The sequence below is a fragment of the Cryptomeria japonica genome, chromosome 1, assembly GCF_030272615.1.
Source record: "Cryptomeria japonica chromosome 1, Sugi_1.0, whole genome shotgun sequence".
Classification (NCBI taxonomy): domain Eukaryota; kingdom Viridiplantae; phylum Streptophyta; class Pinopsida; order Cupressales; family Cupressaceae; genus Cryptomeria; species Cryptomeria japonica.
Genome location: NC_081405.1, coordinates 25,444,864 through 25,589,042, shown reverse-complemented (window position 1 = coordinate 25,589,042; position 144,179 = coordinate 25,444,864). Strand labels below are relative to the sequence as shown.

General features: G+C 36.8%; 1 protein-coding gene across 3 annotated transcripts; it reads left to right on the top strand.

The window, feature by feature from the left end:
* Positions 1-55,839: 55,839 nt before the first annotated feature.
* LOC131038905 (kinesin-like protein KIN-12B) lies at positions 55,840-74,316 on the top strand. Of its 3 annotated transcripts, none has more exons than XM_057971477.2 (16): positions 55,840-56,385; positions 60,618-60,755; positions 61,260-61,343; positions 61,596-61,721; positions 61,814-61,873; positions 61,993-62,046; positions 62,217-62,309; positions 67,901-67,996; positions 68,675-68,820; positions 68,916-69,065; positions 69,192-69,321; positions 69,416-70,567; positions 70,728-70,826; positions 72,166-72,318; positions 72,403-73,227; positions 73,563-74,316. In XM_057971477.2, the coding sequence occupies exons 1-16, from the start codon at positions 56,020-56,022 to the stop codon at positions 73,905-73,907; spliced, it is 4,017 nt and encodes a 1,338-aa protein (XP_057827460.2). In that variant the 5' UTR covers positions 55,840-56,019; the 3' UTR covers positions 73,908-74,316. The 3 variants fall into 3 exon arrangements, with proteins under 3 accessions (XP_057827460.2, XP_057827459.2, XP_057827461.2); XM_057971476.2 differs by having other exon boundaries at positions 55,841-56,385; positions 69,416-70,576; XM_057971478.2 differs by lacking the exon at positions 55,840-56,385 and adding an exon at positions 56,918-57,108 and having other exon boundaries at positions 69,416-70,576.
* The last annotated feature ends 69,863 nt before the right edge of the window (positions 74,317-144,179 follow it).

Genomic DNA, 144,179 nt, shown 5'->3' with positions numbered 1-144,179 from the left:
TGCTCTAGAAAAGGACACTTGCAGAGAGATGGAAAACATTCCAATGGCATATCACCTTGGGGAATGTGTACACACCTACAGATGACCAAATGATGCGGGAGCAGCGATATGTATCTCAAAAACCCATATTGTCAATTTCATGAATTTGACTTGCTTGCAGGACATTACAGGGCCCACAGAAAATGCAGAAAGTGACTTATGCACCTGTGTGAGCACATCCTGCACTTGTGTAGGGTATCCTACACTTGTGTAGGGTACACAGGTGCAAGTTGATGCAACATAGGCGCAAGATACAACACACAGGCGCAGTTGTTCACTAGGAACTCAATTTTGGTCAAAAATAGCATGCGAATGATCTGAAAAGGGGGGATAAGGGTAGGATAGGTCAAAATAGATTAGAAACACCTTAATTTGGACATGAAACAAGGAAATGCAGCCCATAGGAGCAAACCCTAAAACTGACAAAATGTGCCCCAATTGTGATGCAGAGTCGACAGTATCCCCTGATTACGCAGGAGAACCGTCCTGACTGCTTCATGTTATGACACAGACTCGGGAGCACAGACAGAGACACACTAGCAAGACTTGGAATATACTACATCACATTCATGCCCAAGATTAGGGCAAACATAGGACTGCTTACCGCATTGGTAGAGCGATGGCATTCGGAGACTTCCTCATTCCATTTGGCGACTGGAGAGGTGACTGTGACACTAGAGGATGTATGGCGTATCCTCCGCATTCTGATTCATGGAGAGATGATAGAGTATGACCTACTGATGGGGAGAGATGCTTTGTGCAGATTATTTGAGTGCGATGCAAATGATTTGGATATCATAGAGAGGGAGATCAGCTGGGGGACCATGGCATCAGAGTATGATCGACGATATGTGGTGATAGTCATGGTTATAGCATGCCTACTAGCAGGAGATAGACGAGGACATGGATTCCCTATTGGATGGGGAAGAGTGCTAGAGCGGATGGTGACAGAGGGGATGGTGTATGCATGGGGACCATGTGTGCTTGCTATGCTATATTTTCAGCTGCATCAGATACCATATCCGGGACTGCAGACATTGAGTTGTGGAGTCACACTGTTACAAGTATGGGCATTTGAGAACATAGCCATATGCTGACCGATTTCAAAGAGACAGGTAGTACCACACCATCCATATGTGTACTGCTATGGGGGAGCACTGAGACAGGGTCCATTCGGATACATATTGTACTAGCGACATGAGCTAGACAGATTGAGAGAGTTCACATGGAGGCCATATCTTGATTGCCTTGGATGGTCAGATGATAGTGAGGAGCTACCGTATTGCAGACAGGAGAGATACCTGATTAGGTGACCAGTGAATCACCAGAGAGTGATTGAGATGTACTTGCCAGAGAGAGTCAAATGACAGTTTGGAGAGAGGCAGGATGTACTTAGAGGGACGACACACTTTGCCCGATCTCACAGAGAGATGAGTCGGTGGGGGAGGATGATTCAGCCACACATAGCATATGTCATCTTCACATAGCTACAATAGAGATAGTGGGATTGGAGATCAGATGTGGTGGATGTCAGGACGACAGAGGAGTATGAGCGATGGTTTGCACGACGACGGCCAGTGCCATTGATAGATCCTGATATTCCGGTACCTAGGAGACAGGAGGACTTCCCACTCGCTGGAGAGGAGGAGGGAGATGATGAGGATAGGGATGAGGAAGAGGATGGAGAGGATGAGGGCGGTGATCAGGATGAGGGGGATGATGAGGATGGAGATGATGAGGATGAAGATTATGAGCCAGATTCAGCTGATCAAGAGTCATTGCAGGATATACCCATAGAGCCGGAGACAGCTAGGATAGAGGAGATGGAGATATGCAAGGCTACCATAGCGAGTCAACATGATCACATTATGACATTAGAGAGACAGAATGCCATCTTGAGGATAGAGCATGATCAGTTCAGAGCAGAGATAGCCAAATTGACAGCGGCTCGAGATACAGCAATAGCGCAGGCATAGCGAGAAGAACAGAGAGTCACTGAGTATATTGGGTTGATTAGGGATGCCAGTGCATGTGAGATGGCACAAATGTTGGTAGAGACCAGAGAGGAGATACGCCATTGGAGGACACTATATGAGAGTGCAGTTCCACCAGAGTAGAGAGAATCATCATATCGCGCACGATCGAGGACAGAGAGCAGGCCACGTTCTCGGAGGTCAGTGAGCAGCATGGGGGTGAGTGGACCTATGAGACCACCACAGCCAGGACCTGGGATAGGAGGAACATCATCTTTGAGACATGGTAGGGATGAGGAGGACAGAGGGAGCACCCAGTGATAGAGGCACGTGCTCCTTAGGACAGAGACATATGTAGTTTGACATTATGTAGTCAGCCTACGGGCCATACTTAGGACAAACAGTCCAATTTTGTACTCCGATATTATTCTGATATATGATATGATATGCATTTATATGATGGGATGCAATGCGTTATGACGTATGTTTATTTTCCATGTATGGATGACTTATGCACCATGTATGAATGTATTTTTATGTGTTTTTGATGCATTTATAATATGAAATGGATAAAATGCTTGATATGATGCTTGATGTGATGTTTGATATAATGCAAATGTACTAATCAATGCATGCAGGATGCAGCATATGTGTTTGGGGAAATCGGAGCACTAGACCGAACTGACTATCCGAACTGACAGAAGAAATGTTAGTAAGAAGAAATGAGACAGAGGACGGTTAGAGATGAAGAAAAACTTGCTTTCAGTAATGCACTTTGTAGGTGAGAACCTTTATTTAATGTAGCAAAACAGACGCATAGCATCATGGCATTGAAGACCAGAGCTGAAATGCAACCCTTTTTGCAAAAGACAGACACATCGCACACAAGGGATGAGTGAAGCATCCTAGGGTGCATACATCAAGGGTCGAGGTATGTGTGGCGTTCACAAAGCGAACATACTTATCACAGACACCCAATGATATAGTTGCCTCAGTTTGTGACAAACATTCCATAAATAGCAATCACAACAAAAATAGAAAGGGACCATGAACCATCCCGATCACTCTAAATCACTTAGTGACATCATCGAGCAACATAGGAACATGATCGAAGATAAATCAATAAATGATAAGACTCACTAATTCCAACAAGTCAAACAAACATCTTGATCTTCATTGTCAAAAGTTGAAAGTGTTGATAGGACGATCATGTTGTCTGGTTTCAAGACATGCAGTACCCCGTCTAAGACAAGACGCAGTCTGGTTTCGAGCATACCACACCCTGTATAAGACTCATGATAATGGTGACAAGGACAAATGATTTTGAGGTTGATGTTCAATTGATATGACAATTGTGATTAGTTTGAATGTCTGGTTTGATTGAAAAAGTTCATCTGTTAATGTGTGATTTGCAATAAAGCGCAGTGTGTGATTGCATGTCATTGGATGTATACTCAGCGATCTGCCTTATGCACCAAGAGGATATTTATTGTCAAAGTGCAAAATGCCAAAGAAATTGCTTTTGGATTTTGATGTTTTGAAATTTTTTTGTTCATTTTTTTCAAGACTTTATTTGACTTTTTAGGGATTTATTTCAGGACATTTTTCAATTTTTTTAGGGATTTTTTCAGGACTTTATTTGATTTTTTTTTTAATTTTTTCAGGACATTATATGAATGTTTTTGGATTATTTCAGGAAATTTTTCAATTTTTATGATTTTGCCCCTAGTGTCTAGCAAGGCAAGGAATATGACAGGTGAATAAATAGGCTTTCTGAAATGATGGTGGATAGAGGGAAGACAAAGGCCTTTTATCATGGAGACAATACGGATGCAATTTTCAAGGGCTATTGCACGATGGGACAAGAGACTAGATATGACAATGTAAAGTAGGAACATGGCATGAGGGACATGTCAAGAGGTTTTTGAAACTACGTTTAAATTTTACGTCCTTATGTCAGATCAATATCAAGGAATGAAAAAGAGTGTATGGATAGTGATAAGATATGGATAGGATAAGCAAGACCAAGAATGGATAAGGGACATGGACTAAAGGTCGGGATTGGCTAAGGGATAGTGGCAGACAGTTGCAATAAGATAGGGAATATGGATGAAAGGTTGTAATAAGAAAATGGATAAATACCAAAAGCTATGATAGACTCAAAGCTACAAACAAGATGCATGATGCTCATGAAGATCCTCAGCCTTGTCAAGATCAAAGGTGGAAAGGGAAACTGGACATGAGGGACAATAGGATATGAAGGGTAATGACAGGGGTTCGATAGGATAATGGAACAATGAAGGACAAAAGGATATGATAGGATAAAACCTGTCCCCAAGTACGATATGCAAGAAGTTCATAGATTACGCATGATGCCTGTTTGCTAGGTTTTCATCACGGTACTTGCCCAAGGCTCCTATTTGCCAGGTTTTCACCAGTGGACGGATTATTTTTGCTTTACTTTTCTTTTCTTTTCCTTTTTTTTCACTTTATTTTTTTGACTTTTTCAATAGAAGATGGACACATGATAGGGGATGGAAGAAGGACTCAAGCGTCTTTTTGTTTGGATAGTAGCCTTGAAAAAAAAATGGACCATGACCTTTAAAGGTATGCTCAAAGACGTTGGTAGGATAAGGACATGGAAAATGAGATGAAACTAAGGCAAGGATTTATGCAAAGGATTGGACCAAAGGGATCGAAGGATGGAAAATATGAATTGGATAATTGATAGGGTATTGGAAGAATTGGGCTTCAATGGATGGAAATGTTGGCAAGATTGACATTGGCACACACCTTGAGGGGTGATGGACTGATGGAGGAAATATGTATCTCAGATTGTGAGATTTGGATGGAGGAATAGCTTGGGATTTTAGGACGTAAGGGCCCAAAATGGATGAAGAAGGTGATGGAGGAACAAATTTAAGAGGTTTGGATGGAGGAATAGCAACTTTGGATGCCAAGTTGGATGTTTCTTTAGGATTTTGTGCTTCAAGGAGCCGCTTAGGGATCCACATGGTTTTTTATTTTTCATGCTTTTGTGGTTCCTTGGAGTGCATTTCTTGCACAAGGGATTTAGGAACCCATATAGATTTTGACTTTTCTTTATTTTGCTCAGTGGGCCTTTGTGGTCTTTTGGATATTTCTTTTTCTTTATAGATCATATTGTTCTTTGTTTTGACATGTTGATTATATTGGACATGTTGATCCTTGAATACATGTGGATTTTTAGACTTATGACTTTTGTGCTTGGCATCCAAATTGCTTGGAGGGGGAAAGGAAAGCATGGATGAATATGAATGAAATGGGGTTCTTTTGGATGACTGGAAGGTTCTCAAAGATGTGTGCCTTTGCTAACCTTGCATAGAGGATGAAGGGATATAAGGATCTAAGATGGATGGAAGGTATGATGGGGAAGGTGTATGTTTTGATTTTGATGGAGGGATACCAACGTCTTGAGAGTGAGTTGTGTAGACATGACCCTTAACATTTTCTTTCATATGGAGGGGTTCTTTCTCATGAAGGTCTACTCCTTTGCCTTTATGAATATCTTGACTTGTAGGATACTCTTTTCTTTGGGAAGAAGATGCGAGTCTATTATGAGGTGGATATGATATGAGAGAAATAATGAGATCTTGAAGTGGATTGGATTGCACCAAAGTGGAAGAACCCATTATGCATGTTGAGGGTTCATGAACATCTTGCACTGACATGTTAGAATCATGAGGGGGATTAGGATCATGAGCGGGACTAGAATTTTGTAGTGGACATGGTTCAATGACAGGCTCTTCAAGAGATGGAATGGGAGAAATAATGGGACCATCAAAAGAAATGCGATCTTGGAGTGTATATGGAGCATTAAGACAAGGAGATGGAGGAACAAGTGGATCTTGTGGAGGATCTAAAGGAACAATTTGATCTTGACAAGGAGGAAGATCATTGGAATCCTCTTTAAAGGTGCTTTGCTCTTGACCTTTAATAGGATCATCGGAAAGGATGGAAGGGATATCTTGATCTTTCTTAGGAAGTGGAATGTCAATGGGATTTGAAAGGACATTGTGTTCTTGAAATGGAAGGGGGTCATTTGGGATTGGATGGACTGGGATATCTTGATCTTGCTCGAGGAATGGAGTGTCAATAGGACTTTGGATAAGATGGACAAGAATAGGGGAATCATCATGAGTGTCTTGGGAAATGAGATCCTGGTCAACAATTGGATGGGATGATAAGGTTTCAGGATCTTGATCTTGATCTTTTTTAAGACACATTTCTTCATGCTCCAAATTATCCTCTTGACATGAGGTTGGACTTTGGATATGCATGGAGGATTCTGACAAGGAATCAATATTTTGGCATGAAGGAAATGCACTTTGAACATTTGTGATGGATTCTGGCAAGGAATCAATGCTTGAACATGAGGAAGAGGGACTTCGAATGGGGTCCTCTAAAACAGGTAATGGCAATAAAGTGCTTTGTGGCATTGGGTCTTGTATTTTTGAAACATGACAAGGACGTGCATCATGAATTGGATCATCTTGGCAATCAATTATGGATAGCCCTTGGATAATTTCATCCTTGGATGTATTGTTTGATGATGACAATATGGAAGGTTCTTGGGAAACTTCTAAAGGTGTAGGGATAGATGCCATTGGAGAGTCAATTTGTTTGTGGGGGGATGAGGCATTGCTAGACATAATTGTATTATCTTGATCTTCCTCAAAGAACTCACTTGGTAGTTTCCTTAAGATCATTGCAATAAAGACACCTTTCTTTCAAGGTTTTGACATAGTTGTATCTAGAATTTGAACTTGTTTGGCAAGGATTTGGTTTGATTTCATGTTTTGATATTGGACTTGGTTCAATTGTTCTGACATGTTTGAAACTTGGGTTGGTGTGTGCTGCAACCTTTGTTTTTGAATGTTTGGTTGTGGTTGTTGACATTGATATTCCACCATTGGTTGAACCATTTGTGGACATTGTATAGTTGGTTGGACATATTGTTTAAATTGGACCATTGGTTGTATTGGTTGTATATGTTGAACAATTGGTTGAACCATTGGTTGTATTGGTTGAAAATCTAATTGATAGTAAACACCTTCTTGTTCTTGTTGTGGAGGCACATAATGTTGAAATTTATGTTGTCTCTTTTCTTGAAATTGTTTCATCATCTCTATTTGGGAGAGGAGAGCTGGTATGTCTAATCATTCAAGAAGAGATCTTACATCAATTGGCTCAATCTTTGGATTTCGACCTGGAAATTTTTGAAACATTTTGGACATTTGTGATCTATTCTTCTCAATGTTTTTCACTCTTTGTTCCAAAATCTCATTTTCTTGAGCTAGTTTCTCCTCTAGTTTTTGTATTTGGAGACTTGTTTCATCATAAAAAGTTTGATCAATGTTGCTTTGTTGTTGGGTTGGATAGAATTGTGATTGCCTTGGATTAAAATTTGATTGCATTGTCGGTTGATACGTCAAACTTTGTTGCATCGTTGGTGCTTGGAACCTTATTTCTGTAAGGAAGTAAAGTAGCGGAAACAACTTCCTACACTAACCTTGAGAGGAGGGTAATGCAAAACTTTTTCAGATTGTTACAACAGTTACAGAAAATAGAAATAGACATAATAGCATTCATACCACAACACAGTGATTTACGTGGGGAAAACCCTTTCGGGAGAAAAACCCCACCCTCCAAAAGCAGCTCAATATTTTATTCAGCAATCAAAAACAGATTACAAAATACTCGCAGAGCAAGCTCTTCGCAGGAGTATCACTAATCAGAGATTCAAAGCCAACTCAATAGCCATAGGACTCTTACACACAACCTCTATCTCACACACCTCATAAATAGGAGATACAATACAAGAAACCGTCAAATGGTATTACAAAACCATGGGCTAAAACCACCCAATAAGGTGTAGCCGACTTTATCTCCCTTCTATGACATGTTAAAGCACACATCAACACGTGTCGCTCCCTTTTACAGCTCATTTATGTATCCGATACAAATTATTTTTCCTATTTTAGGAGTACAAACTTCCGGAGGCCATAACTTGAGAACCGGGTGTCCGATTGACGAACCGTTTGAAGCGTCGGAAAGCTCGCGAAGTGCTCTATCACCTCGTAACAGGCTTTGCCGGTTACGGCAACTTTTCAGGGCGTTTCGGAGCCTCTAAAGTCCCCAAAATTAAGTTTAAACATTTTATTACACCCCTCCAAGACAAAAACATTAATATCTTCAAAACTAGCTATGACCTTGCGACGCAACTTTACCGGAATGCTTATCTAGCCAACCAGAAGCTTCAGGGAGATTTTCGCACCATTTCGTGCTCAAATGAAAACTTACTATAAATAGTAACCTCGCATAAATGCAAGGTTGAGACACCATTTTTCCGAACAAATCTCCCACTTGTCGAACACCTTGTATGAGCGGAAGGGAATGTCAACACAATGAATCAATTGCTAGGGGCCATAAGGCCCATAGACTCTGAACACCATCTGAACTTCTCTGTGCTCACAGCCTTAGTTAAAGCATCTGCAACATTCATCAAAGTGTCCACCTTAACCAGCTTCACCCTACCATCTTCAACCATATCTCTAACAAAATGATACTGAACATCAATATGTTTGGTCCGGGCATGAAATGTCGGGTTCTTAGCTAGGCTAATTGCACTCTGACTGTCACAGTAAACTGTCACTGTACCTTGTTTTATTCCAATATCCGAACACAGTCTCTTAAGCAAAATGGCCTCTTTACAAGCATGAGTAGCTGCCATATACTTCGCTTCAGTAGTGGATAAAGCAACCACAGCCTGTCGCTTACTCATCCAACTAATTGCACCACCAAACAAAGTAAACACATAAGCACTGGTGGATCTTCTGCTATCAATATCACCTGCCCAATCTGAATCTACATAACCATGGATATCAAGGGAAGTCATGTCTCCAACTGAATTACCATGATAACACAAAGAATACTCTGAAGTACCCTTCAAATATCTGAAGGCTCTTTTGACTGCATCCCAATGAACTCTACCAGGATTAGACATATATCTAGAAAGTACTCCCACTGCTTGGGCAATATCTGGTCTAGTACAGACCATAGCATACATCAAGCTTCCAACCGCACTCTGGTAAGGCACTCTGCTCATGTCTTCCATCTCCAATGGGGATGTAGGACAATCTGAAATAGATAGTTTCGTTCCAACTGTAAAAGGAACACTCAATGGTCTACAATTCTGCATGTTGAACCTCTGTAACACTGAATTCACATACTTACTCTGGCCTAGCCATAGCTTTCTATTTGCCCTATCTCTTCTAATTTCCATCCCAAGAATGTGCTTTGTTGCACCAAGATCTTTCATTTCAAATTTAGCAGCGAGCTGAGACTTCAGTTCTGAAATCATACCTTTCCCTTTACCAATGAATAACATATCATCAACATACAATGCAATGAATAAGAAATGATCACCATAAGAATTATAATAAACACAGTGATCTGATTTAGAATGTTCAAATCCCAAACTCAACACATATGTATCAAATTTCTGGTACCACATCCTAGGACATTGTTTGAGGCCATACAAAGATTTCTTCAATTTACAGACCAAATTACTTTTGCCTTTCACCACATAGTGCTCTGGCTGTGTCATATAAATATCTTCCTCCAAATCACCATGAAGGAAAGCAGTTTTCACATCCATTTGCTCAACCTCTAAATCATAAGCAGTAGCAATAGAAAGCAAAAATCTAATTGACGTCATTTTTGCAACAGGAGAAAATATCTCACCGTAATCAACACCCTCAACCTGAGAGTAGCCTTTTGCAACTAACCTTGCTTTATACTTTTCAATGCTTCCATCTGAACCAATCTTTTTCTTGAACACCCATTTACAACCAATAGGTTTTCGTCCTTCAGGCAATGGTACAAGATCCCATGTATCATTCTTTTTCAAAGCTGCCATTTCTTCTTCCATAGCAATCTTCCAGGATTCTGCATCATTCATACCTAATGCCTCTTCTACAGATTTCGGTTTATCCACACTAGTATTCAGAGCAAAAATACATCTCCAATCACCAGGTGAATACCTTTCAGGTGGTTGTCTATGTCTTGTAGACCTTCGAACAAGCTGAGTTGGAGGTTCTTCCTCCTCTTCTGAAGATTCAGAGCTAGACGAGCTCTCCTCAAATTCTTGCCTATCTAGGGGTCTTGATTCAACTCTTTTAGGTGTAGAAGGAAGTTGAATCACATCTTCTTTTTTAGTCTGTTCTGGCTACAATGTAACAGAAGGAGACTTAATTTCTCTAAAAATAACACTTCTACTGTGAATTACCTTTTGTGCAACAGGGTCCCAAAGCTTGTATCCTTTCACACCATAACTATACCCGATGAAGATACATTTCACAGCCTTGTTCTCCAACTTTGTTCGCTTCTCCTTTGGCACATGTGCATATGCCTCGCAACCAAAAACTCTAAGATGTCTCAATGAAGGCTTGTGACCTGACCATGCTTCCATAGGCGTTTTATCAACAAGAGCTGATGTAGGAGACCTGTTAATCAGGTAGCAAGCAGTGGTAACAGCTTCAGCCCAAAACTTTTGTTCAAGACCAGCACCACTCAACATACTCCTAGCCTTTTCCATCAGTGTCCTGTTCATTCTTTCTGCAACTCCATTCTGCTGTGGAGAATACGGAGTTGTCTTTTGCCTGTTAATTCCACAGTCTTTACAGAATCTATCAAAATCATTAGAGCAAAACTCACCACCATTATCAGTTCTCAAACATTTTATTTTCTTTCCAGTCTGCAACTCAACCATTGCTTTAAATTCTTTAAAATGACTAAAAACTTCAGATTTACTCTTTAGAAAATAAACCCATGTCCTTCTACTAAAATCATCAATAAATGAAACATAATATGTGGATTTTCCAATCGAAGAGACATCTACTGGACCAAACACATCAGAATGGATAAGGTCCAAAACACCACAAGTTTTATGAGAACTCGAGTAAAACTGAACGCGGTTTTGTTTTCCATAAATGCAATGCTCACAGAAATCAAAGTCAAGATTACAGTCATTCAAACCTTCAACAAGGTTTTTATTTTTCAAGGTCCTTAGACCCTTTTCTCCAATGTGGCCAAGTCTCTGGTGCCATAACATAGTCTTCTCTGCAGGTAACTTTGCTTCAGACGAAAGAGCACCCTTACGTACCCAAAAACCATTTCCATCTGCTGAAGGTGAAACCTTCAAATCTTCCAGTGAAGTATCCACAGATTTGCTTTTTACAGAAGTGCTATTACACTCAACAGTGTATGCTTCAAGCTTATACAAAGTGCCAAACCTGACACCTCTAGCAACTACCATAGCACCCTTAATCATCTTACATCCTACTTCAGAAAAGACTACCTGCACACCTGCATCTATCAGTTTGCTCACAGATAACAAGTTTCGTTTTAATCCAGGGATATGCAACACACCATTAATCCTTTTTATTCTACCATCAGAAAACCTGATTCTAACTTTACCTCGACCAACAATGTCTAGATGTGAATCATCACCCAAGTACACCTTACCTCCATTAAATCCTTCATATTCAGAAAACCAATCTCTATTGGAAGTCATATGAAAAGATGCACCTGAGTCAATTAGCCAGGCATCATTACCTACATGAGTCGCCAAAGCCGCAATAAATGCATCGCCATCTTCCTTGTCGGACTCAGAATCAGAATCGAACTTTTTCTTTTTCTTCTTCTTTTCTTCTTTGCAGTCCTTACGGATGTGACCCAGTTTACCGCAATTCCAGCAAATGACTTTGGACTTTCCAGGAGATTTTGATCTCCCTTTGGATTTGGACTTGCCACGCTTCTCATTCTTCTTGCCTTTCTCCTTAGGTCTTCCACGAACGGTTAGGGCTTCCTTTGAACTGATGGATACCTTCCTTCGCATCTCTTCACCGAGTAGGGCACCCACCACATCTTCAGATTTCAAAACAACAGAAGTACTACCGATAGCCATAACAAGAGAATCCCACGAATCAGGCAAAGAACAAAGCAAGATCTGACATTTTTCCTCTTCGTCCATCTTAACACCGACAGATACTAATTGAGCCACAATCATATTGAATGCTTCTAGGTGGTCTGCAATTCGTCCACCCTCTTCCATCTTCAAGGAATACAATTTCTTTCTTAAGAAAATTTGATTTAATAAAGATTTCACTTGATACATCTCACCAAGCTTAGTCCATAGCTTCTTTGCAGAGTTTTCTTCATGGACATTGATTAGAACAGAGTCTACCAGGCACAGTCTGATTAGACCCTTGGCTTTTCGGTCCATAACATCATACTGAGCTGCCGCAGTAGGATCTGAGGGTCTTTGGACATTCGCATCAATAGCATCCCAAAGATCTCGATCTATTAACAGATCTTCCATCTTCAGCTTCCACATCTCAAAATTACTTCCATTAAATTTCTCCACCTCTATTCTCCCTGACGAACTCGCCATCTGAATATTCCTGCAACAAGATCAAAAAGTGTCTTCTGCACAAGCTCCCACTCAAATCTAGATTAGTTCAAAAAACCCAACTGCCCACAATTGAAACCAAAGGTGATCAGGCTCTGATACCACTTGTAAGGAAGTAAAGTAGCGGAAACAACTTCCTACACTAACCTTGAGAGGAGGGTAATGCAAAACTTTTTCAGATTGTTACAACAGTTACAGAAAATAGAAATAGACATAATAGCATTCATACCACAACACAGTGATTTACGTGGGGAAAACCCTTTCGGGAGAAAAACCCCACCCTCCAAAAGCAGCTCAATATTTTATTCAGCAATCAAAAACAGATTACAAAATACTCGCAAAGCAAGCTCTTCATAGGAGTATCACTAATCAGAGATTCAAAGGCAACTCAATAGCCATAGGACTCTTACACACAACCTCTATCTCACACACCTCATAAATAGGAGATACAATACAAGAAACCGTCAAACGGTATTACAAAACCATGGGCTAAAACCACCCAATAAGGTGTAGCCGACCTTATCTCCCTTCTATGACATGTTAAAGCACACATCAACACGTGTCGCTCCCTTTTACAGCTCATTTATGTATCCGATACAAATTATTTTTCCTATTTCAGGAGTACAAACTTCCGGAGGCCATAACTTGAGAACCGGGTGTCCGATTGACGAACCGTTTGAAGCGCCGGAAAGCTCGCGAAGTGCTCTATCACCTCGTAACAGGCTTCGCCGGTTACGGCAACTTTTCAGGGCGTTTTGGAGCCTCTAAAGTCCCCAAAATTAAGTTTAAACATTTTATTGCACCCCTCCAAGACGAAAACATTAATATCTTCAAAACTAGCTGTGACCTTGTGACGTAACTTTACTGGAATGCTTATCTAGCCAACCAGAAGCTTCAGGGAGAGTTTCGCACCATTTCGTGCTCAAATGAAAACTTACTATAAATAGTAACCTCGCATAAATGCAAGGTTGAGACACCATTTTTCCCAACAATTTCAATAGACATGGCACTATGCAATGTTTTTGGGATTTTTTATTTTAAAAGGATGATGTATGATATGCAACTAAATAGACGAAAATACAATCTATGGCAAGAATGCAACCTATGTTTTTGTTGTTTTTCGAGATTTTGACAAACTTTTTGGAATGCAAATCTAAAAAGAGACCCTTAGGAAATTGAAATGATGTCTAAAACTCAAAGGACAAAAGGACCAAGTGACAAAAGGACAAAATGACAATGTCTCCCCTATATGCTTGGATACTAAGCTAGGTTTGACCAAATGACATGGATGACAAAAAGACAAAAGTTTGATAAGGTCTAGTCTTCTTAACAATGACTTAGGGTTTATTCAAAGATTTGGATTACTCAAGTATGACAAAACCTAGTTTTGACACTATATGCAAAGGGGCAATTACTATGCAAATTACCCTAATATGATAATGACTTAAGCTTAATGAAGAGACCTAGGGTATGCAAATGTGACCTAATGTTATGAGGACAAGGATGCAAATGCAAATGTATGACAATGTCAACCTAAGGCAAAACCTAAGGTTGAATTATGAAATGGTATTTCTCTAATGCAAGAGGACACATGCAAATGGATGACCCTTATTGATATGCAAAGGAGTATGACCTAGATGAAACTTAACCTTGGTAATTGACAATGAATTTGGAAAATGCAAACCTAGGATGAACCTAAATCTAAGTGGCATGAATGTTGAGACAAGACTTTGAAAAATGTTTGACAACCATGTTTGAAGGTGTTTTGAAGTTTGTTGAATGAAATAACTCTTGTGTTTAACCTTGTTTTGAATCAATTTGTCTTGGTTTTGAAATGAGACACAACTCAACTTTTGACAAGCAAAGAAGACAAGATATTTTAACTTAGACTCAATACAATCATGCGCATTCACACATTTCTTATGGTAGGCAAGGACAATAGGTACTTGAGAGGTAGACTCGTTATGGGATTCAAGGAGAATACATAGATGCTTGACCCCACGGGCTCCCTCCATGGCACTCACTTCTCAAGGCAACCAAGCATTAGTCCCCATGGAAATCTCCCCATGGTGAACTTAGTATCTCTTCCAAGTATCCAAACTTGTCCTTCTCAAGCAACTAGAAGGATTTTTGGCCTCTAAATACAAGGTGTTTAGTAAGGATTTATGTTAAGCATTACTCCTTGGTGTCATGTAAGCGTGATTGAGACATTAAGCCCACCGAGATACCAAACAAATGTAGTCGCGCAAGCACGATTTAGACTATGAGGCCCTACTTAGATGTTGATATGAGAAAGAGTTCAAGGGTCATCACTTCCCAAGTAACTACAATTCCCACGTAACCCTTCCTTCAAAGCTTTCGCCCATCAGGTATTTATTTATAGTGAGTTAGAATGCCAGGGTACTCTGGCTGTGCTCACTTTGGGTCATTCCCTTCTCATGATTGTCACTTGCTTGCAAAAGAAAGCAAATGGTCGGGAAGGCAGGCCCTCTAAAGGTAACACACAATCCAAAACATGAGAATGGTATCGAAGATCTAGATTTCTGATCACCCTAAGAAGGATGAGAGCATACTCTCCTACTCCAATGTCAAACTCAACAATCAAAGAAAACACATGTTCATTCCACCCTACTTAGCAATCATACTAAGTGCCTAATTATGAATTACAAACACAAAGTTTAGTTGGAGTATAAGGCAACCTGCAAAATCACCAAGTCAGAAGTTTAATTTGTTTAGTCTTTGACAAGCGAACCTACATAAAATGTGTTAGTAGTTTCATTTTTTGTCTTTGCCATGCATAATGCCAAGGTGCTGCACAGAGAATCAGTACCAAAGAAAAACCAAAAAGCAGAAACAGAATGCAAAACAAAGTAATTTGCAAGTAAAAAAACACTGCTTTTTACCTTTGTTTCTAGCCTTACACAGGCGCAAAATGTCTCACACAGGCGCAGAATGTAGTAACACAGGCGCAGATCCCTTTGACACAGGTGTAGAAGTCCTTGACATAGGTGCATATTGCTTGAAATAGGTGCAGATTGCTCCTACACAAGCGCAGAAGTTCTCAGAAAGCCCTGCATTACCCTGTTTCTTGGGTTTTTTACCTACAAATCATCTCAAAAGCACTCAAAAGCATGGTTAAGGGGTTAGTTCACATCGGGTTCACCAATTAATGTAGATAGGAAATGTGGAAATCATCAAAGCAATAACAAATTGGACTAGTTCAATCACGAAAACTAAAATGCAGTGATAACAATCCTAAAAACATTCAATGAAAACATGAAGACAAGACATTCTAAATGAAATCTAAGCAAACCAAATGCAGATGTCTCCTTCATGTGGCTCCATTGTCCTCCTTTCTCCTTCAAATTGCTTTGTTTTGTGGATCTCACCTTCAAGTGCATAAGCCTAATGTGAAAGCAAGATTGACAAGACGAGACGGCAGCATAAGGGTACTAGAAGCGTGATTGATTCGACCAGGGACCTTGATTGAAGAAATTCATCCAATTTATAGACAAATTGGAGAAAAGACAAGATTAGCATGAGGAGATTCAAATGGAAATTTCAAATCAAGAATGACAAATATGACAAATTGACACTTTCTATGCAAGATTGATTGATTGACAATTATGACAAATTGCTATGTCAAAATTGATTGATTGTCAATTATGACAAATTATGACAAATTTGCTATGTCATTCCCATGAAATTAGGAGAAATATAGGAGAAAATAGAAAAATAGGAATTAGGAGAAATTAGAAAATGAGGAAATTAGGAATGATGACTTGGAATTTAGGAAATTGATGAAAATTAGGTAAATTAATTAATAATTTCTCATTCATTAATTAATTTACAAAAATAGGAGGAATTAATTAGCCAATTAAATAAACATTTAATTGTGACAAGAAGACTTAGGATAAATAAACTATTTAACCTAGAGGGAGAAAGGACAAACAAGGTTAAATGAATAAATCATGAAACCTTAGAAGATGAATTAGAAAATGCAAGGAATGACAATTAGGTCTTGACAAAAGATAATTGATATCGATTCGATTTGATCATGATTCTGACTGACAAAGGACCAATGCTGACAAATGATTTGATTGATAAATGTGCCAATTGATGAGGAACGATGACTACTTGATCCAAATTGACATGATTGAGAAAAGACGATGATCGATGTCAAATCGATCGCAAGATTGAAAATGACAATGATCGATGACAAATCGATCGCAAAATGACAAGATTGAAAATGTCAATGATCAATGACAAATTGATCGCAAGACGACAAGATTGATGACAAATTGATCACAAAATGACAAGATTGACCAGAGGACAAGGATCGATGACGAATCGATCGCAAGATGACAAGATTGAAAAGAGGACAAAACCCTAATTAGGATTGACGATGTCCAAAATGATGACAAATTAACATGCACATTGATGCAACAGGATAAGATCGATCAAAATCATGACTGAAGATTGTTATCGACAAGACCAAATGAAGAATGCGGAAGAAGGACTCGATGCTCGCAAATGATAAAAACCAAGTGTGTGACATAGGAGAAATGTTAATGCGACGCAAAAACCCTAAAATAAGGCAATGCACAAATGTTAAATTATGATTCTGCAAGCATTGACCATTTTTAGATGTCTACAGTATGTAGAAGGAACTTCTTGCATGTCATGAATCCATGGTCTTCCCAAAAGAATATTATAAGATAGATTCAAATCTAAAACCTGGCATAGTGTATCTCTTTCTATTGGTCCTATTTTGATTGGCAAAACCACAGTCCCTTTAGAAGAACTCTCTTCCTGATCATAAGCCTTGATAGTTATTTTCTTCTTCAGATCCATAGTATTCTCTGAATATCCCAAAGCCTTTATTAAACTTAATGTACAAATATTCAAGCTAGTTCCATCATCTATGAGTATGCGTTTGACATGGGTTGTATGAATGGTGACTTCAATATATAGGGGAGCATTGTGAGGGTTTTTTAAGGATGCATCATCATTTTTAGAAAAAGATAAGCAATGAGGGGCTATGAGGTGTCCCACCATGTTTTGAAATTGATCTACATCTAGGTATTTTGAGACCAATGTTTCTGCTAAAGCTCTCTCCAATATTTTCTTATGCATAGGTGAAACTTTTAGGAGCTCCAAAATTGATATTTGGGCAGGTATCTTTTGTAATTGTTCCACTAAGTTGTATTGTCTCGAAGTGGATGTTGATTCATTTGTTATACCTAGAAATGTAACCTTTGCTTTTCATCTACTAATGGTTTTGATTGGTTCTGAAGGTGTTTTGTCTTTGACAATGATGACAATTACCACATCAGCATATGTGTAGGTATAGTTTACCTTGGTTTTGCCCTTGTCATCCTTTGGTTTAGATTATTCACCTTTTTCATAATTTGGGAGTGGGGTTTTGAATGCTATATGTGATTCATTCATTTTATGACCATGCACTGTGATAGCTCCATTATCAATTAAGTCTTGAATAAGATGCTTTAATATTTGACAATCATTGGTTTGATGTCCTTTGTTTCGATGATAGTTGCAAAAATGATAGTCATTCCACCAATTCGGTTTGACTTAAGGCTCATAATTTCTTGCTTCTAGTAAAGTAATCAAATTATTCACAAGAAGAGTCTTTAAAGATGATTCCAATGGTTCCCCAATGTTTGTGAATTTCCTGCAGGGATTGGAGAAGAAAGACTTGGGTTTGTTTTTCTCTTGATTGTTGTTGTTTGGTGCTTGGCTTGATAAAATAAATATTGGTTGTTGTTTGGAACCATTGTTATCATCATTTCCTCCATTGGTAATGTTTCTATTCTTGGACTAGAATTTAGGTTTGTCATTGTTATTGTTACCATTATTGTTGTTGTTGTGATTGTTATTATAGGAATTGTTGTAGAGTTTTAACTCTCCCTTTTTTACCATTGCATCTTCTATCTTAAGACCATTCTCAATCATTTTTGCAAAAGTAGGAGGACAATGCAATTTGAGTCTATAACTCATTTCACTAGTAAGGTTGTCAATGAATATGTCAAATTTCTCTTGATCGGGTACATCTCTTGGATACCTATTAAACAATCATCTCCATCGTTGTAGAAAAACCATGAAAGGTTAACCATTCTTTTGTTTGATATTGCATAGGTCTAGCATTGTTGTCTCATTTCCTATGTTGTAGGAATATTGTGAGATGAATATGTTCACAAGTTCTTCAAAAGATTTAATCCCAGATGGTAATCTTGAGAACCATTCCATTGATTGTCTGCTTAAGCTTCTAGGAAATAGACGCATCAGGTAAGTCTCATTGTGTGCAAACTCCATACTCATAGTGCAAAATTCCCTAATATGATCTTGAGGACCAGATTTCCCATCATATTTATCGTATTTAGGGATTTCACAATGTTGTGGGAATGGTATCATGTTTAAATTATTGTCAAAAGGATATGGACAGATGTACCCCAATGAATATTTCTTGGAACTCGTTACATTCTGCATATCTTGTATTTGTTGTTGCAAAGTTTGCATTTGTTGAGTGAGAGTTAATACAGGATTATCAACACGGATTCTCCTTACATCCTCATAAGTTCTTCTATCACTTCACTCTCTTCTTGTTTCTTCGTGGTTTCTTGTATCATCATGGTCTCTTCTTGTTCTATCTTCTCTTGTTTCTTCGTGGTTCACTCAATTTACGTCATCATCATTATGGTCATCAATGTTTTGATTATGGTTTGTTTCCACATCTTGTTTCAGACTTTCCATGTTAAAAACTTGTGAAAATTTTGCTCCTAAATTTGTCAACATTAGGATATACTTTTGCTTTTATTTTTCTAAGAGTTTTTCCATTAGTTTGTCAAATCGGGAATCTTGTTCAAGGTCCCTAATGGTATTATTGACTGCTTCTCCATCAATAGTTGTGCATCCAAATGGTTGAAACATTGAATTTTCTTATTCCTTGTGTTTTTGTTGTTTTCTCAATTTCTTATGTTGAGCTCTAGTCCAAACTGGCATATGATTGATTTGAAGCTTCCCAAGTTTTTATTTTCTAAATGCAACTCAATAGGTGATCACTGGTTTAGGAAGATAAGCTAAGTTGATTTTACCACCCCTATTAGTGCGTTGTGATGAGGTGTCTTTTTGTTGAAAAGAACGTGCTTGTAAAGTTTCTTCATCAAAATTTGTTCCGTAACCATGTAAATAGTTACGAAAATGATGTAGGAATGTTCTATGTTTCAACAAATTTTTGTGATTAACGTATAAGAATCTCCTCTTCTTCAAGATAGCCTTCCAACTTGGTTTTCTTTTATTGAGGCAATATCTAAAAGTCATATAAGCATCTAATGATTTTCAAGTTGTTTGATTCCAAAGTGAGTGCAATTTTGATTTTGATATAACGTAGGTCCAAATAGGAACAATATTGTTGGAATCACCACTGTCGTTACACCAAAATCTTGAGTTGTCAGTGAAAGGAGAGTGGCCATACACAAGGATCCACGAGAGGCAGGAGGAAACCATGTTGCAAACCCCAAGGAGGTGCTAACCACCAATCCAACAATCCCCCCCTCAGCACCGACTAAGGGTTCTAGACCAACGGAATGAAGGGGACCTCCTGGGATTCAAACCTGTAACCCAGCACTTTGATACCATTTGTTGGAATCACCGTTGTCGTTACACCAAAAACTTGAGCTATCAGTGAATGGGAGAGCGACCAGAGACAAGGATCCATAGGAGGTGGAAGGAAGCCATGTCGTGAACCCCAAGGAGGTGTTGACCATCAAGTCAACAAATATATCCAAGATAATGAACAAAGGTTGATATGATCTAGTTTCGTGATAAAGGATTTGATGTATCCTGATTAGAAACTGATGGTGATGTCGATTTTGCATTTGAGATGGTTGAATCGATAACTTGTGGAATGTTTATGTTTATGAAAACCTTTGGAAATAACCTATATAAACCTGATTGTTTGACTAGTTTGAGAATTTGTGATAGTTGAAAATGAATCTCCTTGGAAAAGGGGGTCTGAAACATGTTGAAATTTTGCTTTGATATGAGGAAATGCTCACTGTTGCAAATGCAGGAAAACAAATGTGCTAACCTATTGAATAAAAGTGTTATCCTACACAACAAATGTGTTGTTTTGTTGATCAAAAGTGTTGCTCTGTAGCTATAAAAGCATTAACCTAGGTCTTAAATGTGGTATTTATGTTGCAAAAGAAATGTCTAGTTTGACAAATGCATGATCCTATATCTCAAATATGTTGTGCTATTGGGAAAAAGTGTTGTCTTAACATGCAAAAGCACTGCTCTGCACTACAAAAGCGTGATTCTGACTGTTTCATTCAATTTTTCAGTTTACCAGCAAGTTGTCAGATTTTTGACTTATTTCCAGATGATGATTTTTTTCAGTTTTTGACCATTTTGAGAACATTTTGCAAACACAAAAGACACAATGTTTGAAAAATCAAAATGCACAAACAAGCACAAGTCCTATGGTAGGCCCAGATAATAATTGTTGAATCTCACATGGGGTTCCCCCCGAGGCTACACTATTCAAAGTGTATGTCTAGGTGCTTGATCCCACTGGCTCCACCCTCGACAGTCACTTCTCTAGGGAAGCCAAGCACTAGTTTCCATGAAAAATCCCCATGGCAAATTGCATATCTCTACTAAGAATCATATGTGTGTGACCCGCTACAGAGGTCCGACCTCCTACGCCAACAATTAGAAGGATTTTGGCAACTAGACAAAGTGGTTTTTAGTAAGGGCTTTCAGTCATGTGGCCATACATGTGACACATTACACTCTATAAATACAGAAGGTCCCCAGCCTATAGAGGTTGCGCTCCATAGGGTTTATGGGGAAACATAGTGTCGGTATGAACTAATCAGCACATGTTGCCCATGACTTTCATCATATACATGGTTTATTTAAAGTGCATCGAAAGGACTCAGTATTAGCCCATTTCCACTTGGGTCATTCCCCTCTCACTAACCCCCTCAAGGCATCTCAAGAAGGCAAGCCCTCTAAAGGTAAGACATAAGATAAAAGAAGGTCTAGATTTCTGATCAACATATTAAGGTGAGAGCATACTCACCTACTACTTTTAAACAAACACGGTAGACAATGATTCTTTTTAACCTTTAGATCATCTATGTGCAACTACCTTACTGAAAACACATGATGCAAGTTGCATGTTGTTCATTAACCCCTTAATTAAACTAGATGAAATATGTATGGTCTTTTACTTCCAAAAATAACTCCTAATTAAACTAAGTGAGGAAATGCATCAAAATTTATCAAGATAAAACCTGCATGCACAAGTCAGTAGTTTGCAAAATTTAAGTCTTTGACAACCAAACCTGCAAAGATCTATTAGCTAACAAATTATAAAATTTCAAATTTTGTAGATAATAAAAATGAAAACGCGAAAACAACAAAAGTGCTATCCTATAAAGCAAAAGCGCTACCCTGCAAAACAAAAACAATAACCTATGTTGCAAAAGCGCTATCCTACATTGTAAAAGTGTGGTTTCACATGCATAAGCGCTAACCTAAGCAACAAAAGTGTTATCCTAAGCAATATAAGTGCTATCTTAAGTAGTAAAAGTGCTAACCTAGGGAGTAAAAGCGATAACAAATTTCACAAAGGGGTGAAACAGGTTTACAAATGCGTTAATTTAAGAATTAGACAGGATATTAGAAGATGTGTGAGGCCTCGAGCCCCACGGTGGGTGCCAAAAATGTATCAACTTAATTTTTCACCTCAAAAGTAACCTACAACTTGTTAGTCCATCATGAAAATCTAAAAATATAGGGAACTCAAGCTTCAACCAATGAAACAACATGAAATAAAGAAAATAAAATGATTATACCTTCATGGATTATGTCTCATTGTGTCCTAACCCCATTGTTCTTGGTTGCATGTGATTTGCTCTTAGACAAGCACTGGTACCTTCCAAGATGGTAAGTGTGGAATGGACTGATAGATGATATGATATACAAAAGCTATACTATGAAAATTATTTATGCCAATTTTCTCAAAAACTCTAAAATGCTTAGACAAATGAACTCAAAGATACAAAGATTAAGACTCCTAGTTAACTCTAAGATTAGCTATTAGTTTCAAAAATGGCTTAGGAGACCTCTATTTATAGTTTTTTGAGTGCATAAGGTTAGGTGGCAGATATCAATGATCATGATTAAATCTTGCTTTTTAGATGGCTATGAGAAAGAGGTTGAGATGTGAGAGATAAAGGTGGAAGATGTTCCTCCTACACCTATAGGATGGAGGAAAAGATGGAAGGAGAGCCAAGTGTCAGAAGGCTCACCTTGACTAAGGATGAAGACTTGAGAGAATATAGGATAGCTGGAGAAAATTTAGGAATATGAGGACAAGTGGACTCAACTCCCTCCAAAGATGTAGGAAGGTTGGAGAAAATATAGGGAAGTTGAGAAATGTGTGTACGTATGTACATTATTTGATTTATGATTTGGAAGTTGAAGATAAATGATGTATTAATATTTAAAAATATTAATATCTTTAGCCACATGATTGATGAATTGGAAAAACAAGAAGTGATGTGGAGATGAGATGAGTTGGAAAAGGAGATTAAATAATTAAGAAATTATTTAATTGATGAGACTATATGATAGTGGATGGGAGATAACTAAATATTAGATATTTAATTAATTGGCTTAGAAGAAAGGGATATAAATGAATTAATTAATTAAATGTTTCAACTCAATTAATTAATAGAAGAATATTAAAGACTAATGAATTAAATAAATTAACCTTTTCAAATTAATTATTTAATAGAAGAATAATCATTAATTAAATATAAAATATTGATTTAATTGCTCATAGCCAATTTTATCTATATACAAAAAACAGGGTAGTGAGGGTTGTTGTAGCAGTAGAAGACTGAGGACAGAGAGTAGTTTGAGGTAGGTGAAGCTGAGGCAAAGTAAAAAAGACAAAAGAGTATAGAACAAAGAAGAAGAAAAGAGAACTGTTAGTAGAAAACTGATAGGGTGTAATCCTCAGAATCAGAGAGAGTCATTCTCAAGATATGAGAATTGTTTAGTGTTACAAAATTCATTTGTAACCTGGCTTTATCATTGTAAACCTGAATCTTATTGTAATTTCTCTAAGTGGGTGCCTGGAGCAGGGGTAGGTGCTCCTTTGAGTAGGTGCTCATAAAACTAGGGGTTAATGCTCCTTGAGTTGGTGCTCAGAATATCAGGGGTTTGTTCTCCTTGGGTTGGTTCCCTAAAACATATTGTAAACTGTTATTTATTGTGAGGCTAGATTGGAGCAATAGACTCCAATTGCTATTCTCACCGAGGTTTTTTCCCACATTGGGTTTTCCTCGTACATCTAGTATTATGTGATGTGCTCTTGTGTGTGTGTGTGTGTGTTCTCAATTAATTTGCAGTAGTATTAGTAGATACAGTTAAATTTTTTTGAAATACACTGATTCACCCCCCCCCCTCTCAGTGTCCACTTGTGCTCTTCAATTGGTATCAAAGCACTAGGTTTTCTCATAGTAAAAGCTTTCTCTAGCTTGGGTAGATCCTGATTAGTGAACATAATAGCTAGAAATGAATCCTCCTCTAAAGCACCTATCTTTGATGGTACTGGGTATTCCTTCTGGAACAGAAGATTGAAAACTTACTTATCCTCCTTAGGATTTGGTGTCTGGGTGTCAGTGAAGAATGGTTACATTGTCCCTCAAGTTCGTCCTGAAGACCCTGATGCTAAAAGGGAATATGAGAATAATGTTAAAGCTAAGAATGCAATCTTAAGTGGTTTGTCAAATATAGAGTTTGTCAAAGTCATGCATTGCACATCATCAAAAGAAACTTGGGACAAGCTACATAAGATATATGAAGGAGATACCAAAGTGAAAGAAGCCAAACAAAAAAATCTAAGGGCTTAGTTTGAAAGTCTAAAAATGAAAGAAGAAGAGAAGATAGTTGATTATCTGCAAAGAGTGGATGAGACTGTGAGTTCTATAAGAGGACTTGTAGAGGAATTCAAGGATGAAGTTACTGTCAAAAAGGTTCTAAGACCATTATCTTCAAAGTATGATACAAAAGTATCAACTATTGAGGAAGATAAAGACTTGACGACTTTCTCTATGGATGAATTGTTTGGCTCTTTGTCTGCCTATGAAATGAGAACAATAAGTGTTGAACCTTCAAAGAGAGAAGTTGCCCTTAATATCACACAGAAAGGAAAAGAACAAGCCACAAATGAGAATGAAAATGATTATGATGTTGTTGTAGGAAATTTTGTCAGGAAACTCAAAAGAGGCTTAGGAAAGTACAAAGGTAAGCTACCTTTCAAATGTTTCAATTGTGGCAAGATTAGACATTTTGCATCTAAATGCCCATAGGGAGAAAAGGATGAATATGGAAAGAAAACCATGAAGTCTTTTGGAAAGGAAAAGATGAAGAACTCTTATAAGCCAAGGAGAAGAAGTTTTAAGAATAAGAGCAATCTTTAAACTTTTGAAGATGATGCCTCTGATGAAGAAAGTGTCTCTGAAGATTGTTGAAGTGAAGGTGAAAGAGAAGTTAATCTCTTTATGGCACAAGGAGAGTTATCTGATGAACAATTTTTTGATGATGAAGAAGAGGAAATAGAAGCTAAAGTAAACCTTGAAGGTGAACTTGTGAATGCACAGAGAGGAACTTAGAAAAGTAAGAAGATAATATAAAAAGCACAAGAATGTTGTTGCTGAAGAACAAGAGCTATTAAACAAATCCCTTGAGGAATCAAAGAAAACAATTTCTGATTTGAAGATTCGGTTGGAAGAAGAAAAGAAGATGTATGAAGTGACAAAGTCATATTTAGAAAGAAAGGATAAAGAGTATCAACAGTTAAAGGAAGAGATTGTGAGTCTCGGAAAATAACTTAAAAAGAAGAAAGATGAACTAAACATGAGTATTAAGTATGATGGTAGCACCGAAGCACTAGACAAAATCTTAAGTAAGTAGAAGCACAACAAGGACATCAATGGAGTTGGATTTGAAAATGGAAAATATTCTAACAGTAAAGATTCATCAAACAAGGAGTTACTCTTTACCTCTTCAAGTGAAAGTGAAGTCAAACAAACCTTCACAGTTAGCAAGCCTAATGAGAAGAAGTCATGTGTTGTTGCTACAAAGAATCGGTCAAGGAACCAACATGTTGTGTTAGGATAATCGTGAACAACTAAGAGGGGGGTGGTGAATCAGTTGTTAATAGATTATATCAATTAATCCACTTAATAACCTTTAATCAGATTAAGTACTGGTAAAGTAGAAACAAATGCTGGTAGGAACAAATACCGGTAAACAATACAACTGAATAATTAAATAGATAATCAATGCAATGCAACCATACCACATAACACCATGATTTGTACGTGGAAATACCCGGAAAGGGAAAAACCACAGTGGGAAGCTTACCCACAGTCAAATGATACTTCTGCAGAAAGTATGTGATACAATGAGGGGCCTGCACATGTAGCAAGGCACACTGTGTAGAGCGCATTGCTCATTACAAAAGAGTCTTACTAACTACAGAGAGGTTATAACCACCTCAAGATAAATGGACAACAATCCAGAGTGATGAACTGCCAGAGATAGCATCTACCATGCCTGATTACAATCTTGGTTAAGCTCAATACCGAAGGCCTTTAACCTCTTCCTTAATCCCAATTTGATCACCTATGATCGACCGAATCTCCTTCACATAAGATATTGCATTTGAAGACCATGACACTTATTCCCCATTCCCATACCTTGATCTACAATGAGATCTTACATCATTTTATACCAACCCTAAGGCCTAAACCAATTAGGTCGGCCACCTAAAAGATATTACAATAAGATCATTACATAAATCCATATTACAATGATATGTCATGTTGTCTTAAGACCAAAACAATAATAACGAATCCATAGAACATCCCAAAACATCCCGGTAACGTGTAGAGTACACATTAACATGATACATGTCCATAACCTAGATAGGCACCGAACCTATTATGGATTCACCATGCTAAAGCAATGTCTTCAAATTGTTGAAGCCCAATCAAAGAACATCTTTAACATCCTGAAAGTAGCACCAACACCGCTTATGCATCTTGTCAAGATACCTCAATGAAAGCTCTGTCGGTAAAATCTTAAACCAATGTCGGTAAGGGTTTACAAGAGTGTATGATAGCATCCAATTACCAAGTAAATACCAACTGACCAAAACATACTCTAGAAACATATAACACATAAAATCATACATACTTCATTGATCCAAACATGTCGTAAGTGTCCAACAGATAGTCTCTTTTTCCGGTAACACTAGATCTTCTACCAGTAACCAAAATTGTCTGTCCATAACCAGTCATAACAGCTAGTGTTGGCATCAATGAAAAAATATCAATGCAGCCATAATCAATTCATCCATAATGCCAACATGTTGATAATGGAGGCTTCACAAAGGTCAAGGATACACGAAGGGTGAGCTCAAGAAGACCGAACTATGTTGATCCAAGAAGACAAATGAGAAATAACTTCAATAATGATTGGCATGCACCTCAATTCCATGGCTACTGCTATAAATGTAATACTTATGGACATAGAATTATAGAATTGTAGAATGTAGGCTTAAGCATAGGTCTCCTATTTTTGAAAGTAGAAATTAATTTGTTGCTCTTAGGGATATGAATGTTGTTTGTTATCATTGTAATGAGTATGGTCATAGGAGCTATGAATGTAGGAGAACTATATCTCAATCCTACAATAGATTATTAAACTCATCATTCAATGTAAATGTAAAATGCTATCATTGTCAAAACTTGGGCCACATTGCAAAACATTGTAAGCTTAGGACAGCTAAGCAAAAGAAGACAGTGTCAACAACTGAACCTAATGCAAAATCAGAACAGAATGAGACAACAGAAAAGAAGAAAGAAATCAAACAAGTTTGGCTAGAAAAGGATAAAGATACGACTGAGTCGAGTTTGATTGTTCAAAGTGCCCTACATGTTGAAAGGAAAAAATTGTGAGTAGTTGACAGTGGGTGGTCCAACCACATTACTGGTGATAAAAAGAAATTCATCAAATTAGAAGATTGGAATGGTGGTTCTGTGAGGTTCGGACACCATTCTTCAATCAAGATAAAAGGCAAGGGCACACTTAATATTGATGGCAAGCTGAAAGCTCATGATGTATATTATGTGAAAGGTATGAAACACAATTTGCTAAGTGTGAGTTAAATGTGTGACAAAGGATATAAGTTCACATTTAATTCCAAGGGCTGTGAAATTAAAAAAGAGAGCAGTGGTCAGCTTGTTGCTGGAGGAAAATGAACAGATGAAGATGTATATAATCTTAAGGAATGCTTTGAGTCTCAATGTATGATGGGACAAGTTTATGAGAGTTAGTTATGGCATAGAAGACTAGGCCACATCAAGTTTGATAATCTTGTTAGGGTAAGCAAGAAACTCAAATTATTAAGCCAGCAAGCACCTTTTGTGATGAGTGTCAAAAAGGAAAACAAACCAAAGTTAGCTTCAAAACAAAATAATATTCTACCACAAGGCCTTTAGATCTTGTGCATAGAGATTTTTGTGGACCTACAAGAACAAGTGCCCTAAATGGAGAAAGATACTTCATGCTTCTCATAGATGACTTCTCAAAGATGACATGGGTTACCTTCTTGCAAGACAAATCAAAAGCATTTGAGAGATTCATGGTCTTCAAGAAAGTGGTTGATAAAGATAATGGTTACAAGCTGAAATGTCTGAGATCAAACCATGGAGGTGAGTTCACATCAAATGAGTTTGAAGAGTACTATGAGAGACATGGAATCAGAAGACAATATTCTAACCCTAGGACACCACACCAAAATGGTGTTGTGGAAAGGAAGAACATAACAGACAAGGAGATGGCAAGGACAATGTTGAATGAGGCTAATCTTCCTGATGTTTATTGGAAAGAGGCAGTTCACACTATTGTATGTACACTAAATAGACTAAAATTAAGAGTAAACAATAGAATGACACCTTATGAGTTATGGTATGATAGGAAACCATCAGTCAAGTATTTCAAGGTGTTTGGTAGCAAGTGTTTTATCAAAAGAGATGAAGATGGATTAGGAAGTTTTGATTCAAGAAGTGATGAAGGTATCTTCTTGGGGTACTCTACTCATAGCAAGGCCTACAAGTGTTTCAACAAAAGACTAAAGGTAATTGAGAGTGTACATGTAAAAGTAGATGAAGATATACATAAAGGAAGGCAAAACTCAATTACTCAGATTGAAGAACCATATGTTGAAGATGAAGATCAATCTGAGAGTGAACATGAAGAAGAAACACCTAGCAAAAGAATCACCCTGAGGATCAAATCATTGGAAATAAAAATGATGGTGTGAAAACTAGAAGGAAAGATAGGAACACTAAACAAGTAAACTTTTGCCTTATGACAGAGATGGAACCTAGGACATTTGATGAAGCTAGCAAGAGTGAAGATTGGATGAAGGCAATGGAAGAGGAGTTGCAACAAATAGAAAAGAACAAAACATGGGAATTAGTTCCTAGGCCAACAGACATAAATGTCATTGGAACTAAATGGGTCTATAGGAACAAGATGAATGAAGAAGGCAAGGTAATAAGGAACAAGGCAAGGATAATATGCAAGGGATATTCTCAGGTAGAGGGCATAGATTTTGAAGAAACCTTTGCACCAATTGCAAGACTTGAAGCAATCAAAATGTTCTTGGCATTCTCAGCACATAAAGGATACAAAGTATATCAAATGGATGTCAAATATGCATTTTTTAATGGTAATCTATAAGAAGAGGTATACATAGAGAAACCTAAAGGCTTTTAGCTGCATGAAGATGACAACTTTGTTTGCAAATTCAAAAAGGCATTATATGGTCTAAAGCAGGCACCTAGAGCATGGTATTCTAGGTTGGATAAGTATCTCCATCAACAAGGTTACAGAAAAGGAAATGTTGACAACAATTTATATATCAAAGTAGACGGAGACTACATGATAATAGTAGTGATTTATGTAGATGATATCATCTTTGGAGGTAACAAAGATATTCTATGCAAAGAATTTGCTGATAAGATATAGTTAGAGTTTGAAATGTCCATGTTTGGAGAGTTGTCATATTTTCTTGGTTTGCAAATATCATAGCTGAATAAGGGCATATTCATCTCTCAAACCAAGTATGTCAAGGACATGTTAAAGAAATTTCAAATGGAGGACAACAAATGGGTCAGTACCCCCATGGTGATATGATGCAAGTTGAGCAAAGATGATGAGTCACCTAGTGTTGATCAGACCTTGTATAGGTCCATGATTGGAAGCCTGTTGTATCTCACAGCTTCCAGGCCTGATATTGTGCAAGCAATATGCATGGTAGCTAGATTCCAAGGTGCTCCAAAGCAATCACATGTAAATGTTGTTAGCAGAATTTTCAAGTATCTACAAGGGACACTTACAACTTATGGTATTCAAAGAAAGGAGTTTTCACTTTGCAAGCCTATACTAATGTTGATTGGGAAGGATGTGTAGATGACCGAAAAAACACCAGTGGTGAAGCTTTATTCCTTGGAAATAGATTAGTTTCATGGCATGACAAGAAGCAAGATTTTATTTCTTTGTCTACGGCTAAAGCTGAGTATATTGCAGTTGCCACATGTTGTTCATAGGTTTTGTGGATGAAACAAACCTTAAAAGATATTCAGGTATCATTTTCAGATCCTATTGCTATTATGTGTGACATCTCAAGTGCAATCAATATATCAAAGAACCCTGTCATGAATTCTAGGACAAAGTACATTGCAATCAAATATCATTTTCTTAGAGAAAAGGTTGCAGAGAAAGAAGTAAAAGTTGAATATGTTTGTACTGGTGAGAAAATAGTTGATATCTTTACTAAGCCACTACCCAAAGATAGTTTTGAGTACTTGAGATAAAATTGGGTGTTGTCTCACCCTCCTTCTGCACTTAAAGTGTTGATTTTAGATATGTGGTTCAGGGGAGCATATTGTTTCTATACTTACCACCTTGAACCTCATGTTTGTCTCAGGAGGAGTTTTTGAAATTTTTGTAAGCGATATTGGTACTACTTTTTATACTGTAATAATAGTTCATCTAGCTATAGGCAAAAGAGGTCAAGAAGTTGTAAAGGAAATTTCTAATGTATTGCAGATGTGTCATGATCGAAATTGGAAGTTCCATTCATTGCTATAGAAAATTAAAGGGGGTGTTCATGCACAGTTGACAGTTGGTTGCAACACCCTTTTCCATTGTTGTCAAAGGGGGAGAGAGAATAAAGTGCATTGACATCAATGCCAAAGGGGGAGATTGTTGGTATTGGATTGTCATTGATGTCAATAATTGACATCAAATAACTGGAAGACAACTGAGAGGGGGGGGTTGAATCAACTACAGATTACTAGAACATTTAGCAATTAAATCTTTAATACCGAAACCCAAAACATTAATACCAGAATAGCAGTTAAACCAAATAAGCATGAACAATAATCACAGAATAAATACTATCAACATGACACCAAAATTTATATGTGGAAAACCTAATAAAGGGAAAAAACACAGTGGGAAGCCTACCCATAGTTAGACAATACTTCTACAGTAAGTATGTGAATTACAATTGAGGGCTTGTACTTGTAGGAAGGCCAACAACCTAGAGCGCACTGCTCATCACAAAAGGAGTCTCACTGACTACAATCCGAAGAAGTGTTTGAACTGCAAAGATAACATCTCCTATGCCTGAGTATAGTTCTAGTTAAGCTCTATACCGGAGGACTAAATCCTCTTACATATACCCAATTTGATCTCCAATGATCGTCCAAATCCTTTATCTGAATGATATTAAATTATTCGCACATTACATATCCATATCCCATTCCTTGACCATATACCTATGATCCTATACCATGATTATCTACAATGAGATCTTACATCATATATATACAAACCCCCGACCATAAACAATCAGGTCGACCACCAGACAATAAACCAATTACATAATTACAAAACATGTCGGCCTTAGACCAAATGAATAATATCCAACACATAAGACATCTCGAAAATACATCGAGAGGTCCAATCCACGTGTTACATTAAGTCGGTTCATAACCTAGATCAACTAGGACCCAATATAGGTCCACATGCTAAAGTAATGATATCCATCCGCCAAGTCTCAAACATGATCACCAACAACATCCTGAATCTCCACCAGAAGTTGTACCAACACCACTTATGCATATCATCAAAGATCTTCATCAAAATCTCTTCTTGTGAAACCCTCACCGGAACCACAAGCCAAGCTTCCAAGCAAACAAAATAGCATCCGATCACCAGACCAAAACCAACTTACTAAATATGAACATGAGTATCATGAATAAGCCAATTCCATAACCAAACTATATTGGATCATACAGGATCCAAACGAACCAGAACCTACTCAACCTATCGGGACCAGAAGGGTGTCGGTAAAGCATACAAACAGCTAGTATTGGCATCAATGACAAAACATCAATGCAACACATAATCAATTTCTCCAAATGGCCAACAATCTCCCCCTTTGGAATTGATGGCAACACTAGATGTGAAAAACATCTAAGTAACAAGAAATGTCAAACAAGTCTCCCCCAATGGAAGACAACCAAGAATCTCCCACTCAAAGATATAGAAATGAAGTTTTGAAATAAAGACCAATCACCCCTAGTGAATGATATCTCTGTAAAGCTTTGAATTACACATATACCTCCCCCTAATGTATACAACTCCTTAAGTTTTTCTTTTTCACATCAATATCTCTTCCCCTTTGACATCAATGCCAAAAATCTGACAAAAATATCAAAGAAAAAACATAAACTACTGAATCACAAAGCTTAATACTCCCCCTGAGCAGTAGCATCCCCACATCAGTGTCAAAATGAAAAATATCTCTAATAATGCATACCAGACTGATGCCAAAAAACATCAATCAGTTCTCTGTCGGAGGAGCATAAACCCCTAACCTGTCTCTCAGATACTCAAATGGTTCTTTAGGCAAAGATTTAGTGAAAATATCTACAATCTACTCTTTTGTGTTCACATAAACCAATCTAACTTCATTTTCTTCCACCCTCTCCTTCAAAAAGTTATACTTGATTGATATGTGCTTTGTCTTAGAGTGAAATACAAGATTCTTTGATATGTCAATAGCAACAGAGTTATCACACTGAATAACTATCACTCCAATGCTTTTGATATCCTTCAACATTTGCTTCATCCATAAAACCTATGTACAATTAGTATCAGCAACAACATACTCAACTTCAATAGTAGATAAAGAAGTACATGATTGTTTCTTGTTGATCCATGAAACCAACTTCTTTCCAAGAAAGAAAGCTCCATCGGAAGTACTTTTTCAATCATCAACATCACCAACCCAATCAACATTTGTATATGCACATAAAGTAAAGTCATCATCCTTAGGGTACCACAAACCATATTCTGATGTACCTTGCAAGTATCGAAAAATCATTTTCATTGCACTCTCATGATTTTCTATAAGATCACTCTGAAATCTAGATGTAATACAAACAACATTCATTATGTCAAGTCTAGTCTGAGTCAAATAAAGCAGAGATCCAATCATAGATTTGTGTCTTGTAGGATTTACCGGTGCAGAAACATATTTCCCTATCAATTTCTCATTTGTAATCATAGGAGTACTTACTGGTTTAGAACTCCCATTCTAAATTTCTTCAACAATTCCCTAGCATACTTAGTTTGACAGATGAAAATACCTTTGTCAGTCTAAGTAATCTGTAAACCTAAGAAAAAAATCATTTCCCCAATCATAGACATTTCAAATTCTTTCTCCATATTTTTAGAAAATTTCATGCACAACTTATCTTCACCTCCAAAAATAATGTCATCAACAAATATTTTAATAATCAGTATATCATCATCAGTGATCTTATAATATAAATTATTGTCAGCATTACCCTTAGTAAAACCAAGCTTCAAAAAATATTTATTGAACCTTGCATACCAAACTCTAGGTGCTTGTTTCAATCCATATAAAGCTTTTCTTAACATGCAAACCATGTTTGTATCATCTGATAGTGAAAAACCATCAGGTTGCTCAATATAAAATTCCTCATCAAGATCCCCATTCAAAAATGCACACTTAACATCCATCTAATAAACCTTGTAGTTTTTATGGGCAACATAGGCAAGAAATAATCTTATAGCTTCAATCCTAGCTATATCTACCAGAGAGAAGCAGTAAGTACAATGATTTATACATTCAACAGAGTTCATATCAAAGGAGATACAGGTAAGACACCTTATGAATTACGGTTTGGTCATTCTCCTACTCTTAAGTATTTTAGAATCTTTGGGAGTAAGTGTTATATCAAAAGAGATGATTCCATTGGAAAGTTTGAACCTAGATGTGATGAAGGAATATTTCTTGGTGTAAAGCAGAAAATCGCAATCGAACCCTAGTTGTTCTCCCCTCTTCCAACTCCGAGGAGAGAGAAGGGAGGTTTGCTAGGATTCGATGGTTTTCACTTAGGGGAGAGACTTTACATTCAAAAGAGGGGTTGAAACTCATAAGATCCAATCCCACACAATGTAAGATTGGATGCTAAATGAATTTCAAGGGTTAGGAAAGCAAGGCTACCCTCTTTTGTAAAGAATGTTGTTAAGGAAATTAAGCTAAGAATACATAGAAAGTCATAAAGATTCGCTTATAAACTGAGTTCGGGTTATAGGATGAAGCTGCGGACCTGGAATTAGCAGTAGAATGTCGATACGGCACTGTCCTGCAAATTTGAGCAAAAGTTGTCGGGACGATGGCGCCCGGCGCCACGGTCCTCCGAAAAATCCACGAAACGAAGGGGGATCTGTTTGTCTCTACACAAGGATTCCAGATCTTCAATTTCAGTCGCATACCTGCAACCTACACACAGAAAAGCGAAGACGATTGGGGGGTTAGGGATTAGGGGTTTGCCTTTAGGTCAAACCCCGGTTTTGGAATTAACCAAGAAATGAGCAAGAGCTGTAAATGTAAATGACTATAAAACAAGTACTAATACCTTGTTCTAAGGATGTTTGTATCCTTATGTGCGAAGGTATAGATGTTGTATGTTGTATGTTGTAGCATGTAGTATGTGATCTCCTCTTCAATGGTTGAATCCTTGACTTGAATGCAACACTTAGCCTTGAATGGAGACTTGAAATGATCAATTGCTTGAAAGAATGCTTGAATGCTTGAATGCTTGAGTATAATTTCCACGCTTTGTACACATATCCTCTTCATGCCAAATGAGAGAGAAAAATGTAGTTTATATACTTGTCATTTAGGGCTGATAGACTGATTTTCCCGACCTTAGGCCGACCAGGAAATGTAATTTCCAAATTGCAAACAAAAAGACCCGAGCCCCTTAGGAGACTGGGCCCAAAATAGGACCCAGGGACCAGGGCGCTGGGCGCCCTGGTCCTGAGGGACCAGGGCGCTGGGCGCTCTGGTCCCACCTCCCAGGACATCAGGGTGCAAGGAGGTTCAGGCCAGGGTACTTGAAAAATGCAGTTTTCAGTGTCGTGAGCAAGTTTCAGGGTCTCCATTCAGGTTGTGTGTTGCGTCGCCACCGTGAAGACTGAAATGCAGTTGAAATTGCAAGTGTCACAATTTTAGGACGCTACATTTAACCCCCACTTTAGCGGGAGTATGTATGCTCATACTTCCGGTAAAGTACAAGGAAACAACATTGAAAGACTTTCACCACGTCAAGGAGGCAAGATACACCAAGCCCCCAGTGGACTAAGGATCTTACGACTTCGATTGACAAAGTAAAAGGGAAGATCACGAGGAAGAACCATGACTGTCAGTAGTAAGGCTCCCTCACTATGAGTCATGCAAGAAAGATATCAAAAATTTTCAAGGCAAGGTTAAATTTACCAAGAAATTTTCAAGTATCTTGAAAAGATATGAATGGGATGTATGCCCCCCTATGTTAAAGCGATCGCACACGCCTCACCGGGGGTGATTGTTTTAACGTAGTGATACATATAAGAAATGAGAAAGGAGCACGTTATCGCAAGGATTTAGCCCCCAAGTGTGAGATAAACCTAAGGATAATAGACACCAAACACAAAGCACGAGGTGACTTTGCTTTCCTCGGGGTCAGTATGTTGTATGATAAGTCATGTATATATATCATATGTATGTATGCATAATTGTTCTTCATTCCCCAATCAAGGAAGGTCACCTAGAAGAAGGGAACACATGTGTCTTTTGAGTCAACATGAGAGAGATCGAGAGATCTCAATGCTTTGCATCGTCCTCAAGTAGACAACACCAAGGACAACAAATAGAAGAATGAGAATAACATATAGAAGAAGTAACAAAAAAGAGGGGGAGAGAATCTGCTATGCTAATGTAACTAGTCTAGCACGTCATCTACCCCCCGATCTTGTTGATCAATGTTTCGGGAAGGCAGGGAACACGCTAGAGGAGGAACATCCAACACAGCAGATGGAGCTATCACAAGATCCAAACAAGGGCTATGTTCATGTTCCGAGCCACATTGTTCTTGTCTAGGGGCTAGGATAAGTGCTTTAGAAAATTCATTAGATAAATGGTTATCAACATCAACAAGTTCATATTCACTATCAGAAGCAAGAGGAGTAACATTTTCACCTATATCGTCATCAAGATTTATAAAAATAGGATCTTTAACTCGCACAGGATCAAGATCATCATGCATCTTATGTTTAGGAGATTTAGGCTCAATGTCCGGCTGAGGAGAAAATGGAATAATGCTTGTTGAAGGTGTTTTTGGAGATTGCAAAGTTTGAGAAGCAGCTGCCTGAGCTCTAAGATGACGCTTTCGTCGGCGTTCACGTGCAGAACGATTTCGTCTAGTCTTGGTAGGAAGTGGAGAAGATTGAGGAGGAGGAATGTTCTCATCCTTAGCACTTGGGTGTTTAGGTTGTGGTCTCTTAGGCTGGATAATAGGAGAAGAAGAAGGTCTCTTCTCTTTATAAAAAGAAGGAGGAACTGCTCCATACAAAGGAGGAATTTTTGGTTTAGGGAGAAGACCAAGTCCATCATGACGAGGAGGTATAGGTCTACTCTTAGGAAGTTTATTAGGCATAGACATAGTCACATCCATAGGGATGGGTTGGGAATCTTCTTGAGGAAAGACATTAGTTTTATCTTTCAAAGGAAGAACTTCCTTCTCAAGAATGATAGGAATGTCAAGTTTAGGTGTTCTAGGTTCACTTAGAGATAGGATCATATCTGTTTTCCACTTTTGATAAGATTTGAAAAGATGATCACTTCGCGGAGGAAGAGATTGGAATTGTTTAGGCCAAAAGTAATCTATAGGAACACTAGAAGTTCTTTCAGCTGGTTTAAAGAGACTATGATTGACAGTAACGACTTCACCGTTATGGGGAAATTTCAAACACTTGTGAATAGGAGAAGCAATAGCTTTCATGGAAGATAGCCAAGGATAGCCAAGCTTCACACGAAATTGTTCGGAAGATGGAATAATAGCAAAGTTCACATCAAGGGATTTGTTATGAACCTCAATAGGCAATGTAATAGAACCAATTGCGGGAGAAGAAAATGCATCAAATAATTTCATAATCACATCTATTTTGTCATAGATCACTTGATTCAATTGCAAAGTAAAAAGAAATTCCTCAGTAATAACATTAACCATGCACGAAGGATCAATAAGCACTCCACAGCAAGGTGTATTCTTGACTTTTGCAACTATGTATAAAGGACCATCAGGTGCCCTAATGGTTTCACTGGAATCAAATGTGATGGAAGGTTCTTCAGGGATTTCTTGCTGCTCTACAAAGTTAATCACATTCGGGGTCATAGACACAAGACCATTAGATGAGAGAGAGGAATCATTAGCCTCAATCGCATTAGAGGTATGAGAAGGCAATGGATCAGTGAAAATCTGAAGATTTTGGTTAGGAGGAGCTACAGATGTGTTGCCTTTATCATTCACTCCAGAAACAGAAATAGTATTATTATCAATCAAATCCTAAATTTTACCCTTTAAAGAAAAACATTTTTCAGTATCGTGACCAGGCTGACGATGAAATTGACAAAAGGCTTTGTTATCAAAATAAGGTGAAGTAATCTTTGCAGGATCAATTTGTCTTATAGGAGGAAGAGTAAGCACATTTTGTTCCAATAACTTATTCATAATACTATGCAATGATTCATTCAAAGGAGTATACTTTCTTTCTCTCTTGAAAAATTTAGAAATAGGAGGCACACCTGATGCTGCATTCACATTGTTGTTGATGATGTTTTCATTGAATTTGATGGAATCTCTGTTCGGTTTAAACTTCCCAAATGGTTGTTGACTGCTATCACCCTTATCACTTGGAGCCATAGGATGTGATTGTTCCATTTGACTCACAGTCAGTTGATAATTGTGAAGAGTTGCACACAACTGTTGGAAAGAAGTAAACTCAGAAAACAGAAGTTTGTCTCGAATATCTTTTTGTAAATTAGAAATAAAGATTCTTTGAATATCATTGTCAGGCACTGGAAAAGAAATTTGAGCATACAACTGCTTATATCTACCAATGAAATCAGTCACTTTTTCTTTAACACCTTGTTTACAATGCATTAAATCAATCAAAGTAACTTTAGGACTTATATTGTTTTGAAATTGTTGAATGAAAGCATTTGCAAGTTGTTCAAAAGAAGTAATAGAATAAGAAGGCAACGAGCAATACCATTGTAGGGCTTTGTCTCTTAATGTTCTAGTAAACAGTTTTGCAAGCAACCTTTGGTCATAAGCAAAATCAGTACAAATTGTTTGAAAAGTCTTAACATGTGTTAGAGGATCTCCTTTACCATTATAAAGCTCCAAATGCGGGATTTCAACATGTTTAGGAGGGATAGCTCGAACAATGTCAAGAGAAAGTGGGCTCGCAACGTCAAATGTGGGCACACTGAACTTAGATTGATTCATAGAGGCAATTTGTTGCTGTAAAGAAGAGACAGTTTGTGCTAGATTGTTAATGGTCGCTTCAGTCGAAGAATTCATATTGGATGTGTTAGATTGAGATGGAGGTGTTATGTTATTGAAAGAAGGTAAAGAGTAAGGTGGTGGGACTCTATGATAATTAGTCATAGGAGATGATTGGACAAGAGGAACACTACAAGGAGGAATGGAATGGTTAAATGAATTGCCCCCTTGCGTCATGTTCATTTGTGAAGATGTAATAGGAACACTCATTGGAGGAATGAATGAAGAAGTCGGATTGAATGAAGGAAGAGGGTTAATTGAAGAAGAAGGGTTGCCCCCATGACTGGTGATCATAGGAGGAATGTCTTGTGTTGAAGTAGTCATTATGTTTGATGTAAAAGTAGGTATACTAGCAATAGGAGTCGTCAAAGGAATAGAATGATTGTCTTGGGTAGGAGGTTGTGTATAACCTAAGGTTTCGGCACAACTATTCATAGGCATCACATTTGAATCCACAATGTGTGCAATACCACGCAAAATATCAATTCCATTCTTATCACTTTGAAGCATACGTTTTAGACCCTCAATTAAAGGAAGAGCTTGACTATCAGGGTATTCTTGAGACATCCATTGTCGAAAATCGTCAAATTGGTTATCCAATTTCGAAAGTTGTTCTACAGAAACCTCATGGAGAGCTTCTTCATCATTAGGAGGATTAGAGGAATTACCCATGTCCTCATTAAAAAGGCTATTCAAATTAGGTTCCATCTCCTCAGTAGTTAAACCTCGGAAAGACTTAATTCTACGGCTTCGTCTAACGGGAATAGTGTAAGTAGGGCTTATTGTTGTAAAACTCATGCACTAGAAAGAGGGAGAAGATTTTGAATTTAGAGGTAGCAATTTTCAGTAAAATCAGCCAATCTTCTGGATTTAAGCTGTTAAATGCAATCACAACAGTCTCCCGAAATTTTGAAAAAATGTCCGGGACCGTGGCGCCCGGAGTGCAACACGGTCCTTGCAACTTTTTTCGAAATTTGCAGGGATGAAAGGTATGATGATTTTAGAGCTAATCCGAAAAAATTGAGTGATTTTACGATCTGTAGATAGGCCAAATTAAAGTTGCAAATTCAAAATTGAACCCTATCAAGATTGTCGAAAAATGCAAAATTTGAATTTTGAAAAAGAGAGGGAAACTGAAATTTTGAATTTTATGATTTTAGAGGGAATGTCAAGAGCAATGCAAATTTTGAAATTTGAAAATTGACTCAATTTCATGCAAAATTCAATTTTGAAAGCGGAAATCAAAGTTGTTGTAATTAAGCACTTAATTTCAAAAGTCACAAAATACAAGAATTTGAATAAAGCACTGAAATTTTTAATGAATGATAACACACTTTTCAGATTTATGATAATAAAAACGCAATTTTGACACAAAATTTTAATTTCAATGATTTTTGAATGATTAGAAGCCTTAGACCAAGCAATCGCAAGACCAACTTTGACTGTAATTTTAAAAGTGTTATAATTGACAAAATCAGCCAAAATTATGGATTTTAGCAGGAAAATACAGCAAGATCTCGCTCCCGAAATTTTGGAAAAAATGTTGGGGACGATGGCGCTCGGAGTGCAACACGGTCCTCGCAACTTTTTTCCAAATTTTCAGGGATGAAGGATATTGTGATTTTATTGCAGAATCCAAAGTTACCGCTGATTTGGAGATGTTTTGATTGGTCAAATTGTCGGACAAAGGTTGAATTAAGAGGGTTTCAAAAATTAGGGTTTTGACATTTAACCACTTAATTTTCAGAATTAAAGCACAAATATGAATTGAAAATTTGTAATAGAAGGGCAGATCTGAAACAGGCATTAACATTTAGACATTTCACAAGCTTAATTACTAAAAAGAAAATTTAGGGTTTTTATGCAATCACCTCTAAAATTTTGCAAAAGATCAAACATGGAAATGTAATCAATTTTTTCAGATCTAAGCATGAAAAATCAGAAAGGATGTTCACGTCGGGTTCACCAAAATGTAAAGTGGAAAATCGCGATCAAACCCTAGTTGTTCTCCCCTCTTCCAACTCCGAGGAGAGAGAAGGGAGGTTTGCTAGGATTCGATGGTTTTCACTTAGGGGAGAGACTTTACATTCAAAAGAGGGGTTGAAACTCATAAGATCCAATCCCACACAATGTAAGATTGGATGCTAAATGAATTTCAAGGGTTAGGAAAGCAAGGCTACCCTCTTTTGTAAAGAATGTTGTTAAGGAAATTAAGCCAAGAATACATAGAAAGTCATAAAGATTCGCTTATAAACTGAGTTCGGGTTATAGGATGAAGCTGCGGACCTGGAATTAGCAGTAGAATGTCGATACGGCGCTGTCCTGCAAATTTGAGCAAAAGTTGTCGGGACGATGGCGCCCGGCGCCACGGTCCTCCGAAAAATCCACGAAACGAAGGGGGATCTGTTCGTCTTTGCACAAGGATTCCAGATCTTCAATTTCAGCCGCGTACCTGCAACCTACACACAGAAAAGCGAAGACGATTGGGGGGTTAGGGATTAGGGGTTTGCCTTTAGGTCAAACCCCGGTTTTGGAATTAACCAAGAAATGAGCAAGAGCTGTAAATGTAAATGACTATAAAACAAGTACTAATACCTTGTTCTAAGGATGTTTGTATCCTTATGTGCGAAGGTATAGATGTTGTATGTTGTATGTTGTAGCATGTAGTATGTGATCTCCTCTTCAATGGTTGAATCCTTGGCTTGAATGCAACACTTAGCCTTGAATGGAGACTTGAAATGATCAATTGCTTGAAAGAATGCTTGAATGCTTGAATGCTTGAGTATAATTTCCACGCTTTGTACACATATCCTCTTCATGCCAAATGAGAGAGAAAAATGTAGTTTATATACTTGTCATTTAGGGCTGATAGACTGATTTTCCCGACCTTAGGCCGACCAGGAAATGTAATTTCCAAATTGCAAACAAAAAGACCCGAGCCCCTTAGGAGACCGGGCCCAAAATAGGACCCAGGGACCAGGGCGCTGGGCGCCATGGTCCTGGGGACCAGGGTGCTGGGCGCTCTGGTCCCACCTCCCGGGACATCAGGGTGCAGGGAGGTTCAGGCCAGGGTACTTGAAAAATGCAGTTTTCAGTGTCGTGAGCAAGTTTCAGGGTCTCCATTCAGGTTGCGTGTTGCGTCGCCATCGTGAAGACCGAAATGCAGTCGAAATTGCAAGTGTCACAATTTTAGGACGCTACACTTGGTTATACAATTAAAAGAAAAACATATAGATGTTATAATAAAAGATTACAGAGAATTGTGTAGAGCGCTAATGTGAAAGTGGATGAGCAGTACAAAGACCAAGCTAAATCTTATGGCAGTGAACCGATAGTGGAAAGATCATAACTGATCTGGTAGTGCTTGTACCAGAACAAAATACTGAACCAGTTACCCCAGCATCATCAGAAAACTCAACTGTAACTACAGAGCAGCACAAAGAACCTGAAAATCAGAAAACACCAAGGTATGTAAGGCTAAATCATTCTGAAAATTAGATCATTGGAGACAAAAACAAGGGAGTTATGACAAGGAGAAGATTGGAAAATCAAGAGGTATATTTCATTTCTTAGATTGAACCAGCATCAGTAATTGAAGCTTGTAAAGATGAATGTTGGATGAAAGCTATGGAAGATGAATTAGATCAGATAGAAAAGAACAATACTTGGACTTTGGTTCCCCAACCTAAAAATAAGAATGTTATTGGAACTAAATGGGTTTTTAGAAACAAACTAAATGAGGATGGAAAAGTTGTAAGAAACAAGGCTAGATTGGTTTGCAAAGGATATTCTCTGAAGGAAGGAATTGATTATGGTGAAACTTTTGCACTGGTAGCTAGAATTGAAGCGTTAGACTATTTCTCGCTTATTGCAACCTATTTCTTGATGATTGGTGGTTTGCTATATTTAACTCAGCCTAGACCAGATATAATGAATGCGGTCAGTATTGTATCAAGATTTCAAAGTAATCCAAGAGAAAATCATGAAAGTGCAATAAAAAGGATATTTCGGTATTTGCAAGGAACAACTAAATATGGTTTATGGTACCCTAAAGATGATGACTTTACTTTATGTGCATATACAGATGAGATTGGGGAAGTGATGTTGATGACCAGAAGAGCATATCCGGTGGAGCATTATTCCTTGGGAAGAAGTTGGTTTCATGGATCAACAAGAAGCAGTCATGCATTTCCTTATCTACAATTGAAGCTGGATATGTTGTAGCTGCAACCAATTGTACTCAAGTGTTATGGATGAAGTAGATGTTGAAGGATATACAAGTGAGTTGTAATGATTTGGTTGTTATCCATTGTGATAACTCTACAACTATTTACATATCAAAGAATCTAGTATTTCACTCCAAGACTAAGCACATATCCATCAAGTATAACTTTTTGAAGGAAAAGGTGGAAGCAGAAGAAGTCAGATTGGTTTATGTGAACACTAAAGAAAGAGATAGCAGACATCTTCATTAAACCTTTGTCCCAGGAATCACTATGCATTATTAGAGCTATCTTTTTCTCTAGAATGATGAAATAATGCTACTACTCAGAGGGAGTAGTCAGCCTTGAGATTTAGAGTTATTAATTTTGTTTGATTCTTTGGCATTGTTGTCAAAGGGGGAGGAATATATGTGAAAAACCATTGCTATTTATTTTTCAGACTCATTGCACTCCTTAGGGGGAGTTTGGCGGTATTTGGTCTTTTGATTCAAATTTTGTTCAAAGCTTCATTTCTATATCATTTTATGGGAGATTGTTGGCAATCTTCCATTGGGGGAGGCTTGTTTGGCACTTCTTGGCACTTGGATGTTTTTCACATCTAGTGTTGCCATCAATGCCAAAGGGGGAGATTGTTGGCCATATGATGGAATTGATTATGTGTTGCATTGATGTCAACACTTGTTGTTATAGTTATTTACCGGCTTCTGGTAGAAGGATTGGATTGGGAAGATTATCAGTTGATTGTCACTGGTATGATCTGGATGATGGAATAAGTTTGTATGGATGGTTCATATGCTTATGAAGTATGTTTCAGTCAATTGGTATTGACTTATTGATCGGATACTATCTTATGTTCTAGTAACCTTTCTCTATTGGTTTGGTAAGGGTTTCACCGACAGAGCTTTATTAAAGATCTTTGATGTTATGCATAAGTGGTGTTGGTGCAACTTCTAGAAAGGATTCAAGATGTTGATGGTGATTGTGTTTGTGCCTCAACTGATTGGTGTCATTGCTTTGGCGTGTGTGGATCTGATTTAGGTTCGGTGCTATCTAGGTTATGGACCGATTTTCATGTAATGTGTTGGTGGATCCTCGGATGCGCTTACGAGATATTTTATTGATTGGATGATGTTTGTTTGGCCTTAGGCTGACATGTGTTATGATTTTATTTCAAGATTATGTAATGGATCTATTAAATTATCATTTGGGTGGCCGACCTAATTGGTTAGGTCTCGAGTTGGTATAAATATATGTAAGATTTCATTGTAGATCATGGCAAGGAGCAAATAATGTAATAATCGTTTGTGTAGAGGATTTGGTCGATCATAGGTGAACGAGTTGAGTTTATGTAAGAGGTTTTAGACCTCCAGTATTGAGCTTAATCAGAACTGTAATCTGGCATGTTTGATGCTATCACCGATAGTTCTTCTCTCTAGATTGTTGTCCAAATATTTTGAGGTGGTTGACATCTCTGTAGTCAGCGAGACTCCATTGTGATGAGCAGTGCGCTCTAGGTAGTGTGCCTTCTTGCATGTGTAGGCCCCTATTGTAATCATGTACTTGTTGTGAAAGTATCATTTGACTGTGGGTAGGGTTTCCCACCACGGTTTTTCCCTTTACCGGGGTTTCCATGTACAAATCATGTTGTTATGTGATATGGTTGCATGGTACTGATTCTCTGGTTTTCAATTATGCTTTAATGCTTTATCAATTATTCTAGTATAAGGTTTTCAATGCTTTAATTCTCATAATATGTTAACAACTGATTCATGCCCCCCCCCCCTCTCAGTTGTTCACTGGTTATCCTAACACCTTATGCAGAAGGTAAGCAATACATAGACCAAAAAGAAGAAAGCAAAGTAGGGTCATTCAATGTAGGTGGTCGATTCAAGGAGGGAAATCCAATCTACTACAGACCGCATCCTTAAAGAGCAGGTTGAGATTACTAAGTTTAGTAATCTATGTACTGATCAACCTAAAGACAGATGAAATTCATTTAATGTATGCATTCAATCCGAAATCATTCTACAGACAGAGAATAAGATCTTGTTGAAAAAGAGAGTTGACAGTGGGCAGAGTAATCTGATATGATTCATTGGGAGTAGATGAGAAAGAGACATTAGTGAAACTAATGACATCTCTTGAAGTTGATAGTGAGAGAGATGTTATGTGCTGAAGTGAAGTGCACCGCAGAATGATATAGACAAAGTGTGTTAGAGTGTGAGTAGTTGTAGAAACATAGTAGTGAGGGTTGTTGTAGCAACAAAAGATTGAGGATAGAGAGTAGTCTGAGATAGGTGAAGTTGACGCAAAGTAAAGAAGACAAAAGAGTATAGAATAGAGAAGAAGAACATAGAACTGTTAGTAGAGAACTAATAGGGTGTAATCCTCAGAATCAAAGAGAGTCATTCTCAAGATATGAGAATTTTGTAGTGTTACAAAATTCATTTGTAACCTAGCTTTATCATTGTAAACCTGAATCTTATTGTAATTTCTCTGAGTGGGTGCTCAGAGCAGGGGTAGGTGCTCCTTTGAATAGGTGCTCATAAAACTAGGGGTTGGTTCCTCCTTGAGTTGGTGCTCCTTGGGTTGGTGCCCTAAAACATATTGTAAATTGTGTTGGCTTATGTGAACCGGTATGAGGACATAACGACATTGTATGTTGTCATTGATGCTCATAAAACTAGGGGTTGGTTCTCCTTGAGTTGGTGCTCCTTGGGTTGGTGCCCTAAAACATATTGTAAACTGTGTTGGCTTATGTGAACTGGTATGAGGACATAACGACATTGTATGTTGTCATTGATGTCAATATGTTGAAGAGGTGAGAACCGGTATATGTGAGAACTAGTATAACACTGTGAACCAACATTTGTGCCAAAGTGAAGCGGTGTGTTTGTTCAAGGTGAACCAGCATATGGTTATGGGAACTGGCACATGGAAGCGTTGTATGACTATCGATTGGTAGTCTCAACTTCAGGGTTTCCGGTTGAAGTGCTTCAAACCTGTGTGGCTCAACCAGTGACTTTGTGTGATGAGTTAGCATGGTAACAAAGAACAGATCATGTTGCCACATAAGCCTTGTGCGCGTGAAGGATCTTGCATGAAGGAGATTGTTCCTATCTACCTCGGAAATGTGCGAAGTCTATAAACGGTGATAAAATATGATGGGTTATCAGCCGCTATGAAATCGGTGGAAAATGGACGATGGAGATTGGATCAAGACTGTTGCTTTTAATGCAGTGTGCTCAACGGTCAGGATTGAACCGTTTGAATTCCTTAACATAACAGGTTTTAGGGTTTAGGGTTTATGCTACCGACCTATCTGTTTTCCTATAAGGTCGATGTTGTGATTCTTTCTGAGGTTGTTGGCAAAAGTTGTGTGTGTGTATCCAAGAGAAGGGATACGTGATTCTTGCTAGACCAAAAGGAGAGGAGTGATACTTGCAGAGTGTAAGTGCAGAAGGTGAAGATGAGCTTAAGCGGGTCTGCATTGGCATTGAGTGAAGTTACCAGATCATTGTAATACCTATTGATCTCTAACCACCTCAATGGTTGGAAAATCCCTTTACAGGGTAGCTTTAACCGGCTTGTTGCAAATCCTTTAATAGGGTGACTCAAAACAATTGAGTTCTTGAAATCCTCTAACAAGGTAACCTTTAACAGGGTTTAACCTTTAACTGGGTGTTCTTGCCATCCCTTAACCGGGTGATCCCTAACAGGATCGGTTCCTAACATAACCTATTGTATCAGTCTTTAACCGGACGAGGCTCCTAACATGTAAGGAAGTTAAGTAGCGGAAACAACTTCCTACACTAACCTTGAGAGGAGAGTAATGCAAAACTTTTTCAGATCATTACAACAGTTACAGAAAATAGAAATAGATATAATAGCATTCATACCACAACACAATGATTTACGTGGGGAAAACCCTTTCGGGAGAAAAACCCCACCCTCCAAAAGCAGCTCAATATTTTATTCAGCAATCAAAAACAGATTACAAAATACTCGCAGAGCAAGCTCTTCGCAGGAGTATCACTAATCAGAGATTCAGAGGCAACTCAATAGCCATAGGACTCTTACACACAACCTCTATCTCACACACCTCATAAATAGGAGATACAATACAAGAAACCATCAAACGGTATTACAAAACCATGGGCTAAAACCACCCAATAAGGTGTAGCCGACCTTATCTCCCTTCTATGACATGTTAAAGCACACATCAACACGTGTCGCTCCCTTTTACAGCTCATTTATGTATCCGATACAAATTATTTTTCCTATTTCAGGAGTACAAACTTCCGGAGGCCATAACTTGAGAACCGGGTGTCCGATTGACGAACCGTTTGAAGCGCCGGAAAGCTCGCGAAGTGCTCTATCACCTCGTAACAGGCTTTGCCAATTACGGCCACTTTTCAGGGCGTTTCGGAGCCTCTAAAGTCCCCAAAATTAAGTTTAAACATTTTATTGCACCCCTCCAGGATGAAAACTTTAATATCTTCAAAACTAGCTGTGACCTTGCGACGCAACTTTACCGAAATGCTTATCTAGCCAACCAGAAGCTTCAGGGAGAGTTTTGCACCATTTCGTGCTCAAATGAAAACTTACTATAAATAGTAACCTCACATAAATGCAAGGTTGAGACACCATTTTTCCCAACAAATCTCCCACTTGTCGAACACCTTGCATGAGCGAAAGGGAATGTCAACACAATGAATCAATTGCTAGGGGCCATAAGGCCCATAGACTCTGAACACCATCTGATCTTCTCTGTGCTCACAGCCTTAGTTAAAGCATCTGCAACATTCATCAAAGTGTCCACCTTAACCAGCTTCACCCTACCATCTTCGACCATATCTCTAACAAAATGATACTGAACATCAATATGTTTGGTCCGGGCATGAAATGTCGAGTTCTTAGCTAGGCTAATTGCACTCTGACTGTCACAGTAAACTGTCACTGTACTTTGTTTTATTCCAATATCCGAACACAGTCTCTTAAGCCAAATGGCCTCTTTACAAGCATGAGTAGCTGCTATATACTCTGCTTCAGTAGTGGATAAAGCAACCACAGCCTGTCGCTTACTCATCCAACTAATTGCACCACCAAACAAAGTAAACACATAAGCACTGGTGGATCTTCTGCTATCAATATCACCTACCCAATCTGAATCCACATAACCATGGATATCAAGGGAATTCATGTCTCAAACTGAATTACCATGATAACACAAAGAATACTCTGAAGTACCCTTCAAATATCTGAAGACTCTTTTGACTGCATCCTAATGAACCCTACCAAGATTAGACATATATCTAGAAAGTACTCCCACTGCTTGGGCAATGTCTGGTCTAGTACAGACCATAGCATACATCAAGCTTCCAACCGCACTCTGGTAAGGCACTTTGCTCATGTCTTCCATCTCCAATGGGGATGTAGGACAATCTGAAACAGATAGTTTCATTCCAACTGTAAAAGGAACACTCAATGGTCTACAATTCTGCATGTTGAACCTCTGTAACACTGAATTCACATACTTACTCTGGCCTAGCCATAGCTTTCTGTTCACCCTATCTCTTCTAATTTCCATCCCAAGAATGTGCTTTGCTGCACCAAGATCTTTCATTTCAAATTTAGCAGCGAGCTGAGACTTCAGTTCTGAAATCATACCTTTCCCTTTACCAATGAATAACATATCATCAACATACAATGCAATGAATAAGAAATGATCACCATAAGATTTATAATAAACACAGTGATCTGATTTAGAACGTTCAAATCCCAAACTCAACACATATGTATCAAATTTCTGGTACCACATCCTGGGACTTTGTTTGAGGCCATACAAAGATTTCTTCAATTTACAGACCAAATTACTTTTGCCTTTCACCACATAGTGCTCCGGCTGTGTCATATAAATATCTTCCTCCAAATCACCATGAAGGAAAGCAATTTTCACATCCATTTGCTCAACCTCTAAATCATAAGCAGTAGCAATAGAAAGCAAAAATCTAATGGACGTCATTTTTGCAACAAGAGAAAATATCTCACCGTAATCAACACCCTCAACCTGAGAGTAGCCTTTTGCAACCAACCTTGCTTTATACTTCTCAATGCTTCCATCTGAACCAATCTTTTTCTTGAACACCCATTTACAACCAACAGGTTTTCGTCATTCAGGCAATGGTACAAGATCCCATGTATCATTCTTTTTCAAAGCTGCCATTTCTTCCTCCATAGCAATCTTCCAGGATTCTGCATCATTCATACCTAATGCCTCTTCTACAGATTTCAGTTCATCCACACTAGTATTCAGAGCAAAAATACATCTCCAATCATCAGGTGAATACCTTTCAGGTGGTTGTCTATGTCTTGTAGACCTTCGAACAAGCTGAGTTGGAGGTTCTTCCTCTTCTTCTGAAGATTCAGAGCTAGACGAGCTCTCCTCAAATTCTTGCCTATCTAGGGGTCTTGATTCAACTCTTTCAGGTGTAGAAGGAAGTTGAATCACATCTTCCTTTTTAGTCTGTTCTGGCTGCAGTGTAACAGAAGGAGACTTAATTTCTCTAAAAATAACACTTCTACTGTGGATTACCTTTTGTGCAACAGGGTCCCAAAGCATGTATCCTTTCACACCATAACTATACCCGATGAAGATACATTTCACAGCCTTGTTCTCCAACTTTGTTCGCTTCTCCTTTGGCACATGTGCATATGCCTCGCAACCAAAAACTCTAAGATGTCTCAATGAAGGCTTGTGACCTGACCATGCTTCCATAGGCGTTTTATCAACAAGAGCTGATGTAGGAGACCTGTTAATCAGGTAGCAAGCAGTGGCAACAGCTTCAGCCCAAAACTTTTGTTCGAGACTAGCACCACTCAACATACTCCTAGCCTTCTCCATCAGTGTCCCGTTCATTCTTTCTGCAACTCCATTCTGCTGTGGAGAATACAGAGTTGTCTTATGCCTGTTAATTCCATAGTCTTTACAGAATCTATCAAAATCATTAGAGCAAAACTCACCGCCATTATCAGTTCTCAAACATTTTATTTTCTTTCCAGTCTGCAACTCAACCATTGCTTTAAATTCTTTAAAACGACTAAAAACTTCAGATTTACTCTTTAGAAAATAAACCGATGTCCTTCTACTAAAATCATCAATAAATGAAACATAATATGTGGATTTTCCAATCGAAGAGACATCTACTGGACCAAACACATCAGAATGGATAAGATCCAAAACACCACAAGTTTTATGAGAACTCGAGTAAAACTGAACGCAGTTTTGTTTTCCATAAATGCAATGCTCACAGAAATCAAAGTCAAGATTACAATCATTCAAACCTTCAACAAGATTTTTATTTTTCAAGGTCCTTAGACCCTTTTCTCCAATGTGGCCAAGTCTCTGGTGCCATAGCATAGTCTTCTCTGCAGGTAACTTTGCTTCAGACGAAAGAGCACCCTTAGGTACCCAAAAACCATTTCCATCTGCTGAAGGTGAAACCTTCAAATCTTCTAGTGAAGTATCCGCAAATTTGCTTTTTACAGAAGTGCTATTACATTCAACAGTGTATGCTTCAAGCTTATACAAAGTGCCAAACCTGACACCTCTAGCAACTACCATAGCACCCTTAATCATCTTACATCTTGCTTCAGAAAAGACCACCTGCACACCTGCATCTATCAGTTTGCTCATAGATAACAGGTTTCATTTTAATCCAGGGATATGCAGCACACCATTAATCCTTTTTATTCTACCATCAGAAAACCTGATTCTAACTTGACCTCGACCAACAATGTCTAGTTGTGAATCATCACCCAAGTACACCTTACCTCCATTAAATCCTTCATATTCAGAAAACCAATCTCTATTGGAAGTCATATGAAAAGATGCACCTGAGTCAATTAGCCAGGCATCATTACCTGCATGAGTCGCCAAAGCCGCAATAAATGCATCGCCATCTTCCTTGTCGGACTCAGAATCAGAATCGAACTTTTTCTTTTTCTTCTTCTTTTCTTCTTTGTAGTCCTTACGGATGTGACCCGGTTTACCGCAATTCCAGCAAATGACTTTGGACTTTCCAGGAGATTTCGATCTCCCTTTGGATTTGGACTTGCCGCGCTTCTCATTCTTCTTGCCTTTCTCCTTAGGTCTTCCACGAACGGTTAGGGCTTCCTTTGAACTGATGGATACCTTCCTTCGCATCTCTTCACTGAGTAGGGCACCCACCACGTCTTCAGATTTCAAAACAACAGAAGTACTACCGATAGCCATAACAAGAGAATCCCACGAATCAGGCAAAGAACAAAGCAAGATCTGACATTTCTCCTCCTCATCCATCTTAACACTGACGGATACTAATTGAGCCACAATCATATTGAATGCTTCTAGGTGGTCTGCAATTCGTCCACCCTCTTCCATTTTCAAGGAATACAATTTCTTTCTTAAGAAAATTTGATTTAATAAAGATTTCACTTGATACATCTCACCAAGCTTAGTCCATAGCTTCTTTGCAGAGTTTTCTTCATGGACATTGATTAGAACAGAGTCTGCCAGGCACAGTCTGATTAGACCCTTGGCATTTCGGTCCATAACATCATACTGAGCTGCTGCAGTAGGATCTGAGGGTCTTTGGACATTCGCATCAACAGCATCCCAAAGATCTCGATCTATTAGCAGATCTTCCATCTTCAGCTTCCACATCTCAAAATTACTTCCATTAAATTTCTCCACCTCTATTCTCCCTGACGAACTCGCCATCTGAAAATTCCTGCAACAAGATCAAAAAGTGTCTTCTGCACAAGCTCCCACTCAAATCTGGATTAGTTCAAAAAACCCAACTGCCCACAATTGAAACCAAAGGTGATCAGGCTCTGATACCACTTGTAAGGAAGTTAAGTAGCGGAAACAACTTCCTACACTAACCTTGAGAGGAGGGTAATGCAAAACTTTTTCAGATCATTACAACAGTTACAGAAAATAGAAATAGATATAATAGCATTCATACCACAACACAATGATTTACGTGAGGAAAACCCTTTCGGGAGAAAAACCCCACCCTCCAAAAGCAGCTCAATATTTTATTCAGCAATCAAAAACAGATTACAAAATACTTGCAGAGCAAGCTCTTCGCAGGAGTAGCACTAATCAGAGATTCAGAGGCAACTCAATAGCCATAAGACTCTTACACACAACCTCTATCTCACACACCTCATAAATAGGAGATACAATACAAGAAACCATCAAACGGTATTACAAAACCATGGGCTAAAACCACCCAATAAGGTGTAGCCGACCTTATCTCCCTTCTATGACATGTTAAAGCACACATCAACACATGTCGCTCCCTTTTACAGCTCATTTATGTATCTGATACAAATTATTTTTCCTATTTCAGGAGTACAAACTTCCGGAGGCCATAACTTGAGAACCAAGTGTCCGATTGACGAACCGTTTGAAGCGCCGGAAAGCTCGCGAAGTGCTCTATCACCTCGTAACAGGCTTCGCCAGTTACGGCCACTTTTCAGGGCGTTTCGGAGCCTCTAAAGTCCCCAAAATTAAGTTTAAACATTTTATTGCACCCCTCCAAGATGAAAACTTTAATATCTTCAAAACTAGTTGTGACCTTGCGACGCAACTTTACCGAAATGCTTATCTATCCAACCAGAAGCTTCAAGGAGAGTTTCGCACCATTTCGTGCTCAAATGAAAACTTACTATAAATAGTAACCTCACATAAATGCAAGGTTGAGACACCATTTTTCCCAACATAACAGAGTAGACTTCTAAAGAGTTCAAAAACAAGCTTGTGGGTATTCATCCCCGCCGTGGTTTTTCCCTGTTGGGTTTCCATGTGAAAATTATGTGTGTCATGTGTGATGTCTTCTTCATGTGATGCTTTGTTGTTTTCTGTCAAGCGGTGAATCTTGTTGATCTAGTTGCTCATATGTATATCTTTGATGGTAGATTACTTGTTCATGTATTAGGGTGAAATGGAAATGAAGTGTTAGACTATATGATAAGATAGGTATTAACCAGTTTATGCTTGTCTTAGTTATTCTGGGTTTTTGTCGGTTGTACTCTGTTTTAAGACCTGTGTTACTGTTTGTTTGTCAATGCACCATGTCTGTTGACAAATCGGTCTAAGAGTGTGTTTTTGTCTGTACTGATTCACCCCCCCCCCCTCTCAATACCAATTTGGTACTATTCTTTCATCATTGAGTTATCTCTAAAACATATTGTAAACTGTTATTTATTGTGAGGCTGGATTGGAGCAGTAGACTCCAACAACTATTCTCATCGAGGATTTTTCCCAAATTGGGTTTTCCTCATACATCTAGTCTTATGTTATGTGCTCTTGTGTGTGTGTGTTCTCAATTAATTTGTAGTAGTAGTAATAGCACATACAATTAAATTTTTTTTAAATACACTGATTCACTCCCCCTCTCAGTGTTCATTTGTGTTCTTGAAAGGTAGTGATTGTCGTTGGAATTGGTTACTTGTGACAGTAGTTTAAGTGCAGATTCATATTTGGAGAAGACTTTATCTTGTTGATTCAAATGTTGTGATGTTGTATCTTACCTTAGAGAAGTAATCTTTACTCTACAAATATTTGTATCTTGCCCTAAAGCAGTGAGCTTTAGCCTACAAGTCCTTGTGTATGTTGCCCTAAGATAGTGCATCTTAGCTTTTAAGTCTTCTAAGTGGCACTGTGTTTCCTTGGTAGTAAGCCTAAACCAAATTTGTAATTGTTTATGGTGAAAGTGGAATAACAATATTGAAAGACTAAATGAATTCAACCACAAAAACCCTAGCCTAACAACAACAAAGATCCACCATAACATATAAAGATTACCTAAGACAATGCAAATCAAATAAAATCACAAAGATTATACCATCACATGTCTAATAGAGTTTGAATCTCTATTGATCTTGCTTGATATATTTGCTCTCAGATTTTATGTGTGCACAAGAGCTCAACAAAGAATGAAAATGTGGTTGCAAGTAGGCTTGATCACATATGAAAGTTCAAATGTTAGGATGTTTCATTAGGATTAATAATGAAGGAAGCATCTCCTTATATAGAATACACTATAAGAAATGGAGGGATAAGATTGAGAGGTGTAAAAGATAAATGGTCGGCTATGATTAGAAGGTAGGTAGAGAAAATAAGAAAATAATGAGAGGTTAGGTAGTGTAGGAATTAAGAGATGAATGACATGTGTCATGGGTAGAAAAGGATAATGAATTAATTAAATAAATAAAAATTTATTTAATTAATAGAAGAAGTAGGGATCAATTAAATAAATAAGATATTTATTTAATTTAGGAAAAGGATAATTTAAATTAAATAAATGTATTTACTTAAATGAGGAATAAGGCTAGAAGAGGATAAATGAATTAATTAAATAAATAAAGATTTATTTAATTAATAGAAGAATTAGGCTAAAAATAATTAAATAAATAGATATTTATTTAATTAGACTGGACAATTTTAGGTGTTTACAGTAATCATTTCATATATATTGTGAGTTGACTCTCACTGTGGTTTTTCCCTATTTGGATTTTTCACGTAAATCTAGTGTTCTCGTATGCATTGTGTTTCATTGATCTATTTTTGTTTTTCCTTGTTTGGATTTTCCACGTAAATCTGGTGTTCTCTTATGCATTGTGTTTCATTGATCTATTTTTCATTGTTGCTAATAAAGTTAAAGATAAGTTGACAATGTTTTGGAAAGATAAAGTTCAAGGTTAAATATTGTAAGGTCCGAACTGATTCACCGACCCCTCTGCTGCCCTCTTGCCCCCCTCTCTCAATCCTAAGGTGTGTTCAACATTAACTTGAGAGTGTGAAAAACTCATGCCTAATCACATTTAAGGAAAACTATTTTCTTTTACAAGTTAAACAACAAACAAAAAAATTGTATAACGGGCTCAACCAAAGCAACCTAAATTGTTTGAACCTTGCATCTCCAAAGAGGCAAAAAATTGAATGAAGATACTATTTTCAATTTGGAAAAAGATAAACATTGTTACAATGCTTTCTTTGTTGGTTTGTCCATAGATAAACACTTTTCAATATATGCTAAAGTCATTATATGTTTTAATGTTATGATATGAATTCAAGTCCAAGCATATAAGGTGGCCTTGGAGATTATTCATTTGTAGACATTAATTGAACATTAGGCTAATGCTCCCCTAACCTACCCAATAAGAATGCTTCTCCACCATGGTACATGCCTCTCAACCATGTGGATGTCAATGAGTTCATAATCACAACACTAGGAGAGGTCACCCTCCACAACCCTAACAGTGTGGGTGAACAAACTCCTTTGTCTAGTAAACAACACTCTACCTCCCAACGATATCATTATGATTGGTCAAATAATGGAATATATTTTCACTTGGATCTTGCCATCTTGCATATACATGCTATTTCTCAACTAACTGAAAACAAAGATCAAGATGACATCCTCACATACTAGAAGCCCATTCCGAATGGCCTAGACCTTCCAGAGATTTGATATCATTTGTTGGATTGTGATTCCTCCCTTTTTTGACTACCTAATAATTTGATTGCTCTCTTTTGACCTTTGAACCTTAAACGTTTCAGATTGTAACTCCATTCCATTAGCTTTTATATGAATGATGTATTATATTTTAATCTTTTAATATAAATTTTATATGAACGATGTATTTATTATATTTTAATCTTTTAATATAAAGATCCAACGCTAGTCATCAATTAAAAAAATTGCACAAAGAAGGTTAAATTCCCTGTCAACCCTATTGTTAAAGGCAATGTGAATGGTCTCCAAGCTCTCCGGAATGAATCTGCACCTTACACGTAAGATCACATGAGCTTATAAAACATGTCGTTAATGACGAGGAGACAGAGACAGATGAAACTGCATATATCACACGACATTAATCACTTAAAAAACACAGCGATAAATAACTCCACCCTATCTAAAATTCAAAATATATAAAAAATCATAGCTGAGGGTCCCTGTTCAAAAATTTCCCAACGTCTATATTTTTTTCTTGTCGCGAGTACATCCAACGTCTTCCTTCTCGAATCTCATCATGTTCTTCGCCTTTCATGAGCCAATGCTGTTGAAAAGACTGTGTTGAGGAGAAGCATCTTCATCAGGAACGAAGAAATGTCTTGTTCGTATCGATCGAGACCCCTCAGGGGATTACCCACTTCACCATTGGAGAGGGAGCCATTTTCAGAGAGACTCTCTCGCCCAAAGAAGACCAACGCCATTCTCGCACACAGAAAGCCCAAGTATGGTAGTGAGAATGTGCCCCCAGAGGATGACAATGTCAAGCCAAGTCATAGCAATGTTGAGGGAGGATCCCCCTCCCCTGCCAAAATGGCCTCCAGATCTAGGCCTCCCAGGCCTCCTCTTCCTCCAAGAGCCACAGGCACTCCCCCTGCAAGAAGGAAATTAGGTCTCGAGTGCCCAACAGAGTATAACACTTCTTTTGTTTCTGACAAGGCTGCTTCAGACACTGGAGTCAAGGCAAGTAATTTCATCTGTTGTTCATTTTTTGCGCCTTGTTTACTTTTTGTTAGTACGACAACCCCATTCGTCCCTATTAGATGCTTTTTTGTTACAGTGAGATACACATTTGATCCAAAGGGATAACTCATTTGCTCTGGTTAGCCAATCTGTACCGATGATTGTGGTCACTAAACTTTGAACTTATATTATAAAGTCTAGTCCATACAATGGGATCAAGAGAAGTTAGAATAATTTGTAGTTCTGTTGTTTTAATTTGTTTCCTCCCCCGTTCACTCTTTGCTAATCAAGGGCACTCCCATTTGTCTAAATTACATACCCATTTGATCCAATGCCATGCCCAGTTGCCCTACTTAGCCACTCTGGACTGGTAATTATTGCTACACGAGTTGAAGTTTGAGCTTGTACTGTAAATCCTACTCTAGACTCTCTCGCCCGAAGAAGACCAACGTCATTCTCGCACACAGAAAGCTCAGGTATGGCAGTGAGAATGTGCCCCCAGAGGATGACAATGTCAAGCAAGTCAAACCAAGTCATAGCAATGTTGAGGGAGGATCCCCCTCCCCTGCCAAAATGGCCTCCAGAGCTAGGCCTCCCAGACCTCCTCTTCCTCCCAGAGCCACGGGCACTCCTCCTGCAAGAAGGAAATTAGGTCTCGACTGCCCAACAAAGTATAACGCTTCTTTTGTCTCTGACAAGGCTGCTTCAGACACTGGAGTCAAGGCAAGTAAATTCATCTGTTCATTCTTTGCGCCTTGTTTATTTCTGTCAATAGGCAACCCTATTCGTCCTTAGTAGATGCCTTTTTGTTCTGGTGACATACACATTTGATCCAAAGGGATAACTCATTAACGTTAGCAAATCTGTACCGATGATTTTGGTCACTAGACCATGAACTTATATTAGAAAGTCTAGTCCACACAGTGGGATCAAGAGAAGTTGACTCGTAGTTCTGTTGTTTTAATCTATTTCCTCCCCCGATCACTCTTTGCTAATCAAAGGCACTCCCATTTGTCTTAATTAGATACCCATTTGTTCCAATGGCATGCCCAGTTGCCCTACTTAGCCACTATGGACTGGTAATTATTTGTACACGAGGTGAAGTCTGAGCTTGTACTGTAAATCCTACTCCAGACGGTGGAGATAAGAGGTAGTAATCATGGTTTTTCTTTCTCTTCCTAGTTCAATTTTTTTTTTCTAATAGAAGACATTGTCCTAATTAAATACTTATTTTCTCTGATTAGATTACCATTTGCCCTATTTAGCCAATATGTACTGGCGAGTTTTTCCTTTTATGGTAAATCTTGAACTTGTACTGTAAAGATTACCTCAGACAGTGGGGTAAAGCAAAGTTAATTAATGGTTCTGCATTTTTCCTATTTATTTTGGCTAATACAAGATGCCTTCATTTGTCCTAAGTGAGATATTGGTTTGGATCTAAATTTTCAAGTTAAATGAATGATCTGCGTGATCGATGAGATGCTGCCCACTTGCCCTAAATTGATAATGAGCTATCTTCTCGTCCTATTAGCCAATCTGGTCTGGTAATTATGGTAAATATTGAGACTTCAACTTGGGTATAGCTATAAAGCCTGCAACATGAGGCAAGTTAAATCACAGTTCTCTGTTCTGTTTCCTATTAGATTAGTTATATGTAGCACACGGTCTACATTTAGCATTTACACTGGTAGTTTTGGAATTGTGAGAACGGGGTAGATGCACTCCAATATAATTGAATTTTAGCCTATAACACCCCTTAGAATTCATCCATGGTAATGGATATATAGGCCCCTTTCAGTATGTCTTCATTTGTGTTGTTATGTGGTAGAAACAGAGCAATGTGTTTATTCTGCAGTGAGAATAGTTTTCACAGAGTTCAAGAATGTGCATATCCTGTGATATTTTAATTTTGATTGGTCTTTTAGTTTAGTAGTAGAAACAAAAAAAGGCATACATTCACACTACAAATAAATAGTCTTTGCAATTTCAGAGAGAGTGAAATACTGTAACAACCACTGGTTTTCTCTGACATAAACTAGTTCCTGATAATATGAATTCTCATGCTGGCTTTTGCTTATAGATTATATTGTTTGAATTGAACAAATTCGATTGGTGTTTGTGGCAGTGGCATATCATCAATGGCATTGATAAAATAAGAGGGTTTCATTGTCTGGCTGCTCGTTACCTTTTTAAATATTTGGAATGGCTGATGTGGTGCTTTTGTTGAAAAACTCGGACTCGCCACGGACTCGGCAAACCAAAAATTTGGACTCGGACTCGGACTCGTGAAAGACTCGTGAAAGACTCGGCAAGGACTCGGCAAAAAAAAAAACCGTAGTTTTACAAAAAAACATAAAGAAATTAATGCATTTAGAGAACATAAGAGCCATAATTGAAACATTACACATGTCACATACTCATAGTTTCAAACTTTCAACTCTAAAATGTATAATACCAAGATTTCTTCAATGCTAATTATGCTTTTATATGGAGCCTAATGAGACTCGGAGGTTAAATTTTCCCTACTTCCATCGGCGCAATTTCCCCCCATATTTTTCGACGGGGGTTTCGGGGCAACGCCCCCAAGTTGGGGTCAAGGGGCATCGCCGAAAGATCCTAAAATTTGACTAAGTCTGGAAAATTGAAGAATCCTCCAAAAACTAGATTTTGCATTATAACTCCTGGAGGTTCGAAACCACTCTCAAACATCCTGACAGTATATATGGAATATAACTTAAAGTCTGGAATGTCATCTTGATCTTCAAATGCCCTGAAATTTGGCTAAGTTTGGAATGTCTTCCTGATCCTGAAATCTGACTAAGTCTGGAAAATTGAAGAATCCTCCAAAAACTAGATTTTGCATTATAACTCCTGGAGGTCCGAAACCACTCTCAAACATCCTGACAGTATATATTCCATATATGAATCCTGACGGAGAGACCTAATTTTTTCACATGTTAAACTCAATTTTAAAGCTTGCATGACATTTTCTCTGGGTCGCACGAGTCCATCTGAAAGACTCGCGAGTCCATGCAAAAGACTCGCGCGAGTCCTTGCAAAAGACTCGCGAGTCTTTCAGATGGACTCGCCAGGACTCGCCTCGGCGAGTCTTGGCGAGTCGACTCGTGGCTCCCATGGACTCGCGAGTCCGTGGCGAGTCCGTGGCGAGTCCACGAGTTTTAAAACTATGGTTCTGTGTTTACTGGTAGAAATATGTGATCCTAAGAATAGTGTATATCCTAAACTGGGAATAATTTCTGGTTTCATTGTATTGGGTGCGGATCCTGTGATCTGATATCCGTTAGTTTTCCCAGAAGAGCTCAATTCTTCAGACTGATGAAATGTAACTTTGGTTGTTTGTTAGAGAAAATGTACTCATTTGACATATCATCAATGACATTGATAAAATAAGAGGGTTTCATTGTCTGGCTGCTTGTTACCTTTTTAAATATTTGGAATGGCTGATGTGGTGCTTTTAGTATTCCTTAGTTGGTTCTGTGTTTACTGGTAGAAATATGTGATCCTAAGAATAGTGTATATCCTAAACTGGGAATAATTTCTGGTTTCATTGTATTGGTGATTGTGCAGATCCTGTGATCTTATATCCATTAATTTTCCCAGAAGAGCTCAATTCTTCAGACTGATGAAATTTAACTTTGGTTGTTTGTTAGAGAAAATGTACTCATTTTCCTAATTTAAAAAACTGCAATGAATATGACTTAATCTGGTGCTTTTACTATGCTTTGATTTTTCTTGTTGTTTCTGTGGTACAAACATTGCCAGGTATATGTATCCTATGCTGGGTATAGTCTGGTATGTTGGAGAAAGTATTCATTAGTTTCCTCTGCTAACAAGCCAAAATTTGATATTGATGAAACCACAGTGTTTGCTCATCCAAACTGGATTGTTGATTGTGGTAAATCTTGAACTTGTATTTTGGACTGTGGAAAACACAATATTACCATGAAGTGTCTTGTTTGCAAATGTTGGCAATGTTTGATTTATTGAATGTTGCTTTCTAGCATGTCTTGATCAGTCTTGTCGGTTCTGATAGTATAAACAGAGCCAGCTACATATTCTATAGTGGTCATAGCCCAGTCTCTATATTTGCTGAAGTTCTTCTGGATAAGCTTAGTATTTGTTGATCACATTCAAGAGATTTTTTTATCTTCTTCATATTGTCTTTCACCTATAACTTTTTGGAGATGTAATTATGAAGGGTGACAGTGCAGGTAATAATCAGGATTAGACCCATGAGAGCAGAAGAGAAGGAGGTCACTCAGGTTGTCCACATGCTCTCTCCGAATACTATTACTGTTATTGACCAACAGTTCAGTTTTGATGCTGTAGCAGGCATGGATTCCACACAGGTAAAGAATGGCTTGGTTGGAATGCTATTCTTTGATGTAATTAATTGATTTTGTTCATTGTCATCTACATAATGTGTCAAAAACTGTTGGGTTCTTAGAATGAATGATTTTGAATTTTCCCAAGCAAAGGCTAACCTAATTTTTAGTTCCTAGTGAAACAAAAGGTTAACCTGATCCAAAATGGGTCACTAAGCACAGTTTACCAATAGAACAGACATAGCAAGTTGGGTTCAGTTATAGGCTTTTTTTTTCCATTTTTAATACAGAGGAAATTATCATATGCACGTTATTCTTTAGAAGTTGACAAAAACTATACACAATTCCAATTATACAAGCATGTTAATAGAGTTCTTATGGAATAGAAATTGTACCTTATTTTTTTAGTTTTTTCTGAAACCAGTCTTATAATACTTACATATATAAATGCAACTAAAGTAACCTGTACGTATGAAGATATCTTTGGCCAAACTGACTGTATCTTTTGTTGTATGTGTTTATATTCAGAAAGAAATTTTTGAGATGGTCGGGCTGCCACTGGTAGAGAATTGTATGGCAGGGTTTAATAGTTCAATATTTGCTTATGGCCAGGTACTATTTTAGTAGTTGTAAATCATGCTTTGGAGCATGTCTTTAAACTTTAAAGTTTATTTCCTTTTATTGTCTAACTTTAAGATGCACTAGTTTGCTAGTTGTGTGTTAATTTTTTTTTTAAAATAGTCCACATGGCACATACAGATGAACTATAAGAGTTGTTTTGTGAAATAACACATGGATTTAAACATCTTATCTAACGCAATTTTGTAAAATGATCCATCGGGGTCTGTTAATCCTTACTTTCAGACTGGCAGTGGAAAAACATACAGCATGTGGGGGCCAACATGTGATTCAAGTGGAGACAAATTCCCAAACAAGGACCGGGGTCTCACTCCTCGTGTATTTGAGCAGCTTTTTGCTCGAATCCAAGAGGCAAGTCAGACTTTGTATTGTTGCTAGGACTAATTGATAGAAATAGATGGTTTATTTGCATTCCCAGCTAATCTTTATTTTCCTGGTTTTAGGAAGAGGGTAAGAATGCTGATAGGCAACTTCGCTATCAATGTCGCTGTTCTTTCCTAGAGGTGAGCTTATCATCCACAAAAAGTTAAATGTTTTTTCATGTATGTCTGCTGGTTAGAACATATAGTTGTTTCCTATTGAATACAAACTTATGATGTATGCCTATTTGCAATTGATGCAGATTTATAATGAACAAATTACAGATCTCTTGGAGCCAAATCAAAAGAATCTCCAGGTATGAAATCCTTTGATGGAAACTAATAGGTAATTGGCATTGCTCAATGAAATAATTAATAACAAATATTGCCTTTGATGTGAATATTATTCATTATTTCCAATAGTTATGCTAATTTGATCAATGCTGGAGTATATTTCTTATTATTTGTCAATGCTCTGTGTGAACAGATAAGGGAAGATGTGAAGACAGGTGTTTATGTGGAAAATTTGACAGAGGAATATGTCTCCAGTGTATCTGATGTAACACAGATTGCTCTCCGAGTATGTGGATTTGATTACCTTGCTCCTTCATCTTTATATTTGAAATCGAGCTGATCATTTTAGAAGTCTATAGCCTCTCTAGTGCACTGAAAATATTGTAAATGTGGTATGAGAAAGTTACTAATGATTAACTATGCTGTAATTCATTTATTGACTATTATAAAAATCCATTCAAGCCTCCAGCTGCTTTAAACAAGATTTATAAAATGTGGGGTAGTAAGTTGTACAAATTGCATGCCACTTTAAAGCAAAATAAAGTGGTTTTATAACGTTGTAAGAATTTTAGGATCAATTTGTCGTTAAATTTTCCAATAGATTGTGAATTATATCAGTTGGCTGTTTGATTTGGTTCGCCTACATCTTAAGGACTGTTTTTAATCTAAATTACTGATCCTAGTATTGGTTTGGGTTTGGGGGTTTGGTTCATGGATTTGATGAAATTTTTTTGGGTGGCAATTAGGTTCAATCATACAAAACATATAAAAATCATAAATATATACATATTTGCAGCCTTGAAATAAGAAATATTAGAGGATCTAATATTTTTAATTACAAGAATATTTATAAAACTGTGATATCAATAAAGTTAATATAATAGTAAGTTAATATTAATAATTGTTATTACTATTAATAATGATAACATTTGCAAAATGAGATGTCTAGCTTTACATCTGCCAATTGCATTTGCTTAAATGTTTCCAAGCCCTTTTCAGCAAATTATTTTTGCGCATATCCTGCAAGCATAACATTTCAAGAGTCCACATGTTATTGAGGCATTTTGTCAAACAATTCATGTGCCTTGTGTATGCTTAAACACTTGCCATAGATATCTATCAATGCATTGGCAAGTTTTAATACTTGATGAAAATCCACCATCAAATTTGCTTTGATGGATATGCATATCATAGTTTGCATACTCAAGCTTGACAACTTAAAAATACTTAAATTTCTTTAAAAAAATATAAATTTTATGCAAAATACAATTACAAAACATATCAAATAAGTGTGGTGGGATTTAGGGGTAGTGCCCTTAGTCAGGTCAAGGGGAAATGCGGGGCAGCACCCTTGGTGCATTCCTTGTCATGGTATAGGGCAGGGTCAAGGGGCAGAGCCCTTGCCATCAAAATGACACGGACTATCATGGCATATGCTATTTTCATAAAAAAAAAAAATTATTTTTGAGTGTAAAAATCACACATTCCAATTTTTTTTTGCGTCCCACAATTGTTTTTTAAGTTTTGAAACTTCATCAAGAACACCATTTTATGTATATTTTGCAGTAATCGTATTCCATAATACCACATTTTCTCAAGGCATTTTGTCAAACAATTCACATGCCTTATGTATGCGCTTTCACATTTTGCATACATATCTATGAAGGCATTTCCAACTGCAATATTTGATTAGAAAACCCCTTTCTATTATGTCTTGATAGATGATCGTACCATGCTCAAAGGCTCTTCTATTGGCATAGGTTGGAGCATGTTGGTAAAAATGAACTAATTGATTCAGTCACTTGTTTATTGCTTTTGATAAAATAGTCTCAATCCTTGTGAAGGATACTTATTATGTTTTTCTATTAGCTGCAACTAAGGCGGCATTCCATGAGAAAACATCTCATTCTGTTAGTTGCAAATAAGCCTTAAAACAGGGATGAATGATTAATTAAATGCCAAACTAGAAAATAGAATAAATCACAGAAAAGTGACAGGTTCATCTCAGTAGGAATAGGAGGCAAAATTTAGGACAAGTTCGTCCTGAACTAATCCATAGACTTTTTGCAGAACCTTGGTTGGATCCCCCATTGAATTGAATCCAGACTTGTACTTGGGCCAAATCAAACTTAAACCTGTAGTAGGTTCATGGGGTTGAACCATTAACATTGTTTAGCATGGATTAATTACCTCTAGTAGATCTTAATTGGTTCCACTTGTGTTTTTTTTAGTGTAATTAAATGATCCTAATTGTTGGAGAAATATTACATATTGAAAGGAAATCCACATTACTAGTACTAAAATCGTAAACAAATTTTGGATGCTAATAGATACTAATTGTAAGGAAATATATACAATTTCCTACAACTTATAGATCAATGATACCACTATAACATCTTTCTTGAATCTAAAAATTGTCCATACCAAAGCAAAACCATGCAAAAGAGAGAGACACTAATATACTCTAGGAGAACCCTTCCATGAAAAACTTCCATGAAAAACCAATGTATTACCAATAACAAAACATTCACAATCAACACTCTCAACCATTGAGGAAACCATGCAAGATGTGACCTTCTGCACTATTGAGCAATTGTTGCTTATCCTCATGATATTGTTGCAAGAGAAAAATAAGAACCAAATGTCCTACACCATTCTTCCCAAGTCCTCATCAAGTAATCCAAACCAAGCTACAAGGACCAAGATTCACTCACAATGAACAAGTACAAGATGATCAAGTGCCGAATTATTCCATCCCAAGCCTCCTGTTTATAGACACAAGAGTAACAAGCAAGCAGAAACTCACTAGATGCTTCCTAGCCAAGCAGAAATGCTTAATGCTTCCAATGCACAAATAACTAATGCTCCAACATCTCTATGGTGGTCCATTCGCTCCATCAAACCAAGTTGGCTTGTGACATGTGCCCCTAGCATTAAATGCTTTTACAATTAACCAAAAACATTACATGCATTCCTCCAATAAGTCTGATTGACACCCCCCCCCGCCCCCCTCCACACACACACTCAACGTTGTCCTGTCCACATTATATACATTTGCAATGTCAAATACAACCTCTCCTTGGAAAATATTGCCCAATTACAAAATATAAAATGTTTTAATATGCACAGTGTACAACATTTTTCCAACTTATGTGCCCTGGACTCTTGATTCTTGAATCAAGTTAGAATCCTCTTCTGTTAGAACCTTTTGACAGTGGGGTTTGACATTAACAAATTAACATCATGCTTGAGATTTAGATTGGTTGAGTGGCTGGTCCTTATATCTGTAATATCAAATGGAAGACAATCCTGCATTGAAAATAAATAATGTGCTCTGGCTATTTGTTACCCTATGACTAATTAATTGATAAATTGTTCTTGCTTGTATGGCTATTTGATTTCCTTTGTCATTAAATGATTGCACGCATGAGCACATCAGGTCCGTTCCTCTCCACAAAAGTCTTACCATTTCCTACTTATAGATTTCAAGAGATGAAACAATTTGATTACACTCTTAATTTTTTGCCAACCTCTTGTTGGAGGTATGTAAACTTTTTATTGCATTCCCTACTATTGCTATTCAGACTGGCACTCTCACTTATATTGGTTGTCCTTGCTCTCTTGATGCTTCGAAAAGAAACCTGCTTTGATGTTAACTTAAATTATGAAATAACTTCCAGCATTAAGACTGATCCCTTGTGCAGGGTGCTCCCATGATTATGGGCAAGTCTTGATGCAGTAAGATAGATGTATGTTTGAGTACATCTTTTCTGCAGGAACTGATATTCCTTTACATCTCAAGGTAGCATCAACAAGTTTTTAAATGTGATACAAATAAAACTTTGTAACAGTGTCTCCAGGATGTTTTAAGATATGAAGCAAGGAACTTAAATGTTGCCAAGAGCATGCTGTCTTGTGGGCTGATGTATTTTTGTTTCACTGGTTGTTAGAGAATATATCACCGAATGGACACAGTGATCCATTATTCATTATCTTTTGCCTTATTCATTAGTCATTATCTTTGCCTTAGCTAACAGCTGACTTTTAATGATTTGATAGGCTTGCTTTAAGTGATTTGATAATTTTCGAGTGAAAAAACAATGTAATTTAGTGTTTGCTATTGAAGATTTGCTTGCTAACTTAGTAATAATGTGAGCAGTTGATAATCTTAGTGCACTGATCCATTGACTAGACAAGAGCCACAGTAGGCAAATTTGCATTATTGATTTTTTATAATTGGTCTAGCAGATTGGAGACATTCTAGTAGAAGATGGAGTTAGTAGAAGAATGTGACAGGCCATTTGCAACGGTATTTTGTTTTAAAGGATAAATGCTGACTTGCATATCATGTAATACAGTAATTATCCTCTAATATGAGTTTGTTAGAGGCTAGATGACTGCAAAGGAATAGACAGAAAATGAATATTTTTGTTTGACATATAGGACCACAATAAGAATATTATTCCTAGGGCAATTTCTAGGTACTATATATGCAGAAGAAAGTTTAACTCTTGGGGTTGTAACAGATGAGAGCACACGGATTTTTTTCTCTGTACTGTTTTAAGTTAGACTGCCCTAAACCAGAAAAGGAAGAGATGATTTTCAAGAAGGCCCTGCTCCTGTTCATTAAAATAGGAGAACACATTGATTTTTCCTCGTACTGTTGTAAGTTAGGCTGGATTGACCAAAAAAGAGGGGAGAGGATTTTCAAGAATGTCCTGTCCCTGTATACTAAAATCCTTTCCTGTCCATTATATAAAATTGGAAAGAAAATGCTTTGGCTGCTGCTATTTTTCTGTGGAAAAGAATTTAAGAATGACTTTTTGTTCTGTTTGTTTACTTTTAAATGCTAGCAATTGGTGCTTGGAGAGAACCTCAGAGAAATAATTGTTGGAAGGTGGCACTCCAGGCATTTAATTGCTTAACTGTATATTCTGAATTATTCAAGTGCCTCTGACCAAGTTTTAGGATGTCTATTTTATAGCTACACATATGCCTGGGTATTACTCAATTGAAGTCCCAAGTTTTCCGATCCATACTTTGTTAGAAATGTGAAAGCATTGTATCCATCTTGATCTGCAGCTGTCATACATGGGGAAATCTGACCTGTCGAGGTCATCCAGATTTCCTACTTCAATTGATCCAATATGACATTATTTAAGATTACTAACCAGTTGAGTAAGGTTGAATAACATATTTCGGAGAAAATTTAGAACAGTGCTATAATTTGTTCATTACAGAAATACTTTGGTTCATGTCATTTCTACAAACTCATTCCTGACTTATATGGTGTAGTTGATTATAATTTCCTAGGAATCCAAATTGCGTGTTTGGAGATGCCCATTTTGAATATCATGCTTGTGTACCTGTTCTTGTATTTCTTTTCCTTCATAGTATTTCTACTTTGCCATTCTCTAGTTTTTTATTTGGAATCTGAATTGGTAAAATCCTGTGCTTTGCATTCTGAATAGATATCAAGATGTAAAAGCACTGGACATTCTTTTGCCAGCACAGTTATGAAGTCATTTTATTTTATTTTCATCTGAGAAGTTTGAATTGACTTCGTAATCACAACCTATTTTTTGAAATTATTGGCAGAACTTAAATTTTAAGAAAAGAAATATAAAGTTATGTATTTCTTTTTACTGTTGGACCATTTAATATTAGAACAAGAAATTTTTTCTTCTATGCCAAAGCATTGTATCCATCTACATGAACCCAACAAGGCCAGCAAATAATGTTTATTTCATGCCAAATGCTATCAGTTGTGTTTCTTGAGTCATATGCAGTCACTAGTACGTAGAAGGTAATCAAGAATATTGGTTTTGGTGTTCCCTCTTTTTCTTTTAGCTAATAGTTACATACCTCTCATAACAGGGACTTGCAAACAGGAGAGTTGGTTCAACGAGCATGAATGCCGAAAGCTCTCGTTCTCATAGTGTGTTCACTTGTGTGCTTGAATCTCGATGCAAGGTAATTTTTAAATTCCTTGTATGTTGGAAACCTAGAATCAATGAAAGTTCTTTGTATGTACAAATATCTGTCATGTGTAACAAAGATTGCATGCTATTTTGTTCAAGAAACATGTCTGTCTCTTGTTTCAGAAAATTTGAAAACACATAAATGAAGTCAGGATATGTATTTCTTAACTGATGGAATTGTTTTCGTTCATGTGGGTTTCTTTTAGCAAAGGGATGACAGAAACATTCACCTCAGTTTTTCAAATGTGTAAATCCTGTAGATGAATGTGTGGGTTTATGAACTTGAGAGAGAAGTAGTCTCTTTTAGATTATGAATTATTTTTGGTTAGGATTCTTTTCAGCATTTACAAGCACAAAAATATTTACATTTCATTGGACTCTTAAACATTATGATTCCAATGCTGTCTAATTTAATATTAGGAGCTGAATATTTCCACTTTGAAGAATTACAAATTAGTCCTGTCTCATTTCATTTCCAAGCAATTCAAGCATGCCTGGAATAAAAGTTTGAAGTAGGCCAGAAAGTTGTTTTAAATTTAATCTAAACTTGTATATAATTAAGTACTTGATAACCATGAGAAGTTTCTAAGTGACAAGGCATTTGCACAATGTGATTTTTTATTTAATGCTCAAAGAACCATTGATTGACAACTACATTTTCTCTTTTCAGAGCCTCTCGGATGGTGTGTGTAGTTTGAGGACAAGTAGAATTAATCTTGTAGACCTTGCTGGATCAGAACGTCAGAAATTGACAGGTGCTGCTGGAGAGAGGTTAAAGGAAGCAGGAAACATTAACCGTTCACTTTCACAGCTTGGGTATGCTTTCTTCATCCTTGTTATACATTTCTCTTTCTACCAACAATTGTTACAATTTCCTGCTCTGAATATTGACCTGCTTCTCTCAACTTCAGGAATTTGATAAAAATTCTCGCAGAAGTTTCACAAACAGGAAAGCAAAGACATATTCCATATCGTGATTCAAGGTTAACATTTTTGTTGCAAGAGTCTCTTGGTGGGAATGCCAAGTTGGCCATGGTTTGTGCCATATCTCCATCAGGCAGGTAAATGCATCTTTCCATGGATCAAGCTGTGATATTCTTGAATACAGGTTAAGTAGAAAGAGGAATGTCAATATACATCTTTCCAATGATAAATTTGGTCTCATTTGTTGTTATTATCAATGGCAGTTGTAGGAGTGAGACAATGAGTACATTAAGATTTGCTCAGCGTGCTAAAGCCATACAGAACAAGGCTGTTGTGAATGAAGAAACTGAGAATGATGTTAATTTGTTGCGGGATCAAATACGCCAACTAAAGGTACTTAATATTTGACTGCATTTTTTGTATTCAACTAAGGTTTAAAACCTCCATGTAGTTTGACTGTGCCCTCTTTTTTTATTATGATTAACAGGATGAGCTTATGAGAATGAAATCAAAAGACAGTAATCAACCTGCGGGCAATGGTGGCTACTCAACTGGATGGAATGCTCGCAGAAGTTTAAGCCTTCTCAGAATGAGTCTTGCTCCACTGACACTATCACATATGGATACGGACAGTGACGAAGATATGGAAATAGATGAGGATGCTGTGGAAGGAGTTTCTCTAGAGAAGTCATCCCAATCTACATATGATGATGAATCTTTGAAGGATTCAAGAACCTCAAGCAGTAGTGAAAAGGAGGAAATGCAAGCTGATTTAAGTGGTCTCCAAAGAGAAAATATTGATGTAAAACCTAAAGCTGAACTCAACACTAGTCATCAAACTGGGGATACTTCCCATCCAAACCGTTTGGTTTCAGAAATCCATTTGTGTGCCCCAATGGATGATGAAGTATGTAAAGATGACTTTGTGTTTTTTCCAGATGGAAAATTATCACGTGATGCACATACTAACAATGGTAAAATGATGACTAAGCAAATATGCTCAAATACAGATCAAACAGACTCTATCAGCCATGACCCAAACACTGAAAACAGTGATGTTAATAAGGAGAAGGAAGCTTCATCTCCCACATTAAGCATTGTACCATGTCCATCATCCCCAATCCTTCTGTCTCCACCTCTAAGTGTCTCACCAAGGGTTCCACATGTTAGGAAGAGCATGAATAAATCACTCCACAAATCCACTTTATCTCCTCCAGATGTACATGGATCTGATGTTTTGAACTTATCCTTTGAACATTCTGTAAGAAAGAGTTCACATATTCAGTCTGATACGAGCCAAACTTCTACACCAGATCAATTGGCTGCTAGTCTTCAACGTGGCCTTGAAAAATTGGACCACCACCACCAAAGTTCAGGTTTAAGAAAATCTTCCGTAAGATTTTCATTCCAACATTTTAATAAGATGCCACAGCAACTGATTGACAAAGTTGATAAAGCCATACAGACTTCTCCAAAGGGGGAATCCACTTCAGCAACTTCTGTAATCCTACATGATTCTTGTCAGGGACTTGATATTGTCAAGCAAACTGTTTTGGAGGATAGAGGAGACATACAAGATAAATCACAATGGCAGCTAATCCCTGTTGAAGAAAATAGAAGTTCTGCACGACCTAATCAAGTAACTCAAGTATAACTTTTAGAATCTGAGCAAATGCTTGATATTTAAAGCAATGTTTTGTTGATATTTAAGTAATTTTTTGAAGGTTTTTTTCTTTAGACTGTTGACTTATATGATTTGAGATGCCAACTAATTGCTATTTTAAATTTGGGTGATTTAGGCAGTGGAAGGCGTTTTAGCTGGATCTATAAGAAGAGAGATGGCACTAGAAGAAGTCTGCAACAAACAAGCTGCAGAAATCGAGCATCTGAATCGCTTGGTATATTGACACTTTTCCTTTATGTTGGTTGTATAAACTTTCGTTTTCTTATATAGCAAGATCTATAACAACTTTTCAATAAAAAGCCTCCGAAAGTTTCTGTTATGAATTGGATAACTTTCTTGTAAATGAGATAGAAAAGTCTTCTATTAGAATGAGTAGGAGAAGCAAATGCATATCAAAGTTTTTGTAGAGTACTATTGGCCTCCAATTAGTTTTAAAGAAAATGCCAGTTTTCTAATAATCGTTTTTTAAAAATAACAAGATAAACAAACATTTTGTATTCATCAGATTTTGTATAGGTTTACATTATATTGACACTTTTCCTTTATGTTGGTTGTATAAACTTTCGTTTTCTTATATAGCAAGATCTATAACAACTTTTCAATAAAAAGCCTCCTAAAGTTTCTGTTATGAATTGGATAACTTTCTTGTAAATGAGATAGAAAAGTCTTCTATTAGAATGAGTAGAAGAAGCAAATGCATATCAAAGTTCTTGTAGAGTACTATTGGCCTCCAATTAGTTTTAAAGAAAATGCCAGTTTTCTAATAATCATTTTTTAAAAATAACAAGATAAACAAACATTTTGTATTCATCAGATTTTGTATAGGTTTACATTAAATTAATCCTTGTCTGTTTCCAATGATGAATAATGAGATAGCAAATAAAGAGGAAATATCTATGGTTCTTAACTTCTTCCAGTAGTTTAAGTCAATTCCAATGATATACATGCAGCCTGCAATGCTGATGATGAGTTATGGAAATACATATCCTAATGATGTGATAAATCTGAATACTGAATTGTTATGATTTGCAAAAGGAAGGGCACTCAATGATGCAAGAGGGCAGTAAGGGCACTTGAATTGTTAGTGGACTGCTGACATTGTCATCATTAGAGTACTGTAACTCTGTGCAAGTATGTAGAATGTAATTGAAACTGTTTACCTAACTCTATATGAACTGACTCCTACTTTTGACAATTCATTCTGGCTACACCTTTAATTTCATCCTGTCAAAATTTGAGGCCACAATATGTCTGGGGAATCTTTATCCTGCCACAATCTAGCCAGCCTCAACCACCCTTTCCACATGCTATTCAGGTGTAATCTTGTTATTAGCAGCTTGAAATTCCACTCACAGAAATCATAGCAATATTATTTTGGAACTCATGTTAATACATCAACACAAAACATAAACTTAGACAAGGATCATGTTGTCTACAAAATGGATTATGATCAACTATTTGGGAATAAATTTTCTTGTGTTTAATCCTAGGCTCTAGCATTTCATGTGATGTGACTAACTGTGTTCTGCATTCGACTTCTTGCCTCTTTACAGGTTCACCAATACAAACATGAAAGAGAATGCAATTCCATGATACAGCAGGCTAGAGAGGAGAAAATAGCTCGCCTTGAAAGCCTTATTGATGGTGCTATCACAACCGAGGACTACCGAAAAGATGAATTGGAATCATTGGCATTTGAATACAAGGTGATTATATTTTCTGCATGTAAAATGGAATTTGGCTGAATAGAATGGATCATTTGGACTTACATCATTTTGTTTCAAATGTAGTTATTGGAAGAGAAATATCAGAACCACCCGGAGGTAACACAAGCAAAACTTGAAGAAAAGCACCTTTTGGAGGAACTTGAGAAGTACCGAAACTTCTATGAGTTAGGAGAAAGGGATGCATTAATTGAAGAGATGCAGAATCTGCGAACACAATTACAGTACTACTTGGAATTGAGTACTTCTAGTTCTGCCAAAAAGTTAAGGATGTCTGTAACAAAATCTCAGAGACCTGAACTTATTGAATCTTCTCCTTCTCAGGCTCTTTGTACCATCTCTGAGGTGCCTCATGGAATCAGTGACACTCTCTCAGATAAGAAATGGGAGGAGGAGAATCGAGAATGGACAGAAAGGGAGAATGAATGGATCTCTTTGGTTGATGACTTAAGAGCAGAGCTTAATTCTGTTACTCGCTTAGCTGAGAAAAGAAAGAAAGAATTGGAAAGTGAGCAAACATGTGCTGGAGAGTTGAAAGAAGCATTGCAAATGGCTATGGAGGCACATGCACGCATTTTAGACCAGTATGCAGAATTGCAAGAAAAGTATATGGTTTTACGTGGCAAGCACCGTAAGATTAGAGAAGGTGTAGCAGATGCCAAACGAGCTGCTGTAACGGCTGGGATGAAGGGTACAGAATTGGCCTTCATTGAAACTCAATCAGCAGAATTAATGGCTCTGAAGCTCGATAGAGAACAAGAACATCAAATGATGCAAGAGGAGATAAACGGATTGGAAGCCCAATTGAGTGATACAGTAGATGCAGTTCAAGCAGCAGGAGAGTTGGTGGTTCGGCTAAAAGATGCAGAGGAAGCTGTATCAATTGCTGAAGTGAGTTGCATATTTCTCAGCTCAGATGGTCCCCAATGTTTTCGTAGGACTATTATTTATTATATATGGCTTTTGTATCTAGATTTTGTGCTACTTTGGTTTGATATATTTTGCTTTTGACTGTTTGACGATTTCTGTTTTAGCTAGCGTGAGTTCCTGTACTGGGTTATAAGGGAACATTAATGCATAATTTACTTAAAAGATTTGAGATTTCCACGGTTAACATAATTTGATTTGTCTGGATACCACAGTGTAATGCTTTTTGTTTCCAATGATTTCAGTCTCTTTCGTTCTTTGAATTTTCTGTGATTGATGTACTCTCCCTAAACGTGCAGGATGCTCTATCCCGTCGTGAACAACATGCAGAGGCTCTGCGTCGGGACATTGAGAAATTAAAGCGGAGGCATGCTACAGAGATTGCCACGCTGAACCAGCGACTTCTAGAGAGTCGTCTACAAAAATCATCTGTATGCCCAATGTGCCAAGTTGCAGAGAGGGTAAAATTTGAGTTTACGGATGGGGACGATGCCACTCTTGAGGCAGATTCTGCCACCAATGAAGCCCAACAAGAATCGAAAGGAGAATCGGAGAAACACTTTCCCCATGAATTTGAAGAGCACGACGAGTTTTTACAAATGGATAAACCTTCTTGGTTTGGATACGATGCATGCAACATTTAGAAATTTTCTTCTTTCCCCTCTTATAAGCAGGTGTTGTCAAGATGGATGAATTTGTTATGTATATGTTTTAAGGTGTACAATAGGCAGTTGAGACACTCTAATCTTACCATTCATTACCTTGGATCTGTCGGTTTTGCAGTGATATTTCCTGCAAATGACTGTATGTCCAGTAACAACCTTAATTCAAAATTCTTTTTTTAGGGTATCCAACCAGAGTCAGAATTTCTTTCTATGTATACTTATAAGTAGTACTAGGGGGTTAGGCATTGAGTCCGTTCAAATGTATACTTGTCAGTTCCGGGGTTTAAAGTTTACTCTTATCAGTACATTTTACTGCTTTCCATGTATATTTGTCAGTAGCAGGGGGTTTGGAATTTATAAATAGGAATGCAATTAAAAGTTCAGACTTTTTCTTTTCTTCTTTTCTTTGTTTTTTCTTTAGGTATGATGAATTGACGAGTTTTCATGAAGTTGAGGAAAGAAATCATAGATCTTGGCCAAAATAGCTCAGTGGGTTTCAGATACATCCAGGTGAGAGACTGTTGAAAACAGAAGTACCAGTTTGGACTAAATTCAAAGCCAAAGTGAAAATAGAAGATTAGAGAAGAGGGAAATGAAGCTTGAAGATGTTGAAAAAAATATTATTTAATTAGATATTGAACTGACAATTACAATGTGAAATGTAATGGACAATCATAAAAAAACACAACATTTATCATAGATTCTAAATGTTAAAAGTAGAAATACTAACAAACCACTTGTGTCAAGATGTGCTATTAAAGTGTTGTTAGTGGCATATTATCAGCCCTCCACACTTTTTGTTTATAAAGGCTAGCACCTTGGTTTTGCTATTAAATATTATAAAAAACAAACCATTTATGTCACTAGAGGACTTTATTACAAAAGTAAAATTTACTTTCTAATGTTCTTATAATGCTAATACAATAACTTAAAATTAAAAACTTAAAATTATGTATTCTTTATTTTTTGGGAAAGTTGTCTTAGAAGCCTCATAAAGGTGTAGCTTCCAAGCTGAATCCTCAAGTTCTTGGATTACCATTTTTTTGAACTCTCGAATCACAAATCTTTTGAAATAAACAACAATCCATGTTCATTTCTATCCACAATGCTCCATTAGTTGCAACAAGTTGTCATGCCCCTACCATAATGACAATACTCACAACTTTTGTTAATATCTTCTTTCAGCTCTCTTTATCATCGTGATGATGGATCACGAAGTGTGATCTGAAATATTGATGCAAAAAAATCTACACAATCTATATTCCAAAAGCATCTATAATAAATCACCATGGATTGTGGAAACTTGATATCATTAAGCATGGAAGCCACTAAGGGCCAACTAGGATATAAATAAAAGAAATAATTTCAAATCAGCTATTTACAAAGGGCTAACTAGATAAAAGGTCTTAAGCCAATGGTTACAAAATTTTACATGTAGTGATTGATGAAGAGAGGTATGCCTTACCAAATGAAGGGGTATGATTCCCTCCATTGAGGGAGATATAAAAGGAAAATAAATTTCATTTGAGGGAGGCATCATTGAGAAATCGCAGAATTTAGAAAAGGAAATTGTAATATAAGACTTTTATTGATAATCTTTCTAGCAAGAATAAAGTGTATATATATTATATATTACAACATTCAAAGATAGATATTTTGCAAATAGGATTGATGGCTCCCCTTCCAAGCCCATGAGAGCTGAGAGTATGGAACCCCTCTCATGCTCATATCAAGTATGGCAACCTAAGATGGAATGGACAATCAACCTTCCATGCTCTGGCCAAGAGGTGGAATGGATGGCTAATCTTTCATGCTCTTGAACTTGATCAAGGAGGATGACTCCCCTTACATACTCTCAACAATATTGAGGATGACACACACTAATATTGCTATTTGCAAGTTTTTCTTAAAAAATCACTATGTGATGGGTTTGAGGATTGTACTATAGTTTGTTTATGTTGTGAGATGTGTGTATGTATTTATGTATGTATGTGTATGTGTATATGTATATGTACATGTGTGTGTAGACACACATACACACACATTAATTTAATTGTTAATGTTGTCATAAAATATTCATCCAAATGATGTTATCTTATTGGTTTTGAATATTATCATGTTTTCTCGTTACCTAAAAATACTAATACCATTTTTTAGTAAATAATATTGTGTGTAGGCCTAAAATAAGGAATATCTCAAGAAGGGTTATTACACAAGTTCTCTTATGACCCTTGTAAAGGCATAATTCACAAGGCCCATAAACACCATAGCTATTTGGGCAACCATCCATGTTGAGTTTTATCTTAAGTTGTCATCAAAATAATAGGCTTCTTAAAATACATGAACTTCATTAGTGAATTCTTATCCCTGCCAATATTCAGGACAATAGTGGCTACATTAGTTACATTTTGTTTGCTTTTCAACTTTTTCTTGAGCACTCTCTTTTGCCCAAAACTTGGTATGCAAAAAGTACCCTCAAAACAAACACATTGAATTTAGTAATCATTTTCTTTTATGTTGGTCAAATATTTTAGTCTATTAGCAAACTTAGAATCATTCTCCCCTCTATACACATTTAGTAAAACATAGGATTTAACATTAGAAATAACATATTTCTACTTTCTCTCCATTTTGTAAGAATTTGTTGAAAATAGCCAAGATCTAGAGGCACAATGAATAGCACAAAAGAAAGACAATAGATTTGATGAGAATAAACTGTATTATAGTCAAGATGCAAAATATTGATCAACTAGATCATTCAAAATTACATACAATGTAGACAAGTCTGCTATAAAGGCAAGGTCATATGGATATGTGAGCACACAATCATGACATGTGGCTCAATGAGAAATAAGGGTAGGTAAGGTAGGTAGGAGAAATAATAAAATATTCCACAAGAGGTGGATCACCCACCTAAGGTGGAATGTAACAACAAGATAAGACCACAAAAGGTGGAATTTCTCCTACATACATCATCCCTGTGTGCACACTTCTCTAAGTGTCTCATATCCAAACTATTATGAAAACCATTACCCTAAGTCAACTTAAGTAAAGTGTAATTATGAGACATAATTTACACCAACACCTCCCCTTAAGTGCAACTTAGGGGAATGAAGACTTAAGTCAACAATGCAAGATGGATCTCGGCTACTAGGTCATGTTAGGTAAATGCAAATGCACACAAACCAATACAGTCTCTCACAAATGGAGAAAAAGAGAAAAACCCAATGGGAAAAAAACTCCCCCAAAAAAGAGAGATGAAAATTATACAAGAGAACTCTCAAAGAAGTATGAGAAGGACAAAACCCCATGTGAGGAAAAAGTCCCTCTCTTAAGAGAGAAGAAGAGAGACCAAGTAGCCCCCCCTCAATGTGGAATCTACACCAATGGTAGAAGCTCGAAATTGAATAAAGAAACTGCTCCACGATCGTCGAACAACGTTCCTCCCCTTAGGAAGAAACAAAACCAAAGGTGTATCCATGAAGTCTCCCCAATCATGAAGGGAAGATGTAGGAAAATAAGTCAAGATGTGTGGAGTCTTTGGAAACTGCTCAAGTGTCCCCATATCGATGCTGAAAGCTACCCCCTCCAAATCAGGTGTACTAGTCCACACTGCTGAAAAAGGCACTCCAAGATCTAGTGGAGATAAATGTAGAACATGATCCAAAGACTCACATGTCTCCTCTAAGGATAAAGAGACCTCCTCCAAGTGTTGTACATAAGAATCCACAATCATGCCAACCTCGAAAGAATGATCATGTAGAGAATGAAGAAGAGGGTCAGAGTGTTCCCTCGCAACAATCGAAGAAGGATCATCTTCATCAAAGAGAAGATGAATGTCATCAATGATATCTCCCAAATCTGCAATGTAAGACTCCACAAACAAACCTGCAATGTCTGTCAAAGTAGTCATCCCAATGAGCTAAAGCTGGAAGACAAGGAATATCCTGTTGCACTGAATCACAAGAAGGCAAAACTGTCGCATCATCTGCATTATCAAGTGCAATAGGTGATGTGATATCAATAGGAGGATATGAAATGCAAAGCTCAAGAATGGATTCACATGTGAGAATACCCAAGTTCAAGTACCCAAAATTCTCCTCAATATCTAAAGCATTATAAGAAGTGTGATCAACATATGAAGAATCATCCTCATCAATAGGAACCAAATTGACAAAGGAATGCAACCGAGATGCATGATCCACCACTCCTCTAGCAATAATATCTCTAGTCTCCAAGTCTCTAATGATAACTGAATCAGGTGTGAACTCCACAATTTTCCTTGTTACCACATGAGTGATTTGATAGAAGGAAAGAAGATTGTTTATCAAGTGGGGTACACACAACACATCATTGAAGGAGTTATCCCCAATGGTAATAGATCCTTTCCCAATCACATTTATATATGTATGATTGCCCATCAAAATCAATGGCATGCTACAAGGCTCAAATGAAGAGAACATTGACTGGGAAGATGCCATATGATGAGAAGCTCCTGAATCTAGAAGCCATCTCCCTAAATCATGACTTGTGGTAGAACAAAGAGCTTGTCCCTTTCCTTTTGACTGCGAGGAAGGGGAAGGAGATGAATCCTTCTTATAAGTGGATGGTAAATCAATGTTCTTCTTCTTGAGGATGTTGGTCAACTCATCAATTTTCTTAGTGTGGCAAGGATGCTCATCATGACCACTTTTCTTGCAATATGAACAAGAAAGATTATCTTTATATATTTTCCTCTTAGGTGAAGATGTAGAATCCTTTTGTTGTGGAGAGGAAGATTGTGCTCTATCTTTTTGTATCTTAGGCTTGAACTACTTCCGCTTCTTGTTAGAATCCTTTCCTTGATTCTCTTGATTAGCCACCAAAGCCTTGGACTTTGAAGACTTGAGAATCCCCATGCTCATCAACTTACATTGCTCTAGCATCAACATTTCTATGAATGCATCAAATGTGGGCATAGTGAATGAACTACCCACTGTCAAGTGATGGGTTTGGAAGCTAGAAACAAATACTGCATATTCTGATAGAAGCTTTCCCAAAAGGTTGTAGACCAATTGTGCATCCTTTTTATCAATGCCACAATCCTTCACCTGCGCTCTTAGCTCATTTGCCTTGGTAACATAATCTTGGATTGTATCAAAGTTCTTGGGATCCAACATGGTGAGATCATTATCAAGTTGATAGCCTCTAATCTCATCAATTTGATCATACAATTTTCCCAAGACATCCCATACATCCTTAACTGTTGTACACTTGTCAATGTGAAATATGAGATCTTTTGATATGTATTTCCTCGATATTCCAATAGCCATAATGTTTTTAGTAAGACATTCCATGTGAACATTAGGATCAATTGGTGCAATTATAGTTCCACCAATATAATGAGTTAATCTCTTTTCCATTAGCCTACTCCATACATCAATATTCCATGAAGCATAGTTATGTGGAGTTAAAAGTGGAAATTTAGGAGAACCCATAGCAACAAAATGAAAGAGAACTAAGAAAAGAGAGGCACAATCACACAAGACGCCCCTCAAAATTCACTCAATCAAAGAACCACCCCCCAAACAAAAAAAATTAAAAAATGATGATTTGACACTTTATATTAGTGCATGTACAATGGGCCACTTGCAAAACAAGGCAAGGTGGACTTTTGATTTCAAATTTACAACTACCTTAAATAGGCTATAAGAGACTTCAACAAATACTACAAGAGATCTAAACTAAGATCCAAGCAAAATAAAAGTACCAATTAGACAAAAAATGACCAAATACTGAAAGTACAATTTGTACTCACAATGGTAAAAATATGATAACACCACATGAAAGTAGACAAAAAATCATGCACTTTAAAAAAAAAGACACTTGAAAAGGAGGTCGTATGAGCTGGAACGAAGCCTCTGAAGTTGCAAAATTGAGGATTGGACAAGTACAATCATGAAAAACTAAAAATTGTGAAAAATTTGTCCATAAAAATCAGAAAAATCTACGACCACTACGAAGAGCATGAAAAATTAGCCCAAATAAAAAAAATTGCATGAAAAAAGGAGCTAAAATGAGCAAGTTATGGGCCTCCAAAGTTGGACTGCAAAACTGAAAAGCCCATTAGAGAGGGGGTGCAAAATTTTCTCAAATATGTTGACATAGGTTGACATCAACATTTCACTAGGTTAAATTTGACAACTGTCTAGCCATCGCAAAAACTTCACCTCCATGCCTGCATAGACTATCCGTACAGTACAGACGATGACATGGCCCAATGATAGTATGCCACGTGTCACACATAACTAACATGTTGAATGATGTGGTGGTACCGATAGTTACATGGCATGTGAGTCAGCAGATGACGTGGCTGGTTGTATTGATGAATGTGCAACGACATGTCACAGACGTGCCTGCCACATGGAATGTTGGGTGGCCGGTGACTGGGCCAATTTGTATGTTGACTAGACGATCCTCGTGGTAGTATGACTCAATGGTAGAGAAACACGTGTCCTTCTAGGTAGCAAATATCCTGTTGTCACGTGGAGGTGTGGGACCAAGGTCGGACTATCGGGTGGCGCTGAGGTGTCTGGGAAGGAGGAATAAAAGCCAGGGGCGGTGGTTGTAGGGGATAACGGTGTCCGGAGCAGTAGTGGCAGATTGGAGGGGCAACACAGAAGAGCTTGTCAGGTAGTGGAGAGGGTCGTCTAGAGCCTGCCAGGAGGAGCAGAGGAAAGCGGGGTATGTTGTAGGTCCCGGCTAGGAAAGGAAGCCTACACGAACAAGCGTCGAAAAGAGCAGAGACCGTAGGGAAGAATATGTGGCCGACAGTGGCGGTACGATAAGCCACCGAAAAATCCCTGCAAAATATTATAATGACAATATAGTGTTGGGGGTCAACCTCCCCATAATTTTTTTTTTTTAATAATATAAATGCTTTTTATAGTATTAACAATATAAGAACTGCGAATTACAAAATAAATTCACAATAAAATATTTACGAAATCGTACTGTACTACCCAAATAGGGTAAAAAAAATTCTCCAAAGCCTTAAAATGCAATTTTCACCAAATATAGGTGAATTTATACTCAAAATTCATGGAAATGGCTTCCCGAATGCAACAGTGAGGGGTGAAATCACCATAGGACGCCCCCAAAATGTGCAGCTCCCTAGATCCAAGAATTGAATGCTCCAAAAGCTCTCCAAAAAGACTACTCAATGAAGCCCCAACGAATCTAATACCATGTAAGAATTTGTTGAAAATATCAAAGATTTAGAGGCACAAAAGAGAGACAATAGATTTGATAAGAATAAATTGTATTCTAATCAAGATGCAAAATGCTAATCAACTGGATCATTCAAAATTGCATACAATGTAGATGAGTCTTCTTATAAAGGCAAGGCCATATGGATATATGAGCACACAATCATGACATGTGGCTCAATGAGAAACAAGGGTAGGTAAGGTAGGTAGGATAAATAATAAAATATTCCACAAGAGGTGGATCACCCACCAAAGGTGGAATGTAACAAGGTAAGACTACAAAAGGTGGAATTTTCCCTACATACATCATCCCTATGTGCACACTTCCCTAAGTGTCTCATATCCAAACTACTATGAGATCCATTACACTAAGTCAACTTAAGTAAAGTGTAATATGAGACATAATTTACACCAACACATTTGCTCTTAGAAATATAGTTGAAAATCCCTCTAGTTTATTTTGGATACTAAAGTAAAATTTGAATGTAGATTTTATAAATACAAATACCTACAATGATATCTAGTGCCTTAGTCAGTAATTAAAAAAATGTCTTCAAACTCATGAAAATCATAATTTTTGTAAGATTGAAAGCATGTTGAAATTCCACATATAACTTTTGTAAATCCTAAAACTTGGAGCTATTGTGTTTGCTCTAATCACATGATTGTAAAAAAATCATTTTTCTCCTATTTAAGTAAAAAAGAAAAGGCAACAATTTTGCTTATTTTCTAGCACCTATAATTTTTAGATTAAAAATGTCATGATTTAGTTAAAGAATTCTACTACTTTTGACTAGAAAATCAACAAACTCATCTACAATTTGATTGACTTTGCCAATGAATTTTTTAATGAAAAACCCTTGATTTTTATCTTAATCAATTGTTACAAATTTGATGAAACTATTGGAAAGTTTGTGGTGCAGAGAGTCTTGGAGCTTGATCAAATACACCTTCTTGAGTGACTTGTCTTACTCAACCCTTCAACTACACAAGCCCTTTCAATGAGAACTAGTAGGGGTTATGCTAATGAGACCTCCAAGGTCTGAACCTCTGTGGCTTTCCTCCTAGGTATAGCCACTGGTTTTGGACAATCAACTCCACCTCTTGAGGTTGTCACCTCAATCACACACACACCTCTCCAAAGCTCCAACCACTCCTGCAAGGATCACAACACCCAACCACTCCCAATGTACTCAAGATGCATCTACCAAGTGTCTTTAAAGTAGTTTGAGGCTTTTAAGATCACCAAACCCATCACTTTGGCTTTCTAACCTTTCTAGGTCTCTACCGGGCTCAAATAGGCCTAATTGAATTAGCCCTCCCTTGGCGGTTTTAGGGTCTTAGTTTTCAAAATTTTCAAACAAGGCTATAAATAAATTATGGATTCGAGTACCCTTTTGAAAGTTACAAACAATACTGAAAATTTGCATCTGGGTTATCCGTACAAGCAGGTTTTCCAACACTACACTATTTTTGAGGGTTTAGGCCTCACCAGGTGACCTAGAAAGATGGGTCTGAAATCTTCACCAATCATAACACCTGCTCCCAAAAACTTAGGATTCTTCAAGGGAACTCAAATGGATTTTCATCCATATGACACTTGGTCTTGCACCAATCCCCATGTGCTCTTAAAACACATTTTTTTGCTATCCTAACTCACCTACTCCCAGCAGTGAGCCGAGGGCTTCATTGTATCTCCTCCTCAAGGACCTACAAAACCACAAATCCTATCCTAAAACTGTATACAAACCCTAACCTATCATTCCTATTGATTTCAACAGGTGCCATCAAAGAATGCTTAGGTTAGAGCCATTTTTGGTTCGTACTGGACCGTACCAAGCAATGATAACAAGAGAAAACTGTCAAAACAATGAAAGGCAAGTTTGTTTCAAAATCCAAAAACTTGTTCTTGCATTTCCAATCCTTCAACCCATGCAATGAAGTGAATTTTGGCTTTTATCCTCTTGGTTCAGTTGGTTCAACCAACTTTTCAATGCCTTCAACCAAAAATGTAACTTTTGTTGCAAAAAATTATGAAATGTTGCTCAGCAACTTTTACATCTTTTTACTCCTAAGATGCAACTTTACATTCTCATGCTTTTCAAGACTCCTAAAGGTCCTCAAACACCCTAGAAGACCTAAAAACAACACAATTGACCCTATTACATGAATACATTCATCTGGAGTACTTCTCCTGTGAACTACCTAAGCATCTCACTTCTCAGACTGATAGCATCCTGAACACAAATGACTCAAACCAAAACTTGGACAACTCAACCATGGCTCTACTGAGTCCAAAATGGTTTTTCCATTATTAAATCACAAAGACGACACACAAAACTTGAAAGAAAACAAAAATTTCATGCTTGGAGTGTTAGGTACCCTGCACTAGTTTGTTAGTGCTCATTTTAACCTTAAGCAACTATTACGATTTTAATGAAATGAATGAATGTTTTTTATCACATCCACGAGGCCAAGAAGCTTATGGGACCCAAGAGTAGCCAGCAAAATAAAAGCATGCACAACCCAAAACAGCACACCTAAATCTCCTTTTCCTTCTACATCTTGGATCTTCTATTGTGTATCTTGACCAAGAAATATGCAACTCTTATATATTTTCTTCTTTAAACAAATTAATTAAGTTGTTCACTTTTAGTGTCTCAATATAATTGATCTGGATGTCCTTGCAAGCTAAACATTCCATGATGTAATGTCATTCTATCTCCACCACTTCTTGAGTGCACTAACTACACCTTTTGTCTGCCCACTCCCCTTTAGGTAGCATCCATCTTCCAGTTTCACATCTAAGTTGGTACAAACTAGTTCTTATTTGAGCAATTAACATTTTTTATTTCCATTCCTATGTAGGTTTTTTGTGTATGGCCATATGTATGATTCAAATGTTTGATATAGTATTCCTTTTTCCTCCCACGTGGCTCTTTCCACATGCCTTCTTTGAATTTTCCTTGTACATACTTTAATATTTTCTTATTGTTATTTGGGTATTCACTTATGCTAATACCCCACTTATTCATCCATTTGATGTTTTGTTTCATCCACATGATCTTCTTCTATCTAATTTCTCTTCAGCTGCCATTTTTGGCAAGTGACAAGTCTCCATGTTCTCTAATCTTCTTAGATAACTTAACAAATGGAACATAGTCGATGCCTCAATGGGGAGAGCCCCGACTTCCGCCAAGACAATCTCATATGGAATAGTTGATTTAATCTTGAGGCTATTCGTGATTAAATATTTTTGTCATCTCTCTATCTGCATCCACTTACTTGTTGAAGTGTTACTACCCCATACTTCACATCCATATCGTACCATGGGAACCACTAGAAGCCCAAAAAGAGTTTTCTTAGTCTTCTACTCCCATATCTTAGCTCTTTTGCATCTATTTTGCAATGAGTATAAATATTTCCATCCCCCTTGTATCCATTTTGCTCTACATGTTTCCCAACTAAGTTTTTTGTGGAAATCAAGGCCAAGGTACTTATATTCATTAACCACTTGTAAGGGGCTACCTTCAAAAATAGATTCCCTATGAGCCTTCTTTCACTTCAAGGTAAAGATCATGACCTTGGCTTTGCTAGTGTTCGCCTACATCCCTACCTCTTGACAAAATAGCTCTAGAGCTTTTAAGTGTTCCCTCAAATCTTGTGTTGTTTTTGTCATTAAAATAAGATCATCAACATAAACAAGCAATTTTATAACATAATTGGTCAAGTAAACCCCCCCACCCCCAACCTTGGCTCTCCATTCCTCTAATTTGTCAATATATAACCCAAATAAAGCATGGGATAATGGGCATCCCTGCTTGACCCAAATGTCACTTCCAAAACATTCTAAAAATCCCCGTTTGGTTCAAATTTTGGTCTAGACTTAGTCATACAACCCATGGACAACAACCCTTTATTGTTTTGAAATTTCTAAATCTTCCATTCTACTCCATAATTTTCTTCTAGGTACCGTATCAAAATCTTTATTAAGGTCAACAAAGCAACAAAAGACCTCCCCTCCCTGTTTATCTCAAACCTTCTCAATCAATTGTTTAAGTGCAATGACATGGTCAATGGTAGAATGCTTTGGCCTAAAGCCTGCTTCCCCTTTCACTCTCTTTCCATATTTTTCAGCCCAAACACTAATCCATCTTTTTATCATGCTCCCAAAAAGTTTGCCAAAAAGAGGATTGATCAGTATAGTGCAGTAATTTGAAGGGTTGTTGACGTCACCACTTTTGAGCAAGGGGGCGACAACATTAGTCATCCAATTTGTCCTATTTTGATTGAACCCATTGAATATTCTTTTAATGTGATGCATGAGGACCTCCAAGCCCTATTTTAAGTATTCTTCCTGTAGACCATCTTTTTCTCAAGATTTACCTATCACAGGCTTCTTTGTTCATTCTTTAATGTTTTTTGAAAAGAAGAGTTTAGCTCTTGAATTAAATATCAGAGAGTTGTCTTTATCTTACAGTCTCTCATATAGATGTTTTGCATACATTATCCATTCAAGATATATGACATTTTTCTCTTTATTTGTGTCTTTTTGTTGCAATTCTTTCCAAAAGCCTCTTGGATTGACCTCCCAAGTGAAAGAAAATACCACAATCATTAAGACACTAGTACCACCATAAAGGTTATCCAAAATTTAAGAAAAGGCTTCTGAGAGTATAGTCTAGAATTAATATTTTCTTTTCCATATGTGTTTGATCGCTTTTGATCAAAATAAAAGATAAAAAAAAGAACTAAAAAAAGTGAGTGCATGTAAAGTGTGTGAGCCCAAGAACTTTGAGTTATATGATTTCATCTGCTAAGGACGTGAGAGCATAATATTTTCATTGTATTTGGTGTAAGGGTATTCCTTGCAAATATTTCTATGCTATATTATTTGGAAGGGATTAAAAATGCTTAGCAATATAGGGCATGTCTCTTATTTGTGATAGGTCTCCATGCATGCATAAGATCTCCTTGTCTATGAGAGAAGCCACTAGAAAATAGTTTATGATTGGTTGAGACATTTCATGATTACTAATCAAAGCAAACATAAGGCATATTGCTTGTAGACTTTTCTTTCCATAGTCCACATAGTTCCTTATGAATAGGTAATTGGCTTAACAAATTATAGAACCTTTCTTCCAACTTGTCCATGGAATTCAATTGTATCTCTAACAACCTCTACTAGAAGAATAAAGTTAGTATTATTCATTGGTTTTTGTCCACATAATAGTATCTGAATAATATCAATGTGTGTTATAATCAAGATGCATTATTGGTGGAGTTTGGCACCTTTGATTTTCTTTTAATTAAATAGGTATTCATGGATAAATTGAGTTTTATTGAGAAATCTAAAGATCGTGACTTTGTATGTGGATAATATAGATGCAGTTACACTTGATAAAAAATATATTTGGGATGTTGTTAGAACTAGCTTAGTATCTCCAACTGATGCAAATGAACTTGCTAAGTGTACTATCAAAAATAAAAAATGAATTGGGGACTATTGGCCTTGTCTTTGCAAAAGCGTTCTTACACCAAACAGATTTCACAAAGTTTGTAAAAGAGATTTGAGAATCATTAAACAAGATTTTTGGATCTGAAGAAAGAAGTAACAAGATAACATCAAAGCAGAGATTATATGGATCGAAGATGGATAAAGGTACAAAAATGTTGAAATGTGGTGACTGAAATGAAAATGACAGTAAGGAAGCTAATATTGCAAGTAATACTTTACAAGATGCTTTAATCTTATGTTTGGATAATGTTAATGATTCCTGGGTAATAGATTTTGGGGCTTCATTTCATGCTACACCCTATAGAAAATATTTTCTAGATTATGTTCAAGGTGAATTTGGACAGGTATATTTGGGTGATGATGAGCCCTTTCAAATTGTTGGAAAAGGAAAGATAAAGATCAAGTTGCAGAATGGTAATGACTGGTTTCTGCAAGAGGTAAGACATGTTCCTAATTTAAGAAGAAATTTAATTTCTGCAGGTCAACTAGGTAGTGAAGGTTGCATAGTTACCTTCTCAGACAGTATGTGGAAGGTCACTAAAGGATCATTAGTAGTAGCTAAAGGTGCGAAGGTAGGCACATTATATTTGTGTACTGGTAACACTTACTCTACCTTAGCTGCTACAGATAAAGTTACTACAGGGACAACAACAATAAATGTTGCAAGAACAGATTCGATAATGTGGCACCATAGGCTTGGGCACATGAGTGAGAAAGGGATGAAAACCCTTCACTCCTAAAATCTATTGTCAGGACTAAAGAAGATTTATTTAGAGTTCTGTGAAAACTGTGTTAATGGTAAACAAAAAAGAGTCAGGTTTCTCAAGGTTGGGAAAGAGAAGAAGAGTGAGAAGTTAGAGCTTGTACATTCAGATGTATGGGGACCGGCTCAAGTACCATCTCTTGGTGGCTCTTGTTATTATGTTATTTTTATTGATGACTCAACCAGAAAAACATGGGTATATTTCCTAAAACAAAAATAAGATGTTTTTGAAACTTTTAAGAAATGGAAAGCTTTGGTTGAGAATGAGACAGGAAAAAAGTTGAAGTGTCTCAGATCGGATAATGGAGGTGAGTATTGCAGCAAAGCATTTGAAGATTACTGCTCCTTAAATGGGATTAGAAAGCAGAAGACAATTCCAGGAACTCCATAGGAAAATGGTGTGTCAGAGAGAATGAATAAGACTATCATGGAACGCGCGAGGAGCATGAGATTGCATGCTGGAATGCCCTTACATTTTTGGGCAGATGTTGTACATACTGCTGTCTATTTGATAAATAGAGGACCTTCAACCCCTTTGGATGATGGTATTCCAGAGGAGGCATGGATTGGTAAAAAGGTAAATTATTCTTTTCTAAAAAATTTTGGTTGCGAAACTTTTGTCCATGTTGATAAAGCAAACAGAACCAAGTTTGATGCTAAATCTCAAAAATGTACCTTCATTGGATATGTGATAGATGAATATGGCTATCGGTTATGGGATTTTCAAAATAAGAAAATAATTAGAAGTAGAGATGTTATATTAAATGAGAAGGTTATGTATAAAGAACAGATGCAGGAAAAGAAGCATGAACAGGACAAACAAGAATATGTGGTGTTGGATGAGATTCCTGAAAAATGAAATGCCACAGGTACCTAATGCTCAGCAACAACAGATTGTCCCACAAACTCCTGCAAGTGTTAGACGTTCTACGAGGACAAGTAGACCCCATGAAAGATTTTCTCCTTCTTTGTATTCTATTTTATTAACGGATTCTGGTGAACCAGAAGAATATGAAGAAGCAATGTAGGTGGATCCCAAACAACAGTGGGCACTAGGCATGAAAGAGGAGATGGACTCCTTGATGAAAAATAAGACTTGGGACTCAGTCCCTTTACCTGCAAAAAAAAGAGCCTTGCCTCGACTGAAGGAGGAGGAAGGAGGCCAGAAAAGATTTAAGGCCAGACTTGTGGTAAAAGGTTTTGCATAGAAAAAGGGTATAGATTATGATGAAATATTTTCTCTAGTTGTAAAAATGACTTCAATTAGAACTATACTTAGTCTTGTGGCTGTAGATGATTTAAATCTTGAACAATTAGATGTCAAAATAGTTTTTCTCCATGGAGATTTGGAGGAGGAAATTTACATGTTGTAACCACAGGGATATGAGGTCAAAGGTAAGGAGAACTTGGTGTGCAGGTTGAAGAAAAGTCTGTATGGCCTAAAGCAAGCACCTCGACAATGGTATTTAAAATTTGATAGTTTCATGGCTGAACACGGTTATCATAGATGTCATTCTGATCATCGTGTATATTTTAAGAGATTTGATAATGGCAGTTATATTATCCTGTTGCTTTATGTTGTGACATGCTTGTTGTTGGGTCTAACATGCAACATATAAATGATCTTAAACAAAAATTAGCCAGGTCATTTGCTATGAAGGATTTGGGTGCAGCTAAGCAAATTCTCAGTATGAGGATTACATGAGACAGGAAAAATAGAACCTTGAATTTGTCCCAAAGTGAGTATATAAAGAAGGTATTGAAAAGATTTAACATGCAGGATGCAAAAGCAGTTAGTACACCTTTGGCTAGTCATTTCAAATTGACTAAGGAGATGTGCCCAAAGGCACAGGAAGAGGTTAATAAAATGTCTAACATCCCGTATTCATCAGGTGTTGGCAGTCTGATGTATGCAATGGTATGCACAAAGCTAGATATTGCACATGCAGTGGGAGTTGTGAGTAGGTTTATGAGTAATCCGAGTATGGAACATTGGAATGCTATGAAATGGATACTTTGGTATTTGAAAGGAACTACTACGAAGGCATTATGTTTCAAAGGATCTAATGCTGCTCTAAGTGGATTTGTTGACTCTAATCTGGCGGGTGATATTGATTCATGGAGGAGTACTATAGGGTATGTTTTTACTATAGGGGGAACTGTAGTCAGTTGGGTTTCTAGGCTACAAAAGGTTGTTGCACTTTCAACCACTGAAGCTGAGTATGTTGCTGCTACAGAAGCCAGCAAGGAGATGATTTGGTTGCAATGTTTTCTGGAGGAATTGGGTCAGACACAAGAGGATAGCCCATTGTATACTAATAGCCAGAGTGCCATTCATCTTGCGAAGAACTCTGCTTTTCATTCAAGGACAAAGCACATTCAGCTCAGGTACCACTTCATCCGGACTGTTTTGGAGGAGGGTCAGTTACGGCTTGAGAAGATTCACACAAGTGAGAATCCTGTCGATATGTTCACGAAGGCAGTTCCACAGGAGAAGCTGATTTCTTCATCAGTTTCTGTTGGTCTTCTTGATTGATAATTGTGGAATTTATACCAGTCGAGTCCTAGTGTTTTATCCAGTGGGTGTTGCATGTACAGTGGTGTTGTGTAGTATGTCTCCAAGTGGGAGATTGTTTGATGTGGAGCCTGATCAGTCTCCAAGTGGGAGATTGTTGAAATGTGGCAACTGATCAGCAAAGTATTGGCCCGGGGCCCGACCTGGCAGCCCTCGAGAAAAGCGGGGGTTTGGGGGCAGGAGCCCCCGAGAAAAAAAATTTTGCCGTTTTTTGTTGATGAAAACCGACATTGTAATAAAACCCTAAAAAGGTCGACTTTGTTTGTTGCCCTAAAAACTCATGTTATAAGCGGTTGGGATGCTTAAGGCATTGTAAGGTTGATGTACTGTTTTTGCTGGATAATAAGAAAGATTGGACGACTGTGTATGGTGGACGTAACCCATTCTGGGTGAACCACGTTAAATCTCTGTGTTATCTGTGTCCTGTTTTATTTCTTTATCTTTTGTATTTAAATCTGCATATAATTGTTAGTTCATATTTGCTTCAGATCTGCTTGAAACCCTAACACAAAAATGGTAGATCATATAAGTAAGTTTCACTCTCTACTAAATCAATTAGCTAGTATTAATGAGAAATTTGAGAATGATGATACGAATACAATTCTTTTGAATAGTGATGAAGGGTATATGTTTTAAATAAATTCACTCTTAGAGGCAAAGACAACAGGGGAAGGACACTCAACTATTCACATGGGTGTTAGGAATATTAAATTATTTGTTAAGTTTGTTAGTCATATGTATATTATTTTGTTGTACAAGTGTGTGTTTGTTTGAGTTGTTAAAAAAACTCATATATTTAGAGTTGTTCCCAGTTATATAGAATATAAATATCCTACAAATATGTAATTTGTGTTAAAGGCAAATATAGTGAAATAACAAGTTATATTTTTATTGTTTTGTCCTCTAAAAACCAACATGGTATTTAGAGCATATCATGCCTAATTTGTGAAGGATAATTTTCTACATCATAAGCTTTCATATTCTCCTTAGAGTGATCGGAGGTGGATGAATATAATAGAGTGTATGAAACTTGAATTGGCTAATACATGTTCTCGAGGTTGGGAATTTTTTAACATTCCTCTCCACATTTTCTAGGTTGGAAGAGAAGTGGCCAAAGGTATATATTATTCCTGCATTATCGCTCCACTTAGGTGTTGAAAGCCTTTAACCTATCCCAAATATCTTTTTGAGATCCAAATTAATAGTCTATCTAAGATCAAAGGATGAGTTGCAGTTGTTAGGATGTGAGATGAAAGGGGCTCTAGTAATATCTTATGGCTTCTAATCTCCATGACTACTCAACACAATGCTAAGAAAATGGTGTCTCGGCCTTGCAATTACATAAGGTCATTATTTATAGTAAGCTTCCATTTGAGCATAAATTGGTTAAAAAATTTCTCCAAAGCTTTGTATTAGCTAAATAAGCATGCCAGTAAATTTTGATTGCAAGATCATGTTTGGATTTGAAGATATTAAATTTTTCATTTTTGAAAGTTTCAAAGTCCAGTTTGAAGGCCTTAGAGGCATTTTTAAGGCTCAAAAGTGGTCGTAATTGGCATAGCTAGTTACAACTTAATAGAACACTTCACAATATTTTTGGTGATTCAAATGGTTCATCAATTGGAGTCTCGAATCAAGATTTATGGCCTCCAAAAGTTGGGTCACCTAAAAATGGGAGATGTAAAGTCATCATCAAATGCATTTGCAACCTTTGAAATGCACCCAAGTATTGGTGTTGAATTTTTTACTTTTACAACTTGTATGGTGACATGTCATAGGCTAGTGAATTTCTTGCTCAACATGTGCAATTCCTTCTCACAACTCCCTTATTCATTCTAGATACCCTTGCATTTCTAATATGTGGAGCCTAATTGTGGCAACCATAACTTTGGATTGGACAAGTCAATTGAGTTCATTTTTCTTAAAAAGTGAAGATCTTGAAGAGGTCCATGACATCCCCAAGGGATTTAATTTTAAATAAATATCATATCACATGCATAAATATTGGATATTTTTAAATAACTAAAATGTGACCTAATATATTGCCACGAGGGCTTCACTGGCTAAGCAATGTTATATCATGTGCATTCATATTGGGGGGTTTAATATCCCAAAAATTAGGGTGCAATATATTGCCTATAGGTGAAAATAGGGGGGTTTTTAATTTTGAGTATGAAAAATACAATATCTGGTGAAATAGGGGATCTTTTAATTTGGGTTGTGTATTTGGAGGGGGTGACAAAAAAGGAGTTTAGGGAAATGTTTTTTGAAAATATGAGGATTATTTAGTATGCCATGAATGCACGTGCTATAACCCAGGTTCACTAAGTGAAGCCCTAGTGTATATTGCTTCAATATTAGTGCCCAAGTGTGGGTAATTGAATTAATGTAATACAATTAGGTATTGGGGGTTAGAAAGGATATGAAAAATGAGAGTGGGTGTCTGCAATTGGTATTCCAAATCCTCTAAAATACTTTTCACAAGTCAATTAGAGAAATTCATTTACTATGGCAGTAGGGTCATGAAGCTATATTTTTTCTCTACCATATAGTTTTGATTATCTTGAAGCCTCAAAATCTCATAGGTGCCTATTTAATACCAACTCTAGTGTACTTAAAAAAGTAAATGATGATTACACCAAGGTCATGTGAGTTGAATACAATATAACCCAAGTTTCCTAAAATTAGTTACTGGATATATTGTCATGACCATAAACAAAAGAATCGACTAGTATCTCTAAAAACCTTATGTGAAAATTTAGATTATTTATAATAGATATTTCTACTACTAGGAGTGTTAGGATTGTCAAAATTTGTTAGGTTCTATTAAAATGACTCTCTTTGTCTCCCTTGTAAGGTTAGGGTTTGTCCAAATTTTGCCTTAAGTCCTAAGTGAAAATGTTTACCCTAAGAATAGTCCTATCCTTCTTCTAATTTTGTGTTGATCGATTAAACCGGTTGGTGGGGTCCTTAGTCATAACTTTGTGTATCTTTAATCATTCGTTAACCAGCCCCTTGTGTTAGAGATTGAATATATTTATCGGTTAAACATTGTCCTGATGTCATCTAAGTCTATCCTAAGTTAAAAAATATCCTAGCAACTACTTCCTCATGCCCCTCGACCCTTAAGTCTTGACTTAAGCAGCCACATGCCTAATTGTTTACTTAAGTAATGTTCCCCACACCTGCACGCAGTATTTTTCAAGACCCAAAAGATGCCACAGGGAGGAGGGGAGGCGTATGGAGGTTGCATTTTAGAGTTATCTCTCCACCCCATAAGGAAGTAAAAGCAATGGGGATAATCGCGAGGGATAGTGAGCAAGTCTTTGGTGTTATAAATGTAGTGTTTCCCTCATCCCTGCATAGTTCAAACTGAAGAAGGTAAAACATCGCGGGATGGTGGGGAAAGGTCATTTCATGTTGTGAAGATAGTTTCCCCTTGTCCCCTCACAGTTAATATTGGAGTCTAAGAAACGTCATGGGATAGAGGGAGATATTAGTTCATGTTATACAATCCATTTCCCTCTACCTCGAGCAGTTAAGATTGAAGATCAAAAAGCACTGCAATATGATGAGGAAGGGTTGTTTTATGTTGAAAGAATGGAATCCCCTCATCCCCGCATGATTAAAATCAAGGTCTAAAGTATGTTGTAGGATGGAGGGGAAAGAGAAAAGTGGTAGAGGAAGCACCTTCCCTGCGACCCCTTCGGATAGAAGTTAAAGAGGATATGACACCGCGGGATGGAGGGGATGAAGTAGAATGCAAATCTAAAGTTAAAAAGGGTTTTTCCCCTCTATCCCGTAGAGTTGTAACTAAAAAGAAATTGTAATGAGGGCTAGCAGGGAGGGATAATAAAGAGACAAGTGTACCCCTCTACCCCACAGTGGTAAAATAAGAAGAAAAGAGGTGGTGAGGGGTAGCCAGATGAAACAAAAGAAAGAAAAAGGGAATGTGATGAGGATGAAAAGGCACCACCTTAGTAGGTCAATAAAGGTCTGATGGTATGATGAAAGAATAAGGATTCAATTAGCTATTGAGAGGGGGGGTGAATCCATAGATAGAAAAACTGATAATAACTTCCACCAATCTTAGAAACAAGCTCTCAAAGCAAACTCTAAACTGACAAGTTAAACCACTGAACTATAAATGCAAATATCATTGTCAAGTTTAATTGATTGACTGTTACAACAGATTAACAGTAAACAACTTGAAAATCACAAACATCCAAATAATTTTACTGACATAAGTAAAACCTCATTTCATATTGTTATTGGTTATCATGACCTATCAAAGTGGATTAAGTTGTTAAGCAAATCAACCATAGTAAATATAACCATAAAAATATTCACCACTTGACACAATATTTTTTACATGGAAACTCAAATGGGAAAAACCATGGTGAGATGAAACTCACAAGTTAACTATCTGAACTCTTCTGAAGTTCGCCCTGTTAGGAGCCAAGCATGTTAAAGCTTTTACGAAAAGTCCTGTTAGGGACCACTCGGTTAAGGGATTGACTATAATGTCTTGTTAGATGCAATACCTTATGAGGAGTAACCTCGGTAGAGGATTTGAAATCCAAGCTAATGGACCACCCGGTTAGAAGATTTGAATAACACTAAGCTTGTTAGAGCTTACCCGGTTAGGGGATTTCAACTATTGTAATTGTTAGAAAACAACAGGGGTTTGTTGATATGACTGAATAGCACTACACTTGCTTGTTCAGACCCTTTTCATGCTCCTATTTTCCTTTACACAAACTGCAGATACATCATCCGGTTCGGCAACCACATACTCAATTGAAACTTTGCCAACTCTGAAACAAAATAACTCATTGAGCTTATAAACAAATCACTAGGTCGGTAACACAACAAAAACCTAATTCTCTTATAGATATTACAAACAAGTTGGTTCAAGTATGACCGTTGGATTACATAACAATCTCTGCACATCAATCGAGAAAACCTCGACTACTCCTTGATCATCGCTTCATGGAACTCAGTATTTCAGCACACGCTTTGCATTACATGTGATATACTTGCTCATTCCCTAGATAAAAACCGCTATCTCAACGTGCCAAAAACACTCTGAAACTCTCTTCATACAATATGCATACGTGTCATAATCATTACTGCTTATCATCAAATCATAAACCAATACAACCAATTTACCAAACTTAATCGATTAGGGTTTATCAAATCAAAAGGTAGAGTTTACCGGTTCAACTCTCCAATACTTAGCAATACCAGTTCACTCCACAAAGCTACCTACTAGTTACAGTTCTCTTCACTAGCTCTTCCTACCAGTTACAAAACAATATTATAATAGTATCATTACTGGTTAATTGACATCAATGACAACATAACATTTCATTAATGCAATCTTCATGCAAATGCCAACAAGGTCAAACCTTGATCTTAGTTGTTTGTCTCAAAATCAAGGGTGAAGTTCAAATTTTGAGGCTACTAACCCGTAGCATTTGCATGAAGTGAAATAATGGCGACAGAGTTTAATGTTGTTTGTGTGAAATAAAACCAGATTTTTTCAATTCATTTGCTCACCACACATTCAAGATATCAAGTGAGAAGAGTTTCCAAGTGAAGAAGGGAATTAATAGTGACAAAACCATGTGAAAGTGCTTTCAAATAACAAGTAGAATTGTAACCGAATTGTTCTCTGGTTCAGTCTATGAACTCTGTAAATTAGTTGTAGGGTTTTTCAATTTGTCAATTAGAAAAGAATCCCTAGCCCTAGATAGTAGAAATGGCCCCCAAGAGAAAGAGCACCACAAACCCAAATATTGAGAAGACTCCCCAATAAGGAGAAAGCTCCAAACCTAAGTGTAAGAAGTCCACAACAATGAAAAATCATAGAGGCCATACCAATCGCCCAAATTCCACCTGCTACCCAAGCCACCAATGAGCCAACTGTTGAACAAACCCCTCAATAGGGTGAGAGCTCAAAGCCAAAGAAGAAGAAGGTGTCTGCCTCAAAGCCTACTGTGAATCCACCACCTGTTCAAACCCCATTTGCAATGGAAATAAATGTTGAAACCTTGAGCCAATAGGTTGAGGAATAATTGATTGAGATAGAAAAGAAGAAAAAGGAGGGTAGGAGTCTACACTAGGACTTGCTGTAAATTTTTAAAGGGTCCACCATGCAAGACTCCTTGAAGAAGGTTTTCACTGATAATTGTAGAAAATGTGGAGATTCTCACAATTATGATAGGGGGTGGGATATCCTTTCTTTCTTATATGGTAATAGAGATAAGTATATACATGTATCAAACCCTTGGACTCTAGACCTAGGGAAACTAGTAGTGCTAAATATTTTTTGTGGAACTAGAGATAATCAAATTTATGTCTAGAAACTACCTCCCCGAGTCCATGACAATCAGGATTGTAGAGGGAAAGATTATGGTGGACATTAGCGAAGAGGCTATTATATCTTGTTTTGATTTAAACAAAGATGCTTTGAAGGAGATAAATCTGACAAAGTTTGAAGATGAATACAACCGGAAGAAGTTGGTTTTGAGAAGAGATGAGATCCCAAGGTACAAGAAGAAAATGTACCAAAGTGGGAAGAATTATTTGTTGGGGTCAAAGAAGGAATCATTTGAATTAATCTCATTTGAGAATTATTATGTTAATGCATTGTGTCAAATCTTGGGGATTGATGCTCAGAAAACAAAGATGCATGTGAGATTGATGTTGATGGAAATGAGGATCCAACATCATCATTCAAATGAGTGATATGATTTTGCCACCTACATTCATGATTAATTGCATGAAGGCTTGATGAGGGTGAAAGGCAATCATACAACAATGGTATTCAATCATTACTCCCTCTTGTGCCATTCAATTTTTTTTTAAATGGAATGGAATGGGTCCCTTGCCTCAAAATTACTATGTTTGATCCCAAGGAGTGTGGAAGGTGGCCAATGCAAAGGTGGACCCAAATTTGGGACAAAGGGTCTAGGAGATCAGATTATGTTGCATTCTTTGATCATTTTGTGATGAAATTTTTGAGGTGGTGTGGCATCCAATGTCTCAGATTTCTTGATAAAATTGTGAGGGCCTTGAGGGCCAAAGATATGAGGCCAAAAGAGGGGCAATTTCCAGAAGAAACCTTCTCACACAATTTTGGTGACTTCTTAAATGTTGATTGCACAATGATAAGGATATATGGATTCCCTCAAGCACAACATAGGCTAATAATTATTGTCTCACCAAGGCTAGAATTTATAGAATTATGTTGGTAACTAATATGGATGGAGAAGAAATAGGTGGAGCCAGAAAGAAAAGGAACCCACCTCCCAAGATACATCCAATATGGTAATTTTGCCATAGGATGTGATTCCATAGAAAAGATTCAAGAGTTCCCGAGGGACAATTTTTGCCTGCAAAGCTAGAAAGTCAGGGAGCATGACCTTGGAGGATATATAAGGCACCTCAAAATGCAGAAAATGAGAAGAAAGGAGGTGCCCCATGCGCCTTTTGAAAATGAAGACCTAATAAGGAACTAAACCCCTCAAGAAGCCCTCAATAATAGGAGGAAGTGGAACATTTTAGAGAAGATTGAGAGGGAAAGAAGACAGAGGGATCCTAATTATAGAGTATTTTGTGCAAATGTAAAGAATAGAGGAATAAGGATGTAACTAAAGTTGCAAAATTTTGAGCAATTATTTATTGTCTCTCAAGGAGAGTTGTCCAACCCAAGAGAGGAAAGGCCTTCTTTTCAACCACCAAGGGTTGCAACATATATAGGGAAAGGGAAGCAAATCATGGGACAAGATCCACAGGAAATCCAAGCCCCTCTCAAACATATCAACCTTTAGAAAAGGTTAGAATAACTCCACTTGATGTTGTGGAGATCCAAAATGATGAAGAAGGGATGGATCAACCTCCCCCTTCTCCTCCACATGATATATTTCAGGATGTAGAATTTGCTAATGAGCCCTTAGATGCTGACAAGGCTATTGTATTGAATGTAATACTAGTGGAGGAAACAACTGATGAGAGAATGATAGTTGCGGTAATATTTGTATCTAGTGATGAATTCATCTAAACCCTTGAATTCAAGAGTTTTTACAAGGAGAATATAGAAATCACTCCTGATGAAGCCAAGAGGATGATCAAAGAGAGCGATATGCTACTAGTCTTAGGTTGGGACTTAGAGTAGATTTTCATCTTGGATCAGGTAATGAAGTTGTTGGTATTATGGATGTGTTGCATTGGTTTTGTCATTGATGTCAACACTTGTCAACACTTGTGAACACTTATCAACGCTGAAGATCTTTTGTTATGTTCACAAGCATGTTCAATGACTTATGCACGGTCATCGGTATCTGGTTCACTGGCAGGTTATATTGTTCACCAGCACTGAGGATGATCTGTTATCATTTGGAGATTACTTGGTTATGTCGAAGACATTGTTTGGACACTTGGTTTTGGTGATTTGGTTATTGGTCTAATCAAGTTTGCATATTTGTTGTTACCTGCAAATAGGTCTAGGTTATGGACCGACAAGCATTATCTATTCTTGGATCAGCATGACACACTATGGAGATGTTTTATTGACTGGTTATTATTATAAATACATTGAGCTGACATGATGCATCATATATTGATTCATTTGTAATTGATTTAATTGTAATAATCTTAGTGAGCCGAGCTACACATTTGGTCTTAGGTTTTGGTATATATGTAAGATCTCATTTGTGAGATTATGTAAGAAGGTGTGAAAGGATTGCAATAAGGTATATGTGAATATAAGCAAAGCTATACATGTAGACATCATTTGAAGATTCAAGGAAGCTATGAAGAAGACAATCAGAGCTTAATCGGTACTGAATCTAGCATATGAAGATGATATTTTAAGCAATACATTATCATTGGATCTAACCATCCAATTGTAGTTAGTGTGACTCCCATTTTGTGATTGAGTAGTGAGCTCTAGGCAGTTGGCCTTTCTCCACGTACAGACCCCATTTGTACACGCATACTATCTGCAATAGTATCATCTGATTGTGGGTAAGGTTTCCCACTGTGGTTTTTCCCCTTATAGGGTTTCCACGTACAAATATCTGTGTTATGTGTTGTTGATGTTATTTATCTTTTTGTTTCATGCATTAAACTTTATCGGTACTGTTAAACTGTCTATCGTCTTTAAGTTTGGTTTACAAAGTATTATGCACTAAGTTTGGTTAAGTTATATTTGGGTTAAAATTAATAGACAACTGATTCACCCCCCCCCCCCCCCCGCTCCCCCCTACCCCCCTCCTCTTAGTTGCCTCCAAGTCCTAACAATTGGTATTAGAGCCTAATCCTCTTTTTGCAGAAGTTTAACAACTTGAGGAGATCCAATGTCTTCTAACTATTTCAGGAAGGACAGTTCAAAACTTGATGGAACTAACTATGGCATATGGAAGATCAGGATGGAGACATATTTGAATTGCATTGGAAAGGACATATGGTATGTTACAAATCTAAAGACAAATCTTATTATTATGCTGATGAAGGAGTTATTGATGATTCTGATGAGGACCCAACAGACAATGGATGGGATTTTGTTGCTATAACATAAGATCAATCGACATTTACTGTTCAACTAGTAGAGTAGGCCTTACCAGCTAAAGTTGAAGATAAGGATGAATGGATTATTGATTCAGGATGTTCACATCATATGACTGGTGATAAGAGTAAATTCTTAACCTTTTAGGATTACAATGGAGGTCTAGTAAGATTTGGAGATGATAAAGCTTGTTTGATCAAAGGAAAAGACACTATATCTTTTGATGGTAAGCACAATACTGATAATGTTTACTATGTTGAAGGTTTGAAGTATAATATTTTGAGTGTTGGTCAATTAGTTGAGAAAGGATTTTAGTTATAATTCAAGAATAGTAAATGCAAAATCTTAAACAGAACTGGTTTGGAAATTGCAGTCGGTAATCAAACTAGAGGTAATATCTTTCATTTGAACAACAATGAGAAAGCATGTTTGATTGCACATATTGATGAAAGTTGGTTATGGCATAAGAGACTTTGTCATGTACATTTTGATTGCATTGTGAAAATCAGTACAACTAAGGTAGTAAGGGATTTACCTAAGATTGTTAAACCTCACAATCCAATATGTAAGGAATGTCAATTTGGAAAGCAAGTTAGAGAAACTTTTAAGAGTATTCCAGAAAAATCCAATAATGTTCTTGACTTAATTCATACTGATTTATGTGGTCCAGCAAGAACTAGAAGTTTACAAGGAGATAGATATTTTATGCTAATCATTGATGATTATTCTAGAATGTGTTGGGTTACTTTTCTCAAGGAGAAATTAGAAGCTTTTGGGAAATTCAAACTATTCAAGGTCATGGTAGAAAATAAAACCGGTAAGAAAATCAAATGCTTGAGATCAGATCAGGGAGTTGAATTCACATCTAAGGAATTTAATACATTATGTGAAGAGAATGGAATCATAAGACAATTATCAGCACCTCAGACACCCCAGCAAAATGGAGTTGTGGAAAGGAAGAACATAACTATTTTGGATGCAGTTAGAAGCATGATATCAAATGCAAACCTACCTCATGTGTATTGGAGAGAAGCAGTCAATACAACTATTTATACATTCAACAGAGTTCACATCAAAGGTGAAACTAGTAAGACCCCTCATGAATTATGGTTTGGTAATACTCCCACTCTTAAATATTTCAGAATATTTGGAAGCAAATCTTATATTAGGAGGGATGATTATATTGGAAAATTTGATCCTAGAAGTGATGAAGGAATATTTCTTGGTTATTCATCTAAGAGCAAGGCATATAGATGTTTTAAAAAGAGATTGCAGAAAATCATTGAGAGTGCAAATGTGAATATTGATGAACAATTTAGAGGCAATTCATGGTCTATGGACTCTGATCTGACAGTTGAGATAATCACAAATGAACCTACAATGAGTACACCGGTACAAAATGTTGATCCAGTCACACTGGCATCATCTGAGAATTCCACAGTGACTGAAGAACATCAACAAGTGAATACACTTAGAGTATGTAAGGTTGAATCATTCTGAAAGTCAGATAATTGGGAATAAGTATCAAGGTCTTATGACTAGAGGAAGACTGGGAAATGAAGAGGTATGTCTAATTTCTCAAATTGAACTAGAAACTATTAATGAGGCATGTGAAGATAAACATTGGATTAAGGCTATGGAAGATGAATTGGAACAAATTGAAAAGAATAACACATGGACATTGGTTCCCCGACCTAAAAAAAAAATGTAATTGGAACTAAATGAGTATTCAAAAATAAACTTAATGAAGATGGTAAGGTAATCAAAAACAAAGAAAGATTAGTGTGTAAGGGATATTCACAGAAAGAAGGAATTGATTACAATTAAACCTTTGCATCGGTAGCTAGAATTGAGGCAGCTAGATTATTCTTAGCTTTTGTAGAACACAAAAACTATAAAATATATCAAATGGATCTTAAATGTGCATTTTTGAATGGTGATCTTGAAGAGGAAGTTTACATTGAACAACCTGATGGATTTTTTTTTACAGATGTCAAAGATATGGTTTGCAGGTTAAGGAAAAATTTATATGGATTGAAGCAAGCTCCTAGAGCTTGGTATGCTATATTGGAAAAATATCTTTTGAAGCTTGGTTACACTAAAGGTAATGCTAACAACAACTTATATTACAAAGTAACTAATGATGACATCTTGGTTATTAATTTTTTTGTTGATGATATCATTTTTGGAGGAGAAGAAGGATTGTGTAAAGACTTTTCTAATAAGATGCAAGAATAATTTGAAATGTCCATGATTGGGGAAATAAAATTATTTTTAGGATTGCAGATTTCACAAACTGATAAAGGTATATTCATAAATCAATCAGAGTACTTGAAGAATTACTTAAGAAATTTGGTATGGAAAACTCTAAACCGGTAAGTACACCTATGACTACAACTCATAAACTATCATTGAAGGATGAATCAACACCTGTAAATCCGACAAGATATAAATCTATGATTGGAGGTTTACTGTATTTGACACAAACAAGAGCTGATATTATGAATGCAGTATGTATTGTTTCAATATTTCAGAGTAATCCTAAGGAAAATCATGAATCGGCAGTAAAAAGGATTTTCCTGTACCTACAAGGCACAACAAACCTTGGTTTATGGTATCCTAAAGATGAAAATTTTGACTTATGTGCATACACATATGCAAATTGGGCAGGAGATGTAGATGATAGAAAAAAGCATCACCGGCGGAGCATTTTTTCTTAGTTGCAGACTTATTTCATGGTTGAGCAAGAAACAGAGTTGTACATCTCTATCAAAAGCAGAATTAGAATATGTTAATTGTACACAGGGATTATGGATTAAGCAAATGTTGAAGGACATAAAGGTAAAATGCAAAGAACCTATAATCATTTACTATGATAATATGACAACAATTGATATATCAAAGAATCTGGTATTTCACTCTAAAACTAAACATGTTTCTATCAAATTCAATTTTTTGAAAGAGAATGTTAAAGAAAAAGAAGTGAAATTGGTATATGTGAATACTAAAGAGAAAATTGTGGATATCTTTACTAAGCCTTTGCCTAAGGAAACTTTTGAATATCTAAGAGAGCAGCTTGGAGTTATACCTGCTAGGCCCAATATGGAAAGCTAATGTACTGAGAGGGGAGGGGTGAATCAGTACTTCAAAACTTTTCTTCAACAATAACTTTACTATTAAGCATAAACTGAATATTACTATAACATAATATAATGCTAAAACAAATAAATAACAATCATACATGATTCACTCCATAACACATATATTTTGGTTACGCAGAAACTCTTGGTTAGAGAGAAAAACTGTGGTGGGGATGGCACCCACAACTTCACTACTGCAATAATAAAGGTTGCTCAGTTAGAGCTACATGTTTAGCTATTTCTGATAGTTTACCTTGTTAGGAGTATCAAGATCTGTTAGATCTACCTTGCTAAAGGATTTTACAACACTTATTCTAAATGTTGCACCTGGTTAGAGGCTTTACAATTTATAGACTTAGTTAGAGTCTTTTACCCTATTAGAGGTTTCTCTTAAAACTTAAAATATTACAATCAAAATATTTACAAAATATCTGCAACTTTACGTCTGGAATGTTATAGTAGGTTCTATGTGCTCAAAATGAGATTACCTTGCTTATAGCATAGCTCGGTAATCCATAGATTAACTCGGTAAACCCTTCTATTTACTATGTTCCTTGACTGTTCTCTGAAATCCTTCTCGGTGACCTCTGTGTTTCTTTGTCAATTGTAACAATCATAACACTGTGATTTCTCATGGTTTTCCTTTTTCGTACAAGCCTTGCTTCATACACACATGCACACACATATGTTTAATCCTTAACTCATGCTGTATAAATAGATCTCTTATGTTGGTGATCAGGTTCATTGCTTCGATCTTACAAACATGATTTATTGAATGAATAACCATACAAAATATTTCATTGGCTAGATGACCTCAAAATCATACACAATCTTTAAGTGCAATTTCCAATGTGATAACGGTTACTTGTTCCTCGATCTTTGTAACACATTTCCCATATATGTCCAGGTTCAATGAATCTAGTAACACATTTCACTCGGTGTGTGTTCACTCGGTATATCATTCTTGCTGCTCAGTAGACATAGAGTGTTACTCGGTAGACAACTCAGTGAATACTAGGCTCTGAGACTAGTTTCATCTATAACCGACTGTTCTATGCTTATCGACTGAATAATTCAGTAGTAGTAACTGACTAGAATAAATTTGAACATAAGACTAATGGCAACTTAGTAAGTAGTAACAATCTCCCCTTTTGACATTAGTTGAGATGTTTGCCAAAACTACTTTCAAAGTTATACCTCAAAAATCTATATACTTGCAAAATTTGATTAAACTGACAATATATACATTTGTCAATGAAATAGTATATTTCAGATATACTCCCCTTATCAATATACTGTACATAACTCTGATTTTGCATGCTCGATGATCAATGCTTTGTGTTAACTACTCGGTTCATTGCTCAGTTCTTTGTTTCCTGTCAAAATCGATTCTGCATTTGAATACTCTGTTTCTATTCGGTATATGCTCCCCCTGTATACTACATTCCCCTATATACTTTGATATGATACTTACTCCCCCTTTTTGATAAACATCAAAACTTAGTTACCATTCGGTGGTGGCAACTGGTCAAAAATGGATTTGTACTTTGTCTTTGCATCGGTAAGGGCGACAGAGAGGGCATCCTTAACACTGTCCATAAGTGAATTCTGAGCTGTAATGTCAGCTAATAGTGAAATTAGTCCATCTAAGGTGCTTCCCTCTTGTTGAGTGGATAGGGAGGTAGCTTTGTTGATCTGTTCTTGGACGGATGAAAGATGAGGAAGGAATAATGTTTGAAGAGTCATTATGTCCATCCTTATCTTGTGCTCTTCATTCCTTAGTTCCAATTGTTGAGCCATGAGCTGTTGTAGCTTGGTCTAAAAATTTTGAATGGAATGTGGCTCAATGGTCAACTTATTTGAGAGATCGGTGATCTCTTTCTCAATCACTTCAGTTTTATTTTTAATGTCCTTAATGAATAGAGAAAATATATAGAGTTTCTGAAATAAATAAAGAATGTGCTTGAGTTGAGGGGACAACTCAACAATAAATTTGACAAGTTTAACTTTGCCAATAGCAATAGCTTTCTGTACCTCTTCAATCATTTTAGCAGTGAGCTCTTTGTCCTTTAACTTACTCAAATATTCAGATGCATCTACCCCAGATGTCTCTATCTGATTGAGGAGTTCATCCAATTGAATATGGATGGTTGCATCTGTTGACACTGTAGCTTCAGGTAGCATATCGGTTAAGAGTTCTTTCACCTTCTAAAGTACTTTATTTTTCTTTTGAATAGCCATTTGTTTTTCTTGTTTGGCTTTGGCTTTGCATAGTTCACTGAAGTCAATGAGTGCTTGCCCTTTTAATTTGGATATATCAACATTCGACAACACTATTGGTTTTGACAAATCTATTTTGAAACTATGCTTTTTCATTTTCTTTTCTTTAACTTTCACCATTGGAACTAAGACAAGGGCTTGAGAGGTTTGGTGACTCTCGGTAGGTTGTTCGGTAGAGGCAACACTTTTGTCGGTTTCTTTAGCCTCTATAGTGTCCTTTGGTGTCTCTGTGCTTTTTGTCTCGGTTGCAACATTTTCAGTGCTAGAAGGATCCTGAGAGGTCTATTCTCTGGTGGCCTAAGGAGTAGCTTCTCCTTCTGTAGACTTATGAACCTCTGCACCTTGTTCAGTATCCTGAGGGGCCTCGGTTGCTACAGACTAAGTGACCGAAGGATAGGGCTGAACTTGCTCCAAAATTGACTCACTCAATACCAGTTTGGCATATGCATTCCCTTCTATCATTTCCTGTTCAGGTGCCTCAGTATCCATGATATCCTCATCAACTTGTATGGTGTCAACAGGATTTTGCGCAGTGATATCAAGATCTTGCTCGGTGACATCAACTATTTCAACTTTAGCTTGCTCACCAGCATTCTTGATTCGAAATTTTTCCTGCCATTTTATTTTGGTCTCATTCTCTACATCTAAGTAAAGGCCATTCATCAATTTTAAGGCTCTTTGCTTGACTAGGAATTTTTTGTGGTAGTTTATCAGATGTTCTTTGATCTCATCTATCAACATGTCTGAGAAAAGATGTACCAGACTTCTTTCTCTAATCTGATTTTCTGAGTCCATTGCATATTTCCACCTGTTATCAATATGCAAATACAATTCTTTTGGAAGAGAGTTAGATACTGTTGGCATATGCACACTCCAATGAGACATTGTAAGTGATTGAAGGTTTTGTCATTGATGGAAACCTTACAATCCTATGGCACCGGCAATGCATTATACCAGCAAGACATTACACCGACAAATTAGTGCACCGACATTAGTAGATAACACTCTACACCGACACTCAGGACACCGGCACATGCACAAAGAAAGGAAGTATATCGGCACAGAGGCCGATAGGATTTTGTTATATTATATTTTGTTTATTATTGGAAAACTTTGTAAGATGACTTGGGATGTTGTAAAATGACTCTTATATATAAAAGAGATCATTGTAGACATTTTGTAAGTAAGGAAGTAAGTGAAGAAAATGATGTATGCAAAATATTAAGGCAGACCTATTATGCGAAATATAGGTTGAAGGGTTTATGTAAGAAGCAAAGCAGCAACCAGTACTGGATCAAGCATTATAGATGCTATTGTAAAGCAGTACAAGATATTGGATTTGTATAATCCACATTGTAAGTCAGTGAGACTTCCTATTTGAGCAGTGAGCTCTAGGCAGTTGGCCTTCCTACATGTGCAGACCCCTATTGTAAGTAATATTCTCTTATTGGCCAGTGAGTGAATATTGTGGATCACAAATCCCACCGAGGTTTTTCCCACACCGGGTTTCCTCGTTAAATCCTTGTCTTATGGTGTGCTTTTCATGTGGATGTTCTTAATTATGTTTATTACATTATTTCTTGCATACCGGTACACTGTTATAATATGTTCATCATGTTTTAAGTTAAGAAATTCTAATTACCAGATAGATACTGATTCACACCCCCCCCCCCTCTCAGTATATGTGGGACTCCTAACAATTGGTATCAGAGCAGAGTCCTCTATTCTCTAAAGCCTAACAGCTTGAGGAAGATCTTGACACCGGTAAAAATGGAAAATCTAATGAAGCAACTTGAAGGAGCTCTTTCAGACTATGATGCAGAGAAATTGAAAAATATCAAACTAGAAGATGATTTAAGGGTAGCTTAGGATATCATTCAGGCACTTCAAGAAAATCTTACTATTGCAAGAAATAAGAGAAGAGAACTTTGTGAAAAATTGCAAAATGAGAATGATGAAAAGGAATCACTTAATGATCAGATAAGCAAGCTAAAACAAGAGAACATGACAACAAAGAATGAGATGCAGGATATGACTATGAGATTTTGTAAAGAGATTGAGGATAGGAAGAAGAATGAAGAAGAATTGACCAGAAGACTAAGTGATGCAGCAAATGAGAACACAAGACTTAGCTATGAAAATGACATGTTGAAGACAGATCTAATGCACACTCAGAATGACTCAAATGAACTGATGAGACAGAAAGAGGTCTTAGAAAGAGAACTAGAAACTGCAAATCAACATAAAGAAAAATTCAAGAAAAGCTCAGAGGAACTTGGCACCTTGCTGAAAAATCAAAAACCTAAAGGTGACACTTCTGGAATTGGCTTTGAAGTTGGTGAAAGCTCTGGTACTACAAATACTCAAGATCATAGAAAACCGGTAAGACAACCTAATGCTTATAAATTCAATGGAAAATGCTTTAACTGTAATAAGTATGGTCATAGAGCAAATGAATGTAGGTCTAGAAATTATCAGAATAGAAACACACCCACCGGTCAATGTTCAAAATGCAACAAAGTTGGTCACAACTCTGAAAATTGCAGAATGAATGTAAGATTTTATGTTTGTGGAAGATTTGGACATTTATCTAATCAATGCAAAACACAAACCGACATAGGTTATGGGAAAGCTATTCAGAAGAATAATGTAACTTGTTATGCATGTAACAAGATTGGGCATATTGCTAAATTCTATAGAAGTAAAGGATCACCGGTAGACAACAAAAGTTCTAACTTGAAAGGTAAAGAAAAAGTTGAAGAGGTTAAGCAAGAATTCTCAAAACAATGGATTAGAAAAGCTGATCTAAATATTGGGAATACCCCTCCACCGGTAGAACTAGTCAATACTCCACCAGCAGGACAGAGTGATGCTTCACCGACAGAATAGAGCAGTGCTCCACCAGTAGGAAGTTCTTCATCTAATTGAAGAAAGTTTCCTTGAGGGTTTGGCAATCTAATGACACATGTGCTATTATTCCCTCAGTTAGAGATAAGAAGTTGGAAATTACTTATTACCGGCAGACAATGTTAAGTGAATACTTAACCGACATGCATTTAATGTGGTAGATGGCAAAAAGACACTATAAATTTGAGGTTTTGGCTCCATTTCATTACATCGAGATTTCAAATTTACGAAGAGCGCGAAGATTCCGAGCTAAGAGGCAAGAACACTCCAAGCAATCATCCATCCTAAAGGTAGTAAAAGGTATTTTATCATGACATCCACCTCTACAATTGAATACATAGCAAACCCTACTATTGTCGAAGTTATAAAAAGACCTAGGCCCATATTTCAATTAGTTCCCGAGGTAGCAAAGAAAGATGATACCTTAGGTGCTTTTTCTCAAATTCCTAAGGGAGTTGTTTATGTTGAAGACCCCAGAATTTACATTCATTGCAACATTGAGGAACTAAGAGATGAAGAGATTAAAACCATGTTTAAAACTATGATATGTGATGAATCTGGCAATGTAAAAGATGAACACAAGATCATTGAAACCCTAGGACTTATAGAGATCCTTAGCATTCCTGAATTCCCCAAGGATGTGATTAGGATAGTCTTAAGTAGGGTACATGGTGAATTTTTCTGGCTAGATGCAATCCACAAAATCACTAAGGAAGCTGTGAAAGTTGTCACAGGGTTACCAACCATCGATAAAAGACCAGACAAAACTAAGAAGGTATCCAATGACCTAGTTACAAACCTAACTGGTGCCACATCCGATAAAAGGTCCTTAAGAGTAAATGATGTAACAGACATTAATGTGAGATTTATCAGCATGATATTAGGGTATAAAGCTACTCATGCAAATAGACTTAATTCAGTTTCAAGTTTATGCATTAAGAGTGCTTATGATATGGTCACAGATAATGCAAATATTGATGTATGTGAGTGGTTAAAGGATGAATTAATTGACAACTTAGGAAAGATTAAGAAGGACAAGAAAGGAACCTTTAGGTTTGGAAATCTGCTATTATGTCTGATGCTACATATAACCAAGTAGGTTCCTGGTATAGGCTACAAAGAACTGGGATATGATATACCGGTAGGTAAACAGTTAACATAACTATTCAATAACATGGGAGAAGACAAGGAAAACAATATCCATGATTTCTTTCAAGCACTAAAGGCCAAAATGAAGAAAAGAATCAGGTTATCACAAAAGATTGTCGACAAATATAGATGAAATATGCTTTGTAATCAAGAAGGATGAGATTTGGATGGAAGTAGTCATCCCTAGGACAGTTTGGGTAACATAGATGGGCTATGAAACAAATGATCATATAATTGAAACATATGCTAAAGCACTTCTGGAAGCCCCTAAAGAACCTAAGGAAGAAGTATTTGGTAGTGCAGAAACTATTGAAAGCCAAACACAATCTAAGAAAAGAGTGAAAAAGGTTGAGGCAATTGTAAGAAAAGGCTCCAGACAGGCAAAGGCCATTAAAGAAGATGTGTTAAAACAAACCAGTATAACAGAGGATGAGTTAGTAGCTCCACAACCTGAAACTTACCTATCACCGGTAGGTACTTCTTCAGAGAGTGACATGCCTGCAACTTTCAAAAGAGTTGTAAGGAAAAGAGATCCCTCACCGGCAACCACATCCTCACCTAGGAGGACAAGACAAAAACAACAAGCAGTAAGATCTCTGGTAAGAAAGGCTACACCAAAGAAGAAGAAACTAACACCCAAAAAGAAGAAGAGGACAAACAAGGACTTGGCCCCTCTTGATATACTGTTGAATGAAATTACAGAGGAAGGCAAATTGAAGAATATAGAGAAAATATATGACACTTTGACAACTGATGAAAAAGAACAAGTAGAAAACAGTGTTATATTACATATGGATATGTATAAGAAATTTTTTATGGAAGTAGTAAATGAAATTCTAGATGAACTATTTAAGAGACTGGAAGCAAGAAGATAAGCAGTAATAGAACTGGACAAGAAAATAAAGATAGAGAAGCTACTTGCTCTATATCTAGTGAATTCACCCAAAGAAATTGATGACCTAATTTCTCAAGCCAACTGGTCAATATTTTCTACTGCACACCGACACATTGCTTTAATGCTTGGAAGAGTTAATGAGGTGACTGAGGAGACAGAAAATGGATGGGATATATTCCTAGTTGAAAAAGAAAAACAGGAAGAATACAGGAACCCCAAACCTATAAAGGTATATCAGAAAGAAAGAGACAAGGGTAAAGGTAAAGTTGGTGGACCACCTAGTATCAAGGTTAAAGGCAACTTGCCCCCACCTCCTTTGATTACTCCACTGGTAAAAACAACAGCTACAGAAGATCAATCAGCAGCTGAAAGTATGGATGTAGAAGATGGTAATCCTAAACCTGAAGTCTTATATACTGTGGATGTTGATACTCAAAAGATCAACATTGTGGTAGACAAAGATACAACTGGTAAGACTGAAATGGCTAGTGAGCCTCCGGTAGCTGAGAAAACTGATAACACACAGGAGAAACTGGTAGATAACAAAGAGCATAAGGTAGAGACTCAGACTCAGACTGAGACAATGCAAAAAATAGAGAAACAAATAGAGCAAAAGGCTCCGGAATAGGAACAACAACAAGAATAGGAACAAATTCATAAGGAAACAGTGCCACCGACAACTGGAGAAGTAGAAAAACCATTGCTAAAGGAAATGCAGACACAAACAGACCTACCAGAGGTCAATATAAGCTTGGTTACTTCCACTGACAGTAATTAGAATCTAGGTTCATCATCATGCTACAAATCAACTAATGTGACTGAGGTACTATTAGATTCAATTAAAAAGATAACAGACTGCAACTCACAAGCTTATAAGGCAATAGATGATACCATACCAATTTTGAAGGTAATTGCTCCTAATTGTAATATAGACAATAAAGATTCTTTAGGACAACTTGATACCTTGTGTAAATATATCACAGAAAACGTTGAGAAAATAAAGGAAGAGACATTGAAGGATAAAGTAGAAATTGAAAAGCAGAAATTCTTTGATGAGCAAATAAAGAAGTGTAACAGAGATTTTGACACACTTCTACCGGAATTGTGTAATTTATTGAAAGAGTAAAAAACTCTGTACAAAGACACCTGTAAGACAAACTTTTTGACTATAGATATAGATAAAAAGATGAGCAAGGTACAGGATGAAATCAATAAACTTGCAGATAATTTTGTTAACTCACCTGATACACTATCAGTTTTTGAGGAGAAGATAACAAATTTTAAGGAAGATTTACTTAAATTGGAAAGAGAAAAGGAGAGAATAGTGAATAAGGCAAAGCATCTAAGATTAAAACTAAGTCCAAGATTGGACTATCTAGCATCACTGCAGAAGGAAATATCTGAGGCACTAATACAGGGACAAAAAACACCGGCAGAGCATTTGCAGCATCTCACCGGTACAGTTAAGAGAACAGAGACAACAATAAGAGATAGTAAAAAGTTTATGGAGAGTATAAACTTGATTTTGGCGGATCTATTTCAAATTGTAACTACCCAGTTACAAGGTTGAAACTACAAACTCCACTGACATCTTGACAACCTTTGTCATTGATGCCAAAGGGGGAGTAGTGGGATGAGAAAATTAAACATCACAGGAATCATATGCTCAGGGGGAGCACACACATTTTTGGTAACATTTTTGGATAATTTTTTTTTGATACACTTTTGAAATTTCTCATGAGTGTTGCCATCAATGCCAAAGGGGGAGATTGTGGCATATGCACACTCCAATGAGACATTGTAAGTGATTGAAGGTTTTGTCATTGATGGCAACCTTACAATCCTATATATTATACCGGCAAGGCATTACACTGACAAATTAGCGTACCAGCATCAACAGATCACACTCTACACCGGCACTCAGGACACCGGCACTGGCACAAAGAAAGGAAGTATACTAGCACAGAGGCCGACAGGATTTTGTTATATTATATTTTGTTTATTATTGGAAAACTTTGTAAGCCGAATTGGCATGTTGTAAAATGACTCTTATATATAAAAGAGATCATTGTAGACATTTTGTAAGTAAGGAAGTAAGTGAAGAAAATGATGTATGTGAAATATAGGTTGAAGGGTTTATGTAAGAAGCATAGTAGAAACTGGTACTGGATCAGGCATTATAGATGCTATTGTAAAGTAGTACAAAATATTGGATTTGTATAATCCACATTGTAAGTCAGTGAGACTTCCTATTTGAGCAGTGAGCTCTAGGTAGTTGGCCTTCCTGCATGTGTAGGCCCCTATTGTAAGTAATATTCTCGTATTGGCCAGTGAGTGAATATTATGGGTCACAAATCCCACTGAGGTTTTTCCCACACCGGGTTTCCTCGTTAAATCCTTGTGTTATGGTGTGCTTTTCATGTGGATGTTCTTAATTCTGTTTATTACATTATTTCTTGCATATCGATACACTGTTATAATATGTTCATCATGTTTTAAGTTAAGAAATTCTAATTATTGGATAGATATTGATTCACCCCCCCCCCCTCAGTATCTGTGGGACTCCTAAAAGATACTTCCAATAGGACCAATCAGAATTTTAGAAGTGTGCAGATGACAGCTTCTTCAATTTTTCTCTTTTCATCATCAGATTTGGATTCATACTTAACATATGTGAATGATCCAAATCCACCATATTGCTTTAGATTTGCACAAAAAATTTCAACACTATGTACATTTACCTTTGTACTCTTAACAATCTAAAATTTGTTAGCATCTTCAGATTCTGTGTCACTGGACTCTTTAGTCAAAACGAGTCTCCGAGTAGATTTCTTGTAAGTTTTTGTTACCTTAGGAACAATAACATTCTTTGGTTTCTTACTCGGTGATACTGCAGATGATTTTGTGTTTGGGCGCTTCACTAAGGGAGTCGATGATGCCTTTGATGTGTCATGTTTCTTCCTCTTCAGAACTTTCCCTTTGGGCAATTCGGTGCTTAGTTTTATAGAAGCCTCTTGGGCTTCAGATTCCTCCTCGGTGATGACTAGAGTGCCCTTGATAGGTGTGGAGGAAGAACCTTCTCCAAATTTCTCCGTTAATGTCTTGATCATTTTTGTTGCCTTTCTTGTAGCTTTTGGTACTACAATGCTCATCTTTACTTTCTCTTTCACTTCTTCATATGTTCCATACCTCAGCTCGGTAGCATGCCTTGGCAATGTCAGAAAAGCATCTATATGTTGTTGTGTGATGTCAAAATCAATCTCATAACCCATAGGTGGCAAAGATTGAGTTCTTGGTTCTACAACATTCACATAAAAGTAATCAGTGTCCACTTCAAAACAAATGTCATCCTTGTATTTTTCCACTAGTTGGGGTGGAATTCTATGCCTGTTATGCATCTTTTATTGAAACTTATTGAAATAGTCATCCATGATATCATTAAAGTTATCACCTAGACGTTTGATGAAGTCATTGATTTGATGGGTGATTGGTCGGTGTAGCTCCCAAACTACTTTACCGATTGATGGAAAGAATTTTTCAAAATAGAAAAACATGCATACTAATAGTGATCCAAACTTTAGTGTATTGGTTGAGTTGTTCTTCTTCGGCTTCCTTATGGTGTTCAGATTCTCAAACAGATTTTTCAACAATACTTCACAAAGATCAATTTTCATTCCCTTTTTCACAATTTTGTATGTTAAGTCGACTACTGCACAAGGTACATTGTTTTCCCTTGTTGATTGGAAGAAACAATAACCTATTACTCTAATGGCAAATTATAGCTCTACATCTGTCACATTGTTCAATTTCAATCCTCTGCAATCGGATTCCACTCTGGTTAAACTGATCAATTCCTTCTGTGATATCATTTTCTGAGCTCGAGCATGATCATAAATAGGGTAACCGGTGATCAAATGAATGATTTCCTTGGTGATCTTAAACAGTTGCTCTTCTAGCCACATGAAGTCATCGTGAACTCTGCTCAAAACAAACTTGACCCACTGGGGTTTGAAGATGCAAGGATAGGTTAGGGCTTCAGTCAATCCCTTGATCTTAATGTGCTCATACTTGCTATCCAATTTTCCATCGGTACACAGTTCATCATAGGTGTCTTTGATTTCAACATGACCTAGTTCTTCAACTCGACATTTAGTCAAGAATCTGACATCCTCAACTAGCAAAACCCTATCCGGAATGAGTGAAAATGCAGTTTTGTCATCCGGTTCAGATGCTACTTTGGGAGTTAGAGAATATTTCAGTGAGGGATTTTCAACATTCTTAACAACAATAGGATTCTGGATCTTAGGTGCCATTGCAGATTTTAGATAAATACTAACAAAAGATCCTTAGGGTTTGAAGAATTTCAAATGGCAAACACTTCACACTTAGAAAATATAAAATAGATAATCACACCTGATATGATCGGTAAACCAGCTTAACAATGCATTGAGATTGATGTAAATACCTTGAATTTTGCTTCGGAGGAGGTTTGATCGCCTTTGAATCGCTTTGCTCTATTCTCTTGAAAACTTGGTAAGTGTAAAAATGACCACATAAATGCTTTAAGTACACAATATACCTTATCGGGCTTCGTGCAAGTTAGGTCAAAAACATTAAATGCACTCGGTTCCACTAAACCTTCTTTCCTTTTTGCGCTTTAACCGAGTAGTCAGATTTCCTTCATTTACCAACTTGACAGGCTTCCTGTATTTTGCTCCAAAATACTTTGATAGAATTTCAAACTTACTAATACATCTTAAGTATGTAGATTTTGAATTAAGTACATAATAAAATAGGAACTGTTAAGATTGAACCTTGAGAGAATGCAATCCCTTCATACCTTTACTGATTAATTTGGAATAGGTGCACCTAACTCGGTAGGTAAGGTGCTTTCTTCATTTGACATAATTTCCTTCTTTCTCCAAATCATCTTTAATTTGTCTTTTATTTCTTCAGTGTCTCCTCTAGGTTGATCTCTGCAATCTCCAGCCAAGTGTCCAACTTTGTGACAATGAAAACAAGCCATACCAGGATTTTTCCATGATCTTCAGTTGTTCATTCCAAACCTTATAAAACAGTTGGCACTTATGTGTTCATATCTTCCACAACATTCACACCATATCCTTGTATTGTAATCCCATGGTACTGCAGAATATTGTCGATAAGGATTTGTGTGAGTTTGTGGTGTAAGAGCACCCATGGTGTAAGGCAAATATATGGTCAAATTCATCATTTGAAATAAAATCGATATTTGAAGGTCATTTATAATGTATTTGAATCCATTTGGAATGATTTGTAAGGCTTGGAAGCCTAAAAATGTAAGCAAGTCTTGATTATGTCCTAGTTGTCCATATAGGCCCTTATAGGTCAAGATGGTCAAAATGAGTCAAAAGACCCATGAAAGGGTATACAAGTTATAAAAGGTCATTTAAGGTCCATTGTAAGGTGTCAAGAGTGTTTAAACAAAGTTTGAGTCCATTTTGACAAAAAATGTAAAATTTGTTAAAAGTTGTCAAAATGCAACATTTGGAAAAGTTGTAAATGGGAAGTTGAAAGGTCTTGGAGGTAGTTATAAGGTCCAAACTGACCAAGATGCTATAAAATTTTGTATTTGGTCAAACCAAGGGGAATGAGAAGGAGGGTAACAATGTTGAACAATTTGTGTATTCATAAGCTTGCCATTTTGATAGTTTCCATTGTTACTTTGTTGTTTCCAGGCCTTGTATAGACCTATACAGCCTGGAAACTATGTATAATTATCATGGTTAGATAGTATTTTGAATTATCTTCCTTCTTGTTTTCGTTTGGAGTGATTTCATTGAAAAACAAAGAAGTTATGGATGTTTTATGGATTGCAACTTCTAGTTTTCTTGAAAATAGTCAAGTTGCAGCGTATGGTACAGAGGCATATTAAATATTTATGACCTCTAAATGGATTCATTGGAAATATGTGTGATTAAGATTTACTTCTCTTTTGGTTTGGGTCAATTTCATTCATTTTTGAGAAAGTTATGTAAGTTTTGGTGAAAACAGATTGAAAACCATAAATAATAGAGGTGTGTACGAGGGTTTGTTCATATCTCAAATTATAACCATGGTAAAAATCTAAATATTAGTTATTCTAAGAGCATATTAAAGGGACTTTCAGATGGATTTTATTTCATGTCAAATAGATTTATATTTTTGGAGATATTTGATGCCCTAGGAGGACTAGGCATTCACATTTCTTGTTTTTTTCTATGATAGTAAAAATAGGTCTCAGTACGGGGGGCATAACTCACAAATGAACCATTGGATTGTTCTCAATTTTTGATATGGATTTAGAAACCTAGTTTTATATAGCCTCACCAAAGAGATCTTCCAAATATGCTTTGGTTTGAAAGTTATTAATGTATGTGTGCATGTATAGAAAACTGTCATGTGAATGACAATCACTTTGATGATAGTGAATTGGATTCTTTCAATGAACAATGAAGTTTAATGGTTTGCAAAGGTATAAATGATTGGATATGTTTGAGATAGCATTAATGAACCCCTATAGCATGTATGAAAGTATGATGATAGATTGATATTGATGGAGAAGTTGTTTTTATGCCTTAAATGAATAGTTTGGAATGAACCTTGATAAAATGTTGTATTTGGTCGAACCAAGGGGAATGAGAAGGAGGGTAACAATTTTGAACAATTTGTGTATTCATAAGCTTGCCATTTTGATAGTTCCCATTGTTACTTTATTGTTTCCAGGCCTTGTACAAACCTGTACAACCTGGAAACTATGTATAATTATCATGGTTAGATAGTATTTTGAATTATCTTCCTTCTTGTTTTGATTTGGAGTGATTTCATTGAGAAACAAAGAAGTTATGGATGTTTTATGGATTGCAACTTCCAGATTTCCTGAAAATAGTCATGTTGCAGCATATGGTATAGACACATATTAAATATTTATGACCTCTAAATGGATTCATTGGAAATATGTGTGATTACTATTTACTTCTCTTTTGGTTTGGGTCGATTTCATTCAGTTTTGAGAAAGTTATGTAAGTTTTGGTGAAAACAGATTGAAAACCATAAATAATGGAGGTGTGTACGAGGGTTTGTTCATATCTCAAATTATAACCATGGTAAAAATATAAATCTTAGTTATTCTAAGAGTATATTAAAGGGGATTTCAAATGGATTTTATTTCATATCAAATGGATTTGTATTTTGGGAGATATTTGATGCCCTAGGTGGACTGGGCATGCACATTTCTTGTTTTTTTCTATGACAGTAAAAATAGGTCTTAGTACGGGGGGCATAAATAACAAATGAACCATTGGATTGTTTTCAATTTTTGATATGGCTTTAGAAACCTAGTTTTCTACAGCCTCACCAAAGCGATCTTCCAAATATGCTTTGGTTTGAAACTTATCAATGTCTATGTGCAGGTATAGAAAATTGTCATGTGAATGACAATCACTTTGATGATAGTGAATCGAACTCTTTCAATGAACAATGGAGTTTAATGGTTTGCAAAGGTATAAATGATTGGATATGTTTGAGACAACATTAATGAGCCCCTGTAGCATGCATGAAAGTATGATGATAGATTGATATTGATGGAGAAGTTGTTTTTATGCCTTAAATGAATAGTTTGGAATGAACCTTGCTTCGACCAAATACAACATTTTATAGCATCTTGGTCAGTTTGGACCTTATAACTACCTCCAAGACCTTTCAACTTCCCATTTACAACTTTTCCAAATGTTGCATTTTGACAACTTTTAACAAATTTTACATTTTTTGTCAAAATGGACTCAAACTTTGTTTAAACACTCTTGACACCTTACAATGGACCTTAAATGACCTTTTATAACTTGTATACCCTTCCATGGGTCTTTTGACTCATTTTGACCATCTTGACCTATAAGGGCCTATATGGACAACTAGGACATAATCAAGACTTGCTGACATTTTTAGGCTTCCAAGCCTTACAAATCATTCCAAATGGATTCAAATACATTATAAATGACCTTGAAATATCAATTGTATCGACTTTGACCATATATTTGTCTTACACCATGGGTGCTCCTGCACCAGTTCAGTAGCCTCTAGTATTTGCTCGGTGTGCATACCACATATAGTTCTTTTGCTTAAACCAACACTTCTTGGTACTATGTCCATATCTATTACAATTTTTACAAAACCCTTTGAATTTTGCCTTCTTACAATTGCTAGCAGACTTTGTCCTACATTGGTTAAATGTGTGACCATATTTATTGCAATTGTAACAATAACCATTAGACTTAGTGACATTGGGTTGCTTACCTTTTCTCATTTGGTACATGTTAGCAGTATGACCTTGATTTCCATAGTAGTTGCAAATGGGCTTCTTTCTTTTGATGTGCTTCTTGTTTCCAACTTGCTTTGATGATTCTCCTCTCTTAGTAGTGTGGATTCCCTTCTCGGTAGAGTCTTTTCCTTTGTAACCGAGTCCTGCATCTTTGTTGGGTCTTCTTGTATTCAGTTGTTCATCCAACATCTTTGATGCTTCATAACTCTTCTTCAGTGTTTCCTTGGATTTCTTCTCTATCTCAAGTTCATTGATCAACCTTGATACTTCAAGTTTCAATGCTTGATTCTCATCATCTTTCAAATTTTCTTCATGATGTGCATAACCTAGTTGATCTGACAGATTTTGTTGAATCCTAGTCAACCTTATGTTTTCATCATTCTTTTCAAATACTAATGCTTCAAGTTGTTGTTTCTCTCTTTCTAGATCTCTTACTTTATCCTTGGCTGTCCTCAATGCATCAAGATTTTCAATCATTTGTGTGCTGAAATGTTCATGTTCTCTTTTCATTGCTTTTAGTTGATCAGCCAGTGCTTTGTTCTTTTCTTTCAATACTCCAATCATTTCTCCAGTCTCTTTAGATATACTATTCTCAAATGATGTTTCAATTTTTTCCACCAGCTCTTGAGAGTCCTGCAAATCATCAGACAATCTTCTTCTAACTTTTAGAGATTTTTGCATTTGTCTTTGCATGTCTGCAATCACTTGATTAGCATGATCCAACTCTTCTTGCAGATACACAATTCTCCGAGATTGTTCATAGAAATTGATAAGATCTTTCTCTTTAGGCAATTAAACCCTTTTCCAAGATTCAAGCTCTGATACCAATTGTTAGGCCCAATATGGAAAGCTAATGTACTGAGAGGGGAGGGGTGAATCAGTACTTCAACAATAACTTTACTATTAAGCATAAACTGAATATTGTTGTAACATAATATAATGCTAAAACAAATAAATAACAATCATACATGATTCACTCCATAACACATATATTTTGGTTACGCAGAAACTCTTGGTTAGAGAGAAAAACTGTGGTGGGGATGGCACCCACAACTTCACTACTGCAATAATAAAGGTTGCTCGGTTAGGGCTACATGTTTAGCTATTTCTGATAGCTTACCATGTTAGGAGTATCAAGATCTGTTAGATCTACCTTGCTAAAAGATTTTACAACACTTATTCTAAATGTTGCACCTAATTAGAGGCTTTACAATTTATAGACTTAGTTAGACTCTTTTACCCTGTTAGAGGTTTCTCTTACAACTTAAAATATTACAATCAAAATCTTTACAAAATATCTGTAGCTTTACATCTGGAATGTTATAGCAAATTCTATGTGCTCAAAATGAGATTACCTTGCCTATAGCATAGCTTGGTAATCCATAGATTAACTCGGTAAACCCTTCTATTTACTATGTTCCTTGACTGTTCTCTGAAATCCCTCTCCGTGACCTCTGTGTTTCTTTCTCAACTGTAATAGTCATAACACTCTATGATTTCTCATGATTTTCCTTTTTCGTACAAGCCTTGCTTCATACACACATGCACACACATATGTTTATTCCTTAACTCATGTTGTATAAATAGATATCTTATGTCGGTGATCAGGTTCATTGCTTCGATCTTACAAACATGATTTATCGAATGAATAACCATACAAAATATTTCATTGGTTAGATGACCTCAAAATCATACATAGTCTTTAAGTGCAATTTCCAATGTGATAACGATTACTTGTTCCTCGATCTTTGTAACACGTTTCCAATATATGTCCAGGTTCAATGAATCTAGTAACACATTTCACTCGGTGTGTGTTCACTCGGTATATCATTCTTGTTGCTCGATAGACATAGAGTGTTACTCGGTAGACAACTCGGTGAATACTAGACTCTGAGACTAGTTTCATCTATAACCGACTATTTTGTGCTTACCGACTGAATAATTCGGTAGTAGTAACCGACTAGAATAACTTTGAACATAAGACTAATGGCAGCTTAGTAAGTAGTAACAATACCCTCACCAGTAGAAACTTAGACAGTTGGAGCATGGCATCAGACCGACAGAAATAACAAAGAAATATTTTTCCGGCTTTGATGAAGGAGAGCTACTTCTCAAGGGGAGTAGATTGAATCAATTTGGTTATAACAATTGGTATTTGTAATAAGTTCTTTGAACTGATTGTATTTGGTTTTTTATTGCTTTGGCATTTTATGTCAAAGGGGGAGAGATATCTATGGAAAAACACATTATCTTTTGGGGAGAGATTATTCATTGGCCAAAAAAGGCTCACCATAATCAATATTAGAGTCCAAATTCCTTCCTCCTTAATCACCAATTGGCCAAAAAAGGCTCACCATTCAGATGGAATTTACCTCCACCTCTCATTATGAAATTGAAAGGATTAAAAATTAAAATAAGGCCTTAGGGGAAATGATAAAGAGAAAGGAGAGGATTTTGTTTGAAGCAAAGGAAAAATCTAAGGAAAATCGTTTTAAGTATTATGGAAGGCACAATTTTACATTTGCTTTAGACAATTTTAAATAAATTGTATGAAGTCCATACCTCATATAAAACTATTTTTCAAGTTTTAAAGAAAATGCAAGATTTCATTGCCATTTTTAGGCCACTAAGAAACACTTGGCAACCTCAAGTTGCAATTTTGAAGGAATTATTTTTGGCAGTCAAAAGTCTTCCTATAGCCCCACCTATTATTGGTGCCACATGGAAGAGATAATATTTTAATAAAGGATCTACAATATATCAAAGGTAGGGAGGTGGAACTCAAGGAAAAGATTGATTCTTTCAAAAACCTCTAACACTGGATAATTCCATAAATTTTGGGGAAAGATAAAGAAATAAAGAGCTTAGATGAGTGGAAGAGAGATTTTGAAATGGCATTGCATTCAAACATTGATCAAATTGATGAGGGGGATCAACCCTAAACATTTAGTTATCATTTGACTATTGATAAATTCATTGATACTAATTCTTTGTACATAAATGTTTTTGCAGAAGTAAAGAATGCAGTGAACAATAAATGCAGGGAGACACCTAGCAGAGTACAAGAGTTGCAAAGTTTCAAGTGGCCCACTAGTTTCCAAATTGAAAATTTGTACAAGGAACATTGTACTCTTGAAGAAGACAAAATTGAAGAATGGTTATCCTTGTCAGATATTATTTTGGGCTACATTATTTTTTTCAGGTTTCTTTTTGTAGTAGATCACATTTTGCCTCCTACTTGGGTCGTACACCTTCAATTGTAGCATCAACTTCAACAACAACTTTTTGTTTTCATTCAGGGCAGCTATCCAATCATGGTGAAACATCAGCTCCACTTTGTCCTAGCTTGCAAGACTAACTCCAAGAAGTGGATACTTCAGCAACCATCTTCATTCCCTCCCAAAATGATTTTTGTCTTGTACTAAAAAGATGCCTTTGGTATATTTAGTTGTAAGCAATAAAAATTGACATGTCTACTACTGACCCAAAGCTTGTTTTGCGCCCTTGAGTTATAAAAGTGAATTCAAGGTTAGTAATAAAGGATTCTGAAATTTTGAGCAAGTAGAATGTATAGGGCTTAAACTTATGATAATAGAATGAGGTTTTCAAAGTCTCATTGTATTACAAAAAATCTATACCCTATTATGAATTAAATGAAATAAAGAAAAAAAATTAAAATTGTCTCCTATTTTGTGTATTTGCATTGTATGAATTGATTTGTTAAGTGTACATTAATTTGTCTTCTCATTTAATGATGAATGTGTTTCAAAAAGGATCTAGATTTGTTACAAGTGCATGTATGTAAGGCATAAATAATGGATGTAAATTTTGCACATGTTCTAAGTTTTTTGCAAGTAGTTATTTATTTGTTACTTGGCTTTGCAAGTAGTTATTTATTTGTTACTTGGCTTTGTTACCCCTAGGATAGACAGTGTCGGTTTTTCTTTCTCAGTTACTTTTTAGAATCAACAAAATAAAGATATGTTTAAATTTTTGTTTTAGGAGTAGGTTTTAGAGTAGAAACCAGACCCAAAAGGTGAGTGAAGGTTGGAATACCAAGATCATAGATAACATTCAAGTTGTGGGACTTTCCGTGGTATATTTTAATTGGGATTGCATCTACTTTGTTTGGAATACTAAATTTAATGTGTTATGTGTCAAGAGTATTGTAGGTATACCTGAGTAGGTATTGCAGAGTCTGAAGGGCAGGAGGTCATCAACATTCTAGTTGACACCTCATTCGTTGGCCACTAACCTGAAGGTTTGTAGATTGAGTTTAGTAAATTCATAGGAATCCTTCAGACAATCAGTTGGATACTCCAACAGAGAGGATTCACTATTAAATTCAATTGTGGTAAGGGTTTTGGGGTTGATATTTATGAGTTTTTGTAAATCAAAGTTTCTTGCAAGATGACATGTTTTTCATAACTGGTATAGGTTTTTTGTTTCAAAGTTTGATGTATTAGATGGCAATTAAAACTTATTTTGCATTATATGTAGGTTTGAGAAGATAGATTAGTTAATTGTGTATAAATAATAAGGGGATATGAACATGTGACCAACAATAAAGGTACATAGGATACTTAATGAAAATATGGAGGTACTTTATTATACTATTGTATGTAAAGGGAGTATTGAAAATTTAAATTCAAAGGGTACAAATGTAATTAGGTGTGTTCATTACTACCTATGAATATAGATTATATACTAGATTGGTTTATTAAGTGAATCCCCTAATATGTCTCTATAACATATTTAGTTAATTAAAACTCAAATTGATAATTTTTGGAGTAAAAAATGGCCTCTATAGTCCAAAATTTGCATATTGTCATTCTCAACATTAAGATGTAAGGTTGAAACACATTTATTAACAAGCTTGGTGCTCACAAAGTAGATCTCAATCTTAGAACCACCATTTGAAAATGTACACAATCCTTAGCATGCTCCATCACTAAAATTAAGTATACATTAGAAGAAACATATTCCTTTGCATCTTCTAACTTTTGGTTGGGCCATATATTGTCCTCCTTTTCCAAGATTAGTAATTTAGTTCCATTCCCCTTAAGTATATTTATTGAGTGTAGTCTAGAATCCTCCTCAAACTACTTCTCTATCTCTCTCATGTATTTTTCCCAACCATTATTCATCCTCTTCTACAAAAAGTTTGTTATTCCCTAACTCGTTATTGATTCTTCCAACTAGTTAACTCCCTTAAAATCTCCTCCCTTTATTAAGACCCCATCTTCCTCATCTACAAATATATTAAGGTTCCATATATTGACTTATATTCCTTGTACCATCTTAGGGTGCTCCTCATATGAATTCTCATGATTTAATACCATTTCCTTAGAAGCATCAATTTGCACTAGTTGCACCTTAGTTTCCTCCAAAAGACACATTTCCATCACCTTGTCTTCTTCAAGATCAACAATTTGCATCTTGATATCTTCCATCATGAGGATTTTTTCTTCCATTGGATTCTCACATTCCCTCTTATTTGTAGATGCCTCCAAAATTTTATCATACACTTTCTCCATATATTATACAGCTACCTTTTTCTCCTTTTTTTTCTTGATTAATACTAACTCTTATCTCTTCTACAACATCTATATCTAAATTCAATATGTTTAAAATCTCAAGATACCTTTCCACATGATCCCTTTTGATGGAGGAGGATAAAGTCCCTCTAAATACCATTTGATTAGATATTTCATACACTCAAAGAAGTCTGATTTATGACAACAAATAAGATGAATTCAAAAAACAATTTTATGCAAGCAAACTAGAGAAATTCTCATTGAAATTTGAAACAATTTTTCATTACACAATTTCAAGCCTATTGGCTTCTCATGACAACACTTCAATATGATATGTGGCTATCCATAGACCTGAAAAATGACACATAACAATAGAAAAAAGGGTTCCAAAATCCTTCTTCCCAAGCACTTTTCTCTTCACCTCAAACTATGCTAACACCCCCAAAATAAAAATCCACTATTTTTCTATTTTTCACAAAATGCAATTTCATTTCATTCTCTAAATTTAGAGTCCTAGAAAAAGTACACCCACCTTCTCTTCCCTTTAAAATTTTATTTAACTTGAATTTGGAATCTTCCCATTTGATGCTCTTACATCACTCTTGCAACCAACTAAAGATAGGTGTCCATGTAAGACCACTAGCACACCTAGTTGACTCTAAACATAGAAAACCCAAGATTCTCATTTATGGAACCCCCAACATGGAATATATGCTCTTGTCATAGAATTTAATTCTCATGGATTTGAATTTAAACCTTATTTTGGCTCTCATTTGGGTGTATGTAGGGTCCACAAGTTCCAACTCCCATTTTGACAAATTTTGAATTTTGACAATTTTAAATACCACCAAATTACAGTAAAATATAGCCTATGGTCTATTGCAAGCCATGCCAAAATATTTGGCTTTATTAAACACAAAAATCCACCTAAAGCCAAAATTCCAAAAAAAGAAATATTTTTGGGTGTGTAGGATTGTCTGCCCTCCTAGATGCTCTTGCATCATACACCAAAGGTAAGAAATATTTTGTGAATATGGATTCACAAAATGGAGTTGAGTGGTAGTACCACACTTTCAAATTGCAAATAATATACAACAAAATCCATTGCCAAAATTGGTACCTCTGACTTGTTCTTCTTCCTCCTCTTCCAACACCTAGTGGAAACAAGTACCCTCCACTGGAAACTCTATTCTACACTCAACCCCTTGAAAATGTATAACCCACTATCCTTTGATTTTGTGTGATTCAACCCACCATATTCCCACAACCTCCACCAAAAGGTATCTGCATAAAACTCTACAACACTATACAAACCTTTCTCCGCATACCAATCAACACTAACAAGATCCATTTGAATTCTCTAAATCATGAAAACCATCATTTTCAAATTCAATGAAAGATGAATTTACCTTTTCATTATTGCTACAACTTCAACTTCATTCTCCTGTTTTATGCCTTCAACAAGACATGTAATTGTATCACCTCTTTGACCTACAACCACGACATTACACTCTACCTCCACTATTCCAATCCTCACTGACAAATTATCTCTTTCTCTTTCCATTTCCACATTTTCTAACAAATATTTATTCTCTCTAACTAGGCAGTCTTCATCTGTAGTATTCTTAAGAAAATCAATCTCATCATAACATTCAATAAAATCATATTTTACCTTGCCACTTTCTACCGAAACTTTGACTCTACCTGCAATGAGTTTATCCCACTTTGCTTCAATCTATAAAAGTAAACCATCATTTTCACCTCCAAACACAACTTCACTTATAAACACATCTTTGTTAGGAAAAAAATGGGACTCCATGCCCATATTTTATACACAAATCTTCAAACCCTCATCCCTCTTTCAATGTTCATAAGTATTATTCTAAACTGCCCCCTTCAGTGATTTATTTACAATCATAGGAACCTCAACTCCTCAAACCCTCTAAAAATTTTCTTCTTACAATTTCACATTCATCTACAAGCAAAATCCACACACTCTCCACCCTCAAGTCCTAGTGCAAACTGCCTAACGTTCGATGCTCTGCTTGCACACTCAAGAACTCCTACTTTGATACCTGATGTAGGGGAGATAAACTCCCTCCAAATACCACCTAATTACACACCTCAAACACTCAAATAAATCTGATTTATGACAGTAAATAAGATAAATTCAAACACCAATTTTATGTGACCAAACTAGAGAAATTCTCGTTGAAATTTGAAACAACTTTTCATTAGATAATGTCAATCCAATTGACTTATCACTACAATAATCCAATCTAATATATATTTGTCCATAGACCTACAAATTGATGTATCACAACAGTAAAAAGGCTTCCAAAAGCACTCTTCCCAAACACTCTTCTCTTCACCTCAAACTATGCTAATATCCACCAAAATGAAACTCCACTATTTCTCCCTTTTTCACAAAATGCAAATTAATTTAATTTGCTAAACTTAGAGTCATAGAAAGAGAACACTTGTAGCATCGTAAATTTTACACCCTTTATTAGTGTGTCCAATTTCATACTCTCCTAGCACCTATTTTAGTATTTCCCTTTCCCCTATGCATTATGGGACCTTTATTGTAATTGATTAATATTTAATTCAATATTATGGGTCTTATTCCACTTTATTATGCCATCACACTCTTATTTGGGCCCTTAATTCTAGGTGTGCCCTTTACCATTTTATCATGATTTTTTCTTAATCTTGCCCTAATTTCAACTCTCAAAGCATATTTTGCATAGCTACACATCTTGGGTTGAGCCACTGAGATGGATTTAGCATTATAATCACGATATCTCACATCCCTAGAAATTTGGAAAAAAGTGGTCGAGATCGTGGTGCTCACCACCATGGTCTCACACATTTTTCCCCAAATTTTGAGAGGATGATTGGGCGGTCTTATCCTATTCAAATTTATCTTTGTGTGAAAATATAATGATTCTAAGTCATCCTAAGGGTGATTTCAATTATGAACTCCCTATATAAGGCATCCTTCTCAACTCATTTTCATCTAAGCAATCTAATCCAATCTAAGCCATCTATTTGTTCAAGCAATCAAGCATCCTTGCATCCATGAAGAATTAACAAGCAATTTTAGAGGTCAAAGGTTGCATATTCTTCATTCATCCATTGTGGGGAAAAAATACATCATTCATATGCAAGCATGTGTGTGTGATTAGGGTTTTGTCATGTTCATGTCATTTCATACAACATATGTGATTACATTCAAGAAGCAAAGTATCATTATCGGTCATGTTGCAGATCTGAAGTATATCTCTCCATTGTTTATTTTTGTATTTGCAATATTTCATTCAAGGTTGATTCCTAAATGGGGGTTTGACTTAGGCAAACCCCTATTCCCAACCTATTTCCCTTCTCTAGTGTGCATAGTAATAGGTACGGAGCTATGATCTTCAAAATTGGCTTTATTTAAAGAGACGGACATATGTCCCATTAGAGTGAAAAAAGTGTGGAGGACCAGGGCAACCACCACTACTATCTTGAAAAATCAGGAGTTCCTTCTGGGAATAGATCCGAACACTCTTACATTGCTCAGATCCAGATTCATGGCTCAATCTAATGACTATAGCTCAATGTTGATGCATTTTTACTTCCATTCTAGCATATTTACCCTAATTTTAGCATCTTAAACAACTCAATTTGTTGGCAATATGTTGGAATTGGTTAAATGTTTTCATTTATGTCAACACTGTATCCCGGTTGGAGACTATCCCGATTGGACCTATCCCAGTTAGTCTTGGTGATCATCTTGGTTTTGGCTATGATTCTGATCTGGTATGATCAAATCTTTGGAATCGGTTTTGGATCCTTACTCTGGATGGTTATATGCTTTCTATATTCCATTGGTTCATGATTTGGTGCTTTGGTTGTTATCACTTTTTGGTTTTTACTGGTACCGGCTAGCTTCTAGCTTTCCCGGTTAGCTTTACTGGTAAGTGATATTTGGTGTTTTAGTCAGATGATCTTGGTCTGGCTTATGGAATTGGTTTCTATCATGCTAAAGGTGCTTCTTGATCATATTTTGAGTGTTTGGTGACTTTGCATTGGCTAGCATGCTATTATGGTGGTCCTATTTGGATCTAGTTAGACTTTTTGTGTTACTTCACTAAGGGTTTCTACCGGTTGGTGAAGCGTGTTAGATTTTGGTCTTAGCGGAATTTCTAGTGGATGGAATTGTTTGGTTACTTGTTTTAGGTCTATGCTATGTAATTTAAATCATAATATTGGTCCTGTGATATCGTCTAATGTAATTTTTGTTATTATGGTCTTATGGGTTTAGTGTTTAGTCGACCTTGTAAATAAGGTTGATGATATATATTTATAGGTGACTTATTCATGTAATTTGGATATCAAAGGGATGGATGGTTATGTCTGCATTATTAGAGGAAGGTTTATGTGCGAACAAGTGATATATCATTCGGTGAAGGTTTTTGTATTGTAGAGCAGACATTTGTTCTTAACCGAAACTATATCAAGCATTAGGAGATGCTACTTTCATAGTTCATTCTTTCTGAATTGTAATCTGATACTTTTTTAAGTCAGTGAGACTTCTTTTTGTGATGAGAAGTGTGATCTAGGTTGTTGGCCTTTCTGCATGTGCAGACCCCATTGTAATTGTTCACAATACTATTGCAAAGTATTCATCTGATTGTGGGTAGGGTTTCCACCGTGTTTTTTCCCTTTACCGGGTTTTCCACGTCAAAATATTGGTGTTGTGTGTACTAAGCTTTCATGTTCTATTATTCATTGTATTAGTTCCTTTGTGCTCTAGTTTAATGGTTTTGATATACATTAAGTTCTTATTTCTTATGGTAAACCAATTCCCCCCCCTCTCAATTTACTCTCAGTATCAGTTCTATCTAACACAATTCAACTTAAGGGAAAGAAGAGGCACATTTATGATCCCTGGAATCTTATCAGAATCTAGATCTATCAAATTCCTATATTTCCCTAATGTAATGGTCCGTAAGAAAAATTAGTGGTTTTACTACATCTAATGGTGGAAGCCCTAATTTTCACCATTACATTTTGGTGAACCTGGCGTCTTACACCCTTGTTTCTAATTTATGTTCTCAAATTTGATTGTTTATGCATTTACAAATACAAATTTACTTTCACAAGTTAAATTTCCAATTGAATTTCATAAATTTAGAGGTTAAATTCACAAAAAACCTAATTTATAATTTTAAAATTGAACTTGTGAGTTCTCTAGTTTGGATTAATTATTTCAAATCTGATTTCTGAACATTGTAATTTTTTATTTTGCAAGTAAGTTTCATTTTTCTTAAATTATAAAAATGTCAAATTTATTTTTACAAAAGGATGTTCTTAAGTTGCAAGGATTTAAGATATATGAAAATCCCCTTTATGAGCCTTTCAATGATTACTCTTCCAAAGTTACTTTCCCTAAAGAGGATATATTGATGCAAGAAAATATTTTTAACAGCTCTCTCAATGATCTCCCTATTTAGGATGAGCCATTGGAGGATGGTGTGGACTATTCTCTTAATATGTTCCTCCTCCATGAGGGTACCTTGGTGAAAGAGGATGATATTATGGTAAAAGAAGTTGATATGAGTGACAATTCATGTAATAACACTTCACCTTCTATTCATTTCAATAATGTCCCCCCTAGAGATGAAGCATCAATAAGACATGATTGTCCCTTTCCTAAGATTTTCCATGAAGATACTTAAGAACAAGAGGATAATACCATTTCCCGTGATGTTTTCAATGCTCTCTCTCCTAAAGATGAACCTAACCAAGATCCAATCAATGTTATTCATGTTGTTGAAGAACCTAAAAGTGTTGTTAAGGATGTGATGACTTGTCAACCTGATTATCATGCAGTTCCTTACATATATATAATAAAATATTGGATTTGGAAGTTGATAATAATATACAAATTGAACCACAATATAATTTGTTAGTTCCTACAATCCTCTCTCCAATTCAGACAAATACACCATCTCCTACTAAAGAAGTTCTTAGAGAGAAACTCTTAGAGGTGTTGGCAATTTGGAGGAATTGATTATGTGTTGCATTGATGTTTGTCATTGATGTCAACACTAGCTTGTTTGGCTGTCTATTGGGTTCAGATAGAGTGGTTGGTTGTGATGTTGATCTGGAGACTATCTCTGGTATTCTTCGATATGTTCAAATTGGTGGAATTGGTTTGATTCAGCAATTCATGTGTGTATCACATTCAGTTGGTTTAGGATTTGGTGATTTGAAAGCTATCATATATTCTAGTAAGCCTTTTGGTTATCGGTAAGGTTTTTACCGGTAGAGCTTTGTTGAAGATCTTTTGATGGATTTGATAAGTGGTGTCGGTGCGGCTTCTAGAAGGTTTTCAGGATGTTGAGGGTTATCATGTTCGTGTTCTAGTTGATTGGTGGTGTTGGATTTAGCACTAGACCTAATGCTATTCTATTAGGTTATGGACTGGTTTATGTCACATGTTGGTGGATGCTCCTGATGCGTTACTGGTTGGATTTATTGTTTGGTTAATGTTGTTTCGGTCTTAGGCTGACTTGTGTTATCATTGGTTTGCAAGTTTATGTAATGGATTTATTCTATTATATTTTAGGTGGCTAACCTAATTGTTTAGGTCCCGAGTTAGTATAAATATGATGTAAGATCTCTTTGTAGATCATCAGTCATGGGTTATGGGATTATCTGTGTGTGAATAAAGTTTTAATAATATGTAGAAGTTTTTGTTGATCATAGGTGATCAATTTGGGTTTGTGTAAGATTTTTAAGACCTCTAACATTTAGCTTAACCTGAATTGTACTCAGGCATAGGAGATGCTATACTTGCAGTTCAATCTTATTTTCGGATTGTAGTTTGAATAGTTTTTGTAGTCAGTGAGGCTCCTTTTATGATAAGAAATACGCTCTAGGTTGTTGGCCTTCTTGCATGTGCAGACCCCTTATATGTAATATTTATTCATGTGATCAATGGATAGATATTGTGAGTCTCCAATCCCACCGTGGTTTTTCCTCATTGAGGTTTTCCACGTATAAATCTTTGTGTTACAGTGTTCATCTTTGTGGTTGCATTATTACTTATTGTTATATGCTTTTATGCATACCGATTAATAAGTTGTTGTTTTAATAAGGTTAAATTAATCATTCTGAGAGAACACTGATTCACACCCCCCCCCCCCCTCTCAGTGTTCTTTGATTCCAACAATATGTATCAGCCTGGTGCCTCAGAATAAGTCTAACAGCTTGAGGAAGAACCTGTATTTGGAATCCATGGAGATGAGTTTGAGGAAGGAACTTCAAGTAGCACTTGAAGACTCTAATACTGAAAGATTGAGTAACATGAAGTTGCAAGATGAGCTAAGATTTGCAAAATCTTTACTTTGGAAGAGAGGTTTTCATCTGCAAAAGCCAAAAGGAAAGAACTCTATGATCAATTACAAAATCAAGATGATGGAGAAAAGAATGCTCTTAAGGAACTATGTTAGAAGTTGAGTCAGGAAAATGGTGTCATGAAGAATGAAATGCAAGCCTTAACCATGAGGATGTCCAAGGAGATTGAATATTGGAAGAAGAATGAAGAAAATATTGCTAAATCTCTGAAAGATAGATCTAAAGAATGTATTAGGTTGGCGCATGAGAATAATATATTGAGAACTAAATTAGTACAATCTCATAACAATGAGCAAGAGTTGAAAAGAATAATGATAGTCCTAAGAGGTGATTTGCATGCCACAAATGAGTACAAAGACAAGTTCAAGGTCAGTTCTACAAATCTTGATGAATTATTGAAGAATCAAAGGAATAGTGGAGACACTAGAGGTCTTAGATTTGAGCATGGAGAATGCTTTGGTATTGAAAATCAGGATGATACATCCTGTTAGAAGAATAATTAAGAGAATCCACCAGACAACCGGAATCAAAGGTCATCGGTAAGGAAACCCAATGCACATAAATTTAATGGTAGATTATTTGTTTGCAATAAGTTTAGTCATATGGAAAGTCAATGCAGAAATAGAGTCAATCAAAACAATAATTCAGGTACCGGTCAGTGTTTTAATTGCAAAAATTATGACCATAGGACAACAGATTATAGAATGAATGTAAAATGTCATGCATGTGGAAAGTTTGGACATATGGCTAATCAATGTAGGTCAAGAAATGGTCAAGGTTACAACAAGGAAATTCAAAAGAACAATGTCACTTGTTATGCATGCAATAAAGTAGGACACATTGCTAAAATTTGCAGAAGCAAGAACCTACCAGCAGGAAATGACAAATCTAATGCGAAAGGAAAGCAAAAGGTTGATGATATTTGAAAGAAGCATGAGAAGAAGTGGATTAGAAAATCTGAGGATCAACCGGTTGAAGCATATACCCCATTTACTCAACTGACAAAACAAAATGTTCCTGCACCTATAGGACACTCTTCTGGTAACTAGGGCATTGGCCTTAGGGGGAGGCAAATTGATGACAGATCTTGCATTACCCCCAATAGTGGTCTGAAAGCCTATTTAAGACTGTGGAGAAGTCAGTTTGAAGGTTAACCGATGAAGATTTGTTGGATCTGGGATCTGATTTGGTTTACCGGTAAGTCACCTTATGAGATGGTTTGGTCATAGACCTAGAGTTAAGTACTTCAAAATCTTTTTTAGTAAATACTATATCAAAAAAGATGTTTCCATTAGAAATTTTGGTCCTAGATGTGATGAAGGAATATTTCTTAGTTATTCAAATGAAAGAAAAGCATATAGATGTTATAACAAAAGATTTTAGAAAATTGTGGAGAGCGCTAATGTCAAGGTGGATGAGAAGTACATAGGTCAAATCAAAACTTATGAAAGGGAATCGGAAGTGGAAATGATCATAACTATCTGGTAACGCCTGTACTAGAACAATATGTTGAACCAATTACTATGACAGTATCAGAAAATTCAACAGTAACTGAAGATCAGGGCAGAGACCCAGAAAGTCAGAAGACTCCTAGGTATGTAAGGTTGAATCATTTAGAAGATCAGATCATGGGAGATAAGAGAAAAGGAGTGATGATAAGGAGAAGGTTGGCAGCTACAGAGGTGTGCTTAATTTTTGAAATTGAACCGACATCAATAGATGAAGCATGTAAGGATGAATGTTGGATGAAAGCTATGAAAGAGGAATTGGATTAGATAAAAAAGAACAACACATTGAATATAGTTCCCTGACCTAAAACTAAGAATGTTATTGGAACTAAATGGATTTTTAGGAATAAATTGAATAGAGATGGACAAGTTGTGAGGAACAAGGCTAGATTGGTCTACAAAGAATATTCTTAGAAGGGAGGAATTTATTATGATGAATCTTTTGCTCCAGTAGCAAGGATTTTTAGGTATGGTTTATGGTTTATGATGACTTTACATTATGTGCATATACAAATGCAGATTGGGCAAGACATATAGTTGACCAAAAAAGCACATCCGGTGGAATTTTCTTTCTTGGAAAGAAACTTGTTTCATGGATCAGAAAGAAACAGTCATGTACTTCTTTAGCTACTATTGAAGCTGAGTATGTTGTTGTTGCTACTAGTTGTACACAATTTCTATGAATGAATCAAATGTTGAAAGATATAAGGGTAGATTGTGATGAACCAGTAGTTATTTATTATGATAACTCTACTACTATTGACATATCAAATAATTTGGTATTTTATTCTAAGACAAAGCACATATTAATCAAGTATAACTTTTTGAAGGAAAAGGTAGAAGCAAATGAAGTCAAATTGGTTTATGTGAACACTAAAGAGAAAATTGCAGATATCTTCACTAAACCTTTGCCCAAGGAATCATTTGAGTACTTTAGAGACAGATCGGGGTTCTCTGCCCCTCCGCTTGAGACTTAAGTGATGTTTATTGGCATTAGTCCGCCATGCATTATCATAACTATCATTCATTTTGGATTGATGAGTTGGTGCTACTACTCAGAGGGAGTAGTCAGTTGTATGGTGCAGAGGATCTGTGGTTTTTCTTTGATGTTTATGTCATATTTTTGGCATTGATGTCAAAGGGGGAGAGATATACATGTGAAAAATAGAGCTTAACAGATATATCAGTCAAAGGGGGAGGAACAAAATTTCAGATTGGTTGTATACCATAGGAGGAGTTTGGTTCAGGTCTATGGATGGTTAATTGGTATAGAGATAATTGGTTCAGAACTTCATTGATATATCATTTGTGGGAGATTGTTGGATGTCTTCCATTGGGGGAGACTTGTTTAGCATTTCTTGGCACTTGGATTTTTTTCACATCCAGTGTTTCCATCAATGCCAAAGGGGGAGATTGTTGGCAATTTGGATGAATTGATTATGTGTTGCATTGATGTTTGTCATTGATGTCAACACTATCTTGTTCGGCTGTCTACCGGGTTCCAGTAGAATGGTTGGTTGTGATGTTGATCTAGAGACTATCTTTGGTATTCTCTAGTATGTTCAGATTAGTGGAATTGGTTTGGTTTGGTCATTTATGTGCATCTCACATTCAGTTGGTTTGGGATTTGGTGATCCGGAAGCTATCATATGTTCTAGTAATCCTTTTGGTTACTAGTAAGGATTTTATCGATAGAGCTTTGTTGAAGATCTTTTGATGGATTCGATAAGTAGTGTTGGTGCAGCTTCTAGAAGGTTTTCGAGATGTTGATGGTTATCATGTTCATGTTCCAGTTGATCGGTGGTGTTGCATTTAGCACCAGACCTAATTCTATTATGTTAGGTTATGGACCGGTTTATGTAACGTGTTGGTGGATGCTCTCGATGCGTTACTGGTTGGATTTATTGTTTGGTTAATATTGTTTCGGTCTTAGGTCAACTTGTGTTATCATTGGTTTGCAGGTTTATGTAATGGATTTATTGTTATCTTTTAGGTGGCCGACCTAATTGTTTAGGTCTTGGGTTGGTATAAATATGAAGTAATCTCTCTTTGTAGATCATTGGTCATGGGGTATGGGATTATCTGTGTACGAATAAAGTTGTAATCATATGCAGAAGTTTTGGTCGATCATAGGTGAATGATTTGGGTTTGTGTGAGAGGTTTAAGACCTCTGGCATTGAGATTAACTAGAACTATACTCAGGCATAGGAGATGTTATACTTGCAGTTCAATCTTATTTATGGATTGTAGTCTGAAGATTTCTTGTATTCAGTGAGGCTCCTTTTGTGATGAGAAGTGTGCTCTAGGTTGTTGGCCTTCCTGCATGTGTAGGCCCCTTATATGTAACATTTATTCATTTGATCAGTGGATAGATATTGTGGGTCTCCAATCCCACCGTGGTTTTTCCTCATTGAGGTTTTCCATGTATAAATCTTTATGTTATGGTGTTCATATTTGTGGTTGCATTATTACTTATTGTTATCTGCTTTTATGCATACCGGTTAATAAGTTGTTGTGTTAATAAGGTTAAATTTAATCATTCCAGGAGAACACTGATTCACCCCCCCCCCCCCCCCCCTTTTAGTGTTCTTGGATTCCAACAAGAGGATGATTGGGGGTCATTATATTTCACACCTTCTTTTTGTAGAAAATCTAAGATGACCGAATTTGATACTCAAAACTTTTATCCTAACACATGTCTAGATATTGATTGGGCCTCTTTTAACTTCAATCCAATTCCACCTAAGAGAAAATTTTCTCCTAATCTCACACATGGATACAATGGAAAATTTTTAGGATGTGTGCAACAAAGTCATGAGAAATCATACTTTTCTAATGAAAAGCTAGTTTTCCAACCTCTTCCTTTGTCAACATCCCCTCCTCCATTGTCTAGTAGATTTACATCTTCTCATTCTCATATGACATCCCAACAAGCTAATGTCTTAACAAATCCTTGTTATGCAAAATTAAATTCACTTCTTTGCTAAACTTCAGCCTGGTACCTTGGGACCAGGGCTCCTAGCGCTTGTTGGCATTGAGTTGTCATTGATGTCAACCGGTATTGTAGGCAGGCTACCGGTAGAGGTATGTCATCCGGTATGAAGAAGAGCGTACTGGCATGGTGAAAGACAAATAAGGTATTGAGAATATTAACTTGAACGCTTGTAAATTGGTGTGTCAAAAAACAAGCAGTTGTTGAGACTATCAGTGACTTCACCGGTATGAGGTGAGATGCATGTATGTGTGAGCATGTTGAGTGATAACCTGTAGGGCTTAAAACATTTTGGAGTTTGGTTGCATGTTTATAATGAAGAGGCAGAATTTTAAAATAATCACAAACCACTAGAGGTGAAGATGTGCTACCGGTGTAGTGTGCACTACCGGTTAGCAGGAGAAGAAGGTCTTGCCGATAAAGGCCTATACCGATATGAGTTTGTTGAATGTTCAAGTGTAAACCAACTATGTGTCGGTGATCTAAGTGTATGACCGTTGTGATCCCATGTGGAGCTGAGGTGGAAAACATGCAAAGGCCGATGAAGCCTCCATCGACATGGTTGTTGAAACAGCTAGTCGACATTAATGAAACGACCAAAAATCACGGGATTGTAACTAACCGATGCGGCTCAAGGAAGAAATAATAATAGAGGAAGATCAAGGATTAGTTGGCACCTAGATCGAAGCAAAGGAATCAGATTGCAAGAAGATCTTGAGAAGGACACAACTGAGCTTTTTATGAGTCGACAGATTTCAAGGTAGAAAATCATGTACGAGATTGCTATCTTTAGCAAGTATGCATTGGATAACGGAAAACATGTACAGATGCATTCCTTGAGTACAAGTGATCGATCCAAGATAGATTGGATCGGATCTCATGCAGATTGTGTCAGGTAAAGGAAACCCTAACCGCCCCAAGTTTGAATTGATTCTTGGCGGGAAAGCTCAAGTTTAAATATGATGACTTGAAACTGTGATTGTTGTTGTTGTAGAGTGAAGACAAGTGTAAAATTATTTTATGAGAGGCAAAGAGATAAACACTTCAATTGTTTATGAGTGAAGATCTAACTGATAAGGAGAAGCAGAGTAAACTGGTGTAAGGAACAACCAGTGGAGTGTGCATTGAACACAAAGGTGACAAATAGGCAGAAGTTGTGCTTGATTAAGAGAGATCGAGTGTGATTTGAGAGAGTGAAGACATTGTGAGAATACAGACTGGTAAGGGTGAAACCGATAGAGGATAATATTGTAAGGTTACAAAACTTCATTTGCAACAATGATTTCATTTTTATAACTGAGTTTTATATTGTTTTCACTTTGTTGAAGCTTAGTGCAGGGGTTGGTGCTCATAAATCAAGGATTGGCGCTCCTTAGGTTGGTGCCCTAAATATTATAATCAAAAATTTATTGTGAGGTTGGATTGGAGCAAAAGATCTCCAATAGCTATTCTCACCGAGGTTTTTCCCACATTGGATTTTCCTCTTATATATCTGGTGTTGTGTGTTGCATATTTGTGCATGTGGTATATTGATGTTTTAGCAAGTCCATTCACACACCTTGTTTACACTATTTGAGCTACCGGTTAGCACTCAGTTTGTTTTATATGTTACCGGTATCTCCTTGTTGAAAGTTAAGAGTTTAAATCACTGACTCGCCCCCCTCTCAGTGATCCATTGTTTCTAAGAATTGGTATCAGAGCCTGGGTACCCTATTTCATTAAAAGAATTCTCTAGCTTGGGTAGATTGTGTCAAGTGTTCACAATGACAAGAAATGAGTCTACCTCCTCAAAAGCTCCTATGTTTGATGGTGTCAACTATGCCTTTTGGAGTATAAGAATGGAAACCTATTTGTCCTCTCTAGGTTGTGATGTATGGATGTCGGTTGTGAATTGGTATAAAGTCCCTAATAATCCCCCTACTGATCTTGATGCTAAGAGGGAACATGAGAACAATGCTAAAGCTAAGAATGCCATTCTTAGTGGGTTGTCTGATAATGAGTTTGTTAAAGTCATGCACTGCTCTTCTACCAAGGAAACTTGGGACAAGTTGTAGAACATATTTGAAGGCAATGCTAAAGTCAAGGAAGCCAAGTTGCAGACATTGAGAGCACAACTTGAGGATTTGAAGATGAAAGATGAAGAGAAGATAACTAACTATCTCCAAAGGGTCGATGAAACAGCAAACACCATTAGAGGGCTTGGAGAAGAAATAAAAGATGAGGTGGTAGTGAAGAAAGTACTTAGATCTCTTACATCTAAGTATGATACAAAGGTCTTAGTAATAAAAGAAGAAAAAGATTTGAAAGTCTTTACAATGGATGAGTTGTATGGCTCCCTAACTGCTTATGAGATGAAGATTGCCAGTACTAATGATGTGAAGAAAGAAGCTACTTTCAAGACTTCAAGAAAAGGAAAATAAGAATATGTTCATGATGCAACCGGCGAAGACTCTAATGACATCATGGAAAACTTTGTCAGAAGACTCAAGACAGGTTCAGGAAAATTACCTTTGAAATGTTTCAACTATGGAAAGATTGCACCTTTTTTTGCCAAATGTCCTTATGGTGATAAGAATGAAGATGATCAATCAAGTGGTAGCAGATCATTTAGTAAGGATAGGAAGAAAAATATCTACCGACATGGTAGAAAAGGCTAGCAGAAGTAGAGCAGTCTTTACACACATGAAGATGATACCACGGATGAGGAAAGTGCCTCAGATGACTATTGCAGTGGAGATGAAGTCAGAGCAAACCTTTTTATGGCTCAACAACAACAACAACAACAACAAGAAGACATCTGATAAGGAGATACAATTCACTTCTTCAAATAAAGGTGAAGAGATTCATGGTTGTCTACACTTTAAACCGGGTATAGTTAAGAGTGAATAGTAGAATGACTCCATATGAGTTATGGAATGAAAGGAAACCATCACTCAAGCACTTCAGAGTGTTTGGAAGTAAGTGCTTCATCAAGAGAGATGTTGATGGATTAGGAAGTTTTGATTCCCAAAGTGATTAAGGAATCTTCTTGGGATACTCAACCAATAGTAAAGCCTGCAAATGTTACAACAAGAGGTTGAGAAGGGTGGTTGAGAGTGTAAATGTGAGAACAGATGATGACACACATAGAGGAAATTTTGCACCAGCACCATACATTGATGACTCAGATGTTGAAAATGAAGAACAATCTAACAATGGGTTGGTAGAAGATATACCAAACAAGATCCCCAACCGGTATGTGTAGAAGAATCATATGGAAGAATAGATCATAGGAGATAGGAATGAAGGTGTGCAGACCAGAAGGAGATTAGCCTGGGAAGGGGAGCAGGTAAATTTTTGTCTCATGACTGAGGTAGAGCCCAAAACTTTTGATGATACTAGAAAAAGTGAGAAGTGGGCAGATGCCAAGGATGAAGAATTGAGACAAATTGAGAAAAATCAGACTTGGGAACTTGTTCCTAGACCAATAGACAAGAATGCAATAGGTACCAAATGGGTCTACAGGAACAAGAGAAATGAAGAAGGTATGATAGTCCAGAATAAAGCAAGGTTAGTTTGCAAAGGGTATGCTCAAGTGGAAGGTATTGATTTTGAAGAAACCTTGGCACCGATTGCTAGGTTAGAGGCAATCAGAATGGTTTTTAGCTTTCTCAACCTACAAGGGATATAAAGTATATTAGATGGATGTGAAATCTGCTTTTCTCAATGGCAATATTGAAGAAGAGGTGTATATGGAACAAATGGAAGGGTAGTTGTTGCATAAAGATGAGATTTTCATATGCCGGCTGAAGAAAGCTCTGTATGGTTTGAAGCAAGATCCTAGAGCATGGTATTCCCATTTAGACAAATATTTGAAGTAGCAAGGATTCCAGAAAGGGAATGCAGACAACAACTTGTATGTCAAGGTAAATGGAGATCACATGATTATATTTGTTGTATATGTGGATGATATTATCTTTGATGGAGACAAGAACATCATGTACAAAGAATTTGCAGATTACATGAAGACAAGAGTTTGAGATGTCCATGCTGGGTGAGTTGTCCTATTTTCTTGGTTTGCATATCTCACAAAAGGAGAAAGGAGTTTCCATCTCCCAAACCAAGTATGTGAAAGACATGCTAAAGAAATTTCAAATGGAGGATAGCAAACTGGTAAGTACTCCCATGGTTACTGATTGTAAGTTGAGAAAACTAGATGAATCACCAGAAGTTGAGAAAACATTGTGTAGGTCTATGATCGGTAGTTTGTTGTATTTACCAGCATCTAGACCAGATATTGTACAAGTTGTCTGCATGGTAGCAAGATTCCAAGATGCTTCTAAATAGTCTCACTTAAATGCAGTCAGAAGAATCTTCAAGTATCTGCAAGGAACTATCAGCTATGGTCTGTGGTATCCAAAGAAAGGAGACTTCTCTTTGTAGGCTTATATGGATGCAGATTGGGCAAGAAGTATTGATGACCACAAAAGCATAAGTGGAAGTTCTTTCTACTTAGGAGACTGGTTAGTATCAAGGCATAGTAAGAAGCAAGATTAAGTGTCACTGTTTGTTGGCATTATGTGAACCGGTATAAGAACCGGTATGTGGAAATAATGACATTGTATGTTGTCATTGATGTCAATACACTGAAGAGGTGAGAATCAGCATATGTATGAACTAGTATAACACTGTGAACCGGTATCTGTACCAAAGTGAAGTGGTGTGCTTGTTCAAGGTGAACCAGCATAAGGTTATGGAAACCGGCACATGGAAGCAGTGCATGACTACCGGTTGGTGGTCTCAACTTCAGGGTTTTCGGTTGGAGTGCTTCAAGGTGACTTTATGTGATGAAGTTAGCATGGTAAAGAAGAACAAATAGTGTTGCCACGTAAGCCTTGTGTGCGTGAAGGATCTTGCATAAAGAAGAGTGTTCCTATCTACCTCGGGAATGTGCAAAGTCTGTAAACGGTGATAATGTGTGATGGGTTATTAGTCGCCATGAAATTGGTGGAAAATGAATGATGGAGAATGTCTTGAGATTGGATCAAGACTGTTGCATTCAATACAGTATGATCAACAGTCAAGATTGAACCATTTGAATTCCTTAACCTAACAGGTCTAGGGTTTAGGGTTTATGCTACCAACTTGTCTGTTGTCCTATAAGGTCGATGTTGTGATTATTTCAAAGGTTGTTGGCAAAAGTTGTGTGTGTGTATCTAAGAGAAGAGATACGTGATTCTTGTCAAACCAGAGGAGAGAAGTTATATTTGCAGAGTGTAAGTGTAGAAGGTGAAGAGGAGCTTAAGCGGATCTGCATTGGCATTGAGTGCTATTATTAGGTCATTGATATACATGTTGATCTTTAACCACTTCAACAGTTGTGAAATCTCCTAATAGGGTAGCCTTAACCGGCTTGTTGAAAATCTTCTAACAGGGTAACTCGAAGCTACTGAGTCATTGATATCCTTTAGCTATTGAGTTCTTGAAATCCTCTAACAAGGTACCCTTAATAGGGTTTAACCCTTAACCGAGTGATCCCTAAAAAGATCAGCTCCTAAAAGAACCTATTGTATCTATCTTTAACCGGACAAGGCTCCTAACAAAGCGGACTTCCAAAGAGTTCAAAAACAAGCTTGCGGGTATTCATCCCCACCGTGGTTTTTCCCAGTTGGGTTTCCACATGAAAAATATGTGTGTCATGTGTGATGCTTTCTTCATGTGATGTTATGATTGTTTTCTGATTAAGTGGTGATGCATGTTGATCTTGTTGTAATATGTACATCTTTGATGGTAGATTGCATGTTCATGCATTAGGGTGAAATGGGAATAAAGAGTTAGATTATATGAGAAGATAAGTGTCAACCAGTCTTTTCTTGTCTCAGTTACACTGGGTTTTGTTGGTTGAACTCTGTTGAAGGACCGGTGTTGTTGTTTATCTATCAACGCATATGTGTTAGTTGACAAACCAGTTTAAGGTTGTGTTTCTGCCTATACTGATTCACCCCCCCTCTCAGTATCGGTTTGGTACTATTCATTCATCATTAAGTTATCAATTGGTATCATCAGAAGCATGGGTGCTCAACACTAGAGCTATGTTGAGAATCCCTATGTTGCCCCTACTGGTACTCTCACCGATGATCAAAAGAGAGAGATATAGGAGAATGGGCAAGTCATGGAAGCCCTAATCAGTAGTTTATCTGATATTGAGTTCATTGATGTCCAAGATAAGGTAAATCCCAAAGAGGTAAGGTATGCTCTTGAAAATATCTATGGAGGTGATGAGCATGTAAAACAAGCTAAGGAAGAAAGCCTTAGAGGAAAGTTTGAAGACATGCAAATGGTTGAAGGTGAAACCATTCAACAGTATGGTATTAGAATCAAAACTATTGTCGAAGATATCAAGAGTGCAGGTGGTAAAATGGAAGATTCCATTGTGGTAAGCAAAGTCCTGAGATCCCTATTGTCGGTCTATGCAATAAGAGTTGCTGCTATTCAGGAGTTGAGATCAATAGACAAGACTAAGGTATCCCTAGATTCCATCATTGCAAAGTTGACAGCATATGAGCTAAATAGTTTTGATGGCAGTGTTCAAAAGACTAAATCAGCTTTTAGAGCTTCTTTTGTACCATCCAGAAAAGGAAAAGAAGCAAGTACTAGTGGTGAACCAAGACAGAGTAGAGTAATGGATGATGAGGAGTTTCTGATGGAATTTGAAGCTCTTCTTTCCATGAAATTTCCAAAAGGAACTGGTAAATATAGAGGTAAGCTCCCTTTGAAATATTTTTGTTGTAACTGGATAGGACATATTGCTATGAGCTGTCCTAATAGTGACAACAAGGATAAACCGGAAAGATTCAAGAAATTCAAAGGAGGAAATAGGAGAAACTATTTTGTTGCAGTTGATGAAGGTGTCACAGATGAGGAATTAGAAGATGAAGAGAATGAAGACATTGTGTTTGTTGTTGTAAAGGAAGATGTGTCAGACAAGAAGACTCTTGTCTCCCGCTTTGATAATTCCAATGAGTGGATCATTGACAATGGTTGTTCTCACCATATGACTGGTGACCAGAGCAAGTTTCTATCCTTGGAAGAGTATGATGGTGGTGTGGTTCGCTTTGGAAATGATGCACCATGCATGGTCGAAGGCAGAGGGTCCATCTCTCTAAATGGAAAGAGTAGTGCTGACAATATGTATTGGGTTGATGGTCTCAGACATAACCTTCTGAGTGTTGCCCAGCTGAATGGCAGTGGTCTCACCCTGGAATTCAAGAATGGAGTGTACAGAATAAAAGGAAAGAATGGCAAAATTGTGGCTACCGGTATGCAGACTAAAGGTAACCTATTTCAGCTGAATGCAAATATAAGTACATGTCTTATGGCTAAATTTGATGATTGTTGGATTGGCATAGGAGAGTTTGCCATGTAAACTTTGATAACATTGTGAAGGCTAGTAAGATCAAGGCAATTAGAGGGTTGTCGGTGCTAAGCAAACCAGGTAATACCTTGTGCAGAGAGTGTCAATTGGGGAAAATGTCTTCCTCAACCTTTAAAGGTAAATCTTTCACTACTGCCAACTTGCTTGATCTTGTGCATACTGATTTGTGTGGTCCTATGAAAAAAAAAAGTGTTCAGGGTGATAGGTACTTCATGATTCTCACAAATGACTGCTCAAGAATGATGTGGGTCACATTCTTGAAAGACAAGTCTGAAGCCTTTGTGAAGTTCAAAGCTTTCAGAGCATTAGTGGAGAAGGAAAGCGGTAAAAGGATCAAGTGCCTCAGAACTGATCAAGGAGGGGAATTCACTTCTGGTGAATTCAACAAGTATTGTAAAGAATTTGGCATCAAGAGGCAACTGTTTGCCCCCTGGACTCCACAACAGAATAGCCTAGCAGAGAGGAATAATCAGATTGTGGTTGAAGCAGCTAGAACCATGTTGATTCAAAGAAAGGTAGCTCACACCTTTTGGAGAGAAGCAGTAAGCACTGCAGTCTACACAATGAACCAGGTACTCATCAAGAAAGGTAAGGACAAAACTCCTTATGAGTATTGGACCGGTAAGACACCTGTGGTTAGCTACTTTAGGGTATTTGGTAGCAAATGCTACATCAAGAGAAGTGAACATCAGGGCAAATTTGAAGCTAAATCTGATGAGGGAATATTCCTAGGATATTCCACCAAGAATAAAGCTCTCAAGTGTTTCAACAATAGGACTCAGAGAATTATGGAAAGTATCAATGTGAGAGTTGATGAAACCTCTGGGAAACCTGAGGAAATCGGCAGTGAGAAAGCTGTAAATGAACCGGTTGCAACCTTCTAGGAACCAGTTGTCAGTCAACCAAGTACTAGTAACAGTGTTCCTGAATCGGTGAATGTTGATACTGAAGAAGATGAGGATGAAGAGGAAAAGCAAGAAGAACCAGTCAAGACTATTCCTCGGTAT

Excerpts from the sequence above, each read along its gene's own strand:
- LOC131038905 (XM_057971476.2), top strand. The coding sequence starts at position 56,020 with ATGTCTTGTTCGTATCGATCGAGACCCCTCAGGGGATTACCCACTTCA. Across the intron at positions 62,047-62,216 it reads CAAATCAAAAGAATCTCCAG|ATAAGGGAAGATGTGAAGAC; the intron begins GTATGAAATCCT and ends CTGTGTGAACAG. Across the intron at positions 70,827-72,165 it reads TCGAGCATCTGAATCGCTTG|GTTCACCAATACAAACATGA; the intron begins GTATATTGACAC and ends GCCTCTTTACAG.